A 127,148-nucleotide genomic window follows, 5' to 3' on the forward strand; every position below is an offset into this window, starting at 1 on the left:
CCTCTACGAGACGCGGCGGGGGGGGGGGGGAACCGGAGTAGGCGGATTAATGTCCGTATGAAAAACGGGCTTCAATTTAGAGACATGAAAAACGGGATGAATTCTCCTGTACGCTGGAGGAAGTTTGAGGCGGACTGCCACTGGACTAATGATTTTAGTGACAGAAAACGGGCCAATGAATTTAGGTGCAAGTTTATTACATACGGTGCGGAGAGGAATATTTCTAGATGAAAGCCACACTTTTTGATCGACAACGTAAACGGGAGGCTTAGAACGGTGGCGGTCGGCTTTAGCCTTGGTGCGCAAACCTACTTGAAGGAGGGTCTGTCTGGCCCTGTTCCAAGTACGTCGACACCTCTGGACAAAGGCGTGGGCGGAGGGAACCGCGACTTCAGATTCCAGACTGGGAAATGCAGGTGGCTGGTACCCTAGACTACACTCAAACGGAGAGAGGCCCGTGGCAGACACTGGTAATGAGTTATGTGCGTACTCAACCCATGAGAGCTGCTGGCTCCAGGAGGATGGATTCTGAGAGACTAAACATCGTAACATACGTTTAAGATCTTGGTTGGCTCTCTTCGTTTGACCGTTACTCTGAGGGTGGAAATCAGAAGAAAGACTAACAGTCGCCCCCATTAAATGACAAAACTCTCTCCAAAATTTAGAGATGAACTGAGGCCCCCTGTCAGAAACCACATCTGTCGGGAGGCCATGAATACGAAAGACATGGTCAATGACAGCAGCCGCTGTCTCTCTGGCTGATGGTAATTTGGGCAGAGGGATAAAGTGAGTGGCTTTCGAAAACCGGTCCACTACGGTCAAAATCACTGTATTCCCGTTGGAGGGGGGGAGACCCGTAATGAAATCTAGCGCAATATGGGACCAGGGTCTCGATGGCACTGACAGCGGCTGAAGAAGTCCAGCGGGAGGGCGATTGGAAGTCTTAGAAACAGCACAAACTGAGCAAGCCAACACAAATTCCCTTATGTCACGAGCCATAAGTGGCCACCAGAATCGTTGTTTGACTAAAGACAAGGTACGACTTACCCCAGGATGACAGGCCAACTTGGAAGAGTGACCCCAACGTATGACGTCAGACCGTAAATCCTCTGCCACAAATAAACGACCCGGTGGGCATCCAGGCGGAGGCGTTACCCCTTCTAAGGCCATGCGGTCCCTTGACTCGATCTCCCAGGTGACAGCAGAGATAAAAAGTCTGCGTGGCACGATGGCTTCAGGAGATGATGCATGCTCGGAGTAATCAAAAATTCGAGAAAGTGCGTCAGGTTTAATATTCTTGGAACCTGGTCAGTACGAGATGGAAAAATCGAAACGTCCAAAAAATAAAGCCCACCGTGCCTGCCTAGAGTTCAATCTTTTGGCGGATTGGATGTACTCCAGATTTTTATGATCAGTCCAAACGATAAAGGGAACCCCTGAACTCTCTAGCCAATGACGCCACTCTTCCAACGCAAGCTTGACAGCCAGCAGCTCTTGATTACCAATATCATAATTTCGTTCTGCATTGTTGAGACGATGAGAAAAATACGCGCAAGGATGCATCTTGTTGTCCGAGAAAGAGCACTAGGACAGGATAGCACCGACCCCCACCTCTGATGCATCAACCTCCACCACAAACTGCCGTGATGGATCAGGGGCAATGAGAATGGGGGCTGAAACAAAGCAGCTTTTCAGTCGGTCAAATGCAACTTGTGCTGCATTGGACCACCTGAACGGAGTCTTGATGGAGGTTAAGGCAGTCAGAGGTGCGGCGAGCTGGCTGAAGTTGCGAATGAAACGCCGGTAAAAATTGGCAAAACCAAGAAACCTCTGCAGGGCCTTGCGGGAGTCTGGGGTTGGCCAATTTACCACAGCCTGAACTTTCTCTGGATCCATGCGCATCCCCTCGACCGACACGATATGTCCCAGAAATGGAACAGACTGTGGATGGAATACGCATTTCTCCGCCTTGACATAAAGCCCATTCTCTAGCAGCCTCTGAAGCACTCGCCTGACATGTTAAATATGTTCCTGGAGAGAATGAGAAAATATCAGTTTGTCATCCAGGTAAACATAAATGAACTGATCTAGCATATCTCTCAACACATCATTAACGAATGCTTGGAAGACTGCAGAGGCATTGGACAGACCGAAAGGAAGAACGCAATACTCAAAGTGCCCCCTGGGGGTATTAAAGGCAGTCTTCCATTCATCGCCCTCTCGAATACGGACCAAATGGTAAGCGTTGCGGAGATCTAATTTTGTGAAAAAGGACGCCCCCTGCAGACGTTCGAAGGCAGAAGACATCAGCGGCAAAGGATAAGTATTCTTCACCGTGATAGCGTTCAGCCCTGATAGTCTATACAAGGACGGAGGGAGCCATCTTTCTTTTTTTTAAAAAAAAAACCCGCCCCTGCTGGTGATGAAGAAGGACAGATGATCTTAGCTGCTAGAGAATCAAAAATATATTTCTCCATGGCCTCCCTCTCTGGGGCAGAGAGCGAAAAAAGTTTGCCTTTAGGCGGAGACGTACCTAGCAATAACTCTATAGCACAGTCATAGGGAAGATGTGGAGGCAGAGAAGCAGCTCGAGACTTACTGAACACTCTCTTCAGGTCGAGGTACTCACTGGGCATGTTTGACAGATCCATGTGTACCTCCTGAAAAACAGAACGAGACACAGAAGAACAGGCAGACAACAGACACGTAGCATGACAGCTCTCACTCCAAGAAATTATAGATTCTTGCCTCCAATTAATATGTGGATTGTGCATTACCAGCCATGGATGCCCAAAAACCACTGGAGTGACAGGAGCTTCTGTTAAAAAAAAAAAAACTCCAACTTAACCTTCAAAAGTGTGGCTGCAAGAGAGGATTTGTCCAAAGATACCCCACCCGTCAGTAACCTCTTACCTACTGACGGGCTCTGGCTTTTACGGGACAATGAGCCACGATGTGATTTGCACTAGCGCAGTACAAACACAGTCCCTCGCTGCGGCGTCTGTGCTTCTCCTCCAGCGACAGCCTAGAGCGGCCCATCTGCATGGGTTCAGGTTCCGAGAGGGGCGTGTCCACTGGACCCGGAAAAACAGTAGCAGCCGGAAGAGGGGAGTTCTCCAAGGCGTGTGTGTGTCGCGTGTGTCTCTCACGAAGCCGAAGACGAGAATCCACGCGGATGGCTAAATCAATGAGTCCATCCAGGGTTTTGGGAAGATCCAAAGCAAAGATCTCGTCTTTTATACAGTCTGCTAGCCCGTGGAGAAAGACGTCCCACTGTGCCTGAGCGTTCCACTCACTCTCCGCCGCCAGGGTGCGGAACTCAATAGAGTAGTCAGCAACACTCCGTTGCCCCTGCTGCAACTCCGTGAGCATCCGGGCCGCCTCTCTGCCCGCCGCGGCTCGATCAAAAACCTTTTTCAGTTCCTCCGAAAAGGCTTTAAATGTTGAACAACATGGGAGTTTCTTCTCCCACACAGCTGTTCCCCAAAGCGCCGCTCTTCCAGTGAGAAGCGTGATGGCAAATGCTACTTTCGATTCCTCCGTGGGAAAGGAGGAAGGCTGCAAGAAGAAGTACAGCAAGCATTTCGCCAAAAAGACACGACACAACTCCGGTTCTCCGGAGTAGAAGGCTGGAGGTGGGAGGCGAGGTTCGGTAGATCGAGCAGCTTGATCAGACACGGACACTACCGGTGGACTAATGTTAGCTGCAACAGGCTGCTGGACCACCCCAGCAGTATGAAGACTTTGCAGCTGTGTGGTGAGTTCAGACACCTTATTTACCAACGCTTGGATAGCGCGACTGGTGTTGTTCATCTGCTCATCTTGCCTGTCCATGCGTGTGGTGGCCTGCGAAACAAACTCCTGCAAGTCGGAGATACTCGCTGGATCCATGTGTGATGATCAGTCCGTTCTGTCACGACACTAGACGAAAAGGATCCAATTGCAAGTGTTTATTAACTGAAAAATGAAACAAAGGATATCACTGGAGTGAACTGGAGACAAGAAAGTTCGAAACGAGAGCCACGGGTCACAATGAAGACATCAATGAATAACGAAGGATTCTGGAAAACAACAGACAGAAACAAGACAAACAACGGACTGATAAGCAGAACATACCACATGAGGAAATATATAGCCAGGCAAATAAGGACCGGCTGGAAGATGATTAAGTCAGCTGATGACATCAGCTGATCCAAAAGCACGCTGTCAACACAAAAGGTAAACAAACACACACCCTCACACATGACAACACACAAGGCAAGATACATAACATACAGGAGGAACACACAGATCCATAAACCGTGACATCTGAACTATAAGATGGTGCAGAAAGTTTAACATCTTCTATTTTCTGTCTGAATCCTTCTTTTTTTAAGTTATCATCACTACTAATTTGTGGTGGGAAATTTGTTCTGACAAAGACCGATTATTTGTCAGTTTAGCAAAGCTGTTAAATAAAAATCTAGGATTGTTATGGTTATTCTCTATCAGTTTGTGAAGGTGCTCAGCCCTGGCGGATTTTAGAGCCTTCCTATAGCTGGACATACTTTGTACGCAATTCTAAAGACCTCTAATAGTTTTTTTTCCAGTTATGTTCAAGGGTACGAGTTGCTGTTTTGAGAGTGCGAGTATGACGGTTATACCATGATGTAGTTTTATTCTCTCTAGCCTTTTTTTAATTTGATGGGTGCCACAGTATTTAGTGTGTCAGTGAAGATAGCATCCATGCTGCTAGTTACTACATCAAGGTCACTTGTGTCTGCGGGTGCACTTAGAAATAGAGAAAGATCAGGTATGTTATTCATAAATTTGTCTTTAGTGGACGGAACGATAGTTCTACCTGGGCGATATATCTGTGCTGTTTTGCTCATTTCAGGTAAACACAGCTTATATATTAAGAGGCAGTGTTATATCTGTTACATCATTACTTTGTGGTGTAATGTTTACATCAATGACCTCAATTCCATGAGGCAAAAATAGATCTAGTGTATTCTTATTGGATTTTTTTTTTGAATACATAGTAAATTTACTTCTTAATCTAAAAGTATGAGGAACAGACTGATGGCTGAAATGTGAATTTTCACTCACAAGTCAAACAGAACGAAGCATCCTGGAGATGTTGTCAGACAGGAGTTCAGCTCCAGCTCTGCGAGAGTGCAGACCATCTGCACGGAAAAGCCGAGGACGCTCCCAGAAAACATTCCAAATAATAGCAAAGAGCAGCTTCTGTTCATCACACCATGTTAACAGCCATTCATTCAGAGCAAAAGGTCTACTGAACCTTTCATTTTCTCAGCGGTGAGTAGGAAGAGTTGCAAAAACGATGATCTGTGTAGCTGGTAAAGTGCATCAGACCATCTCGGTCAGGCTCCGAAAGTCCCTCTTCAGGATCTTCGTCTGCTGCAGCCTGGTGTCGTTCATCCCCACGTGCAGGACGAAAGTTTCAATGTTCTCGCCAGCACTCAGGATATCGGATACCTTAGCAGAAACATCCTTAGCACAAGCAATAGAAAAGCAGTGATTGCGTACATTATTACCCTTAGTGGATGCAGCACAGAGATGTCGCAACGATTGAATGACAGAGGATTGCGACGTCGTGTCCTGTCTCACAGACATGGGGGGAAAACGGTTCTCTGTGAGAATCTCAAACACTGGAGGTGGCGGTGGAGGAGAGACCCTGCCTGGGGTCCTGGCTCGTGTCTACCACTGCTGCACCCAGGGGCTGCGGTGGCCTGGTACTGAAGTGAACAACACCTGGGCGTGCCGTGTCCTTGATAAACTGGGCCTGGACAGAGAAACACACGGGGCTGAGGTGGAAGAAGTGTTGAGATTGTATCGCACACTTACGTCAGATGAGCGAGCAGCAGCCTGAGAGACGTCAAGCAAGGTTCGTTGTTCTCGGAGCTGTACTAGTTTCATCTCGAGGTCACAGATCTGTGCTTCCACTGCCTCCAGCTCCAGCTCCAACCCCTCCACCGATGCTTCTCCTGCACTTAAAGAAAAACACACAAGTGACATTGTACAGGGTGAAGAGCCAAGACAGTAAGTGAAAGAAGCTAATAACTTTAGTTGGCTAGTGATGCTATCAGGCTAAAGCAAGAATCTCTGGAATCTCATTTGTTTGTAATATAAATTAAATTAAACAAGGAAAATAGTAATGAATATGGATTTATTTTATGATAAAAATGGAAATTAATAACCTACACGACAGAGCTAAAAACACTGGCAATGAGGCACTGTAACAACAAGAATCAGTGACAGTGAATGAGGAGCCACCTGGTGCTGCATCAGTGTTGAGTTGAGTGCAGGTGAGTAGAGATCCAGTATCTGGACTGCAGGTGCTCCACAAACTCAGCAGCAGCAGCAGGGCTTCCAAAAGTACTGCTCTCCACTTCCTGTCTGAGGAACTTCTTCCTGCGCACAAGAGCATTTGTGTTGCTGTAGAATTCAGCAGAACTATTTTGGGAGTATCATAACTAAAACCTTAATATGTGTAATAAAAAATAATATCTTTTTAACTTTTATTTAATGTCTAAAATGCAAATCCAATTACATTCACTTTATTTGGTAAACAAAGCAAGTCTCTCATATATTATATCTACTAAAAGACAAAAAATATTACTTTACAAAGTGCACTGTACATAGTTCAGATGAATATTTTTAAATTAGTCAATAATATTACTGTAATTATTTTAAAAACTGAATAAATACAGATTTACACACTTTTACTCGAGTAAATAAACAGAATTAATGATGGGCTAAAAGTCTGCGGAAATCTGCAGAAAATCTGAGGAAAAAAATCTGCGAAATTCTGCGACCGCAGATTCTGTGTGTGCCTAGTAAAAATTAATAGTAGCAGTAATATAGTAATAATAATATCAAGGTCAATAATAATTCTTAAATGAAAACTCTGAACTCAGATCTTCTGCTCATGGCCACTCAGAGATTTGAGAATGTTGTAAATTAGGTCAAAATTTCCTTTTGTATTTAAAAATGAAAAAAGTACTGAGAATTGTGTAAAACATTACCTTAAAGGCCACATGAGATCTTGTGTGTTTCTACTTTCTGAATGACTCTGAATGTTTTAAACAGTCCAGACAGCGCTTTACTTCATTGTTGAATGATTCAGTTGTTTGACCAAATCGTCTCACTCAATAGACATTATGACCACCTACTGGAAGATTTACATCCTGATTTTCAGGATTATTTTCATTTTAAAAATCTGAATTTCATATTAAAATGCAAAAAAGTGCAATAAACTTTTGTTTAATAAAGGGATAATTCACACACACAAAATCATTTTGTCATCATTTACACACTTTTGTGCCGTTTAAATCTGTATGAATTTCTTTGTATTGTAGATTATTTTTGTAAATGTTTACTTGCTTCTTTTCACATTTATTACAATAATGAACTGAAGTCTTCTTTCGGTGGTCATTTCTGAGTCAATTTTATATCATTAAACATGGAATTTTCTCAATAATTTGCATCAATTCAATTCAGGATGACCAATAATAACTGTTCAGTGGTCACTAATTTTTATTTTACCACAGGGCCATGAGTGTTACATGTTTGATGATATAATCCATTAATTTCATTCATGTGTTTTAGTAAAAGTAGACTTGCCTATTTCAAAACATTGAAAAAGTATATTTTTTCCAAAAATTTAAAATATTCTTTAAATTAAGGTAAATAATTTTTTACCAGTAGTTATTTAATTAGTAAGATTTTTTTTCTTATTTATTGTCTGTGTGTGTGTGTGTGTGTGTGTCTGTGTGTCTGTGTGTGTGTGTGTGTATGTGTGTGTGTGTATGTGTATATGTGTATATGTGTGTGTGTGTGTGTGTGTGTATGTTTATGTGTGTGTGTGTGTGTGTGTGTGTGTGTGTGTGTGTGCGTGTGTGTGTGTGTGTGTGTGTGTGTGTGTGAGTATGAGAGAGAGAGAGTGTGAGAGAGAGAGAGAGTGTGAGAGAGATTTTGAAGTTGACATCTTCTGTCTGGAGCATCAGGCCATCTTCTGCTGTCCAGAATCAGGTGGTTTGTCTTGGTCGGGCATCTCAGCTGAGACCTGTCCACTCTGGGTGACCCTACCGGTAGCTGTGAAGTACCAGTGGCGTAGCTCTCAGCATCACTGATGCACACAAGCCCTCACAGCACGTCAAGCTGCAAACCGTGTGAGGGACCCTAACCTACCCTAACCCAACAGCCAACACTAACAACCCTAACAACCACTAATGATCCAAAAACCACTCAGAGGAGACCAGCAACACGCAAGAAACCGCCAAGAAAACCTTGCTAAACGCATGTCAACGTCCAAAAGAACCCAAGAGCCGAATCAACAGCACCGACAATTACCAAAATATCCAGCAATGTGATGAAAGCATGAATGAAAAGTCCTTTTGAATGCATTGCAAACTTATTCTATAACTATATACAATATATACATATGTACATACGTGCCCTTGATCCTCCATCTGGCACTAGGGTGGCTCAGTGCCTGGCCTTCTTTCTTCTGGGCTCCTTTGGCAGCGGCTCTTTACTGATGTCTACCTTGATATGGGGAGCGAGGCTGGACCCAGACCTGATCTCTGTGATGACCACACGTCCGTCAGGCATCTCTGTCTCCAGCAGTGCAGGCCGGTCCAGCTTCTCCCACAGCCGCTGCTTGATCTCCAAGCCTTGCTGTAGGCTGTATCTGCTACGGCGCCGCTTCTTCATGGTGGAGTCCATCACGCAGCGGTAGATGTGCTGGTACTCCTGCACACTCCGGCCGTGGATGGACAGCGGCTCCTCCTGCCGACACTCACCCACTGTGGAGACTGAGGCTGCGGGGCGCAGGACAGGAAGGACAGCCGCGTTCCTCAGGTGTTTGTCCTCCAGAGAAGTGTCCGACACGCAGCTGGAGGTGTCCGGCCTGGCCGCCGCTGCTGGCTCCTCACGGGAAGAGACGCGCTCCAGCAAGAAGCCCTTCAGGTGAGCAGGGACAGCTCTGGTTCTTCTTGAGCGCCTCAGAGTCATCATGAACAGCTTCAAAACAATTTCCAAAAGTAGACAAACTGATGAAATTCGCCAAAAGGAGATTTGATAAGAGTTTTGAAGCGCGATCGAGACAGTTGTGTGGATGTTTAAGCCAACTCAAGTTGCCGTGGTGACAGAATGACGAGCGTCTTTTAAATGTACACAATAAGTGAAATCCGCATTAAGTCAATTAGAGCAGCACGAGCTGTATGTTTGTACAGTGCACTTAATTCAGTAATTAATTTGGTATTAAATACAGAAAATATGATTATTTATAATAATAGAGGGCCTATATCTAAATAAATAAATATTATCCCCGTTTTTGTTTATTATGATGTTTTTACTTTTGAACTTTGAACTTGAAAATCGTCATATGTTTCATACATTTACACAAAAGAGTTTTATTAAACAGATATTCCCGAAAATAAGAGTTTGGTCACCAAACATGTTTAGGAATGATAATACATTTAAATGATTATTTTTATTATTTATTTATATTTATATTATTTATTTATTTATTTTTTATTTTATTGAGTGAAAAGAAAAGAAATGCGTGATAGGACAGACATGGTGAAAGACCTCCCGCTATTTTCTTTAAACTTTTGTAACAAGAAAAATAAATTAAAATGATTAAAAAATAATGTTAAATAGCATGACTGAATAATAATAATAATAACACCAACAACAATAATAATATCAATAGTAAATAAAAATGAGTAAATAAAAACATGTCTTTTTAATGTTTTTTTAGGTTTTTAAATGATAAATTTAGGAAGAACAATTATTTTAACTGTGTTCATTTCTCTAATTAAGGATAAATGAAGATTGTGTCACCTTTGGAAGTCAAAGTTTGAGTATAAATGAGTAAAATTAGCAGTAAAGAAAGGTGATAGAGATCTGGTAACATTTATCCCAGATATTTAAAACCAGATGTACACATCCTAAATTAAACCTCAGAGTCTTTAAGTTGCAGGGTTGAAGCATTAACAGAGTCACACTGACTCATATGAAAATTAATTTTAAAACCAGAAAATCAGCCGAATTTGGTTAAGAATGGAAATGATAGAAGGAATGGCAGCCATCAAGTTACAGGCATATAACAACAGGTCATCATTCGCATAAAATGGCTCAATAGCCAGAGCAAATATTAGAGGGGAGAGTGGACATCCGCGTATGTCGTCTACCTCGGCCTAATTTTAAGTATTGTGAATGCATGCCATATACACTGACCTAAGACTGAGCATATAAGAGATGAATCCATGAAATAAAAGTTCTCTCAAAACCAAAGTTCTTAGGTACAGCAAAGAGGTACGGCCATTCAACTCTGTCAAATGCTTTTTCAGCATCAGGAGCAAATCCCAACTTCAGGGACAGCAAAAGAGCATATTCAAAAGAGTACGATCATTACAAAACAAATGTCTCCCTTTAAGAAAACCTGTTTGCTCTTCAGATATGAAGTATGGGAGAATCTTTTCAAGATAAATGTCAATATATTTAAATTCAAATGAAAAAAAAATACAAAAACTCAACTTCATTTGATATTTTATCATGTCTTGATTTTTCCTGTTTATTAAATTATTTTCTTCCAACATATTAATCTGAGTCATTTTTGAACTGTGATTTAAAGGTTTCTTTGTGTTTGAATAATTCCAGTTTTAGCTTTGATACTGACTAAACTAATATACATGCACAAATATATTAATATAAAGCATCCTGTAAAAATATGAAAAATAAAAGAGATCTGTGAGGGGTGTATTTATGCTCAGCATGTTTACACACAGGCATGGACAGTATTTGACACATTTATTTCAAATACATATTTCAAAAACAAAACAGTACTTGGATGGTTAGTATATTAAGTTTATTTTCAGGAACAGAAACACATGAAATACAACGCTGGATGGATGTTGGTATTACTAGAAGTAGATGCCGAATAACCAGGAACACAGGCGACCAAACACGGACACTACATGACAACCAGTCAGGGAACCAGGATAGACCACACTAGGAGAGAGACGCAGACACTGGAGATCACAAGGTAAGAGGAGAGGTGAGTAACTACTGAATATAGTATAGACCAGGGGTGCCCAAACTCATTCCTGGAGGGCCGATGTTCTGCAGATTTGAGCTTTAACCACAATTAAACACATCTGAACCAGCTAATCAAGCTCTATCTAGGTGTACTAGAAGCTTCCAGGCAGGTGTGTTGAGGCAAGGTGAAGCTGAACTATGCAGGGCTCTTCAGGACCGAGTTTAGGCACCCCTGATATTGACACTGACCGTAAGGATCATCATTGATACACTCATTGAAAATAGTAAACTGAGCAATGCTAAGGCCAGAAATATACGATGGCTGAGTAATGTACAATTCAGCATCTTTGCTTAAGAAATTAGATGGAATAAAATCTCAGTACTAAAGAACAGGATGAGGAGCTTCAGATCATCCTTCAACTCAAGCCAGGTTTATGTGTCTAGTATTACTGTACTATTTACAATAATTATTGTTTCAAAGCAGCTTTACAAAAGGTCACATTACTGCATCACAATCAAAATAAGTTAAAATTAGGATCAAATTTAAGTTCTGATGTAGACATTGTTAACCTGCAGTCTTATAGCATATACGTGATGTCTATGTGTACATGTTTAATGAAGTGTATTTGTGTATTGAGTGTGTGTGGTGTCCATGAGTCCTCGATGATTGGCATCATCTCTTTACAGGTCTTGGATCTCATCGGTGGTGCTGCATAATCTCTAGAAGCCTCAGGATGAGCATCCCCAGGTAAAAATGGAGAACAAAGAAAATGATTAGAGTCGCTGCTGTTTGAATAAGTATTTGAACAAGAGATATTAAATGTCAATGTGAAAATGAAGTGCTATAAATGAAAGTAGCAGTTATAAAACCAATGAGCCTAGGACATTATCAGGAAGGTTATTTCAGAGTTTAGGAGCTATAAATGAGAAGACTCGACCTCCTTTAGTGGACTTTGCTATTCTGGGTACAACCAGAAGCACTGAGTTTTGAGATCTTAAAGAGCGAGTTGGATTGTAGCAAGACAGAAGGTTGGCTTAGATAAACAGGAGCTCGATTAGTTAAAGCTTTATAGTTAAGAAGCAATATTTTATAATCAGAACTGAACTTAACAAGCATCCAGTGTATAAAACTTACAATTAGGGTGATGTTGTCATATTTTCATTACCTGGTAAAAACTCAGGCTCTAACTGAAGATTATTAATAGAGGATGCTGGGCAACCAGCAAACAGAGCATTACAGTAATCCAGTCTAGAAGTCCTAAAAGCATGAACTGGCTTTTCTGCATCTGGCATAGATAACATGCTTCATCATAACTTAGTGATAATTCTCAACTGAAAGAAGATGTTTTTGTGGCATGGGAGTTATGGTTTTCAAACGTTAAGTTGCTGTCTAATATAACTCCCAGATCTTTCACAGTAGAGCTAATACTAACTTTGTGCCCCTCTGATTACAGGTCGAGTTGTAAGATCTGCTGTGTTCAGGATTTTGGCCCAATAAGTAATACTTCTGATTTGTCTGAATTTAAAGGAATGAAGTTGTTGGTCATCCAGTAAACATGTATATTGTAAACACCAAATGGTCTAAAATTTAAACTATCATAAAGCCTGTCCATGAAAACCTGTCAAATTTAAGCGATCTATGAGGATATTGTGATTGACCTGAAGGATTCACAGGTTTCACAGGTCTGTTGTCAGCTCTAAACAGTCTAGTGGATGTCTCGACGTTTATGATTAAGATATTGTACAGAATTGTACGCACGCACCCACGTGAAAATTTTCCTAGTCGATCTGTGTTTTTAACCAGTCGGGTTAGAACACCTAAATGTGTTACGCAGTTAATGAGGTTATGTGAGAGTATAATTGTTCTGGATTTGTGATTGTAAGCAGAGCGGACCTGGGAACTCATTGCAAGTTTTGAAGCTGGCTTCTGCTGATGAAACTGCAAACTATCTTCAGTTGTAACGGGGAGACTGACACGGAGGGATCCATTTTGCAGTATTTATTAAGTCACACTTAAACATCAACACCTCGCACGGTTGTGCGAACATACAACATACAACTCAACGATGATTAGCAGATAACAGAGGCAGAGTGATTACCAGGCTTGAGTCAAGGGCAGGCAGCGTGGTTCAGAGTCCGTAATACAGGCTTTAGTCAGGGGCAGGCAGCGAGAATCAGAGTCCGTGTAATCAGGCTTTAGGTCAAGGGCAGGCAGAAGACAGAGCAGAGTCGAGGAACGGGCTGAAGTGGTAAACGGGAGATCAGGCAGGATAGAACGCTCAGAAATGCTGGCCGGGGCTAAACAAGACTTCGCAATGAAGTGTGTGTGTGAGCTGCATATATGTGGTACGTGGGTCATTAGTGAGATGGAGAACAGGTGTGCTGGGATCTGAGTGAGAAGGATGACGTAATGGTTAGAAGTCCGGAGATGGTGACCTCTGCTGGTCAGCGAGGGGAATGACTGGGACCGAGTCGGTGACAGAGCCCCCCCCCAACGAACGGCTCCTGAAGTGAGGCAATTCTCGACGCCGGGGTCTTCCACGGGGGCGAGGGGCCGGCATCTCCGGATGTTGTGAGTGGAACTCTTCCAGTAGTGTGGTGTCGAGGATGTCCTTGCGGTTAATCCAAGATCTCTCCTCCGGACCGTACCCCTCCCAATCAACGAGATATTGGAGTTGACCGCCCCGGCGTCTGGATCTCAGGATCTCGTGGATCTGGTAAGCCTCTTCGCCATCGATCATGAGAGGCGGGGGACCCTGTTCACCGGCTGCCACCTCCCTATCCGTCTCGGCTGGACCAGCAGCAGGCTTGAGCAGAGAGACATGGAAAGTTGGGGAAATACGAAAATGATTAGGGAGTGTCAGTCTGAACGAAACAGGAGATATTTGTCTTTCTATCTGGAAAGGACCCACGTACCTGGGACTGAGTTTCTTGCAGGGCAGCTTGAGGCGTAAGTCGCGGGTGGAAAGCCATACCCATTGTCCTGGGGAATACATGGGACCAGGACGTCGGTGTCGATCGGCTTGTTCCTTGAAACGCCTTATGGCGTGAGAGAGGTGAGTATGAGCTGCGTTCCAGACCTCTTCGCAGTTTTTAAACCAGGTATCCACCGCAGGGAGTTCAGAGGTCTCGCCGGACCAGGGAAAGAGCGGAGGTTGGAAGCCCAGCACGCATTGAAATGGGGTTAATCCAGTAGATGCCTTTCTGAGGGAGTTCTGAGCATATTCTGCCCACATCAAAAATTTGGCCCATTCGTCCTGGGTCGAGTGACAATAGGTGCGGAGGAATCGACCGATCTCTTGGTTCAAGCGCTCTGTCTGCCCGTTGGATTGGGGATGATAGCCGGATGTTAGGCTGACGTTGATTTGGAGATTTTTGAAGAATGCTGACCAGAGTCGGGATGTAAACTGGGGACCTCTATCCGATACGATGTCTTCGGGGAGACCATAGTACCGAAACACACACTCGCAGAGTAACTCAGCCGTTTCCATGGCTGTGGGCAGTTTGGAAATGGGAATAAGGCGGCAGGATTTCGAAAATCGGTCCACTACTGTGAGGATGGTGGTTTTGCCCTGAGATATGGGTAAATCGGTGATGAAATCTATAGCGATGTGTGACCAAGGACGATGTGGCACCTCCAGGGGTTGGAGTAATCCAGCTGGACGGTGACGGGAGTGTTTGGACATCTGACAGGGTGAGCATTTGTTAATGAAGTTGATTACATCCTTGTGTATGGATGACCACCAGTAGCGGGATTGAATCATTTGCACAGTGGCTGTGCTGCCTGGGTGACCGGAACTGGGGTGGTCATGTACCTCGGAGATGAGTCTTTCTCGAAGCGACGGGGGAAAAAAGATTTTATTCTCCGGACAGGGCTGCTGAGAAGGATTACTTTCGGCGGCTTGGAGGATCTCCTGATCTATATCCCACTGGATGGGAGCGACAATTAGAGGACTTTTGATTATGGGCTCGTCAGGGATTTCAGAGGTCTCATCGTCTGAGAGGCGGGACAGAGCATCTGCTTTGATGTTTTTCGAACCAGGGATATAGGTGACTTGGAAGTCAAATCGGGTGAAAAACAGCGCCCATCTTGCCTGTCTAGGATTCAGACGTTTACAAGACCGGATGTATTCTAGGTTCTTGTGATCAGTGATGACGATGAAAGAGTGTTTTGCGCCCTCAAGCCAGTGTCTCCATTCCTCTAGCGCAGCTTTCATGGCGAGGAGTTCTCGGTTTCCCACATCGTAGTTCCGTTCAGCGGAATTAAGCTTGCGAGAATAGAAGGCACAGGGATGGAGCTTCTTATTCACTAGGGATCGCTGGGACAGGATGGCTCCAATTCCAGTGTTTGACGCGTCAATTTCGACGACAAAGGGTTGTTCGGGATCAGGATGACGCAGAATAGGTGCACTGGAAAAGCGAGTCTTTAACTGGGTAAATGCTCGGACAGCGTCGGGGTTCCATTTAAGGCGAGCATTATTAGCTTTGACCATGGCGGTCAGTGGGGCAGCGACTGAACTGAAGTTCCTTATGAAGCGTCTGTAGAAGTTAGCAAAGCCCAGGAATCGTTGTAGTTGCCTGATGGTTTCGGGTTGTGGCCATTGTGTCACAGAGTCAACCTTTTGTTGGTCCATGGCCACGCCTTCTGGACTGATAATATAGCCAAGGAATGAGATGCAGGTCTGGTGGAATTCGCACTTGGAGCTCTTCGCATACAACTGGTTTTCAATGAGACGTTTGAGCACTGCCCGAACGTGCTGGATATGCTCAGATAGCGAATTGGAATAGATCAAGATGTCGTCAATATATACTATTACCCATTTGTTGAGCATGTCTCTAAATATCTCATTTACGAATGCCTGGAACACGGAAGGACTGTTTGCTAGGCCGAAGGGCATAACGAGATATTCGTAGTGGCCGTCAATTGTAGAGAACCCGGTTTTCCACTCGTCTCCCTGTCGTATGCGGATGAGGTTATATGCACTACGGAGGTCCAACTTAGTGAAATACTGGGCGGATCGGAGTTGTTCCAGGGCGGCAGGAACCAATGGCAATGGGTAGCGGTATTTGACCGTGATCTCATTCAAGCCTCGGTAATCGATGCAAGGGCGTAAGCTGCCATCCTTCTTCTTGACGAAGAAAAACCCTGCTGAAGCGGGAGAAGTAGATGGTCGAATAAATCCTTTTTCTAGCTCCTCAGAGATGTACTTCTTCATAGCCTCAGTTTCAGGTTGCGAGAGAGGGAATATGCGACCACGAGGGGGCGTGGTGCCGGGTAGCAGCTCAATGGCACAGTCATTATCACGATGAGGAGGGAGCTTAGTAGCCTTCTGCTTATTGAATGCTTCAATTAGATCGTGATAAGCATCAGGAACATGATGGAGTTCAGAGTCTTCGGTCTTGTTGATTGTGTTGATCTGGATAGGGGAAACAGGATGCAGACATTGGGTAAAGCATTGATTGCTCCATTTTATGATCTCACCAGTTCTCCAAGAGACTTGAGGGTCATGCTGTTGTAGCCATGGTAACCCGAGAATCACAGAGTGTTTAGGGGAGTTGATGGCAAAAAGGGAAATTTCCTCTTCATGAAGAGAGCCTGTTTGAAGCAAGACTGGCAGGGTCTGGAATTTTATACGTCCTTCTTCCAAAGGGCGCCCATCTACAGCAGTGATGGCTATGGAGGAATCACAGGAGGTTAGAGGAATGGAGTGAGTGGTGGCAAACGTGTAATCAATAAAGTTACCAGCGGCTCCTGAATCGATCATGGCCATAGTCTCAATCTCGTTTCCATCATTTCTCAAAGTGACAGGCAGATTCACAACATTATTAGTGGTAGTGAACATAGTAGTTGCACTCACCGAGAGGGTTTTAGGGAGAGGCTTGTTGGGACATAAAACCTTCGTATGACCTGGAAGTCCGCAGTAAATGCACAGGTGATTTCTTCTCCGTCGTTCTCGCTCTTCTGGGTTCAGACGGGTTCTACCCAATTGCATGGGTTCAGCGGAGGTTTCAGGGGATACAGGACTGGAAGCAATTGAGCAGAGCGGATTGCGAGTGCGGAGGAGAGTGTCTAACCTTATGGAAAGCTCGATTAGTTGATCCAGAGTTTTCCCATCGTCACGACATGCCATCTCTCGCTGCAATTCTGGCTTTAGAGCCCTTCTGTAGAGCGTGACAAGCGGATCATCAGCCCAGCCAGTTTGCGCTGCCAAGGTGCGGAACTGCAGGGCGAACTCAGCTGCGGAGCGATCTCCCTGTTGGATACACAATAGCTCCTCGCCAGCGTTACGACCACCCTCCGGATGATCGAACACAGTGCAGAAACGTTTGAGAAAGTCATTAAACGAGGGAAATATCGGGGTACTGTCTGGCCAAACTGCAGTAGCCCAGTCTAGCGCTTTCCCAGTGAGCAGTGAGCACACAAAAGCAATTTTCCCGTTCTCGTCCTTAAACAGATGGGGTTGTTGGGCGATAAACAGTTTGCATTGCAATAGAAAGCCTTTACATTTTGCTGGGTTACCTGAGAACTTGTCAGGAAAAGCCAATCGAACTCCGGAAGTCATCGGGGGTTGTGCAACAACAAGTGGACTTGGAGGGTAGTTGGCGGAGGGTTGCGCAGTGGCAGCAGCTTGCAGGTTTTGGAGGGATTTCACCAGTTCATCTGTTAACTGAGTTAGGTGTGTTAGTTGTTGTTGGTGTGTTGACAATACCTGAGCTTGTGTGGTGACTTCGTGAGACAAAACCTGGATGGCTGCGGGATCCGTGTTGGGCGAAGTCTTCTGTAACGGGGAGACTGACACGGAGGGATCCATTTTGCAGTATTTATTAAGTCACACTTAAACATCAACACCTCGCACGGTTGTGCGAACATACAACATACAACTCAACGATGATTAGCAGATAACAGAGGCAGAGTGATTACCAGGCTTGAGTCAAGGGCAGGCAGCGTGGTTCAGAGTCCGTAATACAGGCTTTAGTCAGGGGCAGGCAGCGAGAATCAGAGTCCGTGTAATCAGGCTTTAGGTCAAGGGCAGGCAGAAGACAGAGCAGAGTCGAGGAACGGGCTGAAGTGGTAAACGGGAGATCAGGCAGGATAGAACGCTCAGAAATGCTGGCCGGGGCTAAACAAGACTTCGCAATGAAGTGTGTGTGTGAGCTGCATATATGTGGTACGTGGGTCATTAGTGAGATGGAGAACAGGTGTGCTGGGATCTGAGTGAGAAGGATGACGTAATGGTTAGAAGTCCGGAGATGGTGACCTCTGCTGGTCAGCGAGGGGAATGACTGGGACCGAGTCGGTGACATCAGTAAACTTTATGGACCCTATCATACACCCGGCACAATGTGGCGCAATACTTGTTTGCTAGCTTCAGCTTGGCGCAAGAGTCATATTAAGACGTTGCGCCACGCTCTTTAAATAGCAAATGCATTTGCGCTCATATGTGCACCCATAGGCGTCCTGGTCTAAAAAGGAAGGCGTTCTGAGGCGCACTGCTGGCGAGTTGCTATTTTGAGAAACTATAATGGATTTTTTATTAGACCAAAACAAACCCGGTCTAAACTCTAGCGCAGAGTTGCGCCTCGCTTACACACTGCTTAATAGCCTACACACAAGATGTAGAGCAATACACAAATATCTTTACATATGAAAAAAAATAAATATTAAGGATAGGCCAATATATAGGATATAATAAGAATATATATAGGAAATAAATATTAAGGATTAAAATATTACAAAACATATTATTTTCTAGCCTGCATAAATATGAAAAACCACTGCTTTTATGCCTCCTTATCTCGGGAGGCTTTTTCAGTTCATTCATAACAATTTGCTTTTGTATAATGTTATTATTATTAGCAGTATAATTTATTATATCCATATTTATATTTGTTTTAATAAAAAACAAGCTTAGATTTGCCCACCTGCAGGTTTTAGACAATATGAGGCACAGCATGTGTTTTAGGATATAACTCAGGTTTTTGAGCACACTTCGTTATTATTGTTCATTTATTTGTTTGCTGGAGATTAGAACTGAATTTAGAAATAGTTTTGAAACAAATATTTGCGCCTAACAAACAAAATTAATTATTTATAGGCTAATTGATGTCTGTGCGTAAAGGTTTCCCTATCCACGAGAGCGAAAGTGAAAGTAGATCATTTATCTCACATTCTGCACGGTAGATGCTCTGTTTAACTATTTTCTGTTAAAAAAAAACTGTTAACTGTGAACTGTTTGCTTGTGAAATGCTCAGTTTTTTCACTTCCACTTACTTTACGTCCTGTAAATAGCAAATGCGCTTATGGCGTGACGTAGCTGGCTCTTAAAGGGAATGGGAGATGAGACGCTGATTGGTTTATTCTCAAAACACACCTATAACTCATTAAGAAATAAAATTAACCCTTTTGGACCATGCGCCACGGCGCAAAGCAGATTTTCCCGTCCTTAACTAGCAAATATGGATTCTGATACGTCCTGAAAGCGTTTGCGCCCTGCGCTTTCCGTTTTGCACATGTACCGCAAAATAGAGCCCTATTTATTTATTTTCCTCTCTGATTCCGGCTCTTCTTCATCTGACAGACTGGTCATTCTTTGGGTTAAAACTGTAAATAATCCCCACAGACCTTAGTGCTGTATTCGACACAATCAAGTAAAACTAGTAATGAGGTGCAGCTTCTGTCAGCAGCCAAAAGTTAATCGTTGGTTATTTACAGTAACGCAGTTTCTGTAGTATGATGAGGCCTGAACCCTGACTGAAACACTACAAAATCAAATTTTTTAGACATAAATGGAAGATTTGAAATGGGCCTATAGTTAGCTAAAATGCTGGCATCCAGTTGTGGTTTCTTAATAATAGGCTTAATAACAGCTATAGCTTGAAAGGGTTTGGAATATGGGCTAAAGTTAAAGAAGAGTTGAGACGTTATGAAGAGGTTCTCCTACTACAGGTAGCAACTCTCTTAGTGAGTTTGTTGGAATTGGCTCTAACATACATGTAGCTGGTTTAGACATATTTATAATTTATCAAGCTCTTCCTGTCCTATGATTTTGAAGCACTGTAGATTATTTTGATCTAGTGGAATGTTTAATTGGCAGTTTATTCTGCTGTGGTGACCCCTGATATATAAGTGACTAAGCCGAAGGTGAAATGAATGAATGAATGAATGTTTAATGAATCTGAACTATAAGATGGTGCAGAAAGTTTAACATCTTCTATTTTCTGTCTGAATCCTTCTTTTTTTAAGTCATCACTACTAATTTGTGGTGGGAAATTTGTTCTGACAAAGACCGATTATTTGTCAGTTTAGCAAAGCTGTTAAATAAAAATCTAGGATTGTTATGGTTATTCTCTATTAGTTTGTGAAGGTGCTCAGCCCTGGCGGATTTTAGAGCCTTCCTATAGCTGGACATACTTTGTACGCAATTCTAAAGACCTCTAATAGTTTGTTTTTTCCAGTTATGTTCAAGGGTACGAGTTGCTGTTTTGAGAGTGCGAGTATGACGGTTATACCATGATGTAGTTTTATTCTCTCTAGCCTTTTTTTAATTTGATGGGTGCCACAGTATTTAGTGTGTTAATGAAGATAGCATCCATGCTGCTAGTTACTACATCAAGGTCACTTGTGTTTGCGGGTGCACTTAGAAATAGAGAAAGATCAGGAAAGTTATTCAAAAATTTGTCTTTAGTGGACGGAACGATAATTCTACCAGGGCGATATATCTGTGCAGATTTGCTCATTTCAGGTAAACACAGCTTATATATTAAGAGGTAGTGATCTGTTACATCATTACTTTGTGGTGTAATGTTTACATCAATGACCTCAATTCCATGAGACAAAATTAGATCTAGTGTATTCTTATTAGATGTTTTCTTGAATACATAGTAAATTTACTTCTTAATCTAAAAGTATGAGGAACAGACACAGTTTCTATAGGGTGAGACACATTTCTGGGATTTTAGTGGGACAAGCAAAAGTCTATATGGCTAAAATGTGAATTTTCACTCACAAGTCAAACAGAACGAAGCATCCTGGAGATGTTGTCAGACAGGAGTTCAGCTCCAGCTCTGCGAGAGTGCAGACCATCTGCACGGAAAAGCCGAGGACGCTCCCAGAAAACATTCCAAATATTAGCAAAGAGCAGCTTCTGTTCATCACACCATGTTAACAGCCATTCATTCAGAGCAAAAGGTCTACTGAACCTTACATTTTCTCAGCGGTGAGTAGGAAGAGTTGCAGAAATGATGATCTGTGTAGCTGGTTGAAGTGCATCAGACCATCTCGGTCAGGCTCCAAAAGTCCCTCTTCAGGATCTTCGTCTGCTGCAGCCTGGTGTCGTTCATCCCCACGTGCAGGACGACAGTTTCAATGTTCTCGCCAGCACTCAGGATATCGGATACCTTAGCAGAAACATCCTTAGCACAAGCAATAGAAAAGCAGTGATTGCGTACATTATTACCCTTAGTGGATGCAGCACAGAGATGTCGCAACGATTGAATGACAGAGGATTGCGACGTCGTGTCCTGTCTCAAAGAGGTGGGGGGAAAACGGTTCTCTGTGAGAATCTCAAACACTGGAGGTGGCGGTGGAGGAGAGACCCTGCCCTGAGTCCTGGCTCGTGTCTACCACTGCTGCACCCAGGGGCTGCGGTGGCCTGGTACTGAAGTGAACAACACCTGGGCGTGCCGTGTCCCTGATAAACTGGGCCTGGACAGAGAAACACACGGGGCTGAGGTGGAAGAAGTGTTGAGATTGTATCGCACACTTACGTCAGATGAGCGAGCAGCAGCCTGAGAGACGTCAAGCAAGGTTCGTTGTTCTCGGAGCTGTACTAGTTTCATCTCGAGGTCACAGATCTGTGCTTCCACTGCCTCCAGCTCCAGCTCCAACCCCTCCACCGATGCTTCTCCTGCACTCAAAGAAAAACACACAAGTGACATTGTACAGGGTGAAGAGCCAAGACAGTAAGTGAAAGAAGCTAATAACTTTAGTTGGCTAGTGATGCTATCAGGCTAAAGCAAGAATCTCTGGAATCTCATTTGTTTGTAATATAAATTAAATTAAACAAGGAAAATAGTAATGAATATGGATTTATTTTATGATAAAAATGGAAATTAATAACCTACACGACAGAGCTAAAAACACTGGCAATGAGGCACTGTAACAACAAGAATCAGTGACAGTGAATGAGGAGCCACCTGGTGCTGCATCAGTGTTGAGTTGAGTGCAGGTGAGTAGAGATCCAGTATCTGGACTGCAGGTGCTCCACAAACTCAGCAGCAGCAGCAGGGCTTCCAAAAGTACTGCTCTCCACTTCCTGTCTGAGGAACTTCTTCCTGCGCACAAGAGCATTTGTGTTGCTGTAGAATTCTATTTTCAACTATTTTGGGAGTATCATAACTAAAACCTTAATATGTGTAATAAAAAATAATATCTTTTTAACTTTTATTTAATGTTTAAAATGCAAATCCAATTACATTCACTTTATTTGGTAAACAAAGCAAGTCTCTCATATATTATATCTACTAAAAGACAAAAAATATTACTTTACAAAGTGCACTGTACATAGTTCAGATGAATATTTTTAAATTAGTCAATAATATTACTGTAATTATTTTAAAAACTGAATAAATACAGATTTACACACTTTTACTCGAGTAAATAAACAGAATTAATGATGGGCTAAAAGTCTGCGGAAATCTGCAGAAAATCTGAGGAAAAAAATCTGCGAAATTCTGCGACCGCAGATTCCGTGTGGGCCTAGTAAAAACTAATAGTAGCAGTAATATAGTAATAATAATATCAAGGTCAATAATAATTCTTAAATGAAAACTCTGAACTCAGATCTTCTGCTCATGGCCACTCAGAGATTTGAGAATGTTGTAAATTAGGTCAAAATTTCCTTTTGTATTTAAAAATGAAAAAAGTACTGAGAATTGTGTAAAACATTACCTTAAAGGCCACATGAGATCTTGTGTGTTTCTACTTTCTGAATGACTCTGAATGTTTTAAACAGTCCAGACAGCGCTTTACTTCATTGTTGAATGATTCAGTTGTTTGACCAAATCGTCTCACTCAATAGACATTATGACCACCTACTGGAAGATTTACATCCTGATTTTCAGGATTATTTTCATTTTAAAAATCTGAATTTCATATTAAAATGCAAAAAAGTGCAATAAACTTTTGTTTAATAAAGGGATAATTCACACACACAAAATCATTTTGTCATCATTTACACACTTTTGTGCCGTTTAAATCTGTATGAATTTCTTTGTATTGTAGATTATTTTTGTAAATGTTTACTTGCTTCTTTTCACATTTATTACAATAATGAACTGAAGTCTTCTTTCGGTGGTCATTTCTGAGTCAATTTTATATCATTAAACATGGAATTTTCTCAATAATTTGCATCAATTCAATTCAGGATGACCAATAATAACTGTTCAGTGGTCACTAATTTTTATTTTACCACAGGGCCATGAGTGTTACATGTTTGATGATATAATCCATTAATTTCATTCATGTGTTTTAGTAAAAGTAGACTTGCCTATTTCAAAACATTGAAAAAGTATATTTTTTCCAAAAATTTAAAATATTCTTTAAATTAAGGTAAATAATTTTTTACCAGTAGTTATTTAATTAGTAAGATTTTTTTTCTTATTTATTGTCTGTGTGTGTGTGTGTGTGTGTGTCTGTGTGTCTGTGTGTGTGTGTGTGTATGTGTGTGTGTGTATGTGTATATGTGTATATGTGTGTGTGTGTGTGTGTGTGTATGTTTATGTGTGTGTGTGTGTGTGTGTGTGTGTGTGTGTGTGTGTGTGTGTGTGTGTGTGTGAGTATGAGAGAGAGAGTGTGTGAGAGAGAGAGAGAGTGTGAGAGAGATTTTGAAGTTGACATCTTCTGTCTGGAGCATCAGGCCATCTTCTGCTGTCCAGAATCAGGTGGTTTGTCTTGGTCGGGCATCTCAGCTGAGACCTGTCCACTATGGGTGACCCTACCGGTAGCTGTGAAGTACCAGTGGCATAGCTCTCAGCATCACTGATGCACACAAGCCCTCACAGCACGTCAAGCTGCAAACCGTGTGAGGGACCCTAACCTACCCTAACCCAACAGCCAACACTAACAACCCTAACAACCACTAATGATCCAAAAACCACTCAGAGGAGACCAGCAACACGCAAGAAACCGCCAAGAAAACCTTGCTAAACGCATGTCAACGTCCAAAAGAACCCAAGAGCCGAATCAACAGCACCGACAATTACCAAAATATCCAGCAATGTGATGAAAGCATGAATGAAAAGTCAATTTGAATGCATTGCAAACTTATTCTATAACTATATACAATATATACATATGTACATACGTGCCCTTGATCCTCCATCTGGCACTAGGGTGGCTCAGTGCCTGGCCTTCTTTCTTCTGGGCTCCTTAGGCAGCGGCTCTTTACTGATGTCTACCTTGATATGGGGAGCGAGGCTGGACCCAGACCTGATCTCTGTGATGACCACACGTCCGTCAGGCATCTCTGTCTCCAGCAGTGCAGGCCGGTCCAGCTTCTCCCACAGCCGCTGCTTGATCTCCAAGCCTTGCTGTAGGCTGTATCTGCTACGGCGCCGCTTCTTCATGGTGGAGTCCATCACGCAGCGGTAGATGTGCTGGTACTCCTGCACACTCCGGCCGTGGATGGACAGCGGCTCCTCCTGCGGACACTCACCCACTGTGGAGACTGAGGCTGCGGGGCGCAGGACAGGAAGGACAGCCGCGTTCCTCAGGTGTTTGTCCTCTAGAGAAGTGTCCGACACGCAGCTGGAGGTGTCCGGCCTGGCCGCCGCTGCTGGCTCCTCACGGGAAGAGACGCGCTCCAGCAGGAAGCCCTTCAGGTGAGCAGGGACAGCTCTGGTTCTTCTTGAGCGCCTCAGAGTCATCATGAACAGCTTCAAAACAATTTCCAAAAGTAGACAAACTGATGAAATTCGCCAACAGGAGATTTGATAAGAGTTTTGAAGCGCGATGATCGGGATCGAGACAGTTGTGTGGATGTTTAAGCCAACTCAAGTTGCCGTGGTGACAGAATGACGAGCGTCTTTTAAATGTACACAATAAGTGAAATGCGCATTAAGTCAATTAGAGCAGCACGAGCTGTATGTTTGTACAGTGCACTTAATTCAGTAATTAATTTGGTATTAAATACAGAAAAGATGATTATTTATAATAATAGAGGGCCTATATCTAAATAAATAAATATTATCCCCGTTTTTGTTTATTATGATGTTTTTACTTTTGAACTTTGAACTTGAAAATCGTCATATGTTTCATACATTTACACAAAAAAGTTTTATTAAACAGATATTCCCGAAAATAACAGTTTGGTCACCAAACATGTTTAGGAATGATAATACATTTAAATTATTATTTTTATTATTTTTATTTAATTATTTTTTTATTGAGTAAAAACAAAATAAATGCTTTATATGATAGACATAGTAAAAGACCTCCCGCTATTTTCTTTAAACTTTTGTAACATGAAAAAAATTACAAAATTATGAGTAATAAAATAATGATAGATAGCATGACTTAATAATAATAATAATAATAATAATAATAATCATAATCATAATCATAATAATAATAATAGGCCTAATAATAATAATATAAGATATTCCCAATATTAAGAGTTTGATCACCGAACATATTTAGGAATGATAATATATTTAAATGATTATTTAAATGATTTTTATTATTTTCATTTTATTTATTCTATTTATTTTTACTGCGTGTTTGTACAGTGCTGTTTTTTATTTGGCAATAAATACATAAAATATCTTAAGAATGATTAGGTATAATAATAGAAGGCCTATTTACCTAAATAAATATTGTCTTCGTTTTTCTTATATTTTTAAACTTGAAAATTGTCATATTACGTTTCATAACATTTATTAAACAGAGGAATGATAATATATATAAAAAAACTAATTTAAAAAATGTTTAAAAAATGTTTGTTTAAAAAGTTCCAGTTTTGGCTTTGATAGTGACTTATCTAATGAATATCTACACATATTATAAAGCATCCCCTAACAAATATTAATTTAAAAGAGAGATCTGTGAGGGGTGTATGCTCAGCACGTCGCCTATATTATCGTAACACACAACAATGTTAAATGTTATAAATCCATTTATGAACCAGCAGAGGACGCTAGCTTTCCACAAGTAGGCCTTATGTGTGTGATCAGTATTGCATCATAGCCCCTCTGTCACACTGAATCACGCTGAAAATAAAACACCATATCTTCCTATGATAATCATTTTATTCTTCAACAAACATTTCTTTATACAACCTTGCTTTACATCAAACATATTTACAATGATGCTTGAATACAATTGCATTTTAATTTCACATAAAAACCTTGATGGCAAATTAGTCTTTCCTGTATTTGACACTGTTATTACTATATGAAGAATGCTCATCATCAATAATTGTTTTTTTAAAGACCACCGCCTTAAGTCCACTACTGGGACAGCAGGAATGGTCGCAGTGTAGGATCAAAAGAGATTTACAAGTCACATGATCTAATCAAAGGCAAGGCTAAAAATGTTGTATGGCCAAGGAGCCGCTTCCTGTCTGTCAAAGTGAGGATTGAGGGCATATTTACATCTAAGAAAACAACTGTGATCCAAGCCCACAAGTATTGTATGCTAGCATTAGCCATAGCTGCATCCATTTTTAAGGGATAGTTGCTTGCTTTTTCTCCAGTAAGACATTAAAATGATTTTTGTAGACAAAGCCATGATGTAAAAGTTATGGTCAATTATTACTGAGAGTTTGAAAGTCAAAAAATAAATAAATTAAAATCAGCCAAAAATGCATATAGCTCTTGATAGCTAATAGGCCTACACTCACTTCTGTTTGTTCCAACTAGCTTTTATTTAAAATGAGCTGAACAACACAATATTGAATTTTTGGGGGGGACAAACAAATTGTTTTATGTTCAGTCTTAAACTTATAAAATTTCTTCATAAGTCTTCATAAGACTGTAGTTTATAATCAGCATATTTGTTTAATAAAAAAAATGCCCTTATGAATCACCCATGACCACGATTTCAGCTAAAAATCTTCTTTAAAGTTCCACTGAACAATAATAAAAAGTGGCCTGCGTATCAAATCTAGTTTTGTAACACATTTCATCATGTTTCATAGGAAGAACAGCACAAAAATCAAATAATTATTCTTATATGTGTTGAACTAGTAATTTTAGGTGCTTTATTCTCCATTACCACTAACACACCACCATTTATTTCAGAGACTGACACAGGGTCTGGTTAATCCTGGATCTCATTAACAAGACCCATGATCAGAGCAGACAAATCTGCTTTACCCGGAATGCAAAAACCCTCCTGTCAAAAGACCTGATTGGCTGAATGCTGAAAGGTCACCACATCTGATTGGCTGGATGTCCTGTAGTGCGTTTCCTATTGGTTAGAAAATATCTGGGTAGGCAATAAATGACCTTGAGGAATCTGTTGTACAAGAGTCCATGAAAAAATAGTCATGCTTTTATTTTCTCTCCTCATTTGTAGGGTTTACCTGCAGGTTTCCCTCAGTATTAAATGTGTTTGAGTAACTAGAAATTGCTTAGAGCTGAACACGAAACGCAACCTGAGTATAACTGAATTAGCTGGAGGCCTGTTGAGGTAAAGAAAGCATAGATCTATGCACAACTGAAGGCTCATTCAGAGGCTGGAGTAAAACGAGAAGGGTTGACTGCACACATTGCTCCGCTCTTTTTCTGTCGTGACACTGGGTCAAGTGGATAGTGGTGCACTGGGTCAGTACACAAGGAAAGAAGCAAAGCGGATTGAAGTTATCTCGTTAGTATCATTGCCTTGGGTAAACCGTTTAAACAAAGTGAAGGGCCCAATATACAAACAAAGCTTGTGACTTGTGGATGTTCTTCTCAGCATTGGTTTTGTTAAAGAACATGTTCAGTTTAACAGCAAGAAAAGGAAGTTTTTTTTTTTTTTTTTATCAAATAAGCAGTGATGCATTTAAAACTCACATATATAATATCCTCTCACTGTGCTCAGCAAATATGAGTACACCCCATTTTGAAAATTTATTTTTTCTAATTCTCATTGAATATTGTTATTATATTTTGTCGCATTTGAACAAAACAGGTTTATTAAACAGATATATTAATTAAAATAACATTTTTGTCTACTAACATCTTTTGAAGCAGAAATATAATACTTAAAATTATTACAAAAATCAAACATGGAGAGTCTAAACATCCGTTTGTATGAGGAATTACATTCTTCTGTCATTCATTCACATCTGCAGCTGAAGTCAGCACAGTAGAAACCGTTGCTTAAAAACACAATGTCACTTTAGAGATAGTATTTGAATGATTCTCTTGCGTAAAGCCTAAAGTAATAACGGAACAGGTGCTTTTTGCTCACATTTTAGGATTATAAGGCTGAACGGCATGAAATGTCATCGGTCTGGAGACATTAATCAGTATTAGTGCTATCCAATCTAAACAACTACATTTTCGCCTAAGAAAAGCCTCAAAAGTACACTATGTTGTCCAATAGCTGCAATATTTGTCAAACTGCAGTGGGTTTATTGATTTGTCACTCTTTGTGGGTGGAGTAATACATAAGAGTGAAGAGGCTGTATGAGTGGTCGAATTCCAAATATCACACGGCTATCAGCCAATCAGATTCGAGAACCAGAGAGAACTGTTGGATAAACTCTTAATATAAATGGTGGATAATGAGATTCCTCCCAATGTTTAAAAGCACTTTGAGTGTCCAGAAAAGGGCTATATAAATGTAAAGACTTATTGATTATTATTCTAAAATTGTATAGCATGCTATAGAAAATATTAAATAAAAAAATTTGATTTGTGAGTACTCATATATGCTGAGCACTGTATATCTTGAGCTTCAAACATAAATGCAGCTATATGTTTTGTTACAATAAATAAAAAGAAATTAAATTGTAAAACAAATTATAAATTATAAATGAAAGAAATATTCTGTGAAACATAAATAAATAAGAAGTGGGTGTTTATGAAATTACATTGACAGGAAATTGCACATACAAATATAAAAATGCAAAAAAAAAGTGGTAAATAAAATGTATTACATCTAAAAAACAGTTTAAAAAGGAAAATATAAAGCAGGTGTGCAATTCTAAATTCACAGATTAGGAAGAAACTATATTTAATTTACATTACATTCATCAAAGTAAAGAAAACAAAATAATAATAATAAAATAAGCAATATTTCACATTGTGTTTTTTACTTGGAGCTACTTCCTAAAGTTGCAGCTATTTATTTATTTTAAAAAATATTGACATAGTTATTGGCGACACGGTGGTGCAGTAGGTAGTGCTGTCGTCTCACAGCTAAAAGGTTGCTGGTTCGAGCCTCGGCTGGGTCAGTTGACGTTTCTTTTTGGAGTTTGCATGTTCTCCCTGCATTCACATGGGTTTCCTCTGGGTGCTCCGGTTTCCCCCACAGTCCAAAGACATGCGGTACAGGTGAATTGGATAGGTTAAATTGTCTTTAGTGTATGTGTGTGAATGAGAGTGTATGGATGTTTCCTAGAGATGGGTTGCAGCTGGAACGGCATCCACTGCATATAACATGTGCTGGATAAGTTGGCGGTTCATTCTGCTGTGGCGGCCCTGGATTAATAAAGAGACTAAGCCGAAAAGAAAATGAATGAATGAATAACATAATATTATTACCGGCAGAATGAATCGCCCACTGAAGCTAAGCAGTGCTGCACCTGGTCAGTACCTGGAAGGGAGACCAAATTGGAAAGCTAGGTTGCTGCTGGAAGTGGTGTTACTGAAGCCAGCAGGGGTTGCTCAACCTGGGGTCTGTGTAGGTCCTAACTCCTCAGTATAGTGAAGGGGACTCTATATTGCTCAGTGTGTGCCGTCTTTTCGGATGAGATGTTTAACTGAGGTCCCAACTCTCTGTGGTTGTTAAAAATTCCAGGGTGTCATTTGAAAATATTTGCGGTTTAACCACGTCATCCTGGCCAAATTTGCCCACTGGCCTCTGTCCATCATGGCCTCCCAACCCTACCGATATCATAACTGGCTTAATCACACTGTGTGTGGCGCAATATGGCTGCCCTCACGTCCTTCAGGTGGATGCTGCACACTGGTGGTAAATGAGGAGATTCCTTTGCAAAATGTGTGAATCACTTTGTGTCCAGAAAAGCGCTAAATAAATGTAAGGATATATTATTATTATATTGACATTATTAAGTGTATTTGTTTTCTATGTATTTTCTTTATATAAAAAGATACAATTATGTAAAAAAAAAATTATACTTCCATTTTATTTCATTTCAATTTCATTTTTGTGCTCTGTGTTCAGATGACCGCCAGTAGGGGGCGCGCCGCTCAAGGCTCATTGTTGCGCTCGCCGGTGTGTGAGCATACTGAGCTTGTGCGTATGTGAGTGTGTCTGTCCGTGTGACTCGTAATATGTGTCAAGAGAGTGAGAGGAGACTTCTCTATGTAGGTGACTGAAGCTAATGTGTTTAACACCAGAGGTCAGAAAGACCGAGATCTGTCGAAGTAACAAGTTTTATCCTGAATCCCGCTCCACAATAACGGCACTTATGCGAAAGTAACGGATTTGTGAATAAAGAAAACAAAGATTTTTGTCAAGGGAACTTCTTGTCAAGAGAGGGGAAGGAAATAAGCCGGACACGTCAGAAGAGGATATTTATTGTTTTGGGAAACCGTAATATGAAAAAGGAGCAGGCCGAGATATTAGGTTTTGTCCCCCAGAAAGAGATCGTCTACAACAAACTTCTCCCGTACGCAGATCAACTAGACCGCGAATCCAATGACATTTTGGCCCAGATTAAAGGCAACTTGGGTCGGGCTGTCCAGCTCCGTGAGTTATGGCCCGGAGTTTTATTTTGGACACGGAAACTCTCCACGTAAGTACATGCATATCTATAAAATGTATTTTTTGAGGAGTCTTTTATTAATGAACAACAGAGACCGCTCGGGTAGCCTGTAGCCGCTAGCTCGCGAGCTAAATGCTAAGCGCTACCTGAGTCACTCAGCTGTCCTTGCTCATATGTAAACACCCCATGTCTGTCTGTCAGTACTCCATAATGGCCTTTTATAATATTAAAACGAAATATCACTATGCTTTTGTTAACCAGTGTCCCTTCAGTGACTAGAATATAATAAATGTGGGGCTGCTGTAAGATAATTTCCAAGCTAATCTGCTAACGTAGGCTAACATTAGTGCTGGATAAGCAGCTGCCACATGCATCACTGCAACTAGTGGTTAGAGACATGGAGTCCTTAAAAAGACAGTTTATATGGAGAAGACTGCTTAAATATAGTAAAACAGTACAATATTTTACGTCATTAAGATTAAGTAATTCATTTTGATGGTACTAGTCAGTCATATTGAATAACAGACACTTGCATTGTGGGCTTTATTTGTGGCTAGTTTATTTTAAGATATCTTTTATATGTACTGTGTTTTATGATTCATAATTTTATAACATGTATAAATATGAAGTGTATTACCTAAAGTGGTGCTAATACCAGGACAGGGGTAGTGTTTCAATGAAGTTTGTGTAGTAAATCAAACATTGACAGTGTCTGTTTTAAAGAGCAGTATGGTTTGCAAGCCCACTTTCTTATCCATTTGGCCTGTTACCTCATCGCCAGATTAAATTCAAGGCCATGCAGAAGTGTTTCCTGAGGGTATTAGCAGCGGATGTTATGTAGAATTGGATGGAGTCTGCAGTTCAGTGGAAGTGTAAGCCATTCAAGGCAATTCAGTGAGGAAGCCAGTGGTCAGTGTGTGATTCAGACTGTTGACTTTCTTCAGACTAATTCATTAATGCTTTAAAAATATTCATTGAGGGTTTGTGATATTTATTACCTGTGACAGTCCTTTAAACTGAGTTCTGGAGAAATCTTTAAACAAAATAAAAAAAGAATAATAATCATTTTAATGAATAAAATAGTCAATCAGGAAATTACCTTGTAGTTTTAAAACTTACTAAAATGTAATTTTTATTTTTATTTTTTGAAAACAAAAGAAGATATTTTGAAAGTTATTTTAGTTGCGCAGCAAGGGTTAAATATTATTATGAAAGTCAATTTTGTGTTCAACAAACGAAAACTCAAGTTAGTTTTGAACAAGTGAAGGATGATTTAATTATGACAGATTTCATTTTTGTGTGAACTATCGCTTTAGGAATAGTTTTGCTTTGGTATAAATGAAACAAGTAAATAAAAACTATTAATATAATTAACATGTTGTTAAATGTAACTCAAAGCAAATAAATATCTTAGACCCATTTATTTTATTAATGTTAATATATTATTAATACTAAAGTCATCTAAAATATTGAAAACTCCTATTTGATGATAAAACTGTGATTGTCGTTTTATGCTGACATAATGGAGTATTATGTCACTCCAAAAGAAAAGATCTAATCCAAAAGCAGTCACTGTAATAAACATTATTTGAAGGCAGTTAGAATAAATGTATAATTAAAAGTTATGACAGTAAAAAGAAAATTCTTGGGTGTAGTTATTTTATTTCCTTAATATCTGAATGACAGCAATTGTGGTTTTTGTTTTATAAACAGTAGCTCAACGCCTACAATTGTTTTTTAAATTGTTAATTTTTTTGGTTTCAATTATGGAAATGGTTCTGAATAAAGTCAGAGCAGAACATTTGTGTGTCATTGATCATTGAGCAACCTTTCATTTCTGAATCAGTTGATTGAGCCATTGGTTCAGTGATGATCAGTTCATAAGAAAGTTGCTGCATCACTCACACTGTATTCTTTTTGTAAAGGACACTTTTGTATGTGTGGCAGTAGAATTGATCTTTTGGGATGTTATGCAGCAATTGTGTTTGTAACAAGCCATCCTGATGCTTTGTCACTCTTTTCACAGGTTAACAGCTAACTTTGTCCACATTTCTTGTTATTATATATTACTACTTTATTAAATATGTATGTATGTAATTTGCTATTCACTTGTCATTCATGAGAGCTAATGCATAATTATGCATTCAAAGGTTAGTCGTCAAACCTATCTTCATAAAATTCCTCAATGTTTTTGCAGATGCAATATAACATGGCTAACATTAAATATTTTTAATTTTAATTAAATTTTATTGAATATTTAAACCTTCTTAACTGTTAGTTTTGTTTTGTCTTGTGTATCCACCATGGTTTTATATTATTATTATTATTATTATTATTATTATTGTTGTTGTTATTATTATTATCTTTTTACACATTTTATATCTGTACAATCTGAATCAAACCCAGGCCCATCTTGCCTTAGTTTTGGGACAATATCAACCATTAGAATTTGGGAAAACTAATTAAAAAGCTTAAATTTAAGATGTATTTATCCTGACTGGCCTAAACGAACATACTTATGGAGCATTCTCAACAAAATGTTGTTTAATCATCATTTAAATAACATGTTAGAGCATGTCAAATTTTTGTAATTTGTTTTTACAAAATCTATGAATCAGAAACTATGTATAACATTGGTGTGTATATATATATATATATATATATATATATATATATATATATATATACATATATATATATCAGGGCTCGACAATAAGGACTGCCCGATGGCCCGGGGCCAGCGTGCAAGACACTCGGGCCAGTGTACAGAATGTTACTGGCCCGATCGGGCCAGTGCTGCCTTTTTGCCAGCCAGATCGAGCCAGAGCTGCGTGCTGCGACTGTCTGTCAATTGTGTGCAAATACAATCTTACGGTGCTTTCACACATAGACGTTTGTTTCGGAATCTGTCTCGTTTCCCCCGTTAGCGTGTTTTTTTTTGGCATATATCCAGCAGTTGCGCTCGCATCCGCGCCAAATCAATCAATCCGAGATCGCCTGAATGAGACGGTTTCTGTCCTATTGAGCGGATCGATTGTAGCGAGAAAACAAAACAATGCAACGAACTAACTACCCAGGCTATGTCACAGTGTATTATGATTGTGTAATAGCCATACATACGACTATATGAAGAGAGAATGTTGAGCAGGGCCAGATGTCATTCTTACCGGTAAATGCGAAAGTGAAAGCAAGCTGAAATATTACCGAGAGCTGTGTATCCAGCCTGATCTCAGTTTATCCGTTAGGAAAATTGACCGAAGTTAATATCTGATCATTTTTCCATGTTTTAATCTTACAATATGTTGTGTTAGGCCAGTTGTTTTGTTCATTTCTGCACTGACAGCTCGAAAGAAAATCAACATTGATCTGCTTCGCGATCTGATGCAGTCTCGGTTCATCTGCTATGTCTCTCTTTAAGCCTAAAATACAGAATTATAGCCAACGTTTCTTTAATAGATTGATTAATTCAATAGATAGATATCTATACAAAACCTGACAATTGAAATGAGGCTCTGTATGAGAAAGTCTGACCTCGATTTATATTCGGTGACGATGTCTGTGGGTTGTTAAAATTGAAGTGCACATTTTCACTTATAAAATATTCTATACACAACTGGTCAAAAGTCTGGGGTCAGTATGATTCAATATGTTAAAATAAGCTTCTTCTGCTCACCAAAGCTGCAATTATTTCATCATAAATACAAATTGTGAAATGTTGCACTATAAAATAACTGTTCAAAAGTAGTTTATCATATAATTTATTCATTTATTCCAGGGATTTTAAAGATGAAATTTCAGCTTCATTACTCCAGTCACATGATCCTTCAGAAATCACTAATATTAATTATTATTATATTTATAAATGGTAATAGTAATAAAACCAATAATGTCTGGAGTAATTATTTTATTTGAAACTACATACAATAACAAAGCAGTTATTTAAAATGTTGATAAATATTTAACAAACATTTTTTACATTTATAAATATAGCCTTGATGAACTGAAAATTTTCCTTAAAAAACATTTTAAAAATTACTGTAAATATATATATACAGAGTTATTAGCCCCCCCCCCCCCTTTTTTTTTTTTAATATTTCCTAAATGATGTTTAACAGAGCAAAGAAATGTTGATAGTTTGTCTGATAATATTTTTTTTCCTCTGAACAAAATCTTATTTGTTTTATTTTGGCTAGAATAAAAGCAGTTTTTTTATGAACCATTTTAAGGTCAAATTTATTAGCCTCTTAAGCTAATTGTTTTTCAGACTGTCTACAGAACAAACCATCGTTATACAATAACTAGCCTAATTACCATAACCTGCCTAGTTAACCTAATTAACCTAGTTAAGCCTTTAAATGTCACTTTAAGCTGTATAGAAGTGTCTTAAAGAATATCTAGTCTAATATTATTTACTGTCATCATGGCAAAGGTAAAATAAATCAGTTATTAGAGATGAGTTATTAAAACTATTATGTTTAGAAATGTGCTGAGAAAATCTGTTCTCTGTTAAATCGAAATTGGGGAAAAAATAAACAGGGGGGCTAATAATTTAGGGGGACTAATAATTCTGAAATCAAGTGTGTGTGTGTGTGTGTGTGTGTGTGTATATATCTATATATACACACACGCACAGTCAAATAACTATTAACTACTTTTTTTTTTTGGTGGGGCCAGTGAAAATTTTAGCAGGGCAAGTAAAAATCAGAACCACTGGCCCAATCGGGCCAGTAGAAAAAATCCTTAGCGTTGAACCCTGTATATATATATATATATATATATATATATATATATATATATATATATATATATATATATATATATATATATATATATATATATATATGGTTTATTGTGCAGCTAATTTGTAAAATTATTTCTCAGGGCGGGAGTAATTATACTGAAATGTCAGCATTATCATCACATCAGTAAATTACAGTACATTTTAAAGTCAGTTACAAACAAAAAAGTAAAAAGATGTATTTATATATATTTTTAAGTGTTACTTTTTTTAGACTGTCTACATGTTTGAATGGTAAACTAAAGTTGTTTATATATGCCTACAATTTAGAAGAATTTTAAAAGCTCTCTTATGTAATCTATTTTGAGAAGCTGTTTGTGATCTGCTAGCCTGACTCAGCTTTAGTCAGACTCACCACTCGCTCTGTTTGTCCCTTGATCACATGGTTGCCTTCCTGCTTACATGTTTAGTGATAAGGTCAGAATCGCTCCTTCAAATAACTGATAATGACCGTATGTACGTCCCTCCTAAAAGTTCACATTTCTGAAAATTCACAGTAATATTTTCTATTGTAGGGTGATTAATTCGAAACTTTAATTTTTGCAGTTGGGTCAGATATGAAAAGGTATTTCTAGCAACAAAAATAAGTGCAAAGCAGTTTTAAGTTTAGATCAGTTTTAACATTAAAATGTGTCGTGTTTGTTTATTTTTGAACACATTCACTATGACTGTTATTTTTTTTATGGAAGACACTTACTAATTTAAATAAAAATGAAAATGTATTAAGTTTAACACCTGTTTGAACTTAAAAAACTGTTGTCATCTGTTCAATGATACTCCAGTTCAGTGTAATGAATGGTACTTTAAAATAGAAAATTTAAAAACTGTTGAAGGTGGCCATCGTGCACTTGCTCTATACATCATCATCCTGTGTTACTTGGCACTCTATGAAAATGTGAAATTATCTATAGCAATAAAGTAGCACCAAACAGTCCTCAAGAGTGCCATTTGATTATGACTGGAACTTTGGAGCGACTCCTAGGTTTATATGATTTTAAAATGACTTTTTGATCCTGTTGAATGACTAAGAAGTTACATGGTTGGGACAAAAGTCCTCCCTTAGTTCAAGATAAAGGAAAACCAAGACTTATAACAGCCAACTTTGACTATTAAAACTGAAATGGTCAAATTTAAGTCTGGACCATTACACTAAATTTCCAGAGCATTATTTATCTTTTTTGCAAAAACTATTTGAGTGATTGAAATAAACTTTGCCTTTAATGTCTTCTGTGTATGTAAAATCCATTTTGCAACATTTATTAGATGATCTGTAAACTGTTTGTCATGTTTCTCTCTAATTGCTGTGATATTTTTCACCTTTAAAGGTACCTTCGGCTGTACGGGAGGAAGTTCAGCAAGGAGGACCATGTGCTCTTTATCAAGCTGCTGTACGAGCTGGTCACCATCCCCAAGCTGGAGATCAGCATGATGCAGAGCTTTGCACGACTCCTCGTCAACTTGCTGAAGTAAGCAAAAGTCTGACATCAACAATCACCAGACCACTGTCAAATATTTGAGAACGGCACAGCTGATTTGTTGTCGGTCATTTACAGTTTTTATTTATATTATTTACTTGTGTAACACTTTAAAATAATGGTCCATTAGTTAATTTTAGATCATGTATTTAATAACTTGAACAAAGTGATACATTTATTATGGTATTTATTCATGTTTGTTAACTTTAGTTAATGTTAGGTTAAATAACGTTAGTTCATGTTAACTCACAGTGTATTAACTTATGTTAACAAGCTCAACTTTGGATTTTAATAATGAGTAGGTAATGTTCAACTATGATTAATAAATGCTTTACAATTGAACGAGGTAAAGTCATTTTTTAATGATTGAATAATACATTATTTTTATTGTTAGGGCACATTTCCACCAAAGTGTTTTTGTTCAGGTGAAAATGCCAGCATTCTTCTAAAAAATCTAAGCTGTGAGCACTTCTTAAACTTTCAAGGCTGGTTTACACCAAGCTGATGCCCAAAAAACTCGCACCTACGAATCCCACCTGTGTTGTCGATGGCTTGTGTCCTAACCCTGAATAGTAAAAATAAAATAAATAAAAAAAAAACGCAGATCGATCAGCTTATATTAGCGCCTTGCTATGCTTCATGCCATATTTAAAACACTTCCTTTGCCAACAACAGAAAAAAAAAACGATTCAAGGGAGAAAACACTGAGCTATTGTTGTTTTTATAATAAAATTAGATTTTTTTAAATTTTTTTTTTACGTTTTTTAACTTTTATATAATACACTTTTTTTTATTTACAGGAAAAAGGAACTGCTGTCCCGGGATGACTTGGAGTTGCCTTGGAGACCTTTATACGATCTCTATGAGAGTATCCTGTACTCCAAAACCGAGCATCTTGGTCTTAACTGGTTCCCAAAGTAGGCCTCTTTTTCTATTTACATTCTATTCACAGAGTCTAGTATATTGTGAGCCAGGGCAACAACAAGCATAATGTTTTTGTTAGGCAAGGTCCATATGAAATGTTCCCACTCCATTCACTTAGAATGGCCATCATTCAATTCCTTTCAACTTTCAGGATGCTCTTTGAAGTCTGTCTGCTGAAAAAAAAAGCTAGTTTTTGATTATTCTTTTGACAATATTTAAAGCGATAGTTCACCCAAAGAGGAAAGAATCGATGCTTATTTACTGACACTTAGGTCATCGAAGATGTAGATGACTTTTCTTTCAGTAGAACATTTAAAGAAGATTTTTTAGTGACTCATAAAAGGCAAACAGTGGTTCCTGGTACTTTAAGAGTGAACAAACATATGCAGGCAAAACAAAATTAACACTTTTCACTCATGATGACACATTGAGATATTATGAAGTGAAATTAGCATTATATTCTAGAGCTAAAGATCTTTGCCCGAACCGACCGGACCCAACAGGTTCGGGTGGGTTCTGCTTAATTTCTATAATTTTAGACAGGGTCGGGCCAGGCTTGGGCTTGCACAGTAAATGAACAGTCATGTGATGCTTTTCAATTAGCGCGAGAAAGTAATTAAATTGTGTGTTACAACATTAAATTCCATCCCTGCAAAGGTGAAACAAATGATGCAGGCGAAGTCAAAAAGAGCGAATTTTGACTGTGGTCAGGCCAGCTACCTGTTTAAAAAGAACAGTCATTCTAGCCGACAAGGGATTTTGGCGGTCGCACATACACTGCGTATTACAATAGAGCGCTAAACAGCAATGTACAGCAGGCTGACAGGGAAGATGACGAGGTCACTCGCTACATTGAAACTGCTGTCATGGTAAATTAAATGGATGTTCTTGGCTGGTAAAAGATGAACAAACAATTCTACCCAAAATATGCATCCCGGCCAGCGGCAGCAGTGAAAAGTTGTTCAGTGCTGCTCAGTGATCGCAGAACTGTGCTAAAGCAAAGTCCCTTTAAGACAAGTAATTTCACTCGGTGGCCCTCTTTAAAATGCCTCTCAGGCAGTATGCTCGGGCATTCTGTTTGAATAGGGAAAGATCAAATTCTCCAAAACTGCCTACCAAGCTTACGGTTGAATTTCATATTTGGAATCACCAATAAAATTAAACAACAACCGTCTCTTTAGTTTCATTTCTAAACGTCTGAATTACACAAAATCTGCAGAAACTCACATCTAGTGTGAGCCCCTCTCCCGGAGTATCGTCAGTCTGTAGCGATTGATGATTGGCTCCTGTACTAGAAGGTGGGCTTTTGGCTTCTGGACTAGAAGGCGGGGCTTCATTTGCCATATTAGCCCCTTTCACACAGTGATACCGGTAAATATCTGGAAAATGTCCGGAACGACTTTACCGGTATATTTAAAAAAGCGCTGTTCACACAGGTGAGGACGTTACGAAAATTTTCCGGAAAAGAGCATTCACACATCCATTCCAAAATACCGGTAAATTCTGACATCATTCACCACACATGAGCTTTAAACGGCTGCGCTTGTATTTGTAAACATTTGACTAAATTACAAACTCTGTGGATGATCAATATTGTGAACAATTTTCGCAGGATCACTTTCGCATGTCGAGATGTTCATAATATGTGCGTGTGCAGGCGCTCACAGGCTGTTTCACAGGCACACGCAAAGCTTGAAGGTAAACAAACAGCGGCTTATCATAAGCATCTCATCGATGATTATTTACACAGTTGGCATTAAGAAGAACATATAAACGTGATCTAACTAACTTCTAGCAGCTAAATGTGTCCGGAAAAATATTCAAAGGCTTTTATTCTCACAAACCGCGCGGACGTAAATGCGTCTGACTGTTGTGATTGGCTAAAGCAGACGTCTCACGTCAGCACGTTCTAGACGTGCACGCGCTTATTACGGCAATCTTCCTTCTGCATTCACACAGCGCAGCATTCCGGCAAATTGCCGGTAATGTTACAACTTCTCTTTCCGGAAAATAGCCAGAACGAATTTACCGGTATTTTCAAAAAGGACCTGTTCACACATACAACCTTTCCGGAAAATTGCCGGCAATTTTCCGGAAAGGTTTGTATGTGTGAAAGGGGCTATTGACATTACGCTCTTTCCCATTGAAAACTATATATTGCTTGTGTATTCTAGAGTCTTTATCTAAAGCCATCTACAGTGAATTTAATAATTTTCCTCCATAAAACACATAGCCCAATCTTGGGGAGTAAAGGATTTTCAAATTATAACTAAATATTAAATAAACAATAAAATCATAATGCAGACAAAGTAGTCCAATATAGGCTAATGAAGGCATTATTCTTTAAATATTTAGCTTCACCGTCACCTTAATGCCAGATTGTGAAGAGAAGTGGCGAAACAAATCCTACAGAGCCTGAATCTTAATTTTATTATTGCCAAATAACATCATAATTTATAATTTATTTTAATTTAATTTGTTAAGAAATACTTTTTTTTTTTTGGTGTGTTGGCCAATTTAAAGATGTACCTAGGCCTTTTAGAGTGTTGAGATGTTATGAAGTTACAGAGGACTCACAGAGGACTTTGTTCCAACTTCTAAGTGGCTTATAGCCTACATTTGTCATAAATAAATGAAACATATAAACACATTTAAATCACTCATTCATGAAAAAGGCCAAAAGAGCTGTGTGCATGTGCACATTTGAATAATGTCGGGCTATAAATGGGTTCGGGCTTTTAAAAAGCTGTCAATCAAAATATAATTGTCTGGCTTTTTTTTTTTTTAAGCTCTATTATATACATTATTACCTTTAATTCAGAGCTATCATTGCAGCCTTTCAATTGGGCTTCCTGGTAAATAATGATGTGTGGGCTCAAACTCAAACTTTAGAGTGAGAATATGTTTATTGTATTGTTCATCAAAATTGTGCATATTTTTATTTAACCTAAACTAGGAATGCACCGAATTGAAAATTATAGACAGACACCAGAAATAGTTGATTCAGTTTCAGTTTTTTCAAAGTGTAAGCAAAAATGCTTTGTACTAATTTTTTAAATTATCTTCTTAAATACCATTAAGTAATGTTGTAAGACATTTAACAAAATATCTTAAATTGATTAAAAAAAACAAGCCAATAAAATAAAAATATTTATTTATTACTATCTATAATTTTATTGATATATTGATATATTGATATATTTTACCAGTGTTTCCATGACAGCAAAACAGTGAGATGAACTTAATTTATATGTGCAGATTTTGCTTTTAAGAGAGCATGTGTGGTTCTTGCATAGATAAGTATTCGTGTACATGAGCAGAATATCCACATATCACATATATGGCATCCCCATAAACTGAAACAGTTTCTGTGCATTCCTAGCTTAAGGCTGTAAACAAACAACTTCATCTCTGTGCCTACATTATTATATGACAGACTGTTTGTCCAGACTGTCAGACTCAGGAAAGTTTGATTACCATGTTAAAGTGCTTTTAATTATTTATTTACGAACCACAATTTCAACTAAAAATCTTCTTGGTGTTCTAATGAAGAAAACCCACTGTCTTCAATATCTTGAGAATAAATAAATTGACCGCAAAATGACAAGAAAGAGTTTTTTATGGTGAACACATGGCACATGGTTCTGTGTTATGCGCAACAAGACAAAGTTATGAGGAAGCAAATAAAATCTCAGTGCCTGAATTGGGTTATGAATAAAATTAATTTTAAATCATTTTACATTTCAGTTGGGTCCTTTGCTGATTCTTGTACTCATTTAGCATACCAAGCATTCTTAGAAGAATCTGTTAATCAATTACAAATGTAAGGTATATGTTATTGCTTTATCTAGCATCTGGCTTACGCATTTTTCCTTTTCTCACATTCAGTTATCGAGCAGAAGCCTCAACTAAACAAAAAATGCTTAATATTGTGCGCAAGCGGTAAGCATAGCCCGTGTTTTATTTGTTGCACTCTTTTTCCAAGGGCAGCCGTTCATGCTTAACTGCATGTGGCCAAAAATTAAAATAAAATTAGCAATTTAAATGACAAATCAGCTTACATCTGCATTTGTATTCATAATCTTTGTTCTTGTTGTAGCTTAGTCGTATCCACTTAATAACATGCTTCACAAACAGATCAGGAAATGGTGCTCCTTTCAAAGTTTCTAATATTTCATCTTTTCTGTCAAACACAATTCCTGGTCACTCGAGAGGTGTCGACTAAATTGGTTTGTTTGGGTGAAAGATCTGGCAACAAAGCTTTTATAAACAAATGTTCTCCAGCACACCTCCTCCAGGAATAGGACAAACCCATTTCTTTGTTTTCATCCTTTTAACCCTAGAACCTTTTGATTGCTCTTAATAGTAGGCTAACAGTTTATATTACAAATATAAAGGAACATGTGCCAAAAGCATTGCAAGCCAGTCATATTATACAAACAACATCTCATTAATATTAATATTTTCCATAAGGAAATAACAGTTTAGAGATTACTTGTACACTTTAAAGATTGATGTTTCAGTATCTATATCTCAATGTGCGCTTTCCCAATAGTCACATCGCAAAGATTCGCAATGGCCAATCTAGAATTGTATTTGATCACTGTATTTATATGGACTTTATATTATTTATGCAAAAAACAATTCTTTGATTTGATTTTATTTATTTATTTATTTATTTATTTTTATTTATTTTTTTATTTAAAAAAAATGTCTTTATTTTTTTTATTATATATTTAAAATTTAAATTAATTATTTTTTTTTGTCTTGTTTTGAGTTCAAATATCTACATTTCATCGCGAAAACAAGATTCTTTTACTTACCTCACTGGCCAATAATTTTGTTAAAACAAGCAACAATTTCTTAAGTTTCACTTACTATTCTGACGGTGAAAGCTAAACAACATTTTTACTTGGTCTACTTTTTTTGATATTTGGATTGGAAACAAGACAAACATCTTTATTTTGTATTGTAATTATAAAATTTCTGTACCGATCTCAGACTGTTAGACTCCCCAGAAAACTGTCAAATAATGCCATCCAAACCATCTTCTGTAACTGTATTCATATTGCAATACTTATCTCCGAAAAATAAAATATCGCAATATCAGATTTTTCCAATATTTTGCAGCCATAGAGTAAAGCAATCGTCATTTCCTGGGTAACTGGTGCCAAATATCAAAAGTAAAAATTGAATTTTCTGTGGTAGGAGAAGCTTTGTGAATCTTTTCTTTAATAAATGACTTGCGCCTCAGAAGCCAAATGCAGACACACAATGAACGCGTGGTGGTGTTTGAAGACAATTTGTCTTGACAATTCTGGAGGTAATTAATGATATAATAACAATAATACTGAAATGAAGGCGTTTTGGAATGACCAAAACAACATTTTAGATGTTTTACAGTGTGCTCAGCCCGCTAATTTGTCCATTCAAACATTTTCATCGTCACATGATCTCTACACATTACCTTTTTTAATGCGCATTCGGTAAAACCGTTTCCATTGTAGCTTATGTGCATTATTTTCAATAAAATAATAATAATAATTTTGTCCCACTCAGTTATGCGCATACGTTGTTTAAACGCATTAAAAAAATTTTGCGTCTTGGCATTTCCATCAGCCATTTTTTTAGTGCGCATATCCAAAATGCACATAAAAATAGGTTGATGGAAACATAGCTATTGACTCCTGTGTACTTTTTTTTTAATGAACTGTTTCTGTAAACTTACAATGCTTTTGGTAAACTCAGCACAATTTGATATCGGCCATGTTTCTTTTGCATTAGACTGTATATACTGTATGTGGGTCAGATCAGTTTGGCTCACTGCTTTTAGAGGACAAGGTCACCGTACTTTTGCCAATTTTCCTCTTGGGTTCTGGTATCATTGTGTTCTATTTTAATCTTGGCCAAACTGACTGTGCTGAATGCGGTTGGTGTTTGTTTACACTTTCACTGAGAGGAAAACCAACAGCTGCTGTGTCTCACTAACGTTCACTGGCAGTGTATTTTTAGAAGCAGGGATGTACAGACAACATATTTTAATAATCAACTAGTCAGTAGATTGTTGGAACAACTAGATTGCTAGTCAATCTTAATAGGATAGACATTATTCACACATCGTCATGACGCTCCAGGGATAGCGTTATGATTCTGTGCAACACAAGAAAATATTTTGAAGAGCATCGTGAATCATGCTATGACAAAAACAATTTTAAGATTTTTTTGAAATTATCTCCCTTTATATTTTTTGTTCTCTATTTCTCAGTAGAAAAAAAAGTTGGTTATGCTTTCGAAAAATATATGGAAAAAAACGCTATAGAGGCTGAATTTGATTATTTTTTAGAACTATAGCTTTAAATTAGTAATAGACTTTTAGGTTCCAGTAGAAATTTCTAAGAGGAACAAATGGTAGGTTTCTAAGAGGAATAAATGCATTCATATTCATTATTTTCTTACATTAATAAAATAGCAGACTCAATTACATCAGAACAGAATGTAGGCTGAAAAATAATAAGTTTAAACACTGTTTTAAAAATACAACCCTTGTGGTGCTCAAATGGCAAATTTCATCTTAAAGTCTGTGGATTTTTGCAGAATGATTTTGGGAGTATCACAACTTAAAACTTAACATATGAAATAAAAAATAAAAAGTTTTTAACTTTTATGTAATATTTGTGGGATGCTCTGATCAATCAGCCGGAGATCGGAATGAGCCGATAATCACATTTCACGGCACAAACGGTACTCATTGTTCTGGCCGATCTCATGTACCGATCGCAAGTGTTTGTTTACGAGTTTACAACACACTCAGAGGAAGATGCACGTGCGCACCCTGGTGATGCATCAGCAGCGCTACAACGCAGGAGCAATGTTTCCAAATTGCATTTTCCTTTTTTACCATTTTTTTCATTTAATTTACCTATTATTAATATTTTTTGTAAAGCTGCTTCTGACTATTACATCTATGCAACATCCTTAATTTATTATTTTAGGTAAGGCAATATCTCATACTTAAAGGGTAATTGTACTTATGCAATGGCGAAGTTATATAAAGCTTGAAGAATCAGAATCGGTACTCGATATCGGCCAATTACCATGACAGGGATTCTGTACTCGCTATTGGCTGCAAAAATCCTGATCGGAGCATCCCTAGTTTACAGTGCAAATCCAAATAGATCCAGTTATTTGGTAAAAAAAGCAAGGCTCTGATATATACTAAAATGCAGAAAATATTACTTTACACACTGAATTGTAAATAAATCATATGAACATTTTATCTTAGTCAATAAAATTGCTGAAATTATTTTAAAAACTGAAATAATTTAATATACACACATTTACACAAGTAAAAAAATAGTCTCAAAGATGGGCTAAAAATCTGCAGATTTCTGTGAGGGCAGATTTCATTTGGGCCTAGTAATCATTTAGTATATGTATATAATATATTTTGTATGATAACATATGTTTTTATGTATTTTAACAAGTACAGTTTAGAATGGTTTATGATTGACGATGGAATAGTATTTCACAAGTATTTTGACATTGTTTATAAAACGTTATGAAACATGCATTCATAATGCTTTCAGTGTGTGGAAAATCCCTTTTGTCCAATTCAATTCATGCCGACAAAATTGGGATCAGTTCGGAGCAGCTTCCTGATTTGAATGGGCTGTTAATAGTGTGACCACATTTCTCTAAATAAGTTTTTTTTTTTATTAAAAAAGTATACAAGGAGAGCCTGATAACCTGGCATGTTGCAGTCATGTGCTCAGGTGCCTCTGGTGTTGGGAAACTGTCATTCACTCTTTCACAAAACGCACTGTAGTTGGTTTTCTGCTTTGCACGTGGTCTAATCGCATCTTTTTGCTTCAGCCTGAGATGCGCCTGCGCTTTCACATTAACACACATGATTTTTCTCTGTCTCTCTCCCCTTCAGCTCCGTGGAGAACGTGTTGAAGACGCTAGTCAAAAGCTGCAGAGTGTAAGTGCTCTTTCAATCCTCTGTCATTCACTAATGTGCCTATAAATGTTCAACCCCTTTCACAAAGGAATTGCACATTGTGTTAATCAGCTTTCCGTCGAGCTGGTGAAAGAATCATGTAATCAGGCCGTTGTTAGACAAGCCCACAGCTTTCACACTGAGCCGATTACAGCTCTCTTAACACATTATACTGTCGACCCGTTTTATTCATATAACAACCTCTTTTCATCATTTCGCAAGAGCTCACATAACAAATAAACAACCGTGGAGCTGAGGAAATGACATGTGATTTTGCTATCAGAATGTCACATAATGTGTGTGTGTGTGTAGATATTTTCCTGAATCGGCCACACAGGAGATGCTGGATGAGTGGCGACCATTACTATGTCCGTTTGATGTCACTATGCAGAAGGCCATTGGCTACTTTGAGCTCTTCTTGCCCACCATTATGCCCCCTGAACAGCACGACAAAGGCTTCAAGTATGTACAACTAGCAGTGAAATAAGTGTTGCACTCAAATGAGAAATGGCTCGATAGTGATTAAAGGATAGTTCACTCCAAAACTAAAATTTACTCCGTATTTACTCTGTCTCTAATAGCTCCTTTTATAAGTTTCATATTTTTTTGTTGAACACTAAAGAAGATATTTTGAAGAAAGCTGAAAACCACTGACTTCCATTGTAGGAAAAACAAATACCATGGAAGTCAATAGTTACAGGTTTTCAACATCTTTCAAATATATTCTTTTGTGTTTAACAGAATATAGAGAGGTTTGAATCAAGTAAAGGGTGAGTAAATGATGACAGAATTTTCATTTTTGGGTGAACTATCACTTTAAGTGCAAGCAACAAGTGTGAGTCGGGTTAATAGAGGATTTGTATGTGTGTTTTAGGTTATGGTTTGATGAAATGATGAATCTCTGGGTCTCAGTGCAAAACCTGCCTGCTTGGGAGGGTGTAAGTACATCTCATTTGTCAGTTCATTTGTTAAGTGCTAAATGCTATGTGTCACATTGGCTTTCTGTGCTCTCGTTTGATCTTGCAGAATCTAGTGAATCTCTTTGCACGCCTGGCTAATGACAACATTGGTTATGTGAACTGGGATCCATATATTCCCAAGGTACTGTCCTGCTGCTGTGAGAGTTTTGACCCTCTGAATGCATTCAATCTCTGTATACTTTTGCATTCTTATTATGTTTAAACTCATTACTTTTTCAATTATTTTGAAATGATAAAAAAGGCCTTCTATTCTGTGAATATTTTAACCGTAATCGTTCTGCATTTATTCTTTTTATTAATAAATTATGGATTAATTTCTTTCAGGTATCAAATTACTTATGATTGGGGCCAGACAGAATCTGTGGACGTTTTTTTACTATTTCTGTAGAGAATTGTGTAAAATATCAGCAGATTTATGCAGAATAATTTTAAGAGTATCATAACTAAACTTAATAAATAAAATAAAAAAATACCTGTTTAGCTTTTATTAAATCTCTACAGTGCAAGTTCAGTTAAATCTACTTATTTAGTAAACAAAGCAAGTCTCTCTGATTGTGTTATATCTCTTAAAAGACTTCTCTTTTCCCAAGTATAAATAGGAATAGGCTACATATTGTGTTCATCCAGTACTGCATAGAGAGGAAGGAGAGTTCCGCTTATTATCAAAGAGATGCCCTGGATTATCCCCAAATGCAAAGATCATTTCAAGAAATCAGTGCAATTTTGATTTTCTGTGATACTTCACACATTAACGTATGTAAACAAATCCTTAACAGAGACTGGCTGTACCTACAGACATTATAATAGGAGGTGGCCACGTGTCAAAGCAACAGACCGAAAGCGGATCATGCTTTCTATTATAATGTCTATGAGCAGTATATCAAATGTATGGACACACACACACACCAAGCAGCAGCAGAGGAGAGGTGTGCCAGTCACTGAATTCAGCATATAGGGGTTCTCAAATGTCCGCCTCATTATTTCTTGATATTATGCACTGTGTTTGTCATAAAGTTATCTGTAGCTCAAATGACAGCATTCTGTATTTAGCTTTTCACTTGTATTGTGGCTCTGAACTATCAAAACACATCTCAAAGGGCTTTTTTGGATGTGAAAAAGCGTAAAAAAACCCAGTTCGATTTTTTTTTTTATGATGGACAAAAGTTTCACAGGCAGTGTGTTTGTACAATTCACACAACGTGAGGTCGAATTAATTTTTTTAACCGGCGAAAATTACGGACAAACATTTTGGGTTTGGTATGCAACAACCTTAAAGGTGTTTCATATTTACCCTGGTTAATGTGTAATGTTTAAAACCAGAAAAAATAGGATAAAACCTTTTTTATTCTATGCTATATTAACAATGTAATTGTACATAATAAAAAATAAATAAATGTGTATTTGGACAAATACCTCTTCATGCATTAAGATATTGTCTTTTAAAGCATTGTAAAGGTCTTTATTTTCATTTTTGACCAATTGCATTCATCATTCTGAATAACATCATACATGTTTTCTAAAAGAAATGATGATGCTAAATGTCTGAATTGATTCTGATATTTTCTGTCTTGCTTCAGATCTTCACCAGAATCCTGCGTAGCTTTAATCTGCCAGTTGGCACCAGCCAGATGGTAGTTCCTAGATACTTGACTAACTCCTACGACATTGGTCATGTGGTACTTTGGATTTCCTCCATGCTGGTAAGTTTCATGAGTCACATATCTATAAAAAGGCTAATTAATAAAAGGTTTGTTTATTCACAGATCATTTTTATAGTGTTGCTTATGGCTTTTTTCAGGGTGGCCCTCAGAACCAGTCCCAAAAGCAGCTTAATGGGCTCTTCAGTAGTATAGCATCCTTCTATCACCCCTCAAACAACGGACGCTGGCTGGTAAGATGTTCTCTATTTTAGGCTAAACAACAAGAACAATATGATGCAAAAGGAAATCTCGTCCTCCCACGTTCTAGAGCTGCCTACCTGCGCTGTGTTGTCATCTGAGCTTCATGTTTGCGATATGCATTGACAGATGGTTCTCTGACAGAGCGAGGACACTTCAAATTCCAGCTATTGAAACCCTGCTAAGAACCTTTCAGTTTCCATCTTAGACATGCATAATTTTCACACTCTAATGATACTAAGTGCCATAAACTACAATTCGGATGGTTTTTAAAGTTAATTATTTAACTCTGCATTTTTTTCTTTAAAACAAACTTATTTGGGATCATTGATATCAAAAGAAAGCATAACTAATCATCTGCGCCTGTTTGTTACATTACATTTCACAAAAAAAACAAAAAAAAAACAAACAAACAAAAAAAAAAAAATATATATATATTTTTAAAATTGATTCTTTTTGGCCAAAATAAACCTGTTTACATGCTGAAGATGACGGTGTTTAATGTAAATGCCCAAACATTGAGAAAAAAATTGTCAAAATGTATCGAAATGTACCACTTAACTAATAATTATCATTTTAACCTGACACAAAATGAATTTACAACAGGGAAAATAAGTACTGAACAAGTCACCATTTTTCTTAAAAAACATATTTCTAAGGGTGCTTTAAGTTATGCATGATAAAATGAAATTATGCAGGGAAAAAGTATTGAACACATGAAGAAAAGGAGGTGTAGAAAGGCAGTGAAAGCCTAGACAGCAGCTGAAATCTCTCAGTAGTTATTCAGCAACCCTCTGCCCTTCCTCAGTGTAAATCAATATTTGCTGCTGCAGTCTAACATTTACATCATCAGAATGATGAAGATGAAACTAGAGGGGACATTTCAGCAAGACAATGATCGAAAACACAGCCAAGGAGACTCTCAATTGCTTTCAGAAAAAGAAAATCAAGCTGTGGAATGGCCCAGCCAATCACCTGACTTGAATCCAATATAAAATATAATTTTGAAGATTTGATTGGCGAGACACACAGAACAGTCAAGATTTTTACACTGTTGAAGTATGTGTAAAACTCACACCTGAGAAATTCATGTGACTTCATTCTCCATATGAGAGGTGTCTAACCTGCCATCACCAAAAAAGCCTTTTATATAAAGTATTAAATAAATTTCAGTGGTTCAGTACTTTTAAACAACTGATTTTTTATTTATTTATTTATTTTGTATTATGTTTGTATTATTTGGGTTTTTACCAAAATCTGGTTAATTTTTATGTCAACAGTTTTTTTTTTTTATTCCCAGGAAAAAAACATGACACGTTCAATGCTTATTCCCCTGCTGAATCTATTTATTTTCTTTTTGCTAAGGGGAAGGAATTTCATCACCATGTTTAGTTCACATATAAAGGAAAATTCTGTTATTATTATTCTGCCTACATGTTGTTCCAAATCATCCAAACCTTTATTCATCTTTGAAACTCAAATTAAGATATTTAAAATGATATTTAATAGCTCTCTAATCCTCCATCGACAGCAATGGTCCTGACTCATTCAAAGTCAGAACAGTTACCAAAAAACATCTTCAAAACATTCCATGGGCTCTATTTTGACGGTCCATGCGCAGAGCAGAAAACGCAGGGCGCAAATGCTTTCAGGGCGTGTCAGGATGCGTTTTTGCTAATATAAGGACGGGAAATCTGCCTTGCGCCGTGGCGCATGGTCTAAAAGGGTTGAGTTTATTTTCTTAATGAGTTATAGGTGTGTTTTGAAAATAAACCAATCAGAGTCTCATCTCCCATTTCCTTTAAGAGTCAGCTGCGTCGCACCAAGAGCGCATTCGCTATTTACAGGACGCAAAGTAAGTCTAAGTGGAAAAAATGAGCATTTCACAAGCAAACAGTTAACAGTTAACAGTTTTTTAACAGAAAACTGTTAAACAGAGCATCTACTGCGTGAGAATGAGAGATAATAGAACTACTTTCACATTCGCTCTTGGATAGGGAAACCTTTACGCACAGACATCAATTAGTCTATAAATAAATACTTTTGTTTAAGCGCAAATATTTGTTTCAAAACTATTTCTAAATTCAGTTCTAATTTCCAGCAAATGAATAATAATAACAAAATGTGCTCAAAAACCTGAGTTATATCCTAAAACACATGCCGTACCCCATATGGTCTAAAACCTGACAGGTGGGCAAATCTAAGCTTGTTTTTAATAAAACAAATATAAATATGGATATAATAAATAATACTGCTAATAATAATAACATTATACAAAAGCAAATTGTTATGAATGAACTGAAAAGCCTCCCGAGATGAAGACATAAAAGCAGTGATTTTTCATATTTATGTAGGCTAGAAAATAATATGTTTTGCAATATTTTAGTCCTTTATATTTATATCCTATATCTATTCTTATTATATCCTATATATATCCTTAATATTTTAATTTTTTATATGTAAAGATATTTGCCTATTGCTCTCTTGTGCGTATTAAGCAGTGCGTAAGCGAGGTTTAGAACGGGTTAGTTTTGGTCTAATGAAAAATCTAATATATTTTCTCAAAATAGCAACGTGCCAGCGGTCTGCCTCAGAACGCCTTCCTTTTTAGACCAGAACGCCTATGGGCGCACAAATGAGCGCTAATGCATTTGTTATTTAAACAGCGTAGCGCAACGCCTCAAAACGACTCTTGCGCCAAGATGAAACTACCAAAAGACTATTGTGCCGCGCCTTGTGCCACACTGCGCCGGATGTATGATAGGGCCCCATATGTCTGTGCCATGTCAGTGGTTCAACTGGAATAATGTAAAGTACAAGAATAATTTTGTGTGCACATAAGACAAAAATAAGACAAACTGTGAGATATCACTAGGGATAATGGGAATCGATTTTTATCCATATATTGTGATAGAAAACCTCATGACTGAAAATCTTAATGATTTTGAGAGATTTGATCAGTGTCAATCATATTTAAATATTGCTTCTATTTTGTCACAGATGAAACTGATGAAGCTCCTTCAGCGTCTTCCTGCCAGTATAGTTCGACGACTGCATCGGGAGCGTTATAAGAAACCCTGCTGGATCACCCCTGTTCCCAGCACTCACAAACTCACAGACCAGGACGTGACCGACTTTGTGGAGAGCATGAAGCAGCCGGTGCTGATGGCCATGTTCAGCAAGACGGGCAGCATGGATGCAGCTCAGGCCCTGCAGAACCTGGCACTCATGAGACCAGAGCTGGTCATCCCACCTGTGCTAGAGAAGTAAGTGTGTGGAGCTGCCTCACATTTTTTACAGCAAGTAGGCTTTAAAATCAGGCAAATCACACTTATTTATCAGCTTAAGGGCTGGCTTAATATGGCAATGTTAAGATTGTTTTTCAATTAAGATGGAAGGTTTGGTTGGTCATATACAAAGTAGACAAGAGAGTCCTTTACTTACTTCCCTGATTTGTAGGTGTGGGTGAATATATGGGTTTCTGATCTCTTATGATAATGTAAAATTACATTTGAAATATGCAATTTACGTTTAAAAATAAAACAATTAATATCCTATTTAAACCTGTATTTAGCATTATCCACTTTTGATTCTCAAAAAAATGTAAGACTAGTTAGATGGTGCCACATTTACATAAAAATATGTACACAAAAAGGCAAAACTGGCAAATATCACATATTTGTCAGGGCTCGAAATTGCGACTGTTTTGGTCGTATATGCGCCCAAAATTGTATCTATCTCAAAAAATATTTGGGAGCATATGTGCGAGTGCATAAAATAAATGTTGTGCGACCAGTTTTCACAGCAAAATGTTCACCACATGTGCGGAATTGGAAGGCATTCACACATTAAGCATCTTTGCACCTAAAAACACCAAACGCAGCACTCAGGAATAGTTTAAAACTGCAGTAAACAAAGCATGCAATGCTTGCCCCGCCTTTAAGCTCTTCTTATTGGCCCACTGTGCTATAACATAACATGAATGGTTTGGTTAATATCAGCTGTCAATCACTCGGTTCCGATGACAGGGAGCTACAGCCACGAAAACGCAAAGATCTGAATCTGAGAGAATGTAAACAACAGACAGATTTAGTTTTAGAAACCACCTAAAGTTACAACTAATGACACATCTGATTAGTGATCATGTAATAAATGTCAGTCCAGCATTTACACTTTTTTAAAGAGTGGATGAAAGACTTCCAATGTTTAAAGTCCGCTATGATAATGACTAAAGCATTCACCGTAAAGCCGGTGGGACGGAGGTTTCAGGTAACAGTGTTTGCCACTGAATCTACACATTTTAGATGTTCTAACGTTATTTAGTCCTTCATTTAATCATCACGATGCTGTCAATCATGCGACTGATACGTTATTCACCATCACTAAAGAGGATACATTCACTGAGATGAAGCATATTACAGCTCATGAAAAGACAGTTACTGCTATTAAGATGATGTATGCAAATAATAAGTTATAAGTCAATATCATCTGTGCAATATCAGACAGCACCCGTGAGAACAACACAGTGATTATTGTTAATTCGGTTGATGTCATTTACGTCAAGCAATGCGTGCAGGGCCGGTGATTGCATGCAGAGTTTTGTTTATTTGTTAGCTGTGATTAGAGTGTTAATATATAATAGAATTTGCTAAAATAAAACGTGTATTAACGGTGCTCATAATTGTTGGTGGGTGCGACTAAATTTTGTCTGCTTTGCTTAAAGTTGTGAAGTTAGGAGCACCGGTGCTACTAAGAACAAAGGTTAATTCCGAGCCCTGTTTGTTAACCTAGGGGTTAAAGGGATAGTTTACTTGAAAGAATTAAAAAAAAGTTAAAGTACTCGTCCACAGGTCATTCAGGATGTAGGTAATTATTATTATTTTTTTCACTAGAACATTAAAGAAGATTTTGACCTGAATGTGTGATCCTTGATGATTCATACAATGGCAGTGAACGGATAAGTTTTTTAGATAAAAAATAAACGCATACAAACAAGTGCAAATCAATAGCCACGACTTCTGATGACACATTAAGGTTTTGTAAAGCAAAATGATCGGTCTGTGTAAAGTAATTAAATGTTATTCACAGGGTTCCCACACTTATTGAAAGTACTTGAATTTTAGGCATATGTATTCAAGTCCTAGAAAGTACTTAAAACAAACATGGGTTATTGTCAGTGCTTGAATTAAATTTGAAATGAGATTTGTTTATTGTGGTATTTCAACTATTGTACTGTGATGCTGTCATAAACAGAATGGAAAAAATGGAAAATTCTTAATTTACAAATCTTCAATTTAAATCCTGTACAAGAACTATGACAACACACATTTTATCAAAGTTTCAGAAACCACATTTGACTATTGCTTGTATTGAATTAAACACATTTTCTTAGAGTTCTTTGAAGATGACATGAAAACATGAACATGAAAAGTTTTGCACATTTTTTTTTAAATGAAAATAAACATTCAAAACGTCATCATTATTAGCACATTTTTTATGTAAATATTAAGCGTAGGTGGCATGGGGGCTCAGTGGTTAACACTGCCACATCTCAGCCAGTTCCAACGGGGCCAGTTGTCATTTCTGTGTGTAGTTTGCATGTTCTCCCTTTGTTCATGTGGGTTTCCTCTGGGTACTATTGTTTCCCCTTACAGTTCAAAGACATGCGGTACAGGTGAAATGGATTAACTAAATTGGCCCGTGTGTGTGTGTGTGTGTGTGTGTGTGTGTGTGTGTGTGTGTGTGTGTGTGTGTGTGTGTGTGTGTGTGTGTGTGTCACTGTGAGAGTGAATGGGTGTTTTGTGTTATTGGGTTGCAGCTGGAAAGACATCTGCTGCATAAAACATATGTCGGAATATTTAGCGGTTCATTATGCTGTGGTGACCCCTGATAAATAAGGGGCTAAGCCAAAGGAAAATTATTGAATGAATGAATGAATATTAAGTTTAAGTGAAATGTTAAGAAAACACATGTGGGGGGTGCAAATTGCAAATTTGAAAAGTCATTAATAAAAATGCTTTTATTAATCAAACTGCATATAATTGATTAATTTTGAAAGTTCTTTAATCTGCTGTTCATTAAAGAGTGGGAACCCTGTATTTTACAATATTATTAGCTTTATTTCACATGTGCAACTGTAGTCTGGTTGCTTTTAATGACGAAAGCATGAGAGTTGACGGACTACAAAGACTACAACTAGACTACAATCAGACAAGTTCCATATGTGTTAAATAGCTGTTTAAACAATGGCTTATGTTAAATAGCTGATTGAAAGTAACATTTTTTTTTTTTTTTTACAGTTATTCAAATTTAGTTTTTGTATAAAGTCTTAACCATGTAAATTCTGACATGAAATAGCAGTCAGAAATTTTATTTTACCTTTAGACAAATATGATAAGAAAATTTTTATGGTTTTTCGTTGACTAATGTAGTGTAATATAGGGAAATAATGAGCTTATATTTTTATTTTTAGGCTCAAACTTAGCTAAATATGATTTTTTTTGCATACAGAAAACAGAAGATAAAACTTTGATTGCTTGTAATGTAAATAAGTGAGTTCTTAGAAATAACAGTAAAAGGTTGCTTGCAAGAAAAGCTTTTAAATATACATTATAATGATGTTATTTCCTAATATTATTTATTCATAAGATTATATCAAATAAGTTTTTTAATAAGATGTGAGGAGCAAAACATACACATAAATAATTGTAATTAAAATTAACTAATATATCATATTTAATTCATAAAAAATGCATAAAAACAAAAAGAAAAAGGAAAGGTATTAACCAGTAAAACATACCAGAGTAACTATTAGTTCATTCTGCTATGGTGACCCCTGATAAATAAAGGTAAGGCAAGGCAAGTTTATTTATATAGCACATTTCATACACAATGGCAATTCAAAGTGCTTTACATAAACAAGAATAAAAGAAACAAGTAAAATAAAAATAAAAACAAATAATAAAAATGCGTCAAAACAAAACAAAACAGAAAAACAGGTAAAATGTGATATAAAAGAATGAAGAAGAAGAGTGAATAAAGGAATATCTGAAAGGAGTGAGTTAAAAGGCTTGTAGATGTTTACAGACTATGGTTTTTTTCAGCAAATGTTTGATCATGTTGATGATTGAGTAGGATTTTTAAACCTTAAAACTTTACCGTATGCCATATAGTACCTTCCTTTATTCACTTTCAGGGTTTTTAAATCCAATCTTTGTAAATAGACTCTGTAAGCAGTCATCTTGGAATTCAGTGTTAAAGCAGGAGCTGGTCTGTTTGTAAAGGAAGAACCAACTAAAAGCCACTGTGTATAATGTGTGACTCTGCTTCCCCCTGCAGGACGTATCCTGCTATGGAGACACTGACAGAGCCACACCAGCTTACTGCCACTCTCAGCTGCATGATTGGCATGGCTCGCAGTCTTCTCAGCGGCGGCCGACATTATCCTGAAGGCCCTGCGCACGTCCTGCCTCTGCTTATGAGAGCACTGCCTGGAGTCGACCCTAATGACTTCAGCAAATGCATGGTGGGTTAAACTGTGAATTACACACATAAAGAGCTAATCAATATAGAGAAATAAGAAATAAATCAAATTATGACAACTTGGAAATTATTTTCTTCTAATTTAATACTCTGTTTGACCGCTATTTTTTATATTTATTGATTTTAGATCACGTTCCAGTTCATTGCTACTTTCACTACTTTAGTGCCTTTAGTGGACTGTTCATCAGCCCTCCACGACAAGAATGACTTGACAGAGGTAAAAACCTGAAATGATATGTTGATGTATATGTACATGTGTGTACATATGTACAGTTGAAGTCAGAATTATTAGCTCCCCTGTATATTTTTTCCCCAATTTCTGTTTAACGCAAAGATTTTTTCAACACATTTCTAAACACAATCGATTTAACAACTCATTTCTAATAGCTGATCTCTTTTATCTTTGCCATGATGACAGTAATATTTTACTATATATTTTTTAAAATCCTAGAATTAGTATTCGTCATGGAATTTCTATTCTTGCAAACAGCATTTTAAGTTTTGCAGCAACCCACACACCATATACAATCCTATCTAGCCCCAACAAAACAATCCACAAATATAACAAGCATTATCTGAAAAAAAAAAAAAAAAGAAATAAAATAAATAAAAATTAAAGTGCGATTTTAATGCTTAACTAAATTTATTAGGCTTATTAAGCTAATTAAGACTAAATTAAGTTAGGGTAATTAGGCAAATCATTGTATAGTGGTTTGTTCTGTAGACAACTGAAAAAAAATGCTTAAGGATTATATTATTATGCAATTAGTATTGACCTTTAAATGGTCTTAAAAAAATAAAAACTCCTTTTATTCTAGCTGAAATAAAACAAATAGACTCTTTTCACTTTTCTGCGTTTGTCAGTAGTGGAAGGCATCATAGCTGGGTAAACTTAGAGCGCAGTGAATGGGAGAATACAATGAATAATTTTTTACAACTATATTTGAGGAAATAATAGAAGCAAAACTCTGCGATGGTGTTATCAAGACTTTCAGGAAAAAAAGAAAAAATTGTGTGAGACTGATAACGGCAGCCAGAAGAGAGAATAACATCAAATTTACTGTCCTGTCCCCTAGACGCTGCATTAAAAACAGCATGACCAGTAATTTTTTTGTCATTTGATGCAAAGATGATATAATACATCCATAAATGTTCTTACTAAAAAATAAATCTACATATTAAAAACTTTTAAGGATTTAAGATTATGATGACCGTTAAACTCGTCTTAACAGTCTTGTGAAAAGGGTCAATAAGACTTTTTTCAGAGGAAAAAAATATTGTAGGACGTACTGTGAACAACTCCTGCTCTGTTAAACATATTTTGGGAAATATTTCACAGTATTGGCAATTTGTATATGGCAAGCACACACAGGGGTCAACAATAAGGACTGACTGCTGGCTCGGGGCCAGCGTGCAAGACCCTCGGGACAGTATACAGAATGGTTACTGGCCCTATCGGGGCCAGTGCTGCCTTGTCACTAAAGTTAATTTGGATGCGACTGTTTGTCAATTGCGTGCTTTTATCCCCAGACGTTTGTTTTGGAACCTTTCTCGTTTGCCCATCAAGAGCGGTTCGTGGCATATGTGAATTCTGCAATCGTGCTCGAGTCCGCACCAAATCAAATGTGCATTTCATGTCTAATATAAAAGTGAAAGCATGCTGTTTATCCGTTGACCAAAAAAAAAAACTTACCGAAATTACCATCTGATAATTATTCCATATTTTAATCTTATATTTTGTATCAGACCATTTGTTTTGCTCATTTGTTTTCTTCATTTCGACACCTCGAAAGAAAGATCAACATTGCTTCATGATCTGACTGCAGTTCCCCTGCATGATCCCCTGCATTCTTAGTCTTTATCTTAAAAAAAACTCAAAGGCCATAATTGATTAAAACGTAGGCTAATATGATTATTACCTTCACGGATCAAGCAAAAACAAGAAGTGAAATGCATTTTAAATCTAGGTTTACAAATAAATGAAAAATAAAAATATTGACAGTATTATAGACTGATGTAATGAGCCGGTTTCTAAAATTAGGCATTTTGGTGGGTTTTAAACAAACAAAAGACATAAAATTGTTGTAGTTTTCAACTAAACCCTTCGCTTTAATTAATCTAATCAGTATTGTATTTAATTTAATCATTTTTAAATTGTCAGTTGCATTTAAAGAAAAGTTATGCTGAATAAGTAAATGGCTAACTTCTTTTTTTGGAGGGGCAAGAGAAAATTTTGGCAGGGCAAGTATAAAAAAATCCCTAGCGCTCAACCCTGACACATCATAATAATTTCTAAAAATTTCAGTATTAATAAATTCCATTTGTAATTTGGTTTCTCTAAATTAAACAAAACACTTGCATTATAAACACGTTTTTAGTTTCTCTCATTTTGCTACAAATTCTTAAAATGTAATGTAATGTAATTAATTTGTAAAATGCAAGTATTCAGAATAAAATAAGGACTAAAAAATAGGAGTGGTCTTCAATGTAAACAACATTTATTATAAACGTTAGACCTCAACAAATGTATTTAAAGCCAAGCAAACTTGGGTGATGGTCTAAAAAAACTCATGTGTCTCTCTAATTTGGCACCAATACAAATGTGTGTGCAGGATGTTCAATATACACGTCATTCATTTGGAAATGAAGCCACTCTGTGGGTCAGATGATAAAAAAGGCAGCTTATTCTGTATTTGTTTATAAACTTTTTTTTCTTCTTGTAGATGGAGAGAGAGTTGTGTTCAGCTTCTGCAGAGTTTGAAGACTTTGTTTTGCAGTTTATGGACAGGTGAGTCATTTTGTGTGTGGTGTGTGTGTGTGGTGTGTGTGGTGTGTGTGGTGTATGTGTGTGTTTTTTTTTTTTTTTAAAGTATAAGCTTTATTTTTGTGGCTTATGCCCTGTTTTGTATGCCTGTAGGTGTTTTGCATTGATTGACAGCAGTACACTGGAGCAGACGCGCGAAGAGACAGAGACAGAGAAAATGACTCATTTAGAAAGTCTGGTGGAGCTGGGCCTTTCTTCTACCTTCAGCACCATTCTGACACAGTGCTCCATGGAGATATTCAAGGTTTTAATAGCATTTTAATGCTTTGTTTAGTTGAAATACTGCTAGTTCTTGTAACCTAATAATTGGGCTCGTTTTCTTTCCTCATACATTTTGAAATGCAATCATAAATGTTTTTTTTTTTGCCCATCAAATTTGACAGCGTGTTGCACAGAATGATTGTATTTGTGTGTAGTCACCATGTTTAAAGTTGTTTTGACTTTCAGTAGATAATTTTGCTGCACTCTCTATAAAAGGGATAGTTCTCTCAAAAATGAACATTCTCTCATCATTTAATCATTCTTGGCTTTTTCCAAAACAGTTTGAGTTGTTTTGATCTGTTGAACAAAAAAAAGCTATTCTGAAGAATGTTGGAAATTGGTAGTTTTTTCTTTTCCAACTATGAATCTTAGTGGTTTCTGGTTTCCAACATTCTTCAGGCTATCTTCTTTTGTGTTCAACAGAACAACAAAAACACAAGAAAAAACCTAACTGTTTTGCAGCAAGTCATGTGTAAGCAATTTCACCTACTGTACCTTCAGCACCATTCTGACACAGTGCTCCTTTGAGACATTCAAGGTTTTGGTAGCATTTTACTTGCTTATTTAATTGGCTCGTTTTCTTTCCTCATAAATTTTGAAATGCATTTATAAATGGTTAAAAAACAACTCAGTTGTTGTGCCAATCAAATCTGATAGTGTTTTTTGCAGAAAGATTGAGCATTGTGACTACACACAAATACAAAGTTTTTTGACTTTTCATATATAATTTTGCTGTACTTATATTTTCCATAAAAGGGTTAGTTCACTCAAAAATGAAAATTCTCTCATAATGAAATTCATCTCATTACTCTTGACTGATTTCATTCCATTTTGATCTGTTGAAAAAAAAACACAGAAGCTATTCTGAAGAATGCTGGAAATCAATAACCATTGCTTTTCCTACTGTGGATCTCAGTGGTTGCGTGCTGGTTTCCAGAATTCTTCTGGATATCTTCTTTTTTGTGTTCAACAGTAAATTCAATAAAAATCTCTTACTGTTTTGGAGCAATTCAAGTGTAAGTATTTTTTTAAATGGAAGAATCAGTGAATCATAATTGTCATTTTTTGGGTGAACTATATTTTTTAATTCAACAACAATGCACTGAATCCAAAAAGTCAGTAAAGATATTCATTGGCTGCATTTACACTGCATGGTTCAGGTGACTCAATTCAGATTATTATTTTTTTTTTTTTACAATAAGAGACTCAGGCTATGTTCATATGTAAAAATGTATCCAAAAAGAATCGGATCCTTGTCCGCAGTGTAAGCAGGTAGAACGGATTTTCACCTGTCGATGCAAGTTGCACATCATTAATAACCATAATGAATGATATCAACCAACAGGTATTTAAACAAGCATCGTAACCACCTGGTTGACCTTTTATCCATTGGCTATCATTATTATTTTAATAGCTTATTACTATTTATCAGAGATGTTTCCGTATATTATCCAATGCAAGCATGAGTCAAAAAGTATTTTTAAGGAGTGCACCTTAAAGTATTGAGCACAATCCTAGATTAAAAGAAGATGGCCAAATGAGAACTTTTCTGTCAAAAACTAAAGTAAAATAAATTATCAAAAGAGTTAAATAAAATTAAACCCTGTGAACAGATTAAGTACAGGAATGAAGACTCCTTCTTTATGAGCTGTCAGTCAGCACCCACTCTTTTTTTTTTTTCCTGGTCATTGCGTCTTTGTCATGTGCAGTGTAAATGCAGACAATCGAATACATGTAACTTTTAAGAGACGACTCAAGCCTGTCAAAAAAAACTGAATTGACCATCAGGATCTGCAGTGTGTATGCAGCCATCATGTAGCTAACCATATTTCAGCACTTTCAAAAATACTAAGCAACATAACAGCATTTATCATTGATGGCAATAAGATATAACTATAATTATTCATTTCTTGAGCATCAAATCACATTCAGTTCTTGAGGATTATATTAGATGTATTTCTGTAGGATCTTCTCTCAGTAAGGTGTGTGTGTGTGTGTGTGGGTGACTCATATGAGGTGTTATTACCTATAGGTGGCTCTCGAAAAAGTCTTCAACTTCGCCACCACCAACATCTTTGAGACTCGTGTCGCAGGCAGAATGGTGGCAGACATGTGCAGAGCGGCTTCTAAGGTAGTGTCTTTTCCCATTGCATGCAAGCAAACATGACTCCGAGACCGCATTGATTCAACTGTCCTCTGCTTTGTTTCAGTGTCACCCTGCTGAGTCTCTCAGGCTGTTTGTACCGCACTGCTGTAACGCCATTACTCATCTAACTGCCAGTGCGTACAAGAAAATAAAACCACATTCTGTGCCATACTGAGAGCATGTCAGCATCCTTACTTGAGTGTTTTTGGTTGTGTTTTTTGTTTTTTTAGATGAAGATGTTTCAAATGAGGAAGAACTGGATAAAGAACTGCTCTGGAACCTACAGCTTCTGTCTGAGGTGAAAAGACCACTGTATTATAATGCATATGAAATATTTGAAAAGCTGCATCACAGAATCATGTTAATTAGGCATTCTTACCCATCATAGCCTTTGTCCTGACTTTGGGACTGTTCTGTATAGTAGGCATTATTATATACCTTGTACCGTGATTCTTTGGAGTCAGCATCATATGTATTATTCATGAATGTGCAGATAATTCAATCCTTTAATGCACTGCAAATTACAATGATAAGCTTTTCATTCAACCGTGAAAATTATTGATCTAAAAAATGCATGCTGTGTGTTTTATGCTTATTAGATTATAAAGTCATCAGTTTAGCAACAGACTTAAAGAAATAGTTCCGCCAAAATGAAAAATGCTGTCATCATTCACTTGCCCTCTTGTCATTTAAAACCTTCATGACTTATATTTGTTCTGCATAATGTTAAAAATATGAACGTTGTTAATCAAATTGTTTAGGTTTCATAGTGCAGTGCGGATCGCCCAGGTATATTAACGGCCACCCAAGTATATTTGGTGGTGACACATGAATAATACTATTATTATCTTCCTTTTACACTTTTTTTTGTATCCATCTAATTGAGCCAAAAATTCGCCATTGATTAACCAGTGGAAAATCTTCTCTCGCTTTGTTTCCTATTGTTGGTTCTGTGTGCACAATCTGTCACTCACACAGACAATCTCATGTGCTCTACAGAGACCCACAGAGACACACCTTTTCCACCAAAATGTGTCCAACCACAATTTCTAAATCTCCTAAAATGTCCGCAATTTGGATTTTACTTAAGCTGCATTGTTTTGGCAATTCTGTAAATGTCAAGCCAATAAAGCAACCTTAGAGAGAGAAAGAGAGAGCAGTCTTTACCTATCAGTGGGTGCACATGGCTCCTAAATTGCACAAAAGTAAAAGGATTTCTTATATTCAACAGCTTTTTTTTGTTGTTTTTTAAATGACTTTAATCCATTAAAAAAGAAAATTGAGAACACATGAGATTTGTGGAGTCATTGCAACAAATAACCATAACAGAGTGAAACATTATCACTTACATGTGTTATAAAGACATTTCAAAAAAGTGTAAAGCTTCCAGGCACAATAACATAAAAGATTAGTAACTTTAATGTAGAAAAAATGCACTGAATGCAATGAAGACTACACTGTTTTTTTACATTGCAATATTAAATTTCTTTATCTGAATACTGTTTGATTCTCTGGAAAACCATAACGATATGTTTATTTTATTTTTTTCTTTGCTCGATTGTAATTATTCTTGCAATTTTATTTATTTATTTATTTATTTATTGTTATAATTTTTTTTTAAACATGATTCACACCTTACAAAATCACCACAACCAGTCTAAATAAATTATTTTTCTTCATTCACAAATATGGATATTCAAACAATTTGGTAAAATTGTATTCATATCGCAATATGTATCGCAAAAAATAAAAAATAACGCAATGTCAGATTTTTCCAATATAGTGCAGCTTTTATATTATATTATATTATATTATATTATATTATATTATATTATATTATATTATATTATATCATATTACATTTTAAATTTTGTAGAAGAAAAAAACAAGCACCATGGAGTGATAATGAGAAAATCATGGTATAAAATTTGGATGGACTTTATACGTTTATACAGTTTTTATTCTATAGTGTATTTATTCCTGTAGAAGCATTAATGGAGTCACTACCTCCAAACAGGTTCAAATCAGTCACCTTACAAGCCATCTGTTAGACACTAACACTCATTACTGTGTCTCACACTGCCAACGCCTCTCGCTAATCTTCAGGTGACTCGCGTGGATGGGGAAAAGCTGCTCCCGTACCGCACACAGCTGGTGCAGATTCTACAGCTGACCCTGCGCTTGCGTTGTAAGCAAGGCTACAGTCTGGCCTGCAACCTACTACATCATGTCCTGCGTTCCACAGCACTCATCTACCCCACAGACTACTGCAGTGTCCCTGGTGGCTTCAGCAGGCCCCTGCAAGAGTACTTGCCCATTAAGGTACTGCGACTTTTCTTTGGTCTCATTTTTACATGTTATTAAAATGTGTTTTTGTCAATCTAATCACAAATAATATAAACAAGGTCTTAACAATTTAAGCTTGTCCACTTTCAACCACTTCATGGTAGTTGAATATTCATTAGGTTGAACTGTCTTCATATTGTTAATGCTCACATGATAAAAATACTTTCAAATGGACACTAAAAATCACCCACTTTTAGCTAAGTGACCTTACATGAGGTCATTATAGGATGTGTTGTGGTAAAAAAAGGGCTGTTTATGGCATGTATTGCTGCATTGTAGCAAAACATGGCATGCAATTGATATCTAAATCCATTTAGTTCCTTTGATGTCCTGTTTGCATGTAATGCAAATAACATGGGCTTATTTATTCAGTAGTATTCTTACATCCTGCTTCATTTAAAAGTGACATATAGTGTGGCACAATAAGAGGAAAACAATATCAATGACTTCTGAACATATGTAGTCATAATTCATCTTGACTAGCATGCCAATACCAGGTTAAACAGGACCTTAGTGAATACAATGGAGCAATATCCTGTGATCCTATGGATTCTCTTTTCTTTCATGCATAATTTGTTTCGCAGGATTGGGGCCGTCCAGGGGACCTTTGGAATCTGGAGATTCAGTGGCACGTACCCAGCACAGAGGAGACCGCTTTTGTGTTCTACGTTCTGGACCTACTGCTGCAGCCAGAGCTACAGCGCCTGCAAAGATATGCACAGGGAGAGCAAGAAATGAGCAGGTCTGAATTTTTAAACTTCATGTTTTTGGTGATTGTTTTACCAGTGTTGTTTTTCTAAAGCTGATATCACTCTGCATTTTAAACAGAGATGATGTTCTTCAGAGTCTGTGTATTGTCCAACACTGTCTGCTGGGTGCTGGAAGTATGCTGCCACCTCTTGATGGGTCTACAGTCACTGGCCTGTAAGTCCTAAAACCATTACAGCTTTTATTTTTAGCAAAGCCACAATAAATTGATCAGAAAAGACAGTAAAGACAATGATGTTAACAACATTTTGTTTAAAACAAATGCTGTTTTTCTAAACTTTCTGAACATCAGTAGATCCCAGAAAAACATATAATCTAGCCACATCATCAACAAAATTCATTGGAAGCAGCACAACAAATCACAATGCAGAAAGAGTGATCGATCCAAAACAAAATGTCTCCTCAGAGAAAATCTTTGATTGATTTGACCTCTTTAAATAGTCAATTGTTTAAATGCTTAGTAAGTTCTGTTTCAAAATAAATGTAATAAACTGACAAGTCAAGTTTCTCTTCATGCGTGTAGGTTTGTTGTTAAATGCCAGTGTTAAACGCTCAGGACTAAATATCTATTTTTTTTTAAAAGCCAACTGAACCGAGAGCATCAAATTAGAAGTTTGAACATGTCCTTAAATTGATTTCAATAATCATCAGTCGGAAACGGAACATTTATCATTTAATAGTGTTTTTACTGTATTTTTGATCAAGTAAATGCAGTTTGATCAAATAAAACTGACCTTTAAACTTTTGATAAATGGTGCTTCAGTATGAAAGTTTATTTTCTTCTTAATTCTCTTCTGTGCAGTGTGCCCAGCATGGTTAATTTGGAGGAAACAAAGCTGTACATCGGTGTTGACTATGGTAAGCCACAACTAAAAAAGTCAAACTATATTTATAAAGCCCATTTCAAGTTGTTGTGATGAATGTTCAAGTAGAGACATGGGTAGTGTATCATGATGATAGAGATTAGGATATCAGCCTCACAGCCCATAAGACATTGCTGATTTTTCCACAGATCAGTCCAGAGAAAACTACCGTGAGGCTGTCTGCAAAGTGATGAGACAGTTGCTTCGTAAGTGCTCCTCATTTATAGCATCTAACTTCACACACTTTCATTCTTTATACAGTCACCCCAATGCATCTTTTAATTCTTTTCTGTAGATTATATTCTGGAACACTCAGAGGATGACACCAAATCCCTATTTGCCATTATCAAGGTAAATGTACGCAGTTGATATTTGAGCAAAATAAATCGCATCTATTGCCAATTAATCATATAGCAGTTGAGGGAGGGATATAAGGGAAAAAGTACATCCAGGTGGTTATTAATGCATAATAAAACCAGACTGGCTTAACAGGAATTTGTCTTGTCTGAAGAGCTTTATTCTGCAGAAACAACCACCCAGATTAACTTTATCCTGCTTATTACACAGCTACTTCCCACCAAACTTAAGAATTAGACACAAAACATTCTGTAAGCCATAATAGTTTTATAGTTGTAGTTTTTATAGTTCATTTTCTATTTAAATGCAAAGCTGACAGAAATGAAAACAGCTGAATGGAACATACACTAACTAACCTATGTTGTAACCAGTGCCTAATTTGTAAGTGAATTATTCCCAGAACAAAACCAGGAAATTAAAGTTACCGGGACCAATGTCCACCAAACAATTTCAGTTTTCCCGGAACATGACGTCAATAAACTGTGATAGGGCTAAAAAAAAAGAGCATCACATTTCTGAATGGTCTTTAATTATTTTATGCCATATAACGTTATAGGTCAGTCTTGGATAATAAAAACATGTAGCTACAAACATAAATTGTATGAACAATTACTATTCAGTTCACTTTTATATGCCTAGTGAAAAAATAATATTTAAATGACTCACTTTGTCTAATCTTTAAGAAGAGCACACAGTTACCTCTTCTGGCCTGTTTTCTGGCTGACTTGAGATTGTTTTGCTTCTGTCCCCTGCTATCCTGATCTATTCATGCAGTTTCGTCTTCTCGAGTTCTCGTTTGATCATGCTCATTATCAGATTTACTCGTTGTTTTAAAATATGACAGTATGTTTGACTGCCTCTTTAGCATTTTGGAAATACAAATATTATTTAGGTTGGCCCTTATGCCATGATTTATATTCACTGCTCACTGCGCACAAAACAATAATGAAAGTGATTCTGAACATAAGAAAGCAGATTGGCTGAAAATATTGTTGAGGGCCAATAGTTAAACGTGACTTTTGCTTTAACTCGCACATGGTGAATACTGTCGTATGTGTGTGCGCAAAATCCACACAGCCTACGCTTGCACCGGCTTGCATTCATTTACATTCTTTCTCTCTCACACACATACACACATAGGTATTCACCATCCACAATTTAATGACAGATCCATTAAAAAAATACTGGAACACAAAACACAAATATCTGCCATTTTCTGGAACAGGATCTGGCAAGATCCGGCTTAAATTAAGCACTGGTTGTAACTTTATTCCATGACATGATGGCACCAAACAGTCAAAAACAGAAATGACAGACAAGCATATCGTAAATATGGTTCGCTATCAGTTAAGATAATTCAAAGCACTCAAATGAGCCTGTGTTATTAGTTTAAGTGGTTGTTATCTGTGAATAACATGCCTTTGAATCTTGTGACTGACCAATCAGATTCAAACATACCAGAGATACAGTTTATAATAGCTATTAAACTTTTTAGGTCTAACATTTGTTTGTCTTTCTCAGATCATCAGTGACTTGATGCATTTCAAAGGTTCCCACAAACATGAGTTTGACTCTCGCTGGAAGAGTTTTACTCTAGTGAAGAAGTCGATGGAAAATAGGGTGGGTAGTTGGACTTGAGAAATCTCCTGTGGCATTTTATTTTTGTAATTGTTTCATGAACCTTGTTATTCTTTCCAGCTTCATGGGAAGAAACAGCACATCCGAGCTCTTCTGATTGACAGAGTTCTTCTTCAGCATGAGGTAGAAGCCAATTCAAATACCTAGCACAAAATCTTTTGTGATCGCACAAAATAGATATGCCATAATAGGGAGATGGTAGGAGAAGTTTGTAGCCAAAATAGTACAAAAGTGTGTTAAAAGAACTTTCTGTTGATCAGCAAATCTCCTGCGTTTTGTCACCCAGTGTGATGCATACAGCAACCTAACAAAAAGGTTCCATCATTTTTTTAGATGAGAAAGTTGTTGGTCGAGGGGTGTGAATACAAGACTGTTCATCAGGACCTTTTGAGAGATCTTTTGCGTCTTTCTACCAGCACTTACAGCCAGGTCTGATTCTACATCCAAAAATTTGTTTATTAAAATTATCCCATTGATTTTATGAATATTTCTGAAAGACTTTTTTTGGCCCTCACAGGTTCGCAGCAAAGCCCAAAATGTTTTATTTACAGCTTTGGGGACCTATAACTTCTGCTGCAGAGATATTACTCCACGTGTACTGGAGTTTTTGGAGCCCACACGCACTGATGTCACACAGCAACAGTTTAAGGTCTGTAATCTAGAAATTTCTACATGTTTTATCAATAGATCCTATTGTAATTATTTGACTTAGTAATAGTTTTTATTCTGTTGTGCTTTAGGGGGCGCTGTATTGCTTGCTTGGAAACCATTGTGGAGTGTGCCTTGCTAACCTGCATGACTGGGACTGCATTGCTCAGACGTGGCCGGCCATTGTACGCTCAGGCCTCAGCTCTGCCATGTCCCTAGAGAAGCCCTCCATTGTCAGACTCTTCGACGACCTTGCAGACAAAGTTCACCGTCAGTACGAGACCATCGGCATCGATTTTACTGTGAGCAGATTCACCAGTTTTGTATTTTAACTTGGGAATAGTGCCACTACGTTGTGCCATTAATATTTTTGAACGAGAAATTAAAACTGAATAATGAACTTTAAATTTACTCATCCCAATGTTGTTTAAAAAAAATATTAGAGATTCAGATAAATAGAAAACATTTTTTTGCAAAAGGATGATAGTGTTTTGGCAACTTTTATTCTGACATTTATTTGAAAACCAGATTTCTAGTTTGTACTTCTATACCATGTACTTCTAAATTGAAACTACATTGATACTGTTTTATAGATTGTTTTTTTTAATGTTTAATTAAATAGTCTTGATAGGTTGGGGCGATTTCCTTTAACACAGAGATTGTAATTTCTAATTTGCTTAACCTTTTTTGTTTTATTGCTGAGCTACAAAAGAGCAAACTAAAATTAAATGTTGTAAATCAATCAGATTTTTTAAAATGTAAATATGGTCACTCAACATGTAGAGGACTATGCAGAAGACGAGTAAATCAAGGCAAAAACTAGTGTAATTCTGTTACAAAGTAGATTGTTTTGTTTTCACTGTAATAAGATTATTATAAAATGTTAAAAAATAACATAAAATACTGTATTAGTTAATATAAAGCAATGTTTTCTAGTCATTTTTAAATATTATCAAATAAATTAGAAAATTAGCCATGGCAACTATATTTACCTTCAGCCCACTAGCCTCAATCACATTTGGTTTTTGGCCCTTCATAAAAAAAGTTTTGACACCCTTGTGCCAGAGAAAAGGAATATTAAATGACAAAACGGTGAGTGTGGCTTGTTTTTTCTACTGCGAGCTGAATGGATGCAGTAAAGTTGGCATTTCATTCAGAAAAATGGGGAAAAGGGTTTGGGTAGAGTTATTACAACCTAACAGACCTTCTCACCATTTCTGTTTGTTGTCAAAACTGACAGCTGGAGCAGCGTAATTAAATATGTTAGCCACAGCTATTTGCTAAGATCTACACTATTGGTCAAACGTTTGCGGTCAATTTTTTTTTTTAAGAAAATTATTCTGTTCATCAAGGCGGCATTTATTAACTGTAAAAAAAGAAAAAAGTTAAATTGTTAAATACTCATTTATTAAATATTTATTCATTACTTAATGTATTGTTGGAATAGTAAATCAATTCAATGCATGTTTAATAAAAAAAGTTCAGGAGAGTTTTCTTCAATGTCAAAAATATTAGTTATTTATTGGATACAAATGAATAATTCGATTCACAGAATTCTGGTATCCTCAATGCAATGCAAAAGTTACATTCAGGAGGTGTGCAACAACTTTTATTTCCTGACTCAAGCTTTTATAAGCAGCTGATATTGACAGGTGGAGTTTAGTGAAAATTTGTCATTTGTCAATCATTCCCCACTACTCCATTGGCCGCACCCATACATACATCCTCTTTTTCTACTAATTCTCTGCACAACGTCAAAAGCACAAGACTTCTCAACTGCAAATTTTCTGTTCATTTTCAACCCATCTCTGCTCACAGGAAGTTTCACTGCAGAGCTCAAGTTAATTTTAGACAATCAGGCCTTTGCATTTCTATCAGCTTCATCTACTTCAGCAAAAATGCTTCATTAGTATGCAAGGCATATCACACTCAAGAAGAAGTTTGGATAGTATACATCACCTAAAGCAATACAACTACAATTGTATAATGAAAAGAAAAAGAGACAAAAATAATAAAAAATGTATTCCTTTTTACAACAGTATGTAGTTTCAAGTAAATTTTTTACTCCAGTCATTATTGCTTTTATTACTATTACAATTAAATAATAATAATAATAATAACAATAATAATTAATATTAGAGTGATTTCTGAAGGATCCTGTGACTCTGAAGACTGGAGTAATGAAGCTGAAAATTCATCATTAAATTCACTGGAAAAAATTAGTAAATTAAATAATAAACTACTTTTGAACAGTTATTTTATAGTGCAATAATATTTCACAAGTTTACAATTCTTACTGTATTTTTGATTAAATAAATGCAGCATTGGTGAGCAGGAGAAGCTTATTTTAAAACATGTAAAAATCCTACTGACTTCAAACTTTAGACTGGTAGTGTATATAATCTGAAGGTTTAACTGAAAAAATAACAGGAAAGGCATTTTTGGACCACCACAAAACTAGCAATTTGAGCTAAGAAAATCATATGGTTTGTTTTGATTTCTTGGGGACTTTAAGAATTTGCTTTTGTGCTTTTTTAAAAACGTACAAATGAATTGCTGCTCTAATGAAGTTTAATAAATTTGTGGTCAACAAACAATTATTTATTTATTTATTTTTATTTATTTTTTATTATTATTTTTTTTTACCAAAGCATATTGTATATACCCAGAACAATTGTAATATTACATGTCTTGCATATTATTATTCTGTTGTGTTCTACTATTCTATATTGAATTATTTTTAATTGTTTTTTCAACCAAAAAAAAGGTACAAAAACATAATGACAGAATTTTTGTTTGGGTCAACTAACCCCTTTATGTGTCCACAATTATTATTTGTTCCTTGTAATCCTGTTATTTTAGTAGTGTTTATTTTTTTATGAGGGTGAAGTATTTTAAGGCAAAGTAAGGTAATTTCTGTGTGAGCTGAAATTCATATTCAGTGTAGCTGCCAAAAAACAATGGACCTTTTTTGACTGCCATGTGTAGAATGGCAGTGCTGTAAAACTCGGTTTCTCCTTGGATGAATCTGTAGGTACCTGAGAATGCAGTTTTTCTAGGCCGGAGCATCACCAATTCAAGCCAACCCACTCCACACATGAGTACTCCAGAAGACCAGGAGTTGCAGCAGGGACTGGCAGTTCAACAAGCTAAAAACCGCGAGGCAGAGCAGTAAGTGCCACACACAAACACACTCTCAACATTTACGTCTCATTTAACATGGTGTGGTGAATCTGTGCTGTTTGCTTTTCCAGGAAATATGAAAAGCTTGTAAAAGATCTGTTGGAATGTCTAGATGACAGGGACCTGTAAGTGTCACACTGATTGTTTTCACTAAAACTGAACTTTTGAAAGCATCACTCATTTGTGATTATTCTGATTTGTGTCATCAGACCTTGGAAATTTGAGCACATTGCTATCGGTTTCCTGTCTCTACTGCTGAGAGATGACTATCCGCTCCCAGCTCCTGCTGTATTCTTCTTTGTACAGAGCCTAAACCACGATGCACTTGTTGTTCGCAAGGTTGGTGGAATGCTAATGTTTTGGAAGTTTTATAGGGCGCACAGTGATGTGGTGTTCCTCTGTGATATTTGTTTCTCTAAAATAGCGATGCTAGTGACTCACGACCCCCCACTATTTTCGGAGGGGGTTAAAAATGTACAAATGTTGTGCACTGAAAGTCCATTGTTGGTTTAATTTTGGAGACTGCCACTCAGATATCATTCTCCACATTCAGTCGTGACCTGTACTTATTATTAATGTACATGAGTGCAAAAAAGATGAAAAATTTAACATGATTCTGTAAAATTGATTTGATGCAACTGACACTGTTGCAGTGTCGTTAATCTAATATAATCACCCTAGGGGTCGCAATAGCTTTTTTTTTAATATCTCTAACTGGCAACTACTATGTTATATATTTAAAATCTGGCAATTCTAAAAGCTTTATCAAAATTAGTAGTATTATTAAATATATTATTATTATGTTTGTATTTTTATTTATATTTTATATATAGTGCGACCCTATTAAATATAATAAACAGTAGCGCAGCGGACGGGCACGCTCCGGGGGGGGCCCCGCTTGATTAGGGGGCCCCACATCGTCGTGATTTTCAATAATTGAAAATCCAGGAACCGCAATAATCAAACTCTTGGGAACAACTGTGGTCGGAACCAAAGTTCACAGGTCTGTGTTCTCTGAACTCCTCTCAAACGGTGGTCTACTTCATTCTGATTGCTTGCCGCCGAACTGCGTCATAGCCAATGAAGACGCACCGCTGATTCTCACCGCCGGTTCTCGTTAAAAAAATGAATGACTTCTGGCTACTTTGACGCTCTTGCCGGTTTTGGTTTGTGATCGCTCCTCAGTTTGTGAAGGATTCCCCACGTTGTCGCTCCACCCCGCCTCCTTTCCCCGCTCCTCAATTTGTGACATAGATATATACACTAGATATCGCATAGGGACCCTGAGCATGCGTCTATAGCGCCGCCACAGTGGTACAGTGCTCCCAGGACAAATGTCATTCAACCGCACTAGACAAGACAGTATTATTACGTGAAGATACGGGACTTTAGCGCTGTCTACGAGTCTAGTAACGAGCAAACAAAGAAAACAAAGCACAAAGGCAGAACATTTCATAGGTAAGATTAAGTTTTTTACGTTTTTGTATGTTCTGAAATTTGTGCTAAAAAGGTAGCGTTATTGATGATAATACAGTCACTTACTGCATTCACCATAAGGCAAAGTAGCTCCAATTCGCACTAAATACTCGGCTTATGCTAGTTTTGTTGAATAAAATCAGCAAACAATGCAAAAGAAATATGACAACGAGATGCTGTGATGCCAGAAACTTGTATTATTGTCGGCTAGTGAACGAGTCGTTCATAACGGAGATTCATTCACAAACAAATCGCTCCCTCCGTCAGTATGAGAAGTGAAAGCAGGAGAGGAGGTGTGTTTCAGGACACGGATTAGATCAAATTTAACAGGGAGGTTGGATAGTACATTTCTGTACACACAAACACAAGCTTTTTGTCAGGAATGCCTGTGCGATCACTGATCCATCAATGTAGAAAAGTGATGTAAAATTATAATTTTCGTAATTAAAAAAAATTGCATACTAACATCCAGGAAAACTCCCGATCATAGATATATGTGTATATCTCTGCCCTTATTACCCCTGTTTAAATTAAGTATTTAGATGTGTTGTATAATGTAATTTGTTTTAAAAGTGCTGCATTTTCAGTGTCACAATTTAATTTCTTCATTTTCCTCTTAATATACTAATATTGGAGTTTTTGATCTAATTAGGTTATAATTAGACTGCATAAAAGAGGGTATTGGAGTGTTGATAGGAGCCAGGCTACTTTTTTTGAGTGAAGCATGATGCATTTATTTATATATTTATTTATTAATTTATTTATTTTTTCAGCAGAGTAAACTTCAATAGAACAGGTCTTGAAATTAGTTTGTTAGTCTATTTCCTTAAAAAGTTTTTTTTTGTCTTTTTTTAAATATTTCCCAAAGGATGTTTTACAGAGCAAGGAAATTTTTAAAGTATGTCTGATAATATATTTTTTTCTGGAGAAAGTCTTAGTTGTTTTATTTCGGCTAGAATAAAAGTGGTTTTTAATTTTTTGAACACCATTGTAAGAACAAAATTATTAGCTCCTTTAAGCTATATATATATATATATATATATATATATATATATATATATATATATATATATATATATATATATATATATATATATTTTTTTTTTTTTTTTTTTTTTTTTTTTTTGACTGTCTACAGAACAAACCATCATTATACAATAACTTGCCTAATTAACCTAACCTGCCTAGTTAACCTAATTAGCCTAGTTAAGCATTTAAATGTCACTTTAAGCTGTATAGAAGTGTCTTGAAAAATGTCTAGTAAAAAATTATTTACTGTCATCATGGCAAAGATGAAATAAATCATTTATTAGAATTGAGCTATTAAAACTATTATGTTTATATATATATATATATATATATATATATATATATATATATATATATATATATATATATATATATATAAAATAAAATTCTGGCTTTTGTATTGTTAACTAGTTTTGATGTCTGCATCATTTGTGTGCATCTTTTAACTTTTAATTTTCATATGTATGTAAAGCGCTTCAATGTGTGCTACTTTTAAAGGTGCTACAGAAGTAATGTTTATTATTAATAAAGCACAGTATATAAATACATGCCTTTTACATGCCTTTATGGTCACTTTTGGTCAATTTAAAGCATCTTTCCTGAATATAAATTACTTAATTTTCAAAAACAAAAATAATTTACTGACTTAAAGCCTTTGAATGGTAATATGTGCACACAAATCGTGTTTAAAAGTATATTTAAAAACTCTGTATGTGTTAATGCTTTTTTTCCCAATGCTCACGAATATATAGATGGCGATAGCTGCAGTTGCAGGCATACTGAAACAGCTGAAGAGACCACGCAAGAAAATACCAGTTAATCCCTGTGATATAAGTGAGTAAACATTACTTTGCATTCAAATAAATACTATTAAATGTGGAGACCATTCAATTACTCCTCACATCCATCTGTTGGTCCATCTGTAAAGTTTCAGAAGCTAATTACACTTGTGATGCGGTGCAGGTGGGGTAACTGAGCCGGAGGAGCTGGAGGCAGGAGACCGGCCAGGGAACGACTGGCTGCAGTACCACAGTGAAAGCCTGCCGAACTCCCAGCAGGACTGGGATGCTTTCTGCTTTGTAGAAAAAACCCACTGGGGCTACTACTCTTGGCCAAAGTAAACACTCTACGCCTTTGATCACTGTACTATTCAATTTAACTCTGTGCCAGCAGATTTTAGAACACACTCTTTTGTTTCTCTGCTTACAGGAAGTTGATGGTGTATGCTCCAGCAGCAGAGCAGCCCAAAGATCTCGCTCCTGACACCATGAGTGAGGTATACTTCAACAGATCTTAACTGTTCTTGCTCAAAGGGATGAAATGAATCCTTGACTTGTTCCAAACCAGTTTAAGTTTTACGTGCTGTTGAACTCGAAAGAAGATATTTTGAAGAATGTTGAAAATCAGTAACCATTGACATCGATAGTATAAATACAAATACTGATGCCAGAATTTTTAAGTTGTGATGTAATAGTGTTTCCGGGTCCAATCCTTTACTCATTTGAATTTAAACAATTTTGTGGCCTTTTTTGTCATATCATTACACAAAGCCAATATTTTATAAAAAAATATGGTGTAGCTTTGAGTCTGGACGTGGTTCAAGGATGATTTACAGTCTTCAATAGTATTATGGCACATTGAGCATATTTTAGTACCATTTGTTGTTTGCATTTGGCATCTGATAGTGTTTTGAACAAAGAAACTGTGAAAAGTGACGTCAGACAAACATGTTTTTAATGAACTAATTTAGTATTTATTTATTTGTTTCAGAGGGAAGCTATCATCAATGACCATTTCACAGACCCCATGTTCATCAACCAGCTCATCAAGTTCCTGTCCCTTGAGGACCGAAAGGGCAAAGACAAGTTCAATCCTCGTCGCTTTTGTCTCTTTAAGGTACAAACAGCATGAGACGTTACTCATTGTCGGATTTTAATGTGCTGTTTGTGAGTAGGTTCGGAATGAAATAAGCAAAACAGAGATTAAACTGTGCTGAAACTGAGACAATCTTGTCAAGTTGAATAGCTATTTACATTTAATCATTTGGCAGACACTTTAAATAGAATTTCAAATGAGCACAGCAGAATTAGCCAAAATAGATTGTATAAGTAATACATAAACTATATATAAATATGACCATTTCCAGAAAGCCTAATATACAAAGTAGATAGAATAATGAATCAAGTGATGATGTTAGATTTTAAATGGCATAGTAAATAGAAAAGAGATTGTTAGTGTTAGAAGATCAATTTAGATTGAATGAAGAATAGATAAATGAGAGGTAACTTAATTGTTTTATGTTTAAGCCGCTTAAATTCACAATAGCAATTAAGTTAACTTAATCGATTTGTGCTGGGACAGGAATAATGTGGAATCCAGCATTTTTTACTCTTAAACTGCTGTGTTCTCATGGCTGTTGTTACAGTTGTCAGTTAACTGTCAGTTTAGATGTTCAAAGGAAAATGCAAAGTGCACATTTACATACTGATTTAAATGGTGCTCTTATCACTTTGGGCTTTGTTTGCTAACTAGCAACTAAAGGCAGATTCACCCTACTTTGACTGAATCCTTGGCATTTCTTATTTATTTGATTCTAAAGATCTGAGTGATCTGTTAGGTTTGTATTTAGTGAGCATATCTGTAATGTATTGAGGCCATTTAGTGATTTATAGACAAGTAGTAATACTTTAAAATCTATTCTGAATGTAACTGGGAGCCAATGTAAAGACCTGAGGACAGGTGTGATGTGCTCTGATTTTCTGGTTCTGGTCAGAATCCTGGCAGCAGCCTTCTGGATGTGCTGCAATTGTCTTTTTGGAAAGGTCAGTGAGGAGTCCATTATAGTAATCCACTCTGCTGCTGGTAAAAGCATGAACAAGTTTTTTAAGTCTTCACTGGAGACAAAGCATCTAATTCTTGCAATGTTTTGAGATGATAGTATGCTAGTTTACTTATTGATTTGACATGACTACTGAAACTCAGATCTGACTCCAAAATAACACCAAGATTTTTGATCTAAAGTGTTACCAAAAACTTTGTTGCTATAATGGCACATGTAGTCCACAGTATTTAGTCAAGTGTAAACCAAAAGGCACAATAGAGATTGTTTATTCACTCTCCAATGTGCTTTGGTACAGTTTTGTTTGTGATCTAATTATTGTGGAATTGTGATTAATGAATTGCGATGCATATTAGCCAGTGTTTGTCATCAACGTTTGCTTACAGTGTCCTGTGCAGCAGGGTAAATTCATAATTCAGAAGCACACAGAGCGCATAAGACATTCCCCTGCCTTCTATTTTTGGCTTCTCGGGAGACGGAACGTGTTCACAATTTAGCATTTACTGAATCATTATCATCCTGTTTACGTTCACTGATTTCAGCATTTTTGTTGCCGTTTCCCCTGCTGTAATTCCCAAACGACACATGGCACAGAATAGGAGAATGCATTCAATAAATGATTTGTGCAGAGCAGTAAATACGATTGTGCTCCCAGCCACATCTACCTCTGCATTTTAACCAGCTCATAAAGCTGCCTCGCTCACCTGCTGTACAAATATATTACAAAATACAGATGGCTTGCTTTTCTCGTTCATCGCCCACAGGGACTTTTCCGGAACTACAGTGATGCCTTCCTGCCAGTTTTAAAGCCTCATATGGAGCGGCTGGCAAACGACTCTCATGAGAGCACCCAGCGCTGTGTGGCTGAGATCATCGCAGGCCTGATTAGAGGCAGCAAACACTGGAGCTTTGGAAAGGTGAGTGCTGGTGCCTGTGTGAGGGATGGGAGCCACTGAAATGTTTATTGTCATTCATGTCTTTCTCACACATAGGTGGAAGCGTTATGGGCATTCCTCATTCCTCTGATGCGAACAGCGCTGTCTAATATTACTGTGGAGACCTACGCCGACTGGGGTACCTGCGTGGCAACTGCTTGTGTACGTCAATTTGTTAAAACTCATGTCACATAGTAATGTTTCATAAACAAACTTCTAATTAAGTATTGACAATCATTCTATTATCCAATCAGCTTAAACAAAACCCCTATAAATAGTCAAGCACGTTCTATGTTTTCTCTTGACTTCCCTCCACCACCCCAACTCCACACTTTTGGAGGGGTGCATTCTGGAGCCGGACTAGACACTGGGCTTTCTTTCCTAAAGGGGGGATAACACAAGTTAGGGTGTTTTTCCGAGCTCAGAGCCCTCTCTTTGACAGCACGCCAAATATGCATGTTTTATTCAGTCAATATCTGTGAGTGTGAACTCATGAATTTCACTACCTTAATGGTTATTTGAAACCAACCATAAATGGCCATTTCAAAATGCGCATTTTCCAGGAACAATTTCTGTAAGTAGAACTAACCAATATGCTTTCCACTTTGTATGGAATATACACATTTCAGTAATAACGGCAGGCTAATTACCTCAGACAAACACAGCGCATCAAAACACTGCAGCAATGTTTGTTTATTTGTCATCCTCTAAAAAACCTGTTGATGGTCGTCTAGGTATGAGAGACGACATAGACAATGCGCTCACGCTTGTCACTTCAGGTCAGAATAATAACACATGTGAAAATGATAGCCGCAGTGAGGAGATTGTAAATAAAAAGGGATGTAAGGATGTCGCCAGAGTGGCTTTTTGGTTTCTTTTCTTGTGCATCCCAGCCACTAGCTCCCCATCTGAAAGATGTTTTTGCATAGGGGTAATGTAGTCATTCAACTTCACAATTTGTAATGTTGCAGTATGTATTTGAATATTGATTTGCAGTCAGTTTCCTTTATTGTTCAAGAGGTTTTAGCTCAAACTAACAAATGGTTTTGTGATGGCGTTTGAGCAGGGTGCACACCAGCTGCTCTCCCCATGCACATTTGACATTTTGTACACATTAGACTAAGGTCTGATATTTTGTAGAGATTATATTTTGCTTTTTGCAAGTATTTAATGATTTCGTTCTGAGAAATATTCATTCATTTTCCTTAAGCTTAGTTTCTATTTCAGGGTCGCCTCAGCAGAATGAACCACATCTGAGAAATATGTTGAATTATTCAAAAGACGTGCAACTTATTGTCTCTATATAATTAATAAGCATCAGTGTCATCCTTTTAAGCCATTAAGGCTTTTTGACCACATCATTACTGATGAGCCAATATCTTTCATTTAATCCAATATTGGCTGATAGATATCCATGACTGATACATCTGTGCATCCCTACTTTTTTTTTAAATAAACAATTTCCCCAAAAATATTGACATATAATTGTGTCAATATTGCATGCCCCTGTTTAAAAGCTGTTGATATTTGTATTTTCAGGAGAGCCGAGATCCACGAAAGCTCCACTGGCTTCTCGAAATGCTGATGGAGTGTCCTCTCAGCGGGGAAGGAGGATCATTTGTAGATGCCTGGTAAGTGTATATTAGGTTTTGTTTTATGGACAGATTCTGACACCCTACTTTCGATGCATACACTGATAGTCTCTATCTTTCTCTGTAGTCACCTGTATGTACTTCAGGGTGGTTTGGCACAGCAGGAGTGGAGGGTCCCAGAGCTGCTGCACAGATTGCTGAGCTACCTGGAGCCCAAGCTCACTCAGGTTTATAAGAATGTGAGAGAGCGTATCGGCAGGTGGGTCTGCATTTGTGGTCAGGGCACTCACTAGACACTTTTACACTGTTAGACCAGGGGTTACAACAGGCCCGGTCAATAGCCTGGGAGCTCAAGCCATGAGGCCAAAATCATGATGCACTCACACTTGTTATTTGTTTAAGAAATGGATTCTGAAATTTTCTAAATGCTTCGTTATTCTCACTTGAGCTGATTCTGTGCATAGTTTACTAATGAGATTTTTAAAGTTTTACTGCTGTTATTCCTTCAGTCAAAGCAGTAGAGGGCACTAACATAATTTATTTAATGAAACGTTAAATTTAATCAAAACAAATGTGGAACTGGATGCTGACTCAGGGGAAGTTCCAATGAGCCCCGATCATGTCCCAGAATGCCCGCTATCCAATTTTTTTTTTTTTTTTTTTTCATGTGACTACTGCTTTTCTAATTATGGTTTTTTCTTCTGGTTTGTGGAAACTGTTTGAAAGAATTTTTTTTATCATGCTACAGATCTACATATATAATGCAAATTTAGTGAGGTACATTTGATTTTGTGCTTAACTTTTATCATAAATAAAAATAACATTTAATAATGTTAAACTAGTTTAATGTAACATTAGTATCACAAACATAAATGTGAGCAAAGCTCTTGAGTTCAATGTTTGGATTATTTCCTCTTTGTATTTCCTACATCAGTGGTTGCCAAAGTGTGGGTTGTAGGACAATAAGAGGGGGGTAATTTTCAAAAATCCCAATTATTTAAATTATTAGGAGGCCATATTTTATCTAAAATAGTAGATAATAGTTACATTAAAAAACAACATGCAAAAAAAGCCATCAGCCTTTTTATTTATTTTTTTTATATTTTATTAATTAATTTATTATTTGACCCCTGGGGTGATTAAATTACTTTAAAGACACAGCAATAGCATCAGATGCAGCCCATTCATTTTATAGCACCAGGTTGCAGCCAAGTTATGGCACTTATGTACATAAAAAAATAAATACAGGCTACAACTAAACATGGAGGAGGGCCTCTGAGTGGCATTCTCCAAAATTTACTGATGAATACAGTTGGGCGTATTGGTATGTGTACGCTGTTGTGTGCATAGTTTATATAAGCAATATTACACTAGTCGCAGTGTGATATGGCTGTATATCAGCACTGGTGCATTGCTTCAGTGTCCCACCAGTGCCGATATACAGCCATATCATACTGCTTTGAGTGTGATATTGCATTTATACAACAGTTTGATGCCATAATCGTGTATATAAAAAAGAAAGTCAAATATTAAGAGTCTAAAAATACTTTTGTATGAGGAACTACTTTCTTCCTTTTAATTCACATCTGCAGCTGATGTCAGAACAGCAAAAACCATTGCTACCTCACCAATGCCCCTTTAGAGCTAGTGTTTGAATGATTCTCTAGCGTAATGTCTAAAGTGATGACAAAACAGGTGAAATTTTAAGATTATAAAGCTGAAGGGCATGAAATGCCATCTCTCTACAGAGATTTCCCAGTATTTCCCTGATGCAATTGTGAGATCACAATTTTAACCCCAAAAAAAGCCAAAGCAACGCAATGTGTTTGCGATAAGGAAAAACTCCAAACACATGCGGGCATTTCTTCTTTCTTTCTGTTCACTGAACTAGTCTGCAGTTACGAAAACAGAAGACTCATTAGAAACAAAGAGAGAGATCGACTTAGAATGTCACTTACCAGTTTATTAATGTTTTGATCAGCTGTAGTTAGAAATTACACAGTTTTTTTCTTCTAGGGGCATATTATGCAATCTCTGTCGCCATCTTGTAGATTGACAACGTCAACCGTCTTTGCTCTGCTCAGCTTTTAAATTATAAATATTTAAAATAGGCACTATCCTTATAAATAAACTGCACAGTTGCAATCAAAACAACTACATTCTCGACTAAAAAAGCATCAAAAGCACATTATGCTGTCCAACAGCTGCAATATTTGTCAAACTGTCATGAGTTTATTGATTCGCTGTCACTCTATGTGGGTGTAGTAATACACAAGGGTGAGGAGGCTGTACGAGTTCTGATATTGTAGAATATCGTGCGGCTATCAGCCAATCAAATTCGAGAACCAGACAGAACTGTTGTATAAATATTTATAACCACTTCAGAGAATATTTGAGGTCGCGAGTCACTGGCATTGGTAATTTGGGGGTCACAGGCTGAAAAGCCCCTGGCCTACATTACAGTAATATTCAACACTTCACTAATTTTACCCCATAGAGACTTGTTTTGAATTATATTTTGGGTTATTCACGGTCTGCTGAAAGTAATTGAGTTAGTTAATTCTAATAAGTTGTCTTTAAATATTCAGTGGATGGACTGTTATGAAAATAAAGCCACTTCATTGTACCCAGAATAAAGTAAAATAAAAAAGCTGTACTAATTGTTTAACACATTGTTACTCTAATAGTTCACGCAAAGCATCATGGGGGCATAGGAAACATTGGATGGGACAAACAGTTTAAACGTGGCTACTATAATCCAAAAATACACCAGCACTCGCTTTCATCCTCTTGTCGTGATTAATTCCTTTCAGCGTATTGACGTACATCTTCATGATTGATGTGGCTCTGCCCTACACTCTGCCCACTAAATCCCCACACATCGCCGAGTTCACCGAGCGGATCCTTACTCAGCTGAAACCCCTGATCGAAGGTGACGAGGAGATCCAAAACCACGTGGTGGAGGAGAATGGAGTAGGTGAGCAGGACGAAAGGACCCAGGCCATCAAACTGCTGAAAACAGTGTTGAAGTGGCTGATGGCCAGTGCGGGACGCTCGTTCTCCACTCCAGTCCCTCAGCAACTCCAGCTGCTGCCGCTGCTCTTTAAGGTCTCGTGTGCTTCTGTGTCTCATCTTTTATCCATTTGTGCGGAGTGCTCTTAAGTGGATTGCTGACTTGTTTTTCTCTCTGTCTGCAGATCGCGCCTGTTGAAAACGATGACAGCTATGATGAGCTGAAGAGAGACGCCAAGACATGTCTATCTCTTATGTCTCAGGGGCTTCTGTATCCTGAGCAGATCCCGATGGTACTCGCTGTGCTACATGAGGTGAGGATTCAGCCACGCCGGACTTAACCTCTGAAGGCTAAATTTGACCTTGGTTCATTTATTATTTAATCAATCTTATTGCTTTTGTAAGATGCTATCGGTGGGAGAGAAAGGTAAACAAAAATAGTTTTTGAAATAAAGTAAAATCTGTTAAAAATATATATATTATAATAAATAAAATATCAAACAGAAATGATAAATACTGAATAAAATCTGTGCTAAGATATTTTTGGTGTAACTAAATGTACACCACCTGACAAAAGTCTTGTTGCCTATTCAAGATTTAGGAACAACAAACAATAACTTAACTTCTAGTCAATCATTTGGTATCAGAAGTGGCTTATATGAAAGGCAAAGGCCTCTAAATTACGCTCATTTGACCAAAATAAAATACGATTATGCATTGATTCTTAATGATTTAATTAGAACAGTAAGGTTTGCTTAGACAAAAGTCTTGTCACTTAACAAAAGTTTGTCCAGTTAGAATATAAGGTCATTGTGCAGTGGAAAAAGAACTAATATTGTGTTTGAATCCCATGAGCTTGGAGGACTGCATCCATGCATCTCTGCAATGACCCAAATAGCTTATTAATAAAGTCATCTGGAATGGCAAAGAAAGCATTCTTGCAGGACTTCCAGAGTTCATCAAGAGTCTTTGGATTCATCTATAATGCTTCCTCCTCCATCATACCTCAGACATGCTCAATAATGTTTATGTCTGGTGACTGGGCTGGCCAATCCCTGGAGCACCTTGACCTTCTTTGCTTTTAGGAACCTTGATGTGGAGGCTGAAGTATGAGGAGCGCTATCCTGCTGAAGAACTTGCCCTCTCCTTTGGTTTGTAATGTAACATGCAGCACAAATGTCTTGATACTTCAGGCTGTTAATGTTGCCATCCACTCTACAGATCTCTCGCATGCCCTCATACTGAATGTAACCCCAAACCATGATTTTGTCTTCACCAAATTTACTGATTTCAGTGAGAATCTTGGGTCCATGCCGGTTCAAATAGATCTTCTGCAGTGTTTGTGATGATAGGGATGCAGTCCAACAGATTATTCATTTGAAAAATCTACCTTCTGCCACTTTTTTAATTGATCAACTAGAAGTCGAGTTATTATTTGCTGCTCTTACAACTGGGATTGACGACAAGATTAAGCTATTTATTAAAATATGAATAAAAATGGCAACATAGCAGAAGCATATAACATAATTACACTTGAAGTTCATAATTAACAATTTACTGAATTAAATGAAAACTGCAAATATATTAAATTTCCTCTTTCCCAGTACTGGGTTGAAGCTGGTAGGGCATCCGCTTTGTAAAACATAATGCTGGATAAGTTGTCAGTTCATTCCACTGTGGTTACCCCTGATGAATAAAGGGACTAAGCTGAAGGAAAATTAATTAATGAATGAATAAATTAAATTTGCTCTAAAACTATTAATATTACAAACATATATTGCTATTAAAATAGTAATTGAAATAAAGCTAAAATTGCCTTATCAACAAACCAAAACAGTTTCTAATAAGGTAATAAAATAAGAGAAATAATTCTCCTATTTTTTCATCTATTAAGAGAAAAATTGACAAAAAGCAGAACATGAACCTACATTGTAAACTGGAAATATAAATATTAATATTAAAAAATTGTTGACAGTAATTTAAGTAATTTAAACTAATATTATAGTAAGAATAATATGAATGTAAAAAATACATTTTGCGATATCAGTATTATTATATTAACTAAAATAATAAGTTATTACTACCATTATTGTTTCTGTAATACTCGTCTTGTATGCAGATAATAATTTAAATTGTAGAAAATAATTATTAATTGTCCAAAATAATTAATTGTCTTATTTATTACCAACCAACACGTATCACCTTGTCCTTATTTCTACAGTTGTGAAACCATAAGCTTTTTTTCTACATTTACAGATTGCCGGTAGCAGCTCTTGGCATGCCAGATACTCAGTGTTAACGTATCTCCAGACGATGGTGTTTTATAATCTGTTCACCATCCTGAGCAGCGAGCAGTGTGTTCAGGGCGTCAGAGCTCTGGTCATCAGGCTCCTGGAGGACGAGCAGCTGGAGGTACATCTGGGCCACAATCATTTATTTATTCGCTTTCATGCACCCTTTTCATTAAAGCTTCATCTCTGTGCGTGTCTCTGCTGTAGGTGAGAGAAATGGCTGCCACCACACTTAGCGGCTTCCTGCAGTGCAATTTTTTGGCAATGGATTCCTCCATGCAGACCCACTTTGAGGCTCTATGCAAAACCAGATTGCCCAAAAAGAGGAAAAGAGATGTGGGTTCTGTGATGGACACCATTCCTTCTGTTGGTATGATCACACTTTAATCAAACGCAGTGCTGTGCTGTGTGGACCAGAGAAGTAGGGCAGTGGAAACATTCCAAAAATTCAACAGCAAATGTCATTTAAGTTCAAGTTTAATACCAGCTCTTTTAAATTATCCTGTCATAAAAAGGTCAAAAAGAGGTTCATATTTTTAAGGATGTTTGTATGTGCATATTTTGTGGTTAATAAATAAAAATATTCAATGTCAGTATAACAAGATACATTCACAAAGTTTTAAAGCAATGGGCTGTACGCACACTGACTTTTAATTTCAGCCAGCCATCCTCAGCCCTTCCAGTGAACTGACTTTCCTTTTTAAAATCGCAGTGTTTAAAGTCTGATTTCTTTTTAAAAATCTGTGTTCTTTACTGCCTGATAGATGTAAAATATAAAGTGGGCCTCAGACCGGAAAAGAAGCACTGCATTAAATTCCATCCCTGCCATGTCTTTAAAATATGCCAGTTTATTTTACTTTAGTATTTTCAATGGAGTTTCTGCGCTCTCCTGCTGATGCTGACAGTGCTAGCGGTTACACGGCCTTTAATCTTGTTTTACGCTTAAACAACTGATTGAATGCTTTAGTTTATTTAACTGAATGTATTGTAATTAAATTACAACATCGATACTGTAAAAGGACCCTTATGAAATTGAAAATAGTCACATAAATCTTTCACCGAAAGTTTGTCATTGGCTGAAAAACACTAGCTGTGTGCATATAGCCCATTAAATGATTTTGATATTTGTACTGGACATTAAAAAAACAACATTAAATTAAATAATTTAATCAAATTATTTATTTATTTATTTATTTATTTACAGGGACATTTGGATACTTTAAAAAGAAAAAAAAAACATTAGCAAATCAAAAAAAAAAAATTCCTGGGTATTTTAAAATTTTATCAGGTGTATGTTATTTTAAGGACTTAAAAGCTTTAATAATTATTAAATGATATTTACAAGATGAAAATAAGCCCACAAAAATAACATAAATCCTATTAAAATATTCCAATGCCTTGCAGATTTTAGCTCCAACTTGCTTCAACACTTTCCGGTAAATTCCTAGTTTACAAATAAGGGTGAACTCACACTATGCAATCCGAACCGTGCCCAGGCGCGTTTCCTGGTTTGTTTGACAATTGAGAGTGCTCCGAATTGGGGTTGAGCGAGGTTTAGTTGGCCGACCATGGCCTGGTTGGAAGAGGTGTGCCAGAGCCCAGTTTGATTGGGCTTTGGTGCGGTACGCTTGTAGTGTGAGTGCAAAGCGTGCCTGAACCTGAAACTGAAGACGCAATGTCACTTTTAAGGGACTGTTTCATATGGATTTATTAATCATTCTTACTTTTCAATAAACGCACTGTCATAGTTTATTAAAGATGCAAACCCCTCACTGCACGTCAGCTGCACCTTTAGCAAACCTCCTAATACCTACGGCACAATGACTTTATGATCATTTATGAGCATCAAAAGTTGTGGATCCGTTCGGCAAAATATTTGACTATGTGTTACTACATCCCAAATGACTAAAACGATATAACTAAAGCAATCTGCACTGTGCTGAGTGAGAGTGCTTCTCTTCCTGCTTAGGTTCAGAAGGTAAAGATGCAGTGTGAGTGCAGGCCGTCAGGGAAGAGGGGAGGGGGGACAGTCGCACTTCGGTACGGTTCAAAGCAAACGTGCCTAGTGAGAGTACGCCCTAAGAGCTTGAATAGGTGGTTCAGGTATGTCTAATTGGGTTTAACTGAACTCTGGGTAATTGGGTTAGCTAAACTCTGTTGGACACCAGAGATCTATAGGGATGTTGAGATAGATATATTGAAAAAATAATAATAATAACAATAAAAAAAACATGCTTCTCTGTCTTCAGATCTAGTACGGCGTCACGCAGGAGTGCTGGGTCTCAGCGCGTGCATCTTATCCAGTCCGTACGATGTCCCGACCTGGATGCCTCAGCTCCTCATGGACCTCAGCGCACACCTCAATGACACGCAGCCCATTGAGGTACACGGCTCGTCACAGCAAACACAATTGCTTTCTGTCTCCTCCTTGTGCTCTATGCTCACAGGGCCCATTAAATCTAACAAAAATCAATACAAGCCTCTCTCCGTCTGATTTAGATGACCGTGAAAAAGACTCTGTCTAATTTCCGCCGCACTCATCACGACAACTGGCTGGAGCACAAACAGCAGTTCACGGACGACCAGCTCGTGGTGCTCACAGACCTTCTGGTGTCTCCCTGCTACTATGCATAGACAGGTACGTTACAAAGACACTTTTTTTTGAATGTGTCATGACATGGATTGTTTAATGATCCTTATACACACTCAAAAACATATTCAAAAGATTTTTCAGCATTACTTTGCCTGTGCATCGATCTAAACTACTGTAACTCTCACTCATTCAGAAAAGAATGAGGTGGGAACCACAAAGCATTCAATAGCTTAAATAAAAAAAAAATACAACAACAAAAATGCAGGCCTAACCTTGGTTGAAATGCTATACTTCGTTTGGACTTTGGGTAGTGGACTTGAATAGACTTTATATGGGCTATATGCACACAATAAACATCCGGTTAAAGGTTAATGTGACATTCTCAATTTCATAAGGGTCCTTTTACTGCATTATTGTGATAATGTTATTAACATACAATCAGTTAAATTAACTTAAGCTTTCATTTAGTTGTTCAAGGGTAAAACAAGATAAAAGACCATGTAAACGCTTGCACTATCAGTTGCTGCAAGCTTGCCCAAAAACTCCATTAAAAATACTGGGGTAAAATAAATGTTCATATTTTAAAGACATGGTTGGGAAAATTGAATGCAGTGCTTCTTGTCCAGTCGGATACCCACTGTATATCTTTTAGGGAGTGAAGATCACTGATCTTTAAAGAAAAAAGATCTTAAACATGCTGATTTTGTAAAGACAAGACAGTTCACCGGAAGTGCTTGGGCTGGCTGACTGAAATTTAAAAGTCTGTGTGCAAAGTCTGTGTACCCCATTGGTCCTCACTGGACAGGACTGTGAAAAGTAGGCATGGGCTGGTATGAGATTGTGACTGTATGATAACCATGGACAAAAATATCATGGTATCATGTAATTACTCTAAAAATGTGTCCTTTTTAAATGTCTGGGTAAAAAAAAAATTTTCCTACATTGCACACAAAATATTTTAATTTAAGAAACATTTAAAATATTTTGAAACAGAAGCTTTTGTTGTGGAGGGTCCTTTTTGCTGGAGATACTGTTGCTCTAAAAACTAAATAAAACAGTCACAAAAAAAGTAAAAAAAACTGTGCATATACCATAGGAACCACATATAACAGAAAATTCTAGCAGTTTTAAAACCTTGACTTTTCTAAACTGATGTAAATCGGTTACCGTTCCATGCCTATTTGTGACCTCAGAAAACGTTTTTTCATAATTCTGAAGGCTGATTAATTATTAGTGAGATATGTTTGAACTCTGTCATGGATCTAAATAGATCATGTTCAACTGGTAAATAAAACATTTATCATTATCAAGTCTATTGTATTCCCGGGGACTTTTAATTTTGAATAAACCAGCACATGCGTTTCCGGTGAACTGTTACGCCATTATAAACCTGCTACATTTAGGGGCTGTTTTGTTTTTTAAATTAATGTTCTTTACTTCACCTAATTTTTAAGTTGGACAAAAAGCACTGCAACAAATTCATTAAGAAACACTTTTCCATGCCTTGTCTTTAAAAATATGGTCATTTTCAATTAAAATTTGTATTTACAAACCAAGCATTTTTTTTTTATACTATTGGTGATTTAACCGCCACAATTTTGCTTTTTATCAGTCATTTATCAGAATGGATTTGTATGCATGTTGGACATACATTCTTCTGAACAATTTTGGCTCCAGGATAACACATGATTACTTTTGAGAAGTTTAAATAAAACCTCCATGTGAACCTAATGGAAGAGTAAAATTTCTCTGTTGTCAGCAGTAGCTCAAGAGGCAGTTTTATGTAGGAAAATATCTATTCAGGATAGTATCGTGATATTCTTCACAACAATGTTATATTGATACGGTCACTCATATTGATATACAGTGGTCCCTCATTATTCACAGGATTTACATCCTAAAAATAAACCACAATAGACAAAATTATTTTTTACAATTATTATAGATGTTTTAAGGCTGTCAAACCCTACAAAAAACATTTGATCTTCATTTATTTATTACATAGTGGCGCCCTACAGCCACGTAACTTCAACCTTCCTTTACCATGCCCAGAAGTTCAACTTTTTGTGCGATGGTTAGCATCTTCCTGTCTTTTGGGTGCTACTACAGGTGCCTTTGACTGTGCAGAACATTTCGTCGACATTGTGGGGAGAACTTGCCAACATACAGTACAGCACTTCAGAGTCACACTAATAGCGTTAGAAGATTTATGTAAATTTGGCAAGCTGAACGCATTCTGTACTATACAGAGCACATGGCACGAAGGAGATCAATTGGCAATGGTCTACAGGCAGTCAGCATGCAGAACACAATGCACTTTTAAAAAATTGCACAAAAAATCTGCGAAACTGAGAGGCCATGAAAAGTGAACTGTGTTATAGCAAGAACCACTGTATCACCAATATTTAAAAATACTGTTTGGTTGCATAATAAAACTTTTAAATTCAATTAAAACTTCAAAAATTTTCAGTTCACTAACTGTAATTTTGTGGGGGATGAGTCACCTTTAGCATGCAGTAAGTTAGGAAAATAAATATGATTTTATTACCGAAAGGTGCATACAACATTTAAGTGAAGTTCCACAAACTAATTTCGAGAGGAGCACGTGATATGATGGCACTGCTTGCCACTCATCAGTAATCAGTAATAATCCAATCAGAATAATCCTAGCTTAATATAAATGGATCACTTTCTCCGTATTGCTCTGTCTTCTTTTTGGAAGAATCCCCCCTTCCACCCAATCGCCTCCTTTTTCTCCCCTTCTAAAGGGGGAGCGATCGAGACCTACCTGATCTTGGATCCCCTGATATGCTTCTAGACCAGGCGGGAGCCCTGGGCTTAAATATCTCCGAGCTCAGGGTTCTCTCCCGGGACAGCATGCCAAACCTGCTATAAATACAATGCATATCTAAGTGGGAACTGGTTTTCAGTAAAGTGTTTGTCAGTGTGTGCTCGACTATGCCATTTTTTCACTGCACTAATAAATTAAAAGTGTAAAACTGAAAAATGTTTCTGTTTAGTTTAAAGGAAAGGGTAATCAATTGCAGTATGTTTAAAAATCAATATTTTCAATAATATTTTAACATGAAGAGTCTGGTGATTCCCAGCCTTAATTTTAAGTTGTGGAAAAATGCTCCTTGATCAAAGCCTATTTGAAGTCATGAGTAGGCCCACTTGAAATCTGCAGGGGCCTCATGTACGAAGACTTGTGTGGAAATCTTACTAAAACATTGCGTACGCACAAAGCTCTAAATGTGCGTACGCAGAAAAAAATTCAGATGTATGAAACACTGCGTACGCCGAATCTCACGCATATTCTTTTGTACATCTGAATGAACGTGAAACTGAGCGCAACATGCACGAGCACAAAACCCCTCCCTGCCTCCTCCCCCGTATGAATATGCTAATGACTATGCTAATGGGAAACCCAACGAAAAAGCAACGGCAAAATCAAGCAAAAAGAGAAACTTTGAAGAGAATGTGAATTGGAGGTGCTGCTTTCGGAGGTAGACCGGAGAAAAGCGATGTTATTTGCAAGTTTGTTCTCCGGAATTAACAACAAAAGAAAAAAATAGAGTGGGAGAGTTTAGCTGATACGGTTAACACAGTTGGGTCTGAACATCGCACTGAGTGCATTTAAAAAAGAAATAGTGTGGTTTATAGCTGTAAAATGTTGCAGGACCCTTAACAGTCTCAGTGGCGCACCTCATAAGAAGCATGTGATCATGTACTGACACGTTCGAGCATAAACTCGGCTCGAATTCAGCGTCTGATGAATTCTTTCTTCTTTTTTTCCCCGCTACATATCAGATTTTGCCAACTATTTATCACGAGAAAGACAAGTAGGAATCATCAATAAGTTTGTGCATCATATTTTATTTGCACATTTATTGAATGGAAATGTTTCTGATTCACGCATGCAAATTCATCTTCAGATAGTGTCTTTATAGCAATGTGTGTGCGGTAGATTGCTCAGATTACATTGGGAAAACAGGCGACCGCTGCAAATTGTGCTTTAATGTTTAGCTGGTCAACTGTATGGTATGGAAATCTTACATACCTACTATATGAACCCGTCTCATACAGCTGCCATTGCAAGGCTCAGACACTTTGTAGAGAAGAATTTAACACAACTGCCTCTAGGAGTCGCCAATGGAAATAAAACAGACACGCACAAAAAATGTGCGTACGCCTGCCAGAAAGCTGCCTTGAACCTGCGCACATTCCCACGTTCAGTTCATTGTTAGTAAATCCAAACGTGAGCGATTCTGAGCGTGAAACTTGGCGTACGCAAAGTTTTTGTGCGTACGCAGCGTTGATACATGAGGCCCCAGATCTTTAGCCCATCAGTCAGACAATTTATTTACTTGTGTAAATGTGTGTAAATTTATATTTATTCAGTTTTTAAATTGATTTCAGTAACATAATTGACTAATATGAAAGTGTTTATTTGATTTATTCAAAATACAGTTTGTACAGTAATATTTTCTGTTTTCAGTAAATAAAATTCTGTTTTCAAATAAGTGGATCTAGATGGATTTGCATTAAAGAAAAGTTAAAATTGTATTTTTATTAATTATCAGGTTTTTAGTTATCATACTTCCAAAATCATTCTGCACAAATCCACAGATTTTTTTCCAAAATTCTCCACAGAAATAGCAAAAAAAATGTCTGCAGATTCTGTCTGGCCCTGGTCATGACCCCTTCCAGTAAATTTAGGTATAGTTTCGTGGCAAATGAATCCTGTGATGCCTAATAAATGCTATTTTATTTAGCAGCTCTCTAGGTTTCACGATTTTGACCGTTCTAATCTTATATTCTGTTCTGTTGCCATAGTAACTCATTAAAGAAAGAGAAAGCTGCTTAATTGCATGATCATGACCTGAGAATATATATATTTTTTCATTTCAGGTTTTGACAGCGTTTCTGCAGGTTTTAGTTTCCTTTTTTTATTTTATATTCAAATCTTATGCATTCACGAGGACATGATGGAAGGACACAGACGCTCATGATGTCGAACCCACGAGCGCATGATGAGAAGAGGGCAGGAGGCAACAGAGATAGGCATGAAGAAGTCGAGAACACAAGACCTGAGGCGAGCAATTTAACCACCTAGAAATACACTCTGTACGTACTGTTTGTATGTATATATCTAGCCCATATTTTTGCATTTTTGAAACTATACTTAATATTTAAGGTTTACCAGTGCAGGGATGTACGGCCTGCAGTCTGTAATATTATTGTACAGATAGTTTTTTTTTTGGTTTTTGGGGGGAGGGGGTCCTCTCAAAACTGGGGTGTTGAATTGTGTGATGAAGGACAGATTGCCTAAGGATCGCCACATAAATCCAACTCAAAGCCCCCATCATGCTCTCTGATGTGAGTTTTTAATGTTCTGAGCACTCGACGATCGCTCAACGACTGAATCCATTAAATTTAGACTTTGTTGCGTTTAACTGGAATATTTTCAGCGTGTAGCTTAACATTTTACATCTAGCAGCATGCGATTCTCAATCAAGTTTTTTTTTTTTTTTTTGCCATACAAGCATTTTTGGATAGATCAAAATGTTTATTCATCGCATCGATAACTTGACGAACAATAAATTTGGGCCGAGTTCTCATTATTAATCATCACATGAGGACGCAAGTCTGAGTACTGTGACGTTATTGTGGTATGTGTGTGTGTGAAAATAGCTGTGACGTTGTCTTGTAGCTCCGCTCACATGCCATCATGACAGGGTTTTCTTTGTGTCCTCTGTGTATTTATATGTGTATGTATGCATTTATGTACTGTACATATGCATTTATCTATGCATAAGCGACTGACATGTCTTCTCTTGAGAACTGCTTGAAGAGAATTAGAACGTAAAGCGAGTTTGTGGATGGCGGTGGATTCGTGTGCGTGATGGCGTGATTGTGCATGTTTGTAGTTTGGATCCTATTTTAAGCCGTTTCTTATTGGCATGTGACAGAATCCAGGTTTGTCTTTCCCTATTCCATCCTCTAAATCCCTTTAGATTGAATCGCACACAGCGCCAGGGCAGGGCTTCGGGTCGTTATTATTACCATGGTTAGTTCTGTTTTACATTCGGGAGTGTACATAATAGGAACATTAGCTTAGTGCCAAAACTGCAGTGATTTCTCTCTATTTTTTTAGATGTTTGCTTTGTTTTACTCTCAAGGCCAATAAATGTATTGTTTTTAACAAATTAAAAATGCAAGGACTCGTTTTTTTCTCTCTACAATCTTGCTGTTTATCTGGAAAGTATAGTTTTATGAATGCATACAGTATGGTTGTGAATTCAACAAACATCGAGTTCACATAATGGACACAACAACAGATGAGTGGAGTTGTAATAGTTCTGACAAAGAATCCATAATAAATGAATACAAAGTCAAACCTTTGCTTGGGTAAATCTCACAAATCCCATTTTGTTGTGTGTGCCTGTGTGTGTGCGTGCGTGCGCGTGTGTGTGCGTGTGTGTGTGTGTGTGTGTGCGTGTGTGTGTGCGCGCTCGCGCGCGCGCCAGTTATTATTATTTTTAATTAACAATAAAAGGAAGACTTTTATCTTTTAGGAAAAAAGATCTAAAAACGTGTGCATGTACAGTTGAAGTCAGAATAGCCCTACTCTATTAGCCCCCCTTTATATATTTTTTCAATTTATGTTTAACGGAAAGATTTTTTTCAACACATTTCTAAACTCAATAGTTTTAATAACTAATTTCTAATAACTGATTTCTTTTATCTCTGCCATGATGACAGCAGGTGATATTTCACTAGATATTTTTCAAGACACCAGTATTCAGTTTAAATTGGCATTTAAATGTGTAATTAGGTTGGTTAGGCAAGTTGTACAATTAGGCAAGTCATTGTATATCAGTGGTTTGTTCTGTAGACTATCAAAAACACAAATTGCTTAAAAGGGCTAATAATATTGACCTTAATGTTTTTTTTTATTTTTATTATTAAATAAACCTTTTTTTTTTTCTAGCTGAAATAAAACAAATGAGACTTTTCTCCAATAGAAAAAAATATTTCAGCACTGTTAACAATTTCCTGTGGTATTTACAGTAAACTTATTGGCAGAAGTTTGCCAGTTACTTACTATAAATCAATTACAGGAAAAATACTGTATTTACATTTACAGCGCGTTTTATTGCTGTATATATATTTACATAAACATAAAATATTGACAAAATATAGTCATTTTCACAATGCAACTCTAAAATACAGTACCATAAAGTTGTGTGTTTCCCAAAACCGTCATTAGCCAACTAAGATCGCAAGTTTTGTCGTTATAAACAGTGTGTTTATTTGGCGTTTTCCAAATCCATCATTCCAACAAACATTCCCAAACAGCATTACAAACTTCTACACTTCCTTTAGAGCTGTAGTTAGAAGAAGAGTTCCTGGCTGTGTTCTATTCCCAGTTATTCCCCCTATGCCCTATTCCTTTCAAGCGTTCCATCATTTAAACTTTTAGAAAATAAACACATTAATCTCTCTTAGGTGTCATTTGCCTTCAAAGTATTTTTTTACAGTTTCGTTTTAGCGAACTTAATATTGACAATTGTGCTCCCTTCGCAGTGCACTTTGAAAACATTTATGCTATTTTGACCGCAGCCGTTGCTCATCATGAAAGCTATAGGTGACCTAATATTTGAAAGCGGAATTTACTTTACATCTCCAAAGCTTGTGAAAACAAAAACATATATAGCATACGTTAATGCTTTTTATTTATAGTAGGTTATTTATTAAGAAATGTATCTGTAGCCTACTGTATATGACATGGACCTGCTGGTTAGAACATTTCTGCAGTGGTTTGAATGTCAAAGTTGTAAAAGTAGACTATAAAAAAAAAACAATATCCTACTTAATAGTAATAAAATAATAATTATTATTATTACTTTTCTTCATAAATAGCCTACTGTAAATTACAATCATAAAAATGTATATGATTTATATATGAGATTAGAATACGTGTTAGCTAAGTGGTTTTTATGTTTTAGCGATATGGAATATTTTCAATAATATTTGTAAAGGAAACATAGGCCCTAAATGTGCCATTTACAAAGTCCTATATTACAGTTAATATAGAAAATGAATGCATGTTTTTACCAAAACTAATATAGATTTTTTTTTTAAGTGCGTGTGTAAAACAATATAATTGTATTCAAACAATGTTGTCCATTTTCATTAAATGTTCATTAAATCATTAAATTCTTGCTCAGAGCATCATTATAGACTTTTTACGTTATTACTAACGTGGTTCAAATGATGGATCTGCGACAGAAACTACGGTTTTGGGGAAACACTCGTCACTTCATCGTTTATTTCCCAAACAATGCATCGTCCTATGATAGTTCAGCCATGAGTTATGTCATTGTTTGGCAAACGCACTCCTGCATAGCTGTCCTGCAGTAAAATATAGTGCATTTTACAGTTAAATGCTGTATAATTTAAAAAAAATCGTTAACAGTGAGGAAATACTGTGAAAATGTCTTGCTCTGTTAAACATCATTTGGGAAATATTTAAAAAAGGGGGGGAAAACCTCAGGAGGGCTAGTAATTTTGACTTCAACTTTATGTAAATATCTCACCTCACATTAATAATGGGGTCACAAATTCAGTTAATAGCAAATTATAAATATTTGGGTGATGTTGGACAATAAACTTAAGTGGGATGTGTGAACTGACTGTAAAAGGAAAAAGCTTCACCATAGAATGTACTTCTTAAAGAAACGATCGTCTTTTTATGTTGACAACACATTGTTGATCATGTTTTAAAGTGCTTTTATTGAAAGTATTGCAACATTCTGTGTGATCCGTTTGTATGGACTTGCTTCTGAGGCCTAAAATAGGTCACTGGGAAAGGTGGTAACAACAGTCAGTATTGGAAATAAAACTAAAGAGCATTGATAGTATACAAAGAATGAGTACTAAAAAAGGCTATCATGATGAATGATGACATACTTTATCATACACCTTCAAATTGTTACCATCAAGTCTTCAATATTGTGTTCCCAAATGTGTTAGAAATAGGACATAATTATTATTTATACCTTAACCAATTAAGTTTTTAAATTCCTTCTCTCTCAGTAGTAGTTGAGAGCCAGTAGACTGGATATTTATTTAGAGTTAGGGGTACCATATTTATGAATGATTTATTTATATAAATGCATGTGAGTGTATGCTGCAAATTAAATTTCCCTACAGGGACAAATAAAGTTAACTAACTATAAAAATATAGCTCTGAAAAAAGTAAGGGACCACTTCAGGGTTATTATCAGTTTTCTTGATTTGCTGTTAAAATGTTTGTTTGTTTTTTTTGAAGGGGAGCAAAATGTTGATTTGTTTTTTACTGATAACTTGTGATAATATTAATAAGCCTACTATTATTTATTTACAGAAAATGTAGGTAGTTAAATGGATGAAAAGATGGACGGAGAGAGAGGTTTTGATATTTGCTTTTTTGCATAGCAAAAAAAAAAAAAAAAAATTGCAAAAAAAGAGGAAAAAGATGGATTAGATGGGAAAATATTAAATTTGTACTCAATAATAAAAAATTATAATAATTTCTTTGTTTATTTTGTCTATTCAATTAATTATTTATTTATTGCATATGTTTTTGGTGGATAAAATGTGACCTAACCATGTTTATGTTCCAGCGATTCACCTCGCATGACTTATTTTAAAGTATGGAACTTCATAAATAAACTGAAAATGGCTTTGTAGCATATTCAAGTATCCGGAGCAAAATAAAACCGACCTCAGAATATTAAAATTTCTATTATTTACATTTTCATGGACGTACCCACAACTTTCATGTGGTATATACTAAAATCTGTTTTAGCGTCTCATTATTTAACAAGACAAATAAACTGAAAACATCAAATCAAGTGCTTATTAGAATGTTTGGTCCCATTTCATATCAAGTGTCCCTAAAAGTGACATAACTACATAGTACAAAACATGTATGATGAATTTGAGGTGATTATATAAGTAAGGTAAAGGATTTTTTGTAGTATAGGTAAGTCTAAGGGTATAGATAAAGGATTAAAGTCAACAGTGTAATTGTTAATGTTATTACACTCCGCTACCTCTTTTAAATACAAATACACAATAAGTGCATTGTACCAAATTATTAATTCAAATGTAACTACATAATAACTAGGGCCACTTAATATAAAGAGAGACCAAATACTCAGTAAAGAGACTACTGTATATTAAACAACTATTTTGTAGCGTATCTCCTGCTCATCCAATGCTTTTCCAGCTGATCTTTTTCAGTAAACAGATTCCTGAGCTCTTCAGAAGACGCTTGGTAGATCAGTCCATGTCCTCCTGCTCCTGCAGCTGCTTCACCAGACGCTCCAGAGAGAACAGGTGATCATCTAGATCTTCAGGTACTAGTTGTCGGAGGGCATCTGCCAGCTCAAACAGGTAATCTGTATTCTTGCCACTGGGGCCTACAGACTTGACTATCTGCTGAGCAATTTTCTCCAGTGGCGCAGGGCCAAGGTAATTTGGGTTGTCGCAGGAGCCGATGTAGAGCAATGTGTCTTGCATTGGCTGCTGTTGTTCATCTTTGGGATGGAATGTAACCGTGATCACGCCGTAGCCTCCTTTTTCACGGTAGTCTAGATACTCTTTCACTTCCTGTTCTTGACCTGATGGCAACTTGTAAGCAACGCCCCACACACAGCCCTACAGGTAAGTAGAGAGTGAACCAACAGGAAGAAGAAAAGGATTTATTCACTTTTGCTTGTGTAGTTCTATTTTGTATGTAGGAGAAATGTCTGATGGGAGGTCTTAATGGAAATAATATCGATTGTATATTGTTAATTGATATCACAATTAGTCGTATGACATGTCTAATGAGTGGGGGACAAATGATATGAAATATGTTTCTAGATGAATGAGTGTTTCAACATCAGATGTTGATTATCAAAACAATTTTTTTTGCAAGATGATGTTTTTTTTTTTTTAAATCAAATTCAATTAAAAACATAAGACTTGAAAAAATGGCATTCTTAAAAAGTTTAAATTTACAAGTAAAAATATGTTTATAAACCTTTTTGGTGAAATTTTAGAAAAGCTAGTGTATGTTTCATGTTAATTATGCTTGATTTATTTAAAATTAATGGTGGGAAAATGGATTTAACATAACGTGTGTGTATTAAGAAACAATCTAAAGCCATAAAAATATTGTAATTATGAAATCATATTGTTTAAAACTGGCTTAATTTCATGTAAGGTTACTTAGCCTAATTTTAGTTCACTTATAAAAAAATTATAAATTTTACAGTAAATATTACCTATCTAATATAACATAAATTTAAATTAGTTTAAAACCATCAGTTTGGGTCACAAATGTGATTTAAATTATCATAAACTATAATAGTGACTAAAAAGTTGACTAACGCATTGCATATTACGCATACTATTATAAGCAATTTTAGGATTGCCTACAGAAGTGTAATATTTACAACTAACTAAACCTTAAGTGAGGTTAACGGTGTTGCTCATTATTATTTTAAACTTTATAACAGTGAATCATGAACTTTAGAGGCAAATAACGTTAATTATAAAAGTGTGAATTTATATGAAAGGTAAATTGAGTGTAATATATTTGTTTATGAAATTTGATGATATATAGCTCGATAGATGTACAGTTGAAGTCAGAATTATTAGCCCTCCCTGTTTATTCCACAATTTCTGTTTAGCGGAGAGATTTTTTCAACACATTTCTAAACATAATAGTTTTAATAACTCATTTCTAATAACTCATTTATTTTATCTTTGCCATGATGACAGTAAATAATATTTGACTAGATATTTTTCAAGACACTTCTATACAGCTTAAAGTGAAATTTAAAGGCTTAACTAGGTTAATTTGGTTAACTAGGCAGGTAAGGTTAATTAGGCATGTTATTGTATAACAGTGGTGTGTTCTGCAGACTATCAAAAAATATATATAGCTTAAAGGGGCTAATAATTTTTTTTTTTAATTAAAAACTGCTTTTATTCTGGTCGAAATAAATCAAATAGGACTCTCTCCAAAAGAAAAAAATATTATCAGACATACTGTGAAAATTTCCTTGGGAAATAAAAAAATAAAGAAAAAAAATAACATATTATATGTAAGATATTAGTTTGATATATGATATATAGTTTGTTATATGTATATGAAAGGTAAATTTAGTTTATAATATATGATATATAGTTTATGATATATGATCATATAGTTTATGACAGATGTAAATGAAAGGTAAATTTAGTGTAAGATTAATTTATGATATATAGTTTGATATGTACATGAAATAAATCGTAAGATATTAGTTTATGATATATAGTTTATGATACATGTATATAAAAGGTAAATTTAGTTTATGATATAGTTTGATATGTATATGAACGGTAAATTTAGTGTAAGATATTAGTTTATGATATATTATATATAGATTATGATATGTATATGTAACAGTGTAAGATTAGTTTATGATATAGTTTATGATATATGATTATTTCGTGTATGATAGATACATACTGTATGAAAGGTAAATTTTGTTTATGATATAGTTTGATATGTATATGAATATATATGTATATGAAATTTAGTGTAAGATATTAGTTTATGATATATTATATATAGATTATGATATGTATATGTAACTGTAAGATTAGTTTATGATATAGTTTATGATATATGATTATTTCGTGTATGATAGATACATACTGTATGAAAGGTAAATTTTGTTTATGATATAGTTTGATATGTATATGAATATATATGTATATGAAATTTAGTGTAAGATATTAGTTTATGATATATATAGATTATGATATGTATATGTAACTGTAAGATTAGTTTATGATATAGTTTATGATATATGATTATTTCGTGTATGATACATACTGTATGAAAGGTAAATTTTGTTTATGATATATGATCATATAGTTTATGATATAATTTATGATAGATGTATATGAAAGGTAAATTTAGCGTAATATATTGGTTTACATCTTATTTAATATCCCACGAGTTCGTGCTATACAGTATACATAAATATCACCGTTGTATTGGCTTTAGCCGTATAAATCGAGCAGTATTTAGTAGGTTGACAGTCATTACCTCAGGATCCTCTATTAATGTCACCACTCGGCCAGGCTGAAATACAATCAATAAGACATAAAAGTGTTAATCGGACTCTGTTAAGAGCTCTGTCACCCTGAAAGGTCGCTATGACTGAACACCTGCTGACTGTTGATCAACCCGGAGGACTTTAATGTCGAAATTACCTTTCCAGGAACTCCTCGATGATCCGTACTTCCCTGCCAGAACCGGCGACTGAAGCCTTTGACGAAGCCCACTCGTTTGTCCTCGTACGGAAAGTCAACTTTCCAAATCAAAGAGCCGTAGCCGAAAACCCACATGTTTGCTGCCGATGTCACGTCAAGTTAGCTTACGGTGTGTCAGAACACATGCTCGGCTTATATACGTTAGCGACGGATGGCGGTTTGTTTATCGGGCCCGTGTACCACTGACGGGTCTGGTTAGGTTAGTTGACACGGTTGGCATAGGTGTGGACTAAACACGGAGATTAGTACCAATGAGGAATACAAAAGAAAGACATAATGTTACTTGCCGTGGGCAGATGCGTCTTTCATCACGTTCAGTCTAAACGTCATTTGATGGGATGTTATCATTTACAAGCTGTTAATCTTGTTTATGTATGGTTTCGGTACAAAAATAAATAAATAAATGTTGACATCTGTACGTCAGTTAGTTTGAGGTTTAAGGTCGGTAATGGATCAAAAGAAAGATTTTAAAATAAAAGCCCTTTTACTGGGTTAAAAATTATCCCCTTAGTAAAATGACTATGGTAACCAGAATAAATGTAAACAGTGTGTATCTTTTTTTACAGTATTAAAACTAATAAATAAACAAATAGCTTTGACATTAACGGGTTGAGGTCGTTTTATCTAAATGAATTTGCGGAGTTGAGCTTATATCGAAACTATTCTATAACTTTGTTCTTATTTAAGGGTTATGAGTTATGAACCATTTTTGTCATATTTGTTTTTATTTGTTCCAGCTTTACTTTATGTAATAATGAAGAATGAAGGAGTATGCCCTACAAATAAGTGTTTCAAATATTTAAATACACATATATACATATAACGTTATATCGTATTTTAAAATGTGGAGTGGTTGTAGTCTAGTTGGTGGATCGATTCATTCATGTAAAAAAATGTAATAAAACATTAAATTTATATTTTATATTGTTCATTTTCCCACATGTTTATGGGCGGAACATAAAATCAAACACGTTTGTTCTAGCCGGAGCCCTAAATCAGCCAATCAGAAAACGGCGTCACCGGAAATGTCCGTTATATTTTTCGGATACTGAAACTAATGTTACACCTTTTTTAATCATTCAGTTGTTTACAGATGCTTTACACAGCAGTATAATATCTCTTTATTGTATCGTGCATGTCTTATTAGTTTCGCAGCTGTTAAGTCATTATTTTACAATCAAGGCAGGCTTATTTTACAATCATTTGCCAAGCTTATCATAGTTGGTGATGCACAGAATGTTGTTCTAAAGTATGGACTTCACCGAGTGTTATGCAGACTCTTGCTCAGCCGTTGCGCTGGCCGCCCGGGACGGGAAGAGTCGCCGAGTTCAGAAGCTCATCCGGAGAGGCTTTGCTGTGGACGTGAAAGATAACCGGGGCTGGAACGCTCTGCATGAGGCTGCGGCGGCTGGAACAGCTGGGTGTGTTCGGCTTCTGATCCCCGCTGCTGGTAACGGTTTAATTCAGTAACGTTACCGTTAACTCTAAACTTTTAGAGCAGGGGTGCTTAAACTCGGTCCTTGGGGGCTGGTGTTTTTGATATTTTAGTTCCAACCCTAATCAAACACACCTGAACAACCTGCTAATCAAGAGGGGACAGTTCACTTAGAAATAGAAATTCTGACATTGTTTTCTCGCCCGCATTTCAATGACCATATGTAACGTACTGTATGACTTACTGACCGACTTTGGTCAAACACGAGAAACAAATACCACGACAGTGAGTTTCTTAACAAAGTAAAAATAAATGTGGACTGGGTCTAAAGTAAGACGAAGTACACACTTGTGTGTCGTATTTTAAGTAAGTTATAAAGATGCAAAGTGATTTTTTTATCTTTAAAGTTTATAAACTTTTTATCTTCAACAGTTGGATCAGATAGATGCTTTTAATTTTTCTGAGTGTTGAGGTGAGAGTTTGATGTAAAGAATTAGCTTCAGGTTTACTTAAAAGAACATGTAATATATTAGCACTGATTTTCCCAACAACATTTAAATATTTATATTACTATATTATTACTACGTTTATTTATTTATTTTTTTTTTCAACTCAGTCCCTTAATTAATCAGGGATCGCCTTAGCGGAATGAACCGCCAACTTATCCAGTGTGTGTTTTACAGAGTGAATGCCCTTCCAGCTTTAACCTAGTACTATTATGTCCTCTTGCATCCAGGCCAGCCCGTGCCAGTCCTCCTGCACCCTGGCTCTCGGATGCTCTCCGTGAGCATCGCTCAAAACTTCGGGCTGCGGAGAGAATTTGGCGGAAAACTAAAAATCCTGCACATCTCTTAACATACCAAACTCTTCTGTCCTCTTTCTCAGCTGAGGTTACTTCTGCAAAGCAGACGTATTACCGTCTGAAAATCAACAATGCCACTAATCCTCGCCTACTTTTTAAAACATTTTCCTCCCTCCTCTATCCTCCTCCTCCACCCGCATCCTCCACACTTACTACTGATGACTTTGCTACATTCTTCTGCACCAAAACTGCAAAAATCAGTGCTCAATTTGCTGCACCTACAACAAACACGCAAGATACAACACCAACACCACACACACTCACCTCTTTTTCTCAGCTCTCTGAGTCTGAGGTGTCCAAACTTGTGCTATCTAGCCATGCAACCACCTGTCCACTCGATCCCATTCCCTCTCATCTCTTGCAAGCCATCTCTCCTGCAGTCATACCAACACTGACTCACATAATTAACACATCTCTTGACTCTGGTTTATTCCCCACTACATTTAAGCAGGCTAGGGTAACCCCACTGCTAAAGAAACCCAACCTGGACCATACGCTACTTGAAAACTACAGACCAGTATCCCTGCTTCCATTCATGGCCAAGATTCTGGAGAAAGTAGTGTTCAATCAAGTCCTGGACTTTCTTACTCAAAACAATCTCATGGACAACAAGCAATCCGGCTTTAAGAAAGGCCACTCAACTGAGACTGCCCTGCTCTCGGTCGTGGAGGATCTCAGACTGGCTAAAGCAGACTCTAAATCATCAGTCCTCATTTTGCTAGACTTGTCAGCTGCTTTTGACACTGTCAACCACCAGATCCTGCTATCTACGCTTGAGTCACTGGGCGTTGCGGGCACTGTTATACAATGGTTCGGATCTTACCTCTCTGACAGGTCATTCAGGGTGTCTTGGAGGGGAGAGGTGTCCAACCTACAGCATCTAAACACTGAGGTACCTCAAGGCTCTGTTCTTGGGCCACTTCTCTTCTCCATCTACACATCATCTCTAGGACCAGTCATCCAGAGACATGGATTCTCCTACCACTGCTATGCTGATGATACCCAGCTATACCTCTCTTTTCATCCTGATGATCCCTCGGTTTCAGCTCGTATCTCAGCCTGCCTGTTGGATATTTCACACTGGATGAAAGATCATCATCTTCAGCTGAACCTCGCAAAAACGGAAATGCTTGTAGTTTCTGCCAACCCGACTCTACACCATAACTTTTCAATCCAGATGGATGGGGCAACCATTACTGCATCCAAAATGGTGAAAAGCCTTGGAGTAACGATTGATGACCAACTAAACTTCTCTGACCACATTTCTAGAACTGCTCGATCGTGCAGATTTGCACTCTATAACATCAGAAAGATCCGACCCTTCTTATCTGAACATGCAGCTCAACTCCTTGTTCAAGCTCTTGTTCTCTCCAAACTGGATAACTGCAACTCTCTACTAGCTGGGCTTCCAGCTAACTCTATCAAGCCTCTTCAACTGCTCCAGAATGCAGCAGCACGAGTTGTCTTCAATGAACCTAAACGAGCACATGTCACTCCGCTGCTAGTCCGTTTGCACTGGCTGCCAGTTGCTGCTCGCATCAAATTCAAAACTCTGATGTTTGCCTACAAAGTGACTTCTGGCCTAGCACCTTCTTATCTGCACTCACTTCTGCAGATCTATGTGCCCTCCAGAAACTTGCGTTCTGTGAATGAATGTCGCCTCGTGGTTCCATCACAAAGAGGGAAAAAATCACTTTCGCGAACGCTCACGCTCAATCTGCCCAGTTGGTGGAATGAACTCCCTAACTGCATCAGAGCAGCAGAGTCACTCGCTATTTTCAAGAAACGACTAAAAACTCAACTATTTAGTCTCCACTTCACTTCCTAATCTGCAATTGCCTCTTTGAATATCACACTAACTGTACAAAAAAAAAAAAAAAAATCTACTAACACTTCCCTTCTTAGACTTTACAGACCTGAAACTTGCCTTTAGTACTTATTCATTGTTGCTCTTAGTTGTGTAAATTGCTTCCTTGTCCTCATTTGTAAGTCGCTTTGGATAAAAGCGTCTGCTAAATGACTAAATGTAAATGTAAAATGTAAATGTACTAGGAAACACCCACACACTCTCACATGTACACACATACACTATGGCCAATTTACTTTATTCAATTCACCTATGCCACATATCTTTGGACTGGGAGAAACCCACGCGAGCACAGGGAGAACATGCAAACTCCACACAGAAATGCCAACTGACTCAGTCGGGTGCTCAAACTAGCGACATTCTTGCTGTGAAGCGACAGTGCTTCCCACTGAGCCACCATGCTGTCGTTATAACTGCAACTTTAAATAAATTAAACCAACTATATATTTTTTAATATAATATCTATAGTTGCACTTCCTTTTAAAAATTTATATTTTTGTCCATATTATCAGTGAATAGAACCTATACATTGTGGTGCATTTAAACAAAGCAGGTTTATTAAACAGTTCTATTCATTAAAATAAGAGTTTGGTCAACTAACATCTTTAGGAATTGAAAGATAATACATTCAAATTTAAATGAGTCATTGCAAAAAAATATTCTGAATTGCAAAGTGTTATATTTTTTATGTGTCTCTCAGTTAGATCTTTCTTTTTTCCAGTTTTGTCTTTGGTACTGACAAATCTAATGTAATTACTCAAATATAATATTGTTTAACAATCTCATGAAAATATCAATTTAAAAGAGAGAGGTGTGCTTATTTATTTAGAGAACTGTAAATATTTTATCTCTATATATCTACATCTTTCTATAGATTTTGTTTATTTTTTACATTTATTTTAACAATGTTTTAGTAAAATTGTAGATTTTCTACTAAATTAAAATTCAAATTATAGTTTGGATGGTTTGTAATTCTAATCTGTCTTAGAGAGCCAATTTACCAAGGTTTTTTTTGTTTTTTTTTGTATTTCCAATACTAAAATAGCTGCAACGAAAATAATTTAAATAAAAAGTCCCAAAACAAAAAGTCTAAAAATCACAAATTAAAAAAAATAAATAAAAATAAAAATCTAGGGTTAAATTTAAACTATGATCAGGCATACAGTATTTAAAAAGAAATAATATAAAAAATCAAAACATACTTGACTAACTTAAAAATATGAATGTAATCTGTAAAAGTATATTAGTATTATTAAAAAAGTGGTCATGACAGGTCATTTCTATGTATATGTAAATCAACAAAACAATATCTAAATGTAGTGTAACATGAATATGTTTTGGGAGCTTTTGTTAAAGCTTGACAGCCCTTTAACATCATTCACATTCATTCTGTGAAAATTGTTTCTACAAAAGAAAATTTTTTGTCAAATAAACAAATCCAAGTATTCCATGATAGAATAATGGGCAAATGATAAAAGAATTGACATTCCAGGTAAAAACTCACACTTGTAAAATTCTGGATCTAATGTGGACAGCATGGTGGCTCAGTAGTTAGCACTGTCGCCTCACAGCCAGAAGGTTGCTGGTTTGAGTCCTGGCTGGACCAGCTGGCATTTCTGAATGGAGTTTGCATGTTCTCCTCGTGTTCATGTGAGTTTTCTCTGGGTGCTCCTGCTCCGGTTTCCCCATGGTCCAAAGACATGTGCTGTTGGTGAATTGACTAAACTAAATTGGCCATAGTGTGTGTGTGTGCATGGGTGTTTCCCAATACTGCGTTGCAGCTGGAAGGGCATCCACTGTGTAAAGCATATGCTGGAATAGTTGGCGATTTAATTCCGTTGTGGTGATCTCTGAAATAGAGACTAAACCAAATGAAAATGAACGAATGAATATAAATGCTGTTTATCAAAAATGCTGCTTTTGACTGTAATGTGCACCTAATTGTTTCTCTCTATTTCAGTCAATTGCGAAGACTACGTCAACACTTTGACACACAACTCAGAGACTCCTCTATACTTTGCTGCGAAATATGGACACCTCCGGGCAGTGAAGTGGCTTATCAAAGCTGGTGCAGACATTAACAGGAAGACCAATGATCTCTCCTGTCCCCTCTATGCTGGTAAAAATGCTAAACAGTCTACAATCTCAGCATGTATGTTTCCTGTTTTGAGTCTTGCTATACATTGCTTTGCTTTTTGTTCCAAGCTGTAGATGGTGGACATAAAGATGTGATTGAGCTGTTGGTGAGAAATGGAGCAGAAGTCAATGGGACTTACTCTTTGTCAGGCTGGTCTTGCCTCCATCAAGCTGTTTACAAGGTTACTACCTAAACTCCTGATTTATGAAGCTTTAGGAACTTTTGCAGAAGCAGTGCTTGCTTAATAATGCTGTGTTTTTTCTTACTTTTATATGTAAAGTCTGATCAGTTTATTGTTATAAAAGACAACAATCAGATTACTTTTTATTATCCCCTTTCTTTGCACGTATACCTCTATCAATGTTTTATACCTCAAAAAGTTTAATTAAACATCAAAAAGTTGAAGCCCCAGGCCTTATTTTCTCTTTTAAAGGTCCTGTGAAATGCTTTGAAAAGTTCAGTTTTAGTCTCTGCTTGAAGTAATTATCAGAGCTTTGCCAATAGCTATGTTTCTATCCACCTATTTTTATGCTCACTTTGGATATGGTTCATGGAAACGCCAAGATGCGCATCAATTTTGAAAATGTGCATAAAGACATATGCGCATAAGAGCAGGATAAACGTTTTATTCGATAGGAAAAGATGCACACGAACTATGATGGAAACTCTTTTACTGAACAAATTCCAGAATGTAATTTAACCAGCAGGCTGAACACCCTGTAAAACATCTAAAATGTTGTTTTGGTCATTCTAAAATGCCTTAAATGTTTCAGTATTAGTGTTATTATATTATTAATCCCCTCCAGAATCAAAAAAAAAAGTTTTAACTTTTTATATTTGGCGCCAGTTAATCAGGAAGTGATGATTTTTGTTCTATTTGCCACGTTGGATGGAAACGCTGCTTTATTTGCACGTCTTTTATATAATATTCCTGTTTTGCACATGAACTTAATTAGCATCTTTGGAATGGAAACATAGCTAGTGAGAGTGTTTGAGATGAATTGAAAAGCAAATGAGGGCTGCATTTTACTATTCCACCCTTTCCTTGTTTTTTGAGTGGATTCCTTCATTGCCATTTGCACTTCGTTATGTAAACGAGTGAAGTTTACATGGACATTTTCTCGATTTTGACACGGAGCTAGTCTAATTCATATGTTCAGTACATCACCTATATTTCCTATAATGCAATGCGATTGTGAAGCAATAACAGTGTAGATCCCAAGACCTGAGGGAATTCCATTTAAACCCATTCAGATGTAGTGCTAGTAATGGACACCAGTGTAACGTAATCAATGACATACACATGAGTGAACGAGACGGAGGGAACTTACAGAGGGAAGGGCATAGAAAATTGTAAGGCCCTGCCCACACAAACATGTTTTTTTTTTGTTTTTGTTTTTTCAAAACCGCACTTTTTCCTATTTGGTTTAGCTGTTTGTTCATTTCAAAAATGAAGTATCAGGTGACTGAAACCAGTACTTTTTAAAAACTGTCCTGGGTTAAGATTTTTCAAAACTCTGGGTACAATGTGGTCGGATGGACATTACAACTAGTTGTTTTCTCGTCATGACGTCAACGTGAACATTGTTTTCTCTTGTCCGATTGGCCAACACAACTGGGTGCACATTAAGGGCCCTATCATATACCCGGCGCAAGACGCGACGCAATAATTGTTTGCTAGTTTCAGCTTGGTGCAAGAGTCGTTTTGACATTTTGAGCCACGCTGTTTAAATAGCAAATGCATTTGCGCTCATATGTACGCCCATACGCGTTTTGGTCTAAAAAGGAAGGCGTGTTGAGGCACATTGCTGGCACGTTGCTATTATGAGAAACTATAATAGATTTTTCAATAGACCAGGGGCCTGTTTCAGAAAGGAGGTTAAGTGAAAACTCAGAGTATTTTAACCCTGAAATGAGAGAAACTCTGGGTTTTCCGTTTCAAAATGGCAGGTTTGTTAAACTCGAGAAATCAGGGTAAGTCAAGCCTGTTTCTGAAAGAAAGGTAACTTTAACTCAGAGTCAGTTTCTGTGGTAACTTACTCTGTGAATCTAACCTGGTCCGGAGCAGGTTTTATTCTCTAAACTCAGAGTTTCTGTCGGTCTCCTCCCCCTTTCTAAAGATGAAGCGGTATTTCTCGCCTTAGCCTTACGTCTCCACACCTATTTTAGAGCTCATTTTGGAGATGTGCATAAAAATGATTGATGGAAACGTCATGATTTGCATAACTTTTGAAAATACGCATAGTAAAACATGTGCATGACTGAGTAGGTTAAACTTTTATTTGATAAAAAAGATGCACATAAACTACGAAGTGCACATAACAAATTACAGTATGTACATTAAAAAAAGGTTTGTTAGAGATGATGATGAAAATGTGTGTAAATGGACAAACCAGCAGACTGAGCACACTGCAGAACATCCTAAATGTTGTTTTAGTCATTCTGAAATGCCTTTACTGTTTCAGTATTAGTGTATATAATTAATTACCTCCGAGCGTCTGGAGCGCGTCAAGATCTCTGCGTCTGGCTTCAAACGCCCCCACGTGTTCATCGTGTGTCAATTGTCTTCTGAGGCTCAGGTACATTAATTAAATAAAAAATCATTGACGCAGCTTCTTCTACCGCAGTAATTCTGTTTTTACTGTTGATATTTGGCGCAAGTTAATCAGGAAGTGACGATTGTGTTCTCTTCGACTCTTTGGATAAAAACGCTGCTTTATTTTTAGGCGTTATTGCAGTTTTGCACAAATATATAATAGCCTATATTTTGATGGAACAAAACACAGCTATTGCCTACATTTTTGTCAAACACAGAACAAAGTCACGTACGAGGCTTGTCCTTTTTTTCCATAAATAATTATCTTAACTTTCGACACGCACTGTTACTAGATTAATGGGATATTTATTCTGTCTAAAAATTATTTTATTACTGCTTACCTTCTTAATGTTATATCAACCTCTATCACTTGATCAATAAAAAGGCAGACACACAACAAGTGCACTGTTAAAACTATTAAAACTGATAAAAATGTATAAAAGTTTAGAAAAAAAAGTATAAACGTCACACATTACATTACTTATTTTATTATACTTAAATGTTTAAATACTTAAAATTAAAAATTACGCATTAACTTGAGCAGCTGTTTTCCCATGCTAACTGTCTCTGTTTCACTGATGGCTGCTTCTTTTTAAATATATACGCTCATATTTGCTATAACTTTGCATGAGCACATCAAGTTCAGCTGGAGAAAGAAATGCTGATCTCTTTTTTAAAGATGTGGCCATAGTCACTCGTAATATCTGCGCTCGATTGATGATGCCTTTTTATAGTCACGGTGTGTGCGCTTAACTCTGAGTTGCTCTACTCAAAGTTGATTGACCCAGCTCAGATCAGCTGTTCTGAAACCGAAAACTCAGAGTTTTTAATCTCTCGGTAAATCAACTCAGAGTTCAAGTTTAAACTCCGAGTTGTTTGAACCTCCTTACTGAAACAGGCCCCAGAACAAAGCCGGTCTATTGTCCAGCACAGAACGCGTTAGTTGTGCGCCTCGCTTACACACTGCTTAATACACACAAGATGTAGAGCAATATGCAAATATCTTTACATATAAAAAGGAATAGAATTTTAAGGATATAATAATAATATTTATAGGATATAAATATAAAGGATTAAAATATTACAAAACATATTATTTTCTAGCCTACATAAATATAAAAACCATACTTTCATGCCTACCTTATCTCGGGGGGCTTTTTCAGTTTATTCATGACAATTTGCTTTTGTTTAATGTTATCATTATTCGCAGTATTATTTTTTATATCCATATTTATATTTGTTTTATTAAAAACAAGCTTAGATTTGCCCACCTGTCAGGTTTCAGACCATATCGGGCACAGCATGTGTATTTGGATATAACTTAGTTTTTTGAGCACACTTCATTATTATTGTTCATTTATTCGTTTGCTGGAAATTAGAACTAAATTTAGAAATAGTTTTGAAACAAATCTTTACGCTTAACAAACTAAATTAATTATTTATAGGCTAATTGATGTTTGTGCGTACAAGGTTTCCCTATCCACGAGAGCAAATGTGAAAGTAGATAATGAGAGGCCTTCTCTCTCATGCTCTGTTTAACTGTTTTCTTGCTAGTGAAACGCTCAGTTTTTCCACTTACAAAGTCATCATTTAAATAGCAAATGCGCTATGGTGAGACGCAACTGGCGCTTAAAAGGAATGGGAGATGAGACTCTGATTGGTTTATCCTCAAACACACCTGTAACTCATTAAGAAAATAAGCTCAACACTTTTAGACTATGCGCCATGGCGCAAAGTGGATTTTTCTATCCTGATATTAGCAAAAGTGGATTCTGACACGCCCTGAATGCGTTTGCGCCCTGTGCTTTGCACTGCGCATGAATCGTCAAAATAGAGCCCTAAAGGTTCAAGACAACTGGATAGTTTTGAGCTTTTGTCAGCTAATTTAAAAAAAAAAAATTTTGGGTCATGATCAAAATCTGTGATGTATCGCTCATCTGCTAGTCCAGTGATGACTTATCGGTTTCTCATTATTATTTATAGCTGAGATTTCTTATCCTACAAGATTTGTATGTTTATATCTTCTAAGTGTGAATGTTTTCACTGTTTTGGAGCAAACTAGTTATCCTTAAGACTTACATGCAGATACTAGCATCTAAAAATCTTTATTTAAGGGTGCTTTCACACCTGTGAATCGATTCAGTTGTTCCGAAACAGAGATTACAATTGTTACATTGTTGCTCTTTGCTCTTGGAGCGGTTCGCTTTCACACTGCAAAGTTTCTAATCGGACGAAAAGAGCTAAAACAAGTCACGTGCGAGTAAACTCTCCTCACATTGGTCAGAGTGTCAGGGTTTATTTTGCAGCGTCCCGCTCAGCTGTCAAGAGAGGTGGTGGTTTGGGGGTGATTGACAGGGTGCGCGCGTGACGTGTCTAAGGAGAGATGCGGTGGGAAGGGGTGAACAAGGGTGCGCGACGATGCCTATTTGAGGACCGGGAGGGAGACGCGAGATTACCGGGAGATCATCACTCGTTTGCGGGCATCCGGAGACTCGCGAAACTTCCCGCCCTACTCATAATTCTCTCTTCATATAGCCGTAAGCCTATTACATATCCATAAAACACTGTGATATAACCGCGCTCGGATCGGATCGCTTTTTCACTGCAGTCGAACCGCTCCAGGGTTCGTTTCAATCGAGCCGAGACCACCTCATTCAAGCGATCTCGGAGCGATTACTTTGGCGCGGAACAGAGCGCGATTACCCTGTTCATATATGCCAAATGAACCGCACTAACTAGGCAAACGAGATACTTTCCAAAACAAAAGTGTAGGTGTGAAAGTACCCTTAATTTCATGGGACCTTTAAATCCAACATCTGAGACAGTTATCAAAATCTTTCATTAAGAATTCAATGAAATAAGTGTGCAAATATCATATGCAGGGCCATATTGAGATTGTGCGGTACCTGGTGAGCTTGTGCACTCTGGAGGCAGTGGATGACTATGGGATTACACCATTATTCGTTGCTGCACAATATGGACATCACCAATGCTTGGATATTCTTGCAAATGCTGGTAAGGAGACTTTTTTTAATGATTAACCTTGTGTGAACTGGATCTAACCAGTCATATGCTTCTGTTTTTCTACATTACATATCTTGGCCAATGTTCAGTGTTTGGTCTTGCAACATGAGAGCTACTGTATCACTGCTGTATCCACAGCACTGTTTACAGTGACCTGTTTTTCAGAGGCAGATAAGCAGGTTGGTTTTTGGGTCGTTGACATGCCACTCTCTTTTTATGTAATAATTTATTAGGAAAATGCATAATTTTTTTGCATAATTACTTAGACATCTATGGTGAACATGCTTGCCACTTTTAGGAGGAAAGACTTAAAGTAAACATTCTTAATATGATTTTAAAGCAAAAAAAGCATTCTGAAATTATATTATGGAAGAAAGCATGTTATGTAGTTTGAGCATCTCTATGCTTATTAATATTTGAAGAACTTTTGTCTGCAGATGCACGTCTAATCAAATTATATCATAGTGAAGACTCCTTTTAGCCCCTTGTGGCTGTGTGTCAAGGTCAATGTCTCTCAAAGTATCAGAGAAGTTTGTCCTTGCCACAAGGCAAGGTTAGAGTGTTGTAAGATGTTATGTAGCAAAGAGGTTGCTCCTTTTATCTAGCAAGGATCCATGAGTAAAATGTAATGTTTGATATTAAATTTGAATGTGACAATTGATATATTTTTGTTTCAAGCAGATGAATACGCATTTTATCGATCAGATTAAACTTTAATTAATTTATCATTTTTTCCACACATAATATGCAACACAACGTTTACAGCATTGACGATGAGATGAAATATTGTGCACCAAATTGGCATGCTGAAACATGTCGTGTAACAACAAAGTCTAGTGTTAGGATGCTCAATAATCTTTTTTAATATACATACAAAGATATGATTGAAGATTGAAAAACAATTATTATAAACAGAAATAATATTTCAGTTTTAATAATTTTGATTAAAGAAATGCAGACTTGATTGACATAAGAAACATTTTTTTTTATTCAAGTACTGAATTTATCCTGTGTGAAAATAGATGTTACAATTTTATTTTTATTTTAAAGTAATAATTAAGATTACACTGTTGGCTGAAAGTGTAAGGAAATTTACGTTTTTCTTTTACATGACCTTTAGATTCTAAAATAGTTTAAAGTTGATAATTTATAAATTACAGAGGAAATAAAAAACTGCATACACCGTTAACATGCTCTCATGTTCATGAACCAAACCAAACCTCCTATTTGGTGGATTACTTAGAAATACCCAATAATGTGGCATCTATGTAACCTTATGTATATTTCTACATTAGTTCTAAGACTTTTGCATAAACTATACTGAGCATTGTTGGAATCTTATTTGTAACATTTTAAATGGCTATTTAAGGGTTAGTTCACCCACAATTTAAAAATTTTGTTCATTTGTTAGTTTGTATTATAAATATGAACAAATGTTTTATGGGATTGGAACTAAATGTGGGTAAGTAATTAATAAAAATAAACATTTTGGTTTGACTAACCCTTTAAAGAGCCCCTATTTTGCATTATAAAACAGGTCTTAAAAACAGGCTGATTTGCATGAAAGTTAAAAAAACACTTTCATTGTCTTATAATATGCATTTATTTTTACCTAATTATTCCAACGACTCCCATATGATTCTTTTAGCGATTCATTTGTTCCCAAACCCCTCCTTTGCACAAAGATAATCTGTGCTGATTAGTCCGATGACCCAGTCTGTTGTGATTAGTTGACTGCTTTTAGCGTGAGACATAGAAAAACGTCCACCATGGCTATGAAGTAGCACACAGAGTATGTGAGAACCCAATGCAGGAATGTAATAAAACAATGCAATTAAACACCAGCATATTACTCTATTCTTAACCCTAACCCCAAGTAACCATGTGAGGAACAGCGGATGGTGGGTATAACAAAGGCAACCGGATCGCAAGTTCAGAAACGCATTTAAATCGGTGAAGGAAGAAGCATGTGTCACATTTTTAACATGACTTTGGATGCAATTTGTGAACAACCCCACAAAGATTTAACCTGAGAGATACAGTACAAGCACTGATCTATAATAATAAAAGATCCGAACCCAACATGATTCATTTATTCGACTCTTGAGTCTACTATTTCGTTAAAAGAATCAAGTTTTAAACACGGTTTTCAGATTTACACATTGCATGGACGGTCATTTTCAAAAACCCATAATAGGGGATCTTTAAATCAGGGGTGTACAAACTCTGTCCTGGAGAGTTTAGCTCCAGCCAAGCACAGTCAAGCACACCTGAACCAGCTAATTAAGGTCTTACAAGATAAACTAGAAACTTCCAGACAGGTTTGTTGAAGCAAGTTGTAGCTAAACTCAGCCGGACACTGGCCCACCAGGAAAAAGTTTGGACACCCCTGCTTTAAATAAAGAAAGCTTGCTGTCACATTCTGCTTGTTATGTAGCATAGAACAATCAATGTTTCCCTCTATTCATTTAAATAGAGAAAGCTCTCAATATCTGCAATAGTTGTTTACGAGCACCGCTTAGTCATATCACACATTTAAAGCCAATTATTTTCAAAAGTGTGTTCACTACAGTTCCTAGTCCTGCTGCATCTCAAACGCAAATATTTTACCAACATCATTAAACAATGAATCACTGTCTGACCATCTGTGATTTAGCATAGATATAAACATCACTAGTATTATTTTAAATAGTATTACAGCACACATATATTAGCATAATTTATTGTTCACTTTTGACATTTAGTAGTGTTTGGACCCAGAAACCAGTGACTTCAGACTTAACAAGTGGATATAAACCTTAAGCACAGATTGTCATTGCCACAGGGGCAAATGTGAACTGCCAGGCAAACGATCTGGCCACACCTCTGCTCATTGCTGCTCAGGAGGGCCACGAACAGTGTGTGGAGTGTTTACTGGCCCATGGAGCTGACCCGAACCTGTACTGCAATGAGTACTGCTGGCAGCTCCCCATTCTCGCCGCGGCTCAGTTCAATCGATTGAGGTACAGCAACTTCATCAGCATGAAAATAAATGCATCTTAAATCTAACCTTTTACACTTTTTAAATGAAGATGTTGAAAGCATAACTGTGGCTTTCATGAAGTAAACGCTTTTATCTGGCTGCTCTTGTCGTTCTCTAGTATTTTAGAGAAGCTGATTTCAGTAACAAAGCGAGAATGTGACCGGGGTGAAGGAAAGGTCAGTCCGGTTTATTTGGCAGTACTTGGTGGACACGCAGACAGCCTTCGGGCCTTGCTACAGAAAGGCTACAGTCCAGATGCCCAGAGCTGTCCGCAGTTTGGCTACAGCTGCCCTTTGGAGATGGCACTGTGGACATGGCTTGATGCCTCTTGGAAGTATGACACAGATGTACACTAATGTCAAGCTTTTCATAAAAACATCTTTTGCTTCTTTTATGTTCCTAATATTATCCTTTTCACACATAATTTGTAAATACTTTTGCTGACCCTTCTGTTTGAGTTTGTTTATTGTAAATGTTATTTAGAACGCACCCCTTTAAAGCACAGGTGGCAAATGCAGTTCCTGAAGGGCGCAGCTACACACCGTTTAATTCCAATCTTCTTTAACACAGTTATGCTGTGATCACACTACAGTTTGAGCATGCAACATTCTGTCGTACATTATCTGTCGATAATTTGGGTTAAAGCTAAACTGCAGAGCTGTGGCCCGGCAGGAACTGGTTTTGAAAGTTTTCATGCCACCACATCATGTTCATCACATGACATACCGCTGCCTCAGTTATATGTGTGTGTGTGTGTGTGTGTGTTTTTAATTTTTCCCCTCTGCAAATATTGACAAATATCCTAATAGCATTGTAATTTATCTGTAATTTTTATTCTCAAATATGTGTAAGAACATTTATTCAATGTTTAAATAGCTTAATAATGAACTTTAGTTGATCTATGATTGCTGATGAGGACCGAAATGTTTATCTATGCTGCAGAGGCGATTAGAGCTGCTGGATTTACAACATGTTAATTAATCATTTTCATTCAAAATGCATGAAAGTAAGTGGTGGTTTAACTGGAAGAGGAATAGAGTAAATGTTCTAGTAACATAAACACTGTGTGTAATATAAACCAATATTTACAGTTATTGTATTAAATACAAAACTGAAAGGTAAAACAAAAGAACAAATACATACTCCACTAATTGTCTTTGTAAAAGACGTACAGGCAAAAATTCAAAAACAAAACAAAATAGAGAATTAAATGTCCAATTATGTTTAAAAATAATAATTTTTGCTGTCTCGTAGACATCACTGAGTATTCTTCTAACCATAAATATTATGTTTCGCTATTACTCTTGTGTAATTGAATGTCTGAAACCTAAAATAAATGTTATTTTAAAATGCTGATAAATTGTCATAAAGCAACATTTGAATTTAGCGGTTATTGACACACGTGGACTGAACATAATCACACTGGTGTGATCGTATGCATGAAAAAGTTAAAGTGACGATTTGCTCAAAAATAAAATTTTCTTCTTAATTTACTCATACTCAAGTGGTTAGTGCTGTCATGATACTGGAACTAACCCACTGCATAATGATAAAGGCTTTTTTTCTTGTCCCAGTTTAAACAGCGAGTGTCACCAAGCTCAAGAGATCACTCTGATTCTGCTGGCCGCAGGCGCTCATGTGAACACGTCCATCTACGGCTTCACTTTACAAGGCCATGTACCAGAGCACCTGCCCTTGATCCTAAAGCATGCTGGTCTACCTCAGGGTGACCGACTGCGAGAACTGATCGACAGAGCCCTAACTGAGGTGAAAGATGCCTCTTTCTGGCTCCCCCTGCTGCTAAAAGCGGGACTCGATCCCATGCTACTCCTCCAGGACAAACTGTAAGCAACACATTATTGTGGTTGTTGTGTTCTTATTTTAATCATTCAGCTTTGAATAAATAATGGTGCTTTATTAACGTCAGCGTTAAGCTCTTCACTTCTGCCTGTTTTGCTCTAATTGGATGCAGGCTTGAGGAAGCGGGGAACGACGCGCTTAATTTCTTTTTGGAGTTTGTTAATTGGAAGACTCTGCCATCAGAAATGCTTCAGATTCTCGCTCACCGGCGAGCCGAGGGCACCTGGACACCACGTAAACATTTCGGTATGACATTGTTGTATATTTGAACAGTATGTTTGAGTGGGTGTGTTTACATGAGCATCAGTAATATAGTTATTTATCTTATTATAGAAAATACAGAATTATGATTTAAAGGGCACCTATGAAGAAAATCTACTTTTGTGAGCTGTTTGGACAGAACTGTGTAGGTATAGGATGTCCTCTGTCATATTGGAGTGAAAGAAGCCCAATCAGTGTCTTTTTTTTATTTTTTTATTTACTGAATAAATACTGAATAAATACACTAAAATAGTATCTAAATACCAGTCATTTTGAGGCCCACCGCAACGTGACATAGGAGTGCGGTTTTCTCAGCCAACCGAATTGATTGACAGGGGCCATTTTTTGTAAATAAACTGGGGTTAAGACATATGTTTAAACTCTCTGCGATCACCTCCACCTCAATAATTAATTCTATAAGTTTAAAACGTTTTTAAAACAGCATATTTTTAATAGAGTAAAATCACTGTGATTCTTAACCGCTATTATAATCATGGCTGCATGGTGTCAGTAAAAGCACATATATGTGTTTTTGTGTGTACTGCAAATGGCATTTGTGTGTTACTTATCATTTCATAAAGGCTTGAATAAACTCCACCAGAGATAAATAAAAAAAAACTTACTTGGCATTTTTGACTATATACCTTATTTTAGCTTCATCCAAGTCTGTCTCTCACTGACAGCTGTTTATCTGACATAATGCATGAGAAGCAGACATGCATGTCTGAGCGGTGGGTGGGGAGAAGCAGCTCATTTGGATTTAAAGCCACAGGCTACAAAAACAGCTACTGTGCCCCCCAGACATCAAAATTAATAGATTTTACATTATATAATAAATAATCTGATGGGTATTTTGAGTTGATACTTTACAGACACAATCTGGAGACACCAAAGTCTTATCTTACATCTTGTAAAAGAGGTAAAATAGGTGCCCTTTAAGGTGTTTGCATAATGGAAATTTGGAATGAATTTTTGGAGTATTCATGTTTTAGTATGTTGTAGTACATGAACCAATTAATGGCACACACCATTATGTCCCCATATGATGCCATCAAACATTTTTATTCTAATTTTACAAAATGATATGGTAGATTATTAACCAGAGTTTTGTCTTAGGGTGCTTTCACACCTATACTTTTGTTTCAGAACGTGTCTCGTTTGCCCAGTTAGCGCGGTTCGTTTGGCATATGTGAACAGGGCAATCGTGCTCTGTTCCGCTCCAAAGTAATCGTTGAGTGAGTGAGGTGGTCTCGGCTCGATTGAAACGAACCCTGGAGCGGTTCGATCCGAGCACGGTTATCACAGTGTTTTATGGATATGTAATAGGCTTACGGCTATATGAAGAGAGAATTATGATTAGGGCGGGAAGTTTTGCGAGTCTCCGGATGCCCGCAAACGAGTGATGATATCCCGGTAATCTCGCATCTCCCTTCCGGTCCTCAAATAGGCATCGTCGCGCACCCTTTTCACTCCTCCCCACCGCGTCTCTCCTCAGACACGTCACACGCGCACCCTGTCAATCACTACCAAACCACCACCTCTCCTGACAGCTGAGTGGGACTCTGCAAAATAAACCCTGACACTCTGACCAATGTGAGGAGAGTTTACTCGCACGTGACTTGTTTTAGCTCTTTTGGTCCGATTAGAAACTTTGCAGTGTGAAAGCGAACCGCTCCAAGAGCAAAGAGCAACAATGTAACAATTGTACACTCTGTTTCGGAACAACTGAATCGATTCACAGGTGTGAAAGCACCCTTAATCGTGTTAACATGTAAACACACCGAATGTCCAGAACAACATGTTTGTGCTGTTTTGGTATTTATTGTATATTTGCAATTATTTTAGAGACCAAATTTAGCAGTGTAGTAATTAATGGATTTGATTTAGTCAGCTTCAGTAAACTTGTAAATGAATATATATATGTGTGTGTGTGTGCGTGTGTGCGTGTGTGCGTGTGTGTGTGCGTGTGTGCGTGCGTGTGTGTGCGTGTGCGTGTGCGTGTGTGCGTGTGCGTGTGTGTGTGCGTGCGTGTGCGTGTGTGTGTGTATATACACACAGTGTGTACCTATAGTGTAAGATCACACTCTTCACGCCAGATAAGTAATGATGATAAAGAAAGCAGGGTTTATTGAATAATCTTAGTTGCATATGTTCAGAATAAATCCAACAAGTGTCATCATGCCACAAGCAATGGCAATGGAAAATTACTGCTTCACAACCATGTCCAGAGACAATACAGATGTTGCAATGGAGACATTCTCTTATCTCTTACTCATGAAAACAAGTGTTGCTTGAATCCACAGTCATAAGATTATAACAATTTGGAAAAAATAAAATCATATTGAAGCAATAATTGTCATAATAACATGAAAACATAATAATAATTATAAATAATAATAATAATCAAATCATTATTTATCAAAATTATTTAATGATAATTATATAAATTATTCATGAACATGATTAAATAAAATAATTAAAAATAAATTAATATAAACATATGAACATAAAACACAACACAAATGAATGGTTGTTTTTTTTTAAATACGCACAAGTTTGCTACAAGGATTGTCAGATCCTTAGTTAGATTATTCAATTGTAAAAATATATAATATTATAAAATAGATGAATTAAAGATGAGATTTTCTTAATCTAACATCATTATACAGTTGAAGTCAGAATTATTAACCCCCCTTTTCCCTATTTCCCAAAGATGTTTAACAGAGCAAGGGAATTTTCACAGTATGTCTAATAATATTCTTTCTTCTGGAGAAAGTCTTATTTTTTATTTTGGCTAGAATAAAAGCAGTTTTTATTTATTTTTAAAAAACTTTTTAAGGTAAAAATTATTAGCCCCTTGAAGCTATATATTTTTTGATGGTCCACAGAACAAACCATCGTTATACAATAACTTGCCTAATTACCCTAACCTTTCTGGTTGACTTGGTTAAGCCTTTAAATGTCACTCTAAGCTAAATACTAGTGTCTTGAAAAATGTCTAGTAAAATATTATGTACTGTCATCATGGCAAAGATAAAATAAATCAGTTATTAGAAATGAGATATTAAAACTATTATGTTTAGAAATGTGTTAAAAAAATCTTCTCTCCCTTAAACAGAAATTGGGGATAATTCTGACTTGAACTGTACATTATAATTGGAAAAAAATATGTTCATTATTCCTGTCACAGTCTTCTGAATTCATATGTTTCTAGCATGATAGTTTGCTGCTTAAAATACAGTCTTTAATGTTTATCAATGGTAAAAACATTTATACTGTTTGATGTTTTTATGCAAACTTCAGTTGTTCGGTTGGTTGTTATCCTGATGGATGGAAAATTCAGAAGCAATAATGTGAAAAAATAGTAACAGAGAAATTGTACTGTCAGTTTTGATCAAGTTAATGCACCCTGCTTAACAAAAGAATCAGTGTCATTTTTGAAAAGTTACATAACTGTATTTTCCGGGCTTACTGGATTCTAAAGATGTCTGATCTGACATGATAAATGGCCACACCTCAGCAACCTTTTCTTTCTGCATTCCAGAATCAGTCCCTGTCCTTGCGCATCTGTGCCGCCTGGCAGTGCGGGCACACGTGGGCAGCGATACTCTGTCTAAACCCTCCTTCATCCAGCAGCTGCCCATTCCCTCTCTGCTTCAAGACTACCTTCATTTCAGCGACGTCTCAGGCCTGCTTACGTAACTGTTCTCCATGGCTAATTAAGCTATCTCCACCGCAGTATCTTGTACATAATGTTAATAAAATTTTAATGACCGCTCAATGAAGCCAGACCCTGACACTTTTCATTACCTTGATATTTAAAAAATGTGGGAGGACAAATGGAGAATTCCAGCAATTTATCTCCAGCTCTTCGTTCCCCTCTTCCACAGCTGGCCTTCATACTGAGTTGGTGTTGAAATTCACCTCTGCTCCGTGTCTTTGGTCTGCCTCGTTATCTTCTCTCTCCTCTCTGTCTGCCTCCAAGGTCACTCAGCCTCAAAGACGCACACTCTCCTCGAATGTTAATTGCTAACACAGTCACACTCATTCAGAGACGCTACTATCTGCCTTTAGTCATACTATTTCTTTAACATTTTATGCTACCTTCAGAAGCTTGCTTTTAATTTAAAGGGGTGCTTGGTTATTACTTTAGTTTGTGTCTAATATTGCAGTTTTGAGCATAAACAACATCTGCAAATTTTCCAATACAAAGGGAGATGTTGTTGTTACATAATTCACATTTTGATGCCAACAAATGGCTGGTAGGGGCTACTGAAAATCTCTTCTTGAGTTTACAACACCACCAAACATAGAATGTGCGTGGTGTTTCTGGTTTTCTTGCGTTACAGTTTGGTAGTGTACAGTGTGGTACTCTTGTATTTCCATTTCTACTGTCAGAAGTGCCAGAATAGCGAACTGGACCATACACTTTTTGGGACCATTTCATTAGGGTACCTATTGGAACAGTTTGGCATCAAATGAGAAGAGCGATTTCAGAAACAAGCGGCAATCTTCTGCTCTTTCTTGTGAAGCAAATATGGAAGTGACTGAAACTGCAATTCTCAGACTGGCCACTTGAGGCTGGCTCCAAAAGGGAGTAAATCCCATGTACTCCTAAGTTAAAATGCCCATTTTTACAGCAGAAAAAAAGTGTTTTCAGCCTGGTATAAAATAGTTTTTTTATGCATATATCTAATATTAATTATCATGGCAGCTGTGAGGGGGACAATGCTTTATATATTTATATTTTTTTAATTTTGACATTTTGTTTAATTGATCTTAAGCCTTAAAATTCTGCATAGTTAAAGGCATGCTGCCTTCTCTCATTTGTGTATTTAAAATAATGAACTTGAGATGTGATCAACCCCTACGGCTTTCTTCTTCAAGCCAGACTGATATTGATTACAACTTTCTGGCATACTTTTTGGCATACTACCAAGTAAGTGTACTGTTGGCAGTGCAAAGGCAAATTGCTCAGATTGACCTGTACCGAATCATGCTGTACGGTACTGTACTGTACCTTAATGTTCAGTGAAAAGGCATTAGACAATCAAAATGCTCAGTTATGAGGCATTAGACAATTAGAAAACACTTGGCCAGCTGACCAATCATGGCCCATTATATATTTCTGAGGGAGAGGCTTCGTATTTACCTTATAAGCACAATCTATAATCTTCGAAAATAGTTGATGGACAACACCGTTAAAGATGAAGTTTTTAACTTTTCACAATATAATACTTTGGTGATATTCTTCAACACATTTCCTTCAAAAAAGATTTAATCACAATGTCCTCAGCTATTTTTGTATTTAAAAAAGGCTTGATGGCAAAAAGCGTATACATTTTGAAAATCCATAAAAACTTGCATGCAAAACTGAGTAGGATAAACTTTTTATGCGATAAGAAGAGATAAATTTACAGAATAATTTGCAGCATGCACATCAAAGTAGTCATGAGATTTTGTTTTAATGGATCGGGATGAAAATAGACAAGACGGAACAGCATTAATTAATTAAAGGACAAACCACACTGCACAACATCTGAAATGTGGCTTTGTTCATTTATAGTCTTCATCTTCTGAAGTAATTTATTGTATAAGAAAAAATCCCACAGTGGCTTCTCTTACAGCAGGAAATATTCATCTTTTTGATATTTGTCTCCAGTTAATCAGAAAGTGATGGTATTTTTCTCTTTGACTCTTTGGTTGGAAACAAAATGTGATATTCCAGTTTTGTGGAAAAACAATTGCATCTTTGTTTGGAAACAAAGCAGCTGGCTCGAATGTCAGGACTCTATAGAGACTTTTATGTTCTTTTAAACATGTAACAACAGAACATTTGTAATGGCAGGATGTCCGTTTGGTCTTAAAATGTCTTAAATTTCAAAAACTAAATTTTAGGCTTTAAAAAAAAATCTTAAATTTTTATCAGGTTTTAATTTTCCTCTTTCCAAGTAAAGATACCCAATCTGGCAAACACTAAATCACCAAGAATCCATCTCATCCATCTTTTAAATTAGTTTTTTTATGGCAGAGATACAATTTACAACAGCTGTTAGACATTTTTACAGCAAATTCTCCAAATTAAATTCTCTAATCAGGGAAAGAAAATCAAAGCAGCACATCCCTTTACATGATCTTTTATTAATAGTTTTTAACAGAAGTAACTTGGCCATTAGAAAAAAAAAATCTTAGTGTTTAGCCCTGTATAAGTCTAAATTTAATTCATAATGGTCTTAAAAGGGTCTTAAAATGTCCCAAATTTGACTTGAAACCTGCAGAAACCCTGAATGGTTTTCTGGAGCATATATTATACATTGTTGACGAGTAATTAGAATGGCAGACTGCTCAAACTTGCAGCATTGTGGGTGGAAATATGCAGATGAATGGGCAGTAAAATTAATAAGATTCTTCCTATGTCATGGGAGGAAAATCTGAGCAGCTCACTTTTTTTTTCTTTTTTTTTTTCTTTCCACAACCTGCCGAGAAAAGCTTAAACAGTTACTGGCTTGGTAGACCCAGGAGCCCGATTATAACAGAAACAAAAAAGTCGGGGTGTTGTATGATATGTCCTTTTCAAAATCATCTGTACTACTTATGCATGATGCTCTCAATCTATCGCTGCTTTCAGAATAGAGTATTACCTTTATGATCAGGCAGTGACTCTGTTCCATGCAGGAATCATTGTTTTGCTATTTCATTTTTTCCTGAAACTTATCCTTTCAAATTGTGTGCAACATTAATTACGTAAAGACCAACTGATGTGTACAATATTGCATTGCACACAAACAAAATGCAGTTATATAACATCAAGGTGGTTATTTCTGAACTGCTGCTGTTAAATCCTTTATATTGTGTTCAACCAGCAGGGGGAGAACATGGATAACCCAGAGCAAAGGCAGCCAGTGTCTTCCGTCATGTAAGAGGGGAGCCATTTCTGCTTCTCCCTCCCTGATATTCTGAATCGAGAGCAAAGCGAAGGCTGTGTCTCAGCAACTCTGCGCTTGTTCTAGACAATCAGGCCAGCTCTCTGTGGGAGACACTGCAAAGGCAAGGCATCAGTAATCATGTGCATTAAGCTTTTCTTGTGCTGCAGGTAAAGCTCAGGTCCAACAGTTCGCCTTTGATTAGCAATCAGGCTTTTGAAATGCAGCCAAAGGACTGACTGACTTTCTGTCGTTCTGTCACAGTCTTCAGTTCTTTTCTATGAAAGTTAGAAGACTAGAAATATGTATTGTGTGTGTCTGTGTGTGTATGGGAGATTTATATATTTTATATACATGCATGCATACATAAATTTGTGCCAATATTTGCGTTTCTAAATGTATGCATTTATGTGAGTGTCTATATATATATATATATATATATATATATATATATATATATATATATATTTATATATATATTTATATATATACACACACACACATATTTTATGTATGTATATGTATCATGTATGTCTGTATCTTTATACAACAGTTCTGTCTGGTTCTTAAATCTGATTGGCTGATAGCCGTGCAATATTTGTATAGCTTCCTCACCCTTCTGTATTACTCCGCCCACATATGAGTAACAGCAGATCAGTAAACTCAATACAGTTTAACAAATATTGAAGCTGTTAGACAACATGATATACTTTTGAGGCTGTTTAGATTGCAACTATGCAATTTATTTATAAAGATAGAGCCTATTTGAAACATTTTTATCCAACAGCCTGTCAAACAGAGCAGAACATAGATGAGATTAGTAATGGTTTCTGCTGTTCTGACGTCAGCTGCAGATGTGAATGAATGGTGGAAGAAAGTATTTTCCCCATGAAAAGGATTTTAAGACTCTGTGTTTGATTTTCTTTTTTATATACATGATTATGCCATTGAACTGTTGTATAAATGCTTTATCACACTCGTAGCAGTGCAATATGGCTGTATATCATCACTGGTGGGACACTAAGGCAACACACGCCTCCCACCAGTGCCGATATACAGCCATATCGCACTGTTACACATGTGATATTGCTCATATATATGCATATACAGTGTTAAGCATAAATGGTTGTACTCAAAATTACACATTTTAAATATGTGTTTTTATCAATTTCTTCATGAATATAAGCAATATATTGTGGTGCATTTGAACAAAACAGCTTTATTAAACAAATATATTAATTCAAACAATATTTTAATCACTAAACATCTTTAGAAATATTTAAATTTAATGGAAGTATTGCAAAAACTACAAAATGTTCATTTTTGTTTCTCTTGATTTGTCTTTTGTTTTTTTACATTTTTATTTCGTATTTTCCCTAACATGTAGATTTGAGTGTACTTATTTTTGGACTGTTATATTAAATTGTTTTGTTAAATAAGCTCCAGATTTGGCTTTAGTAATGAGTAAACTAATATATATGCACAACAATAAAAATGTATAGCACCCTATAGAATATATTAACTTAAAAGATAGATTTGAAAGGGGTGTGTGTGTGTGTGTATATATATATATATATTTTTTTTTTTATTCATTATGCACAGTACATGTTGTTTGCAACTACATTTTTACATTATTATTTCAAACTAGCTTTTAAAACCAGCAAATGATGTGTTGTTATATATGTATATATGTGGGTGTCATATTTACAAATGTGGTGTCACATTTTTAGACTAATGTAGATCTGAATGCACTCTTGTTACTTTGTCATTATTTATTATAATATTCTACATGCTGTTTACACTGTAATTGAACAGAAATGTTCAGAAACAGCTTCCAATAACCCCTTTGATTTGTCTCCCCTAATTAAAATGTGACAGCAGCACAGAGGAGCGACGACTAGAATAGAGCACGTACATAATTGATGCAACATAATCTAAAATGTATCAGTCCTGAAATGTGCTGCGCGTTCTATAAAAAGCCAGTGTGACGTGCAGCCCTGAGCGAGTCCAGCCGGCTGAATTGCTGAACAGCCTCCACCCTCACGCTGTGAATTTTGTTCATTCCAGAGTGGCTTTCAGCTTTTCTGGTAAAAATCACAGTCGTCACAGTCTCTTTATTTAACCACATGATGTTTTGTATGTCTGTATGGTGTTTCAGAAGTGTTTATTCCAAWTATATATATATATATATATATATATATATATATATATATATATATATATATATATATAAACAGTTCCAGAAAAGCCAAATAGTAAGGTGTCTGAATGATTGTGGCTGTGTTGACAATTAAAACTTAAAAAATTTTAGTCATTGTTTTGGAAAAAAATAATTATAGCATTTTTGTAAATATTTTTAAGAGTTGGCAGCGGATGCCCTTCCAGCGACC

The 127,148-nt window shown here is 36.8% G+C and overlaps 3 protein-coding genes and 1 long non-coding RNA gene across 5 annotated transcripts in view; 3 read left to right on the top strand and 1 right to left on the bottom strand.

Annotated features, from left to right (window-relative positions):
* The first annotated feature begins 30,506 nt into the window (after nucleotides 1-30,506).
* On the top strand, nucleotides 30,507-93,806 carry psme4b (proteasome activator subunit 4b). 2 transcript variants are annotated; one of them, XM_005156206.6, is made up of 47 exons: nucleotides 30,507-31,019; nucleotides 37,113-37,253; nucleotides 38,063-38,179; nucleotides 42,075-42,128; nucleotides 46,123-46,167; nucleotides 46,498-46,647; nucleotides 47,060-47,123; nucleotides 47,212-47,286; nucleotides 48,743-48,865; nucleotides 48,964-49,056; nucleotides 52,064-52,329; nucleotides 56,402-56,588; nucleotides 56,733-56,822; nucleotides 59,329-59,393; nucleotides 59,523-59,673; nucleotides 61,723-61,821; nucleotides 61,901-61,970; nucleotides 62,067-62,134; nucleotides 63,943-64,158; nucleotides 64,767-64,924; nucleotides 65,011-65,106; nucleotides 65,753-65,808; nucleotides 65,963-66,019; nucleotides 66,109-66,164; nucleotides 67,692-67,790; nucleotides 67,869-67,931; nucleotides 68,142-68,237; nucleotides 68,326-68,457; nucleotides 68,549-68,758; nucleotides 71,491-71,627; nucleotides 71,711-71,764; nucleotides 71,849-71,978; nucleotides 74,897-74,978; nucleotides 75,108-75,261; nucleotides 75,354-75,420; nucleotides 75,915-76,040; nucleotides 77,748-77,900; nucleotides 77,976-78,080; nucleotides 79,458-79,549; nucleotides 79,638-79,769; nucleotides 82,324-82,618; nucleotides 82,708-82,836; nucleotides 84,779-84,934; nucleotides 85,021-85,183; nucleotides 87,063-87,196; nucleotides 87,313-87,451; nucleotides 92,318-93,622. In XM_005156206.6, the coding sequence occupies exons 1-46, from the start codon at nucleotides 30,823-30,825 to the stop codon at nucleotides 87,445-87,447; spliced, it is 5,538 nt and encodes a 1,845-aa protein (XP_005156263.2). In that variant the 5' UTR covers nucleotides 30,507-30,822; the 3' UTR covers nucleotides 87,448-87,451; nucleotides 92,318-93,622.
* A 2,935-nt stretch (nucleotides 93,807-96,741) lies between these two features.
* On the bottom strand, nucleotides 96,742-101,230 carry chac2 (ChaC, cation transport regulator homolog 2 (E. coli)). Its single transcript, NM_001029957.1, is given in 3 exon segments — nucleotides 96,742-98,116; nucleotides 100,545-100,580; nucleotides 100,712-101,230. Coding segments are annotated over 3 exon segments (549 nt in total). The 5' UTR covers nucleotides 100,847-101,230; the 3' UTR covers nucleotides 96,742-97,738.
* A 630-nt stretch (nucleotides 101,231-101,860) lies between these two features.
* Nucleotides 101,861-121,616, top strand: asb3 (ankyrin repeat and SOCS box containing 3). The gene is given in 9 exon segments (NM_199874.1): nucleotides 101,861-102,221; nucleotides 106,896-107,054; nucleotides 107,141-107,253; nucleotides 112,551-112,683; nucleotides 115,517-115,694; nucleotides 115,833-116,048; nucleotides 117,289-117,558; nucleotides 117,687-117,820; nucleotides 121,380-121,616. Coding segments are annotated over 9 exon segments (1,560 nt in total). The 5' UTR covers nucleotides 101,861-102,022; the 3' UTR covers nucleotides 121,538-121,616.
* A 3,082-nt stretch (nucleotides 121,617-124,698) lies between these two features.
* The window catches only part of LOC141376803 (uncharacterized), a 12,824-nt gene continuing 10,374 nt past the window's right edge, over nucleotides 124,699-127,148 (top strand). Inside the window, exon 1 of the long non-coding RNA XR_012388002.1 lies at nucleotides 124,699-124,882. This is a non-coding gene — a long non-coding RNA (uncharacterized lncRNA). The remainder of the gene's footprint in view (nucleotides 124,883-127,148) is intronic.

The sequence above is a fragment of the Danio rerio genome, chromosome 12 (assembly GCF_049306965.1).
Source record: "Danio rerio strain Tuebingen ecotype United States chromosome 12, GRCz12tu, whole genome shotgun sequence".
Lineage (NCBI taxonomy): Eukaryota > Metazoa > Chordata > Actinopteri > Cypriniformes > Danionidae > Danio > Danio rerio.

Bases quoted from the DNA above. Each gene is read 5' to 3' on its own strand.
- psme4b (XM_005156206.6), top strand. From the start codon at position 30,823: ATGAAAAAGGAGCAGGCCGAGATATTAGGTTTTGTCCCCCAGAAAGAG. The intron at 66,165-67,691 runs GTAAATGTACGC...TGTCTTTCTCAG, and splicing joins CCCTATTTGCCATTATCAAG to ATCATCAGTGACTTGATGCA. The intron at 79,550-79,637 runs GTAAGTGTATAT...CTTTCTCTGTAG, and splicing joins GGATCATTTGTAGATGCCTG to TCACCTGTATGTACTTCAGG.